General features: G+C 44.9%; 8 protein-coding genes and 4 long non-coding RNA genes across 15 annotated transcripts in view; 6 read left to right on the top strand and 6 right to left on the bottom strand.

Annotated features, from left to right (window-relative positions):
• LOC123330044 overlaps positions 1–181 on the bottom strand; it is a 1,399-nt gene extending 1,218 nt beyond the window's left edge. Inside the window, exon 1 of the long non-coding RNA XR_006545745.2 lies at positions 1–181. This exon is cut by the window's left edge and continues 277 nt beyond it. This is a non-coding gene — a long non-coding RNA (uncharacterized LOC123330044).
• Positions 182–17,672: 17,491 nt separating this feature from the next.
• Positions 17,673–20,209, top strand: LOC102395499 (cytochrome c oxidase subunit 6A1, mitochondrial). The gene is made up of 4 exons (XM_006052959.3): positions 17,673–17,727; positions 18,299–18,449; positions 18,596–18,738; positions 19,916–20,209. Exons 1-4 carry the CDS (start codon positions 17,683–17,685, stop codon positions 19,997–19,999), a joined length of 423 nt encoding a protein of 140 aa, XP_006053021.3. The 5' UTR covers positions 17,673–17,682; the 3' UTR covers positions 20,000–20,209.
• Positions 20,210–21,350: 1,141 nt separating this feature from the next.
• On the bottom strand, positions 21,351–23,685 carry TRIAP1 (TP53 regulated inhibitor of apoptosis 1). Its single transcript, XM_006052957.4, has 2 exons — positions 23,497–23,685; positions 21,351–22,349 (listed from the first exon to the last, which is right to left on the bottom strand). The coding sequence occupies exons 1-2, from the start codon at positions 23,683–23,685 to the stop codon at positions 22,266–22,268; spliced, it is 273 nt and encodes a 90-aa protein (XP_006053019.1). The 3' UTR covers positions 21,351–22,265.
• Positions 23,686–23,687: 2 nt separating this feature from the next.
• On the top strand, positions 23,688–30,373 carry GATC (glutamyl-tRNA amidotransferase subunit C). The gene is made up of 4 exons (XM_006052958.4): positions 23,688–23,829; positions 23,931–24,103; positions 28,168–28,271; positions 29,472–30,373. Exons 1-4 carry the CDS (start codon positions 23,749–23,751, stop codon positions 29,522–29,524), a joined length of 411 nt encoding a protein of 136 aa, XP_006053020.1. The 5' UTR covers positions 23,688–23,748; the 3' UTR covers positions 29,525–30,373.
• A 560-nt stretch (positions 30,374–30,933) lies between these two features.
• SRSF9 (serine and arginine rich splicing factor 9) lies at positions 30,934–37,319 on the bottom strand. Its single transcript, XM_006052956.3, has 4 exons — positions 37,010–37,319; positions 34,510–34,670; positions 32,856–33,028; positions 30,934–31,431 (listed from the first exon to the last, which is right to left on the bottom strand). Exons 1-4 carry the CDS (start codon positions 37,195–37,197, stop codon positions 31,288–31,290), a joined length of 666 nt encoding a protein of 221 aa, XP_006053018.1. The 5' UTR covers positions 37,198–37,319; the 3' UTR covers positions 30,934–31,287.
• A 12,962-nt stretch (positions 37,320–50,281) lies between these two features.
• On the bottom strand, positions 50,282–63,494 carry LOC102394339. 2 transcript variants are annotated; one of them, XR_006545503.1, is made up of 3 exons: positions 63,422–63,494; positions 56,306–56,411; positions 50,282–50,484 (listed from the first exon to the last, which is right to left on the bottom strand). It is a non-coding gene; the product is annotated as an uncharacterized LOC102394339 (long non-coding RNA). The 2 variants fall into 2 exon arrangements; XR_327073.3 differs by having other exon boundaries at positions 63,230–63,439.
• A 92-nt stretch (positions 63,495–63,586) lies between these two features.
• DYNLL1 (dynein light chain LC8-type 1) lies at positions 63,587–66,086 on the top strand. Its single transcript, XM_006052955.3, has 3 exons — positions 63,587–63,745; positions 63,951–64,088; positions 65,665–66,086. The coding sequence occupies exons 2-3, from the start codon at positions 63,957–63,959 to the stop codon at positions 65,800–65,802; spliced, it is 270 nt and encodes an 89-aa protein (XP_006053017.1). The 5' UTR covers positions 63,587–63,745; positions 63,951–63,956; the 3' UTR covers positions 65,803–66,086.
• Positions 66,087–67,938: 1,852 nt separating this feature from the next.
• COQ5 (coenzyme Q5, methyltransferase) lies at positions 67,939–84,817 on the bottom strand. The gene is made up of 7 exons (XM_006052954.3): positions 84,579–84,817; positions 82,073–82,222; positions 78,842–79,063; positions 71,652–71,758; positions 70,140–70,228; positions 69,174–69,285; positions 67,939–69,089 (listed from the first exon to the last, which is right to left on the bottom strand). Exons 1-7 carry the CDS (start codon positions 84,778–84,780, stop codon positions 68,988–68,990), a joined length of 984 nt encoding a protein of 327 aa, XP_006053016.2. The 5' UTR covers positions 84,781–84,817; the 3' UTR covers positions 67,939–68,987.
• Positions 84,818–84,845: 28 nt separating this feature from the next.
• Positions 84,846–87,409, top strand: LOC123329915. Its single transcript, XR_006545504.1, has 2 exons — positions 84,846–85,036; positions 85,659–87,409. It is a non-coding gene; the product is annotated as an uncharacterized LOC123329915 (long non-coding RNA).
• A 1,121-nt stretch (positions 87,410–88,530) lies between these two features.
• On the top strand, positions 88,531–121,599 carry RNF10 (ring finger protein 10). Of its 2 annotated transcripts, none has more exons than XM_025267500.3 (17): positions 88,531–88,689; positions 99,237–99,433; positions 104,497–104,696; positions 105,737–105,827; positions 107,047–107,231; positions 107,311–107,447; positions 110,088–110,248; positions 111,893–112,018; positions 112,279–112,552; positions 112,766–112,899; positions 113,887–114,004; positions 114,235–114,330; positions 115,150–115,305; positions 117,036–117,139; positions 119,736–119,793; positions 119,891–120,049; positions 120,641–121,599. In XM_025267500.3, exons 1-17 carry the CDS (start codon positions 88,533–88,535, stop codon positions 120,715–120,717), a joined length of 2,430 nt encoding a protein of 809 aa, XP_025123285.1. In that variant the 5' UTR covers positions 88,531–88,532; the 3' UTR covers positions 120,718–121,599. The 2 variants fall into 2 exon arrangements, with proteins under 2 accessions (XP_025123285.1, XP_006053015.2); XM_006052953.4 differs by having other exon boundaries at positions 114,235–114,336.
• A 1,213-nt stretch (positions 121,600–122,812) lies between these two features.
• On the bottom strand, positions 122,813–125,730 carry POP5 (POP5 homolog, ribonuclease P/MRP subunit). Of its 2 annotated transcripts, none has more exons than XM_025267499.3 (5): positions 125,598–125,730; positions 125,254–125,516; positions 123,573–123,722; positions 123,315–123,398; positions 122,813–123,216 (listed from the first exon to the last, which is right to left on the bottom strand). In XM_025267499.3, exons 1-5 carry the CDS (start codon positions 125,615–125,617, stop codon positions 123,101–123,103), a joined length of 633 nt encoding a protein of 210 aa, XP_025123284.3. In that variant the 5' UTR covers positions 125,618–125,730; the 3' UTR covers positions 122,813–123,100. The 2 variants fall into 2 exon arrangements, with proteins under 2 accessions (XP_025123284.3, XP_006053014.3); XM_006052952.4 differs by having other exon boundaries at positions 125,374–125,516.
• Positions 125,731–127,086: 1,356 nt separating this feature from the next.
• On the top strand, positions 127,087–132,626 carry LOC123329914. Its single transcript, XR_006545502.2, has 3 exons — positions 127,087–128,818; positions 128,991–129,074; positions 132,576–132,626. It is a non-coding gene; the product is annotated as an uncharacterized LOC123329914 (long non-coding RNA).
• The last annotated feature ends 6,642 nt before the right edge of the window (positions 132,627–139,268 follow it).

Raw genomic sequence — 139,268 nt, 5'->3', positions numbered from 1 at the left:
CGTGCTCTGGGCCCGGGCTGATTTACACATGAAAGGTCTACGGAGGGCCTGGGCTTTCTCCTTTTCACATTCACAATGAGGCGCGGCCTATAAATAAAACCTCTCTGAGAAACGAGAGGCTTCAAAAATGTCTTTGTGTGTGCGTGTGTGTGTGTGTGTGTGTGTGTGTGTGTGTGTGTGAGAGAGAGAGAGAGAGAGAGAGAGAGAGAGAGAGAGAGAGAGAGAGAGAGAGAGAGAGAGCGAGCGAGCGAGCGAGAGAGCGAGAGCGAGCGAGCGAGCAGAGAAAACGGAAAACGAAAAAGGGATCTCTACTAAGAGTTGGGATTTCTTATTGAGTATTTATTCTGCTCAGCATCCTCACTTCGCTCAGGTGAGAGATACCATGGTGCCTGTTTTACAGATGAAGATACTGAGGTCCAGGCAGGGGAAGACCTGCCCCAGATCCCACAGTGAATTAGGCGGAAAGCTTGGGCTCAGGAAGTGGGCTGAGCATGAGATATAAATGGGGTTCTCCATTATGATGGTTACAGGACTGTATGGATTGGTCAAAACTCGCCGGACTATATACACTCGAAAGGGTATGTAAAGCATACTTTACTTTATGTAAAGCATACTGTAATACAGTTAGTTGCTTAGTCGTGTCTGACTCTTTGCGACCCCATGGACTGTAGCCTGCCAGACTCTTCTGTTCATGGAATTCTCCAGGCAAGAATACTGAGTGGGTAGCCATTCCCTTCTCCAGGGAATCTTCCTGACCCAGGGATGGAATCTGGGTCTTCTATGTTGCAGGTGGATTCTTTACTGTCTCAGCCACCAAGGAAGCCCATACTGTAATAATCCTGACTTTAAAAAGGTAAAGGAGGGAAACTTCCCTGACTGTTCAGTGGTTAAGACTTAGCCTTCCAATGTAGGGGTTGCAGGTTCGATTCCTGGTGGGGAGCTAAGATCTTACATACCTTGTGGCCAAGAAAGCCAAACCATAAAACAGAAACAATATTGTAACAAATTTAATAAAGACTCAAAAAAATAGTCCACATTAAAAAAATCTATTAAAATAGAAACAATAAAGGAAAATAAAATACACATACACATAAAAAGAAACAAAGGTGCTTATGGGCCAAGAACGGGTGAGGTCCCCTGGGTGCTTGGGGCCTTTCTGCACCTTCCATCTAGCAGGGCTGTTTCCTTATTCACCTCTGTATCCTTAGGCTCAGGGATGTAGATACTGGGGAAATGTTTGCTTGCTTTGATGAATGAATGAGCTAAATAATTCTCTCTGGACCCATTTCTCCATCTGCAAAATGAGAAATTGATGAAACACTAAGGTGAAGTCCTACCCAATAGTTCAGAGGTCACCTCCTCGGGGAAGCCTTCCTGGATCCCCTCCCACTCTTAGGCTGGATCTGTCACCTCTTCTGGGCTCTCACAGAGCAAGGTTATACTCTCATCTCTGCACTGATCATGCTGGATGGTATTTGTTGCTTCTGTGTGCTCTTCGTGTGAATATTCAGGTTCTTTGCAGCAGGGCCTTCATCTGTTTTATACTCCCAGTGCATGACACAGAGCAGGTGCAATGTCTAATGAATTAATGAAGTGATGCCTTTATTAATTCTGATCTGAGGTCCAAAACTGAATCATGCTGGTGTTGGCTGGAGCTGGGCGAGTGTCTGAAGCAGCAGGAATGGTCCAGGGCACAGAACCAGGAAATCCCTGTGCAGCAGAAATGAGTTGAAAGGCTTGACTTGTAGAGCACCAAGAAAACAATCCTGCTGTGACCCTTGCAGGAAATCCAAGCCTCCTCCTGCATCAGGCAGGGGGGCCTGGGAGGAGAATAGTCAGCCTCCTCCGGAGGGCAGATGGTTTGGAGGAGGAGGGCTCCCCTGGCACCAGAAGCTGGCAATCTGCCTGCATCTGTTTGGGGCAGGGGTTGGGATGGGACATGTGAGGTACTTGAATGTTGTCAGGTCCCAGCTCTCCTATTTCTTAGCTGTCCTTCAGCCTCACCAAGCCTCAGTCTCCACATCTGTGAAGTGGGCAGAGAGTAGACTCCTACCTACTTCAACGCATTTATCAGGAGCGCCAAGGGACTTAATGGGGTCAAAATGCCCTCTATTTTGTGGTGCTCAAAAAACTTCTCAACCTCCTAAAATCTTTTCCCTTTTGTCCCAAAAGTATTTCACCTTAATTAGCAGCCACTCATGAGTTCCTAATAATAGCATTAGCTCTTTCTAAGGTTTACTGAGTAGCTGCCGTGTGTTCGTCACTGTTGTTCCGTCGCTAAGTCCTGTCTGACTCTGCGACCCCATGGACTGCAGCCTGCCAGGCTTCCTTGTTCGGCATTTTACTATGTGTATTTTCTCATTTCCTCTTCACAACTATCTTGGAGGTTAGGTTTGTTTTTATTCCCATTTTCCAGAGAGAAAACCGATTTAGAGAGGTACTCGTCTGAGATCACACAGCCTCTAAGTGGTAAACCTGGGATGTGAAACATCTGTTAATTCCAGGGAATGTTGTAATTCCCTGGAAGGTTTGTTCAAACACAGATGACTGGGCCCCACCTTTAAATTTCTGATGCAGCAGGTCTGGGGTGGAGCCTGAGAACTTGCATTTCTTACAAGTTCCCAGGTGATGTTGCTGCTGCAGGTCCTGGGAGCACACTTTGAGGACTGCACTCTGAGCTTCATACCAAGGTTACTCCACTGTCATTATCCCCATTAGGCAGGTTATGTCATGTCCAGCCTATTACATTAGGCTCAATTCAAAGAGTTTTGGTTTGTTTTTTTAAATTTATTTTTGGCTGTGTTGCTGTGCTTTCTTGGGTCTTTGTTGCTGTGCTCGGGCTTCTCCTTGCAGTGGCTTCTCTTGTGGGGCAAGAGCTCAGTAGTTGCAGCTCACGGGCTTAGTTGCTCTGCAGTATGTGGGATCTTCTCAGATGAGGGATCAAACCCATGTCCTTTATGTTGACAGGTAGACTCCCAACCACTGGACTACCAGGGGAAATCCTCAAAGACTTTGAAGTCTAGTATAATTAATTTGGCACTTGGCACCTATGACCCTATATTCCTCATTAACTCAAAAAAAAAAACACACTATCATCAGTTTATCAGCTGTTTTAAAGGTGCAAAAAATAACTAGAAAATATAAATGAGCAGAAAGGACAGGATTAGTTCTGGTTTCACCAATTACTCAGAGAGATAGCTTTTTGTTATACATGATTGTATGGTAGAGGCTCTCTGGATTAACTAACTTACTGAGGAATTTCCAGGTGTCCAGTGTTCAGGACTCAGTGCTTTCACTACTGGGGCCTGAGTTCAATCCCTGGTCAGGGAACTAAGATCCCACAGGCCATGATGAAGCCAAAACAAAAATCCCCCAACTCACTGGAGCTGGCTCCTGGATTAGCCATCCCTCACCTTGCCTACTGTAAACTCCAGAACAATGTGATGCCCACAGCAGCTGGAGGACTGGTCTCTAGGACAACCAACTTCTAACTCCTCCCACTGACTTAACAAGGATGCAACTGGGCTTACCAAAAGTCAGCTGGGTGGGTTCTCCAGTCACTTACTCTTGTTATTAAATCACATAACTGTATATGACTGATAAAGTAGGAGTGGGAAAAGAAAAGTGATGTTGGGACTGTCCTGGTAGTCCAGTGGTTAAGAATCTGCTTGCCGATGCAGGAGACACAGGTTTGATTCCTGATCCAGGAAGATTCCACATGGTGCAGGGCAACTAAGTCTGGGAGCCACAACTACTAAAGCCCCACGCTAAGCAATAAGAGAAACCACCGCAGAGAGAAACCTGCTCAGCAAAACTAGAGAGTAGCCCCCGCAGCAACGAAGACCCAGCACAGCCAAAAATAAATAAATAAATATATATTTTTTTTAAAAGAAAATTGATGTTTCTCCAAATGCAGTCGAATGCTTCGGAAAGATTCATTTTAAAAGTTAGTTGGCATGCGTCATTACAAACGTGTCCACACTCATAGACAGTACAACACGATCACATCAGAGTGAGCCCTAATGTAAACTGTGGACTCTGGGTGATAATGAAGTTTTAATACAGGTCCATTCATTGTAACAAATGTACCACTCTGGTGGGGGATGTTGAGAATGGAGGAGGCTGAATATGTATGTATCGTTGATGGGGGGAGGGCTATGAGAAATCTCTGTACCTCTTGATAATATTGCTATGAATCTAAAACTGCTCTGAAAATACAGTCAATTTAAAAAGAAAAAAGAAAGACGGAGCAAAGCCCCAGCTTGACACACAATGACCACATAATATAAGCACAAAGTAAACTTTGTTATAAACCACTGGGGCTGGGACTGGGGATGGGGGGATGACGGGGTAGGGGGGGCCTGAAGGGAATTAGTAGAGTTAAGTGTGGCCTGGAGAACTAGAGACTATTGGGTGGCAATGCAATTCTAAAAATCTAGACAACAAGGGCCTTAGGATCTACATCGACTTAAAGAAGCTCAAGCTAGAACTCAGAGGAGTGTTTTCTGCAAGAAGGATGTTGGGGAACGCCAACCAGGTAACTCAGATCAAGCTCAAAGAAAAGGCTCTGGCCCTACATCAAAAGATGGGCTAATGAATATGCAGCCATAGGTGTTTAAATTAGAATATTTCAGGGCTATATCCTTTTTTTCTTTTTAATCATTTCCTGCTTTGATGGAATTTTTCAATAAACTTAACCAACTATTCATCTGATGAGATGGAATGAGAGATGCTACCTACAGATTACTTTTTAAAATTGGAGACAAGAGGGAGGGGATGATGCAGTTTTTGATTTTTTTATTCTTTTTGGTGTGTGGGGGTGGGGGGCAGCTTGCAGCTTTGGGATCTAAGTTCCCCCAACAGGGATCAAACCCATCGCTCGGCAGTGAAAGCACGGAGTCCTAACCACTGGACCGCCAGGGAAGTTCCACTTTCCCATCTTTAAATGGTTAAAAGCTAACATTGTCCTCTTTAGGAAGTGGGCAGGCATAGAAAATTTTGCACTCCATTTCCAGAAGTTCATAGAATACCCTCCTGACCCCCCTCCTCTTATATGTATATTCACTCTCCCCTACCCCCCGTGCAGGACCAGGGATTGAACTGGCACATTTTTCAGTGAGAATCCAAAATCCTGATCACTGGACTGCCAGGGAATTCCCAACCCCCACTATGGAGAGGATAATCCATAGAACCCTGAGTAGGGAGCCCCTGAATTTGAGGATCTAAAGTCCCTCAAGCCCCTCATTGGAAAAGACTCTGATGGTGGGAAAGACTGAGGACAGGAGAAGGGGACGACAGAGGTTGGATGGCATCACCTACTCAATAGACATGAGTTTGGGCAAACTCCGGGAGATAGTAAGGGACAGGGAAGCCTAGTGTGCTCAGCCCATGGGGTCGCAAACAATCGGACATGACTGAGCGACTGAACAGTCACAACTAGCCCCTCTAATTCTGATGTTAATAGCTGTAGTAAAAACAACAGCGGTAATAATAACAGGATCCAGAAGTCTTCAGACACTGACTCTGGGCCAGCACCGTTACTTCATTTAATCTCTTCACAGCCCTGTAAATAATAATGATGCAAACACTCTTATTATTATTGTTTCTACTTTGCAGATGAAGAAACTGAGGCTTAGAGGGACTCATTAACTTGCTCACGGAGTATGGCCGAGAAGTAGGGGCACCGGTTTCCAATTTGGCACTTGGGACACCAAAATTTCAGCACTTTCCCACGCCCATTCCAGGAGAGGATGGAAGCCCCATGGGGCTTTTTCAAGGCCAAAATCAAGTCATGTTTGGAGAACATAGGAATGCTGGCCACCATTCATTCCTTCAAGCATTCATTCAACCATCATGCACGTGTCAGACACAGGCTGACTAATGTGTGGCTCATGACAGATAACGATGGTCCCTGCCTTCAAGCAGCCCCGTTTACTGCATCCTTCCTCTGACACCCCCAGCACCAGACTCAGGGTGTGAACAACCCCACGGCAGATCCTCAGGCCCTGCTCCAGTCCCTGGAATCAGACTCTCTGAGGTTGGAGTTGAGAATCTACATCTGACGAAGTTTCCCCAGGGTGACATAGACACCAAGATGCGGGAACTCCTGAAGGGAGGATGAGGGGACTGGACAAGCAAGCAATGCTTACACAGAGAAAATTGTCTCTCTGGATTGTGGAGGTCACCAGGGAAGGCTTCTTGGAAGAGGTGACTTTTTGAGATGAGACCTGAAGGGTGAGTAGGAGCGAACAGACGGAGAGGAAGGGGAAAGAGACACAGCAAGGAAGAAGACAGTCTCTGGCTTTAGGGAATTCACAGTCGGGGAGGGGGTAGTGAGAGGAGAGAGGAGGGAAGGGGACAGCAGCTTAGCAGAAGAATGTGACCAGGAGGCTCTGGGAAGGTGGAAGAGGCATCTGACTCAGCCTGAGGAATCAGGGGTGACTCTGCAGAGGAGGTGACTATCTTCCAACACCCAGGTGTAAGTATCTGCTTCATCACATTTTTTTTTTTTTTTTTTTGTCACATGACACTGCATGCGTGCTCCCCGACAGGGGTTGAATTCGAACCCCTTACACTGGAAGCACCACCAGCGAAGCCCCTTCATCACACGCACCTCAAGTAAAGAGAATGGGCATGGAAAAGAACCAGGACTGGCCAGTCTCCCAGGACATTAGAGGCCTCTTATCAGCCTACTAATAGTGGGCGGAAGCCACATCATCCTGTAATCAGGATGCTATTTTCACCTCCATTGTCAATGCTAAGCCTTTGTTTGTTTGAACTAAGTCCTTCCATCTAGAGTCCTTAGTGCCCAGTAATAAATGGTGGAGCAGAATTCCTTTGTAATGGGACCTGGAGCACACCTGCTTAGAACCACCCTATCACAGAAGAAGCACTGGATCTCTTCCCGCTCCGGATAACCCTCCTAGACACCACTGATGACTCAGATTAGGTGAATGGTAAGTAAGACTCTGGCCCTGGTCAGCCTGGACTCAAATCCCCTGCCATCCATTAAAAAAAATTATTATTTATTGATTTATTTGGCTACTCTGGGTCTTGGTTGTGGCCTGCAAGGTCCCTAGTTTCATCATTCAGACTCTTAGGTGCAGCATTCGAGATCTCATTCCCTGACCAGGGTGGAAGCTGGGCCCCTGCATTAGGGCCACAGAGTCCCCAGCCATTTTCTAATGACCTGTCCTCATGCTGTGTGACTCGACTTTCTGATGCCTCCGTTTCCTCCTCCAGCCAAGCAGTCTACCAATGGTACCACCTGTCTCCAAAGAGTTATGTTGAGAATGGAATGAATTTTCCTATGAAATGCTTAGAAAAATGCCTGGCACACAGCAGGACCTCAGAAAATGCTGGGTAATTAATAAGAAGCAAAAGCTATTTTTTTTTTTTTAAATGAGACTTGCTATAAAGACAGAGGTGCTCTTTTAGAGAGAGGAACCAGGGAAGCTCTCTCCAAAAAGGTTCCCCCTTGAATAAAGGGAGACATAACCACACGACAAGTTGGGGGAAGAAGGTTCCAGGCAGGGGGCAGAGCATTTGCGAAGGCCTAGAGGTGGGGATGAATTTGGCTTGTGCAAGGAACAAGAAAGCCAATACAGGGACTTGCCTGGTGATCTGGGAGCTAAGACTCTGACCTCCTAACGCAGGGGGCCCCGGTTCGAGCCATGATCAGGGAATTAGATCCCACATGCTGCAAATAAAGTTCCTGCATGCCTCAACAGAGATCAAAGACCCTGTGTGCCACAACTAAGACCTGGGAAAGTCAAATCAATACCTAAATATTAAAGAAAAAAAAGGAAAGAAAGCCCATACAGCTGAAATGTGATCCTACCATTACTGTTGTCATCTTCCAGCTGAAGAAAAGAGGCTCAGAGAAAGCAAAAGACTTGTCCAAGGGCACACAGGAAGTGCTGGAGGCAAGATCTGAATCTGGGTTCAACCTGACCCAGGAATTTTTCATGCAATGTTTGCAAATTTGAATGGAGACCTGGAGCCTGATTGAAGCCTGAGACTGGGCCGCCATTTCAGATGAGATTTAAACAGACTTCCTCTTCACCAGAGCCACTGGTGCCAATGTCTGCCAACTTTAACACAGAAGATGTATAATGTTAAGATCAATGCTATGTGCATGAACAACTACAGGGTGGGGTGGGGGCTAGAAATTAAGAAGAGAAACGGATCCTCCAAGATCAGGCTCACAGGCAGGCAGGTGAGTCTCCTCTTCCTCCCCTGAAAAGTCTACGAATGCAAACAAGATAGAGGTGCCATTTAAATCAGCAGTGGTGGGACTTCCCCAGGCAGTCCAGTGGCTAAGACTCCACGATTACCATGGGGGACATGGGTTAGATCCCTGGCTGAGCAGACTAAGATCCCACATGCCACTCAGCATGGCCAAAAGATAAAAAATAAATCAGCAGTGGCTCTAAAAGGGAGGGCCCATGGGGAACTCGTACCTTCTAATTTATTTCTACCTGCAGTTTATACAATTGACATATTTTCTTTTGTCACCAGAATAAGAATAACAGCAAAATAATAATAAAACCCTTAAATGTAAAAAAAGAAAAAAAAATTTAGAACAGTTAGTATTTATTACTCAGAGAAGGCAGTGGCACCCCACTCCAGTACTCTTGCCTGGAAAATCCCATGGATGGAGGAGCCTGGTGGGCTTCAGTCCATGGGGTCTCGAAGAGTCAGACACGACTGAGTGACTTCACTTTAACTTTTCACTTTCATGCATTGGAGGAGGAAATGGCAGCCCACTCCAGTATTCTTGCCTGGAGAATCCCAGGGACAGGGGACCTGGTGGGCTGCCGTCTATGGGGTCGCACAGAGTCGGACACGACTGAAGTGACTTAGCAGCAGCAGTATTTATTACTGGGCAACCTGGCATGGGAAATGCAAACAGAGGCTGACTGTCTGGGTGCAGTTTAGGCTCTAACTATGGGGTATACCAAATCCTTAGATAAAAACAAAGACAAGGTGTTATATTGCATGAAAGTGAAAGTGTCAGTTGTTCAGTCGTGTCTGACTTTTACCATCCTATGGTCTGCCCATGCAATTCTCCAGACAAGAATACTGGAGTGGGTTGCCATTCCTTTTTCCAGAAGATCTTCCTGACCCATTTTGCATGGTAGAGTCCAAATGTTGTGTCAAAATGTAACAAGCAGAATCATTTCATTAAAAAATATATATTGATTAAGCAAGCACCTGGTTTATGTCCGGCACTGGGTTCAGTGCTGGGATACAGGAGTAAGCAAAGTGGACAAGGTCCCTCCTCTTATGAAGCTCCCCGGCTGCTTAAAAGTTATCAAGGCAAGGAGTGGGAAGAGAATTCCTGGCAGAGGGAACAACATGGGCCAAGGCCCTGAGGTTGGGAGGCACTTGCCATATTTCATAAACAGAAAGACGGTTAGCTCAGATGACGACTGAGGTGTCCTTAGTGAATATGGTGGCCAGAGGCAGTGATTGCCTTTTAGAAGAAAGATGGACTCCTAGTTTGCTAGCTTGGGGAGTGGATGGATGGTGGTGCCATTATAAGGCCAGCTACCCAATGACAAGGGACCCCTAAAATGAGTAATCTAGTAAGAAAGGCAGGGACTGAGACAAACACCCATTACTGGATTATTCATTTAAGGGTCCCTTGTACCATCTTTCTCATGGTCTCCTCTTTCATTTTCACAACCAATCAACCAGCAAGTGGAAATGTCTGTCGAAAGTTCTCCATCCCCGTGTAGTCGCAGCCACTGCTGTCTCGCCCCTGGACTATTGCATTAGCGTGAGGGCTGCTCTGTCCCCTTACAGGTTCACCGCCTCCAATCTGTTCCCCACAGAGCAGCTGGGGTGACCCTTCTAAAGGGCCAATCTGACTAGACCTCTCCTCTCTGCAACCCTTCAACGGCTTCCTGTTCGATTAAGATAAAACCCAGCGCCTCACTCTAACCTCCAAGGTCCTGTGGGATACACCATCACTGTACAATGAAATATGCTAAGAGAGGCTGGCAGGGCCTCTGGGGTCCGGGAGGCGGGTAGATTCTGGCTGGGGAGACTCAAAGAGAAAAAGATCCCAATAAATGGAGCTGTTGGAGGGAGGCTAGAGACTAGAAGGCTGGGGAGATGGCAACGTGATGCGGAGCTTGGAGACCTGTGTGGGTGACGCATAGAGTGGGTGGAGGTGCCCTTGGGAGGCCCTGCATGCCAATCCAAGGAGTCAGTGAAGAGAAATTATATCCTGTTCTAGAAGAAGAAGACTCAGTCCTTCTTAAATTTTAGGAAGTCATTGATGAGTATGTGAGAGGCAGTAATATAGGTGTTTGTCTATGTATCAAATATCTCTAGAAGGATCATCAGAAATCTCTAGTATGATGACCTTATTTGTAGTGAAACTGGGTAGCTGGAGAACAGGAATGGGGGAGGCTTTTCAATCATTATTATTTATTACAACTATTTTGTAATTTGTACTGTATAGATGTATGTATTCAATACTTGAATACTTAATATTGTTTAAAAAATAATTTAATTAATATATTTATTTAGGGTGTGTTGGGTCTTTGCTGCTCTGGCTTTTTTCTAGCTGGGGTGAGTAGGGGCTACTCTTCAGTTGTTGTGTACAGGCTTCTCATTGCAGTGGCTTCTCTTTTGTGGAGCACAGGCTCTAGGGTGTTTGGGCTTCAAAAGTTAGAGCTCCCAGGCTCTAGAGCGCAGGCTCAGCAGTGGTGCTGCACAGGCTTAATTGTTCCGAGGCATGTGGGATCTTCCCAGACCAGGGATCAAATTCGTGTCTCCTGCATTGGCAGGTGGACTCTTTACCACTGGGTCACCAGGGAAGCCCCTTATACTTAATTACGAAGGAAAAACATGTACTGCTAAAATGCAAAGACTTTGGGGTCAGACAGCCATACATTTGAATCATGGCTCTGTCCCACCTGCTCTCTAGATTTGTCAGTATTTGCTTCTCTGAGGCTCAATTTCCTCATAGGTAAAATGGGGATAATAATAATTCTTACTTCCAAGGGTTGTTGGAAGGATTAAATGAGATAATATATGATGAGTGCCAGTACCATAGGAAGGGTAGGTTAAACAAATGCTATTAGTATTTTTTTTTTAATGTAATTTAGTTTGGAATACACCCTCTCCAAGGATGTCTCAGTTTGACACAGGATGGGGGGAGTGGAGAGAGGTGGGGAGGCAGAGATAAGAAAGGGGGTTGGAATCCGACTCAGCAGCGATCCGCTTCTCTAAGCAAGCACTACCTCTCTAAGGCGCAATGACCCTTGTCTGCAAAATGGGAGGCTAGCACACCTCTCTTCTAAGATCAAAGAGCTACTGGGTGGGGGCAATTAGTCCACTGCTAAGCGCAGCAGGCCGTGAGTTATGAATTGTGAGGATGACGATCTTCAGGGAGGACCTCTTTCTTTCTCTTCCAGGTCCGGGGACCTTTCAGTTTCTCCTCTCTGCCTCTCCTTGTGGGGTGAGGTGGCGTGAGGGGACATTCTCTACAAAGTAAGGTTTTCGTTTCCTTGTTTCAATCAGGGGAAGATGCTGGAGACGTCTCAGAGGCGAGGCCTTAAGAAGGAGTCCCCGAACCTGGGCTCTCTCTATTCCTCTCGCAGATTCCGCCTCTCTCCCTCCTGCAAGGACCCTGAGATCAGACAGCCACGTTGAAGGTCTCAGGCGCGACTGATCTCTGGCCAGACTCGTGGGCGGCGCCCGCACATGCGGAGCCTGCCACCCACAGGGAGAGTGCGGTACTGCAGGTGAGGGTACCAGAGCCGCCCCCATCTATCTGGTCACCTTTCCGTCCATTACTCCGCGCCTTTCCGGCGCCAGGCAGAAGGGATCCCTGCCCTCATGGGGCTTACAGTCTAATAGGACGAATACCAACAACAGAAGTGCTGAGGGCAACTTAATGGTCTGCTTTTTGGTGAAAGTCTTTGTTTTCATAGCACAAGTAATAAATATTCGTTGCAGAATTTTTTAAAAGAAAATTAAAACCCAGACATACCTCTCTTACCATGTAAGTATAATCCTTATCAACCGCTGAATATCCATTGGAAGAACTGCTGCTGAAGCTGAAGCTCTGATACTTTGGTCATCTGATGCAAAGAACTGACTCATTAGAAAAGACCCTGATGCTGGGAAAGATTGAAGGCAGGAGGAGAAGGGGACGACAGAGGATCAGATGGTTGGATGGCATAACCGACTCAATGGACTTGAGTTTGAACAAGCTCCATGAGATGGTGAAGGACAGGGAAGCCTGGCATGCTGCAGTCCATGGGGTAACGAAGTCAGACAGGACTGAGCGACTGAACAACAACAACATAACTCTTATAGCATTTTTCCCATGCATTTTACAAAAATGGAAACACACATTTCACCATACTCTGTAGCCTGCTTTGTTGTGTGTAACAGCTTTATTAAGATATATTTCACAGACCAGACACTGGTTCTGTTTTTAGCTTAATGTAACAGTGTGGTGGTTTAGTTGCTAAGTTGTGTCCGACTCTTGTGACCCCATGGATTGTAGCCCGCCAGGCTCCTCTGTTCATGGGATTCTCCAGGCAAGAATACTGGAGTGGGTTGCCATTCCCTTCTCCAGGGGATCTTCCCAACGCAGGAACTGAACCCAGTCTCCTGCATGGCAGGCAGTTTCTTTACTGGGGCTATGAGGCAATCCCAATGTAACAGTAGATGATTAATAATAATATAATACAAGTTGCTATTTGTTAAATAAGATGCTAAGTGCTTGTACACACACCATCACTTTCAGTCCTCCCAGCCATCCTATTAGGTGAACATATACTATGAGTCTCCCTGTTCTGCAGATGAGGGAACTGAGTCCCAGAAAGATGAAGGGGTTTGTCCAACAAAAGTAGCAAAGCCAGGATTTTAATCCAGCTTTGACTGAGAAACTGAGTTCTTGACCATTTTGTTATGACTGTTCTGTGTAGCAGTTCAGGGGAATCTTAGGAAAGGGTGGGGGGAGGGGAGATCTGGAGCTCAGAGTGGAAATGAGATGGAATAGTTCTCAAATACAGTTCAGTGAGCTTAAACCTTGCTAGGGGACCAGAGGCCCAAGGCTTGGTGTAACGAGGAAAGGCTTCCTGTAGGAGGTGAAGGCTGAGGGGAGTATGCAGACAAAGATGAACAACAAGTCAGGAAGGGCATTTCTAGCCAGGAGCGGCCAGCCTGTGCAAAGCCTCAGGTGCAAAGTTGAGTATCTCTCTCCTTGCTTAAAAGCAAGTCTTCTCAGGGAATTTCCTAGTGGTCCAGTGGTTAGGATTCTGTGCTGAGGTTGAGAGTTTAATCCCTGGTCAGGGAACTAAAATCCCACAGGCTGTGTGGCCCCCAAAACCCAGAAAGTATCTTCAGTACCTTTTGGATAAAATCCTAACTCAGCATAGCCTGCAGGACTCCTATGGGGTTGCTACTATTATTATCCCCATTTTACAGATGAGGAAATTGAGGCACAAAGAGAGGTGAGGCCAGACTTCTTGGATTTGAATCCTGGGTCAGTCACTTCAAGGGTTGTGAAACTTAGGCAGATGAATTCACCTCCCATGATTTCATAGCTAAGTAGCTGACCTGAGACTTGAACTCGTACCAAGGTTCATGCTGGACAGCCTCCCATTGAAGAAACCTATCACACTGACGGTAGTAACTGCTTATTTGTCAGTCTCTCCCTCTAGACTGGGTGTTCCATAAGGTCACTGCTGTCGCCCCAGTCCAAGGACGTAGTTGAGATTCCACATTAAATGAATTAATGATGCTGAGCAGCTCAGACAAGTTAATCAGATGATGGAAGTGGTGGTCACTGCACCCCAACCTCCCCTGCAACATACTTGGAAAAATACTTCATGCCTTCTGCATAGTCCAGGCCCCTCTGCTCTGATTCCATAGAACCTATACCCTTAACCATGATCATAGCAAAAATAATAGTGAACAATAAGTGAACACTTAATTGAGACACAGCAGTCATCTCTTGGCAGACGAATATTTATTGGTCCAGGAACTGGAGGAACTCTTAGCTGGGAGAAACCACAAGAGAAGTAGCAGGCAGGATGCCCCAGATAAGCTTTCCCCTAAGCAAGCCCTGTCCTTGGCTAAGCAGCCTCCCCCAGCCTTCCTCCAATTACCCCACCAGCAGCTGGCTCTGGGATTGAGGTGCCTGCCTGCCAGCTCTCTATTTCAAGGAAATAGAGCGCCAGAGACCGTAGTGGCTTCAGCATGAGTGTAAACATCACCAGCTGCCAGAGAAGATGACGTCAAATCCAGGCCTGGCTGGCCATGGCCTTGGGGAGACTCCCTACACAGAGAGGCCAGATGCCCTAGGGGTCACTGTGAGAGGCAGCACAGGGTGGGAACTTCCAGCTCAGCACCTAGAAAACACATCTGATGGTTCCATTCATTCTCGAGGACCCATGATTTGAAATATTTTTCTTTCCAAACCAACTGAGATAAGAAATTATGTAGCTCTTTTTTTTTTCCTTGTTCATCCCTGTTCAGAGCATCAGACTAGCATGAGCTCGACAGGGTGACCTCTCAAAGTTGGTGTCGTTCTACCTACAGCAAAGTCTGCATGGCTTTGAGGTTAAAAAAACTGACTTGACGGACTTTCCTGGTGGTCCAGTGGTTAAGAATCCGCCTGCAAATGCAGGGGGCATGGGTTCAGTTCCTGGTTGGGGAAGATTCCACGTTCTGCAGAGCAACCAAGCCTGTACACCACAGCTACTGAGCCTGCATGCTCTAGAACCTGTGCTCTGCAAAAGAGAAGCCACTGCAGTGAAAAGCCCTCATCGAAACTAGAGAACTCTCACAGCAGCGAAGACCCAGCACAGCCAAAATTAAATTAATTTTTTAAATTTTTTTTAAAAAAGAAGAACTTGAGTCCCACATTACCTGGGTCCACCAACTGCCTAAAGCTTGGGGATCTTGGGCAATATCCTCACAACTTCAAGTCTGTTTTCTTATCTGAAAAGTCGGGGGAGAATAGTATCTAGTTCACAGGTTCATAGCTCAGTCGGTAAAGACTCTGCCTGCAATGCAAGAGACCTGAGTTCGATACCTGGGTGGGGAAGATACCCTGGAGAAGGAAATTGCAACTCACTTCAGTATTCTTGCCTGGAGAATCCTATGGACAGGGGAGGTTGGCGGGGCTACAGTCCATGGGGTTGCAAAGAGGTGGACATGACCAAGCAACTAAACCACCACAGGTTCATGGTTGGGATTAATGTACATTCATCGAGGTCCTATAATGGGCCAAGTGGTCACACCAGTGAGCAAATCATAGTCTCTGCCCCAGGCAGACCATAAACCAATAAATATTTAATACAGCAGATGGTGGGAAGTGCCACAAAGATAGCTAAGGCACAGTAAGGAGGATAGAGTGTCAGGGTGGGGAGGAGCTACGTCACTTCAGGGTGGCCTGGGAAGGCCTTCCTGATAAGAGATGACTTCTAAGACAACCCCTGAGTGAAATAAGGTAACAATTCATGCAGCTACCTGGGGGAAACTCTTCCAGGCAGAGAGATGAGCGTGTGCAAAAGTCCTGAGTCAGAGGCATGCCTGGCACGTTCACAGAAAGGCAGGAGGGTCAGTGTTGCTGGCGTGAAGTGGGCAAGGGGGCAGGTAGACTAGATGGTGTCAGTGCGGCGGCTGGGGACACGGTGTGTAGGATCTGGCAGCCCACTCTCGGGGCTTTGGCACTTACTCTGAGTGAGATGGGAAGCACTGAGGATTTTGAGCAGAGGAGGAAGATGACCAGTGTTAAGAGGATTCCCCTAGCTGTTCCCTAAGATAAAGACTGTGAAAGGGCCAGGAAGCAAGGAGACCAGTCAGGAGGCTTAGCAATTGTCCAGGTGAGAGCTAACACCTTTGATCAGATTGGGAGCAGTATGTGGTAAGAAGTGGTCAGATTCTGAGTAGGAATTGTGTGTATAAAAAAAATAATAATAAAGTACAATAAAATAAAATGTGGGGGGGGGACTTCCCTGGGGGTCCAGTGGTGAAGACTCTGTGCTTCCACAGCAGGGGGCATGGATTCGATTTCAATGGTCAGGGAATTGGATCCCACATGAGAGACAGAGAGAGAAGAGAGTGATCAAAGATGATTCCAAAGTGTTTCACTTGAGGAACCAAGTCACCATTTTCTGAGGTGGGGAAGACAATTTATGCAAAGTGCTTGTCATAGATGTAAGCATGAAGTAAATGCTCAGTAAATATTAGCTATTTGTTGTACTGATGACTTTGGTTTCCTGGACTGTCTAAACTCAGTCACCCAAGGCTTTGCAAATGCTGAGCATACTTGGCAAGAATATCATAGGTATCATGCCTGAGGAGGTACTGTGTTCCAAACATATGACAATCCTTACTTAGCAGTACCACCCTGCAAGATGTATTAAAGTCCTATGGGAAAATAAACATTTGTTGAATTTTTAACATATCCCGGGCATTGGGTACTTTTTGCTTAATCCTGTCTCTAGCACTGAATTGTAAATTGCATGAGAGCGCTTCCAGCTCTTGCACACTACTGTGTACACCTGGCACACGGTAGCCACTGTAGTTAGTAATTACTAAATTAACCATCATGACTATGAATGGAGGTTGAGTAACTTCTCCAGGTGGAGCTGTGTCTTAAATTACTGTTTGTCAGATAAATGAGTTAAGTGCATATTACATTCCCACTTTAGAGAAGAGGAACAGCTGAGGGCAGACCAGATTTGAACCCAGGATTTCCTGATCCTTGAGCTCAGATCCTTTCCATGGCTACGCTGTAGGGCTTCACAGACCCTTTAACTCTGTTCGATGATGCCCAGAGATTTGACAATTCTAATTTCACCATAACATGCAAAAACCCAGGCTAGCCAGAGAAAGAAAGATCAGGTTGAGCAGCTCTGGTAATATGACCCTGTTTTTGTTTTCATGAAACTGCAGGATGCATTTATCTAACTTGCTCAAGGTCATACAGGCTGTGAGGGATGGGAACAAAATATGAATCCAGTCTACCCACACCAGAGTCTCTGTTTATTCCTCTAAGTAGGAGTTCTTAATTTGGAGCACAGGACTCTTAGGGGGTCTCTGGGTGTACTCTACCTTCTTCCCCTCTCATTGTGTGCTTAAACTGTGTGTGCTGAGAAGCTGTATTAATATTTCATTTGAGGAAAGGATTCAGAGCTTTCATCATATTTTTAAAGGAACCTATGGTCAAGAAGCTTACTTTTATTTTACCTTATGTATCTATTTTTAAGATTTTGTTTATTTATTTTTATTTGGCTGCGCTGGGTCTTAGTTGCCACATGCTAGATCTAGCTCCCTGAGGAGGGATGGAACCTGAGCCCCCTGTATTGGGAGGGTGGAGTCTTAACCACTGGACCACCAAGGAAGTCTCTCTTACGCATCTATTTTTTAACTTTTATTTTAAAAACTGTTTTTAGATGAGTAGAAGAAGAAGAAAAAAGAAGGGTAGGAAAGAATTGCAAAGATAAAGTATGTGGCTGTGGCTAAGTCACTTCAGTCGTGCCCGACTCTGTGCGACCCCATAGACAGCCCACCAGGCTCCCCCGTCCCTGGGATTCTCCAGGCAAGAACACTGGAGTGGCTTGCCATTTCCTTCTCCAATGCATGAAAGTGAAAAGTGAAAGTGAAGTCGCTCAGTCGTGTCCGACTCTTAGTGACCCCATGGACTGCAGCCTACCAGGCTCCTCCGTCCATGGGATTTTCCAGGTAAGAGTACTGGAGTGGGGTGCCATTGCCTTCTCCAGAGATAAAGTATAAGAGATGTCAATTGTTTCCCGTTGCTATTCATTCATTCAACATATTTGTGTTAAGCACCTGTTACTTGCCAGGCACGATCCCAGAGTTTGAGGATGCTGCAGTGGCAAAATCTTTTGTTTCCCCTGACAGATTATAAGCTGTGTGATGCCTACAAAATAATAATGATGACAATTATTATGTCTTGGTGTCTTGAAAAAAAAATACCGCAGAGTCAGAGGATGAGGAGGGAAAAAGCATTTTAGATAGGAGGTTTGTGCTCGGAACCTGTTGATGCGCACGGACTCCAACGAAGGGAGCGACCCTGGATGCCAGGGTGTCCTTCCACAAACCTTTTTTTTTAATGTGCTTAACTTCACCGCGGTGCTGACCTTAGGAACAAGGTATGCACACAGGAGTGCTGAGCGCATGCTCCCTCTGGCTTCCTCCGCTCCGAGCTTTCAGACTACAATGCGCAGCCTCCGCGGAAAAGGTACCGCCCAATAGGAACTTCCTTTTGAGGTTGTGGTCCCACCCTCCACAGGCAACATTCTATTTCCGCTTCCGGCGCGGCGGAGGACTCAGGTTGAAGATGGCGGCGGCAGCTGGATCTCGGGTTCTTGGGCTGTTGGGTCGTTCCCGGCTGCCGCTGAGTCGGTGTATGTCCAGTGGCGCCCATGGCGAGGAGGGCTCAGGTACTGGGACCGGGGTCGCGGGGCGGGCCTCTGGTCTGCTGAAGAGAAGAGCGGCGGGGTTTTGACCTTGGCTTGAGGACTTGGGGGAGGGAGGTGAGACGCGGGCGGCTCCTCGCCCGGCCTGAGCGGTCGTGCCCCCTCTGCAGCTCGCATGTGGAAGGCCCTCACCTACTTCGTGGCGCTCCCTGGGGTGGGAGTGAGCATGCTGAATGTCTTCCTGAAGTCGCACCACGGAGAGGAGGAGAGACCCGAGTTCGTGGCCTATCCCCATCTCCGCATCAGGTCCAAGGTACCTCCTTGCAGTCTCTTCAAGTGTCTGTTCGCCTTTCCCCAAATGCCCTAGTCCAAGTTCTTAATTCTCTAAAACGGTGGGTGCCGGGCGTGTACAGTTTCTCATTTAATCCTCCCAAACACATTTTTATTTTCTCCGGCCAGGCCTGAGTTTTCTGTTGTAAGGTCATACAACAAGTGCCCTTCGGTTTTTTCTGAGTCATCCCACCGTTTAACTTCTGATGCTGTTAACAGTTGTCGGTTGTACAAAACTTGGAGGTTTGTGAAATTACCTTAAGTTGGCAGAGTCGGAAGGCGGTTCACCTCTCTAAAACCTGGGCATCTGACAGCTACTAGCTGCATAACGAAGAGATTGACAGCTTCTAATCTTCACCCCTATGCTAGTTACCACCTCGACTGTGTCATTTTTTGACTCTTGATGTAGATATTTAACTACTATCTCACTTAGCCCAAGTGGAAAATTAAGCTGGATTCTTAAATTCAAAAAGAATTGATGAGTCTCAGCGCCACTGCCACCCTTGTACAGTAGAATTAGAAGGCATACATACAGCGAAATGTCTTAACCTCAGTACCATTGACATTTGGGGCTGGATAATTCTTGTTGGGGCAAAGGGCAGTCCTGTGAGGTACAGGATATTAGCAGCATCCTTGATTTCTAACTACTAAGTGGTAGTGGTACCTCCTCTTCAAGATGTCTCCAGATACTGGCCTGTGACTCCACAAGGGCAGAATCATCCTGGGTTGGAAATCACTGCCCTGGAGCAATGTTTTTCAAAAGTACCATGCAGAATAGTTGAGGGTATGTTGCAGTTTCCAATCCAGAGATTTGTTTCAGGTCCAGAAATTCATTGAAGTCAGCATCTCCTCCCCTGTACCCACCTCTAGCATTCTGATATAGGTGATGGGAGGACTGCACTTCCAGAAACACAGCACTGAGGTTTAGTTACAAGGCAGAGGCTTATGAGTAATGGACTTGAGCTTGCCTTTCCTACTGTCCTCTTTACGGGCTCCCCTGGAGTTTATAAGAGCTCTCTCACGGGAGCACTGAAACATGGCAGTTATGTAAAGGACAAATTTCCATTTTATGTGTTACCTGCTACTTGCTCTGTTTTAAGCAGTTCGTGGCAGTGCTGACTGTTTTCTGGAACTGCCTAATTGCCGTCTTCACTCCACAGCCCTTTCCCTGGGGAGATGGTAACCATACCCTATTCCATAACCCTCATGTGAACCCGCTTCCAACCGGCTATGAAGACGAATAAAGAGAACTTGGACCACTGCCCAGTGGGGACCACAGCACTGGTTTGGACCATTACTCTGCACGCATGGACCAGAAAAGTATACGGGACCTTAAGCTCACCACCTTGTATCCAGTGATGACCATTACACTTGAGGACCATTATACTGATCTTCCATCCCTTTGCTTATAGCAGGAGGAGATGGCTTAAATAAATAATTTAGTCATGACCTGAGAGTTGCATTCTTTGGTTGTTTTTCCCTCAGAAATTAGCGTTAATATTCTCCCCGTTTGTACAGTGACAGTCTGTGCTACTGTTGACAGTGTTTCAGGTCCGGGTCAGGCCTCCCGAAGAACAGTGTAACAGGCCTGGTCTTGGTTTCTCGTGCCTGGGGTGGGTAAAGCAAAGATCTAAATTGAGCTAATTGACAGTCAAAATTGGGTCCTGGCAGACTTTGGATGGCAAAGACACTGGCATTTGCTGAAGGATACTCCCTAAAATCAGACAGTTTTCTCCAAGTTCGCATCTTGGGTCCTCTCTCAGCTCCCTTCAGGCTGGAAGGGTTATAACCTTCTGGAGAAATAAAGGCAGTATGGCAGTATGACACTTCCTGCAGGTAGTACTGGCTTTGTTTCTGGAATTAAAAATTTCCTGTAGCCTTAAGAATTAGGAGAAACAACAGTCAATAATAGTTACAAAATCACCCTTAAAGAGCAATTAAGATTTCCTTTTCAAAATTTAAAACCTTTGAAGTGCCTCAGATAGTTGGTCATTTTATGGGCAGGATAAAGTAAAAATAGCATGAGGAACAATCAGAAAAAAATTATTCCCTCAGCAGCAATTACAATAAAATTTGTTTTATTCACCAGGCTCATCCAGACAGTTTTGTGGTAAGATTCAAGAGGCTACAAGGTTTTGACCGACTTGCGGCCAGGCTTATTTCAGGGCAGTTATACTTAACTCGTTTGCTGCCTGGCCTCCCTCAGCTGGGTTCCAAATCGTTTATGTATAATGGACCTTAGCTTGCCAAAATATAAATGCAGAATGTACTGCAATGGCATTAAGGACTGGTCACGTTAAATATGAAGTTAATAATTGGTAAAGTGGAAAAGAGATATAGAGTCTAGGCTTTCTGTAAATCAAGTTTTCATACTCTGTGGGCACATAAAAAATTTTCTGGGCTGGGTGCCATTATATAAACATTGAAATCAGTGAGATTTCCATTTGCTATACCATACTACCTAGCTTAGATAAATCTTCATTTTTAAATTATAAAGCATATAAAACTCCCCACCCCCCCAGTGTACATGAGATGTGTGGGGCTCATAGGATGGAAGTCATTCCATAAAATGCACTGAGTTCCAGGAACAAATAATGAATATAAACTAAATGTTACAAATTTATCCCATCTTCATGATTTCAGGCATTACAGGGCAGGGTGAGTAAACAAGGCAAGTAAAGTGACCTCTTCACCCCGCCCGCACCCCCCCCCCCCATTTAATCATATGCAGCAGCATTTTGGCATTTTGATGATATACAGGTTGACTTAATTCATTGACTTAAGTTGAAAGCTGGCAGCAGCAAATCTTGGTAATTTAGGATCTTCCTCCATAGCCACTCCAAGGATTTTAATTCCTGAACTACACCAAGTGCTCTGAAATGGTGTTCACTGCAGCATTCATGAAGCTTTCACATCTTAGTATGAAATCTGACACCTCTTGTTAAGGTAGGAAACTGTTGAAAGCAGTCTTCCTCTTGGCTAACCCAGTCCACCAACAATCTTTAACAGTTAAATTACTATATGAAAATAAAACCGTGCTTCCAAGCATTGACTGAAACTGTTGTGCTGGGAACCCTTTCTAGAGGATTAGCTCCCTGAGAGAAGAGATCTTAACCAGTTGCTTCCATGAACAAATAACCCCAGGAGAGTGTACGTAATGTCCTTACAAGAATGGCTCAAGGTCAGGCAACCTTAGTTATCCTTACAAGCTTACTAGAGTTTTTATACAAGATATATTTAAAACTGATCCCAGACCAAGTACTGCAATGATAATCCCAAATAATCCCATTATTAAGAATACTGAGTCCCTGCTGTGATGCCAAAGCCAGAAATCTCAAAGCAAAGAGTGATGGTTCATCATTTTTTACAAATGAGAGAAAGATATCAAGGAGGAAAGGAAATTCTTCCCTCCTAAATTCATCAAATCATGCTATCTTCAGTTTTAATTGACATGATCCAGAGTCACAATTTCCCGATTTGAGGAGTCCACTTTCAAGATGACTGTCAAGGTCAAGAAGAACTTTCAGGCTTTTCTTTGCCATGGCCCATGAACTCCAGTCCTTCAATAGGAATCTCCTTCTCCTTTATCGCTTTCTGATGGAAGAAAACATATGATAAAGGGACTACATGAAGCCTGAAGTTGAAACTTTAGAAATATTTTGTAGAATATTTTGTACTTTAGGTACAAAAGTAAATCCAACTGTACCATAAGGACTACCAAACATGACAAACCCTAAGTATGATTATGAAGAAATTAAGTGTTAAGACCAGAGAGACAGATTGGAGAGTTGTAACAAAATTCAGAAGTGCAATTTAAGCAGTATCACCACTCTGTTGTGGTACCTGTTTAGTCACTAAATCATGTCTGACTTTTGTGACCCTGTGTGACCCCTGCCAGGCTCCTCTGTCCACGTGATTTCCCAGGCAAGAGTACTGGAGTGGGTTACCATTTCATTCTCCAGGGGGATCTTCCCAACCCAGGAATCGAACCAGCATCTCCTGCATTGCAGGTGAATTCTTTACCACTTAGCCACCAGGGAAGCTCCTATTGTGACAGACACAAGTTCAAATCGGTCCCAGGACTTACTGGTTATATAACTTTGAGCAAGCCTCTCTTTCCAATCTGTCTATGGGACAAAGACAGCAACTCCACCTGGACTTACTGAGGATGTTTTTTAAGTTAACTAATTGGGAATGCCTTGCCCAGGGCTGTTCTTACAAACAGATCTGTTTCACATTCACTGTGCTGGAATAAAGATGTTCTAACTGGCCAAGAGAGAAAAAATAGGCCAGTGAAGGCATTGTGACAACATAAGGGGACCCTCCATGAGGTCTAACAGACCAGAGAGACTTAACACCCCGTCTCTGCCCTCAGCAACAGTGGAAAAGTGCACCACCGCAAAATCCAAGACACTTGATTCTAGTGAACTTTGATTACTCGTTTAACTATTTCTGGGCGTGAGTGTTCCACGCATAAAATACAAATAACTGGGCTCACTTTGCAAGTTGAGGTTCATCACCAAAGGAACCAAAGAATGTAACTGGGCTCCGCAGAAAGTAAGGTGCTGCAAAAAGATTTACCTTTGACATCCGGAGAGATACCAGGCATCCTGGGTGGAGAATGGTAAGGGAGAGAACTCCTGCCACTGATCTCATCGAGGCTTTTCTTCCACCCTGCCCGTCCCAACCCCCTCGAGCCGAGGCCTAGGGCAGAGGCGAGAGGGCCCGGGTCGGAGCTCACCTGAACACACTGCTGGTAGCGCTTGAAGAGGTCGGTGCATGGGTCCCCGGAGCCGTCCCCCTTGAGGAACTTCTCGGCAAACCAGCGATTGAAGCACTGGTCGTACTCGCGCTTCATGTCGGTGCAAGCCTCCCCTACGCTGTTCATGGCGTCGGCATCCGCGGCGGTGGCGGCGCTCTCGGATGTCATCACTTTTAAGCGCGTCGCGCGGCCTTAGGAGAGGAAGCGCTACGGCGGCCGAGACGGAGCGAAATGTGGGCGCGGACCGTGCACCTGGGTCTTCGGGCTGCGGCGCGCGGGCGCCGGGGCTTCACCTCCAAGGCGGATCCTCAGGTAGAGGTCCAGGCGGGTGTCGGAGCGGGGCGGAAGGCGGAGCAGGCCCCACCCGTAACCCACACCCTCCGCCTCATTCCTCCCCCCCCCCCCGCCCCCAGGGAAGTGGCCGGGTCACGGGCGAGCTGATCCAGCACCTGGAGCGGCTATCGCTGGTGGACTTCGGCAGCCAGGAGGCCGTGGCCCGGCTGGAGAAAGCCATCGCCTTCGCCGACCGCCTCCGCGCGGTGAACACCGACGGAGTGGAGCCCATGGAATCAGTCCTGGAGGACAGGTAAGTTCGCGGACGCGGCCCTCGAAGGCTTGCCCGCGGCGTCTTCGCTACTAGTAAAAGGCTGGAGCTTAGTCTCTCATTCCACCGAGGGGAAAAAAACATTAGCGACACGCGAGAACTTGCCCACGGCCACCCTGCGGGTGAGCGCTTTCGCTCTTTGCGTCGTTCGTTAAGGATCCTCTCCCTCCCTTTTAAAATCCTCGAGCCCTTCCAGTGTAACTAATAACAAAATCCAAACGTCTGAGCTTTCATTTTCTAGGCCCAACTTTCTAGAGCGCCCCCTACCTCATCACTCCGACCACTTGACTTCCTGCCTGTTTCTGCTACACGCCCGATTCGTGGCTTCTCTAAATTCTCCCTCCACTCCCTCCAGTCACTACCTCCTTATCCTGGTGGGTTTTCTTCCACTGTTTTTCTTGAATATCTTATTTTTGTTGACTTGTACTATTTCTTGTCATTAGAAAGTGAGCTCACATCTGACTTGCTTACTCCTGGATTCCTGTCTCAAAAATTTTTTAGATATACACGTTTTCTGACCTAATGGTTCCCTGTCTGTGAAATATATCTGTGACAGTGCATCAAGATGTGTGCACGAGCATTCAGGGTATGCAAATCTGTTGATAATACAGAACAACAGAAAAGAAACTGGGAGGGACTGGGGGCAGGAGGAGGAGGGGATGACAGAGGATGAGATGGCTGGATGGCATCACCGACTCGGTGGACGTCAGTTTGAGTGAACTCCGGGAGTTGGTGATGGATAGGGAGGCCTGGAGTGTTGCAGTTCATGGGGTCGCAAAGAGTCGGACACGACCGAGCGACTGAACTGAACTGAAGCGTCCTTCATGGCTAATCTTCATACATTGAAATGGCAGTTAAAAATAATGAAATAACCATATATGCTGATATGGAAAGGTTTCCAGGGTATACTTATTAATAATAAAAAAGGCAAAGTTCAGAATATGGTATATGGTTTCATTGATATTTTATGTGTATATTTTATATACTCTGGTGCATGCATTTTGTTTTGTTCCCTGAAAGGGCATGCAGGAAACTGTTAACCATGGTTAGTGTTAGAGAAGGTGGAAATGCAGAGGGAAATTTTACCTTGGAATGTCTAAGGGGCAGAGTAATAACCCAAGTAGTGAAGTAGTGTAATGCAACCCAGAGGGCTGGGTCTTTGACAAAGCAGCTTGTGTACACTGTACTTAAAGTGTGCAGCCCCTAACCACCTCTACCAGTTATTGCCAAATCTTAATACATTTTTAAAGAAAACACTCTTTTTTGCAAAGCAGACTTGTTTGCCATTTAGGAATGCAGCTTCTTGGGAAGGATAGGTATGCAACTTATAAAGATAAGGGCAATCTACAACCCTGTCCTAGCCTTTTCCTGATGGAATTTTTAAAAATAAATTCCTGGTAGAAGTGGGCGAAAGCTGCCATTAGTCAGTGCCAGTCAGGAGAGCCACACTTATCTGTAACTGTAACCTTCGTGTTGAGTGCTTGCTAGCCTCAGGACTTCCCTGGGGTTCCAGTGGTTAAGACGCTTCACTTCTACTGCCAGGGGTCATGGGTTCAATCCCTGGTCCAGAACTAAGATCCTGCAAGGAGTGTGGGGTGGCCATAAAAAAAGTCATCCCATAAAACTATTCTTTTTCATCTCAGAGCCAGAGACTGACTCACATGGCATCTCTGATTGCAGTCAAATAACTTCAATACTTAAGATGTCCCTCAGGGTCTTGTTTGCCACATTGATTAGCTCTCATTTCAATGTGCATGAAACTAAATGAAAAGGCTTGTAGATGGAGGTAGACTGGTGGCCAGAGAAACAGCTCCTGGCAGCTGATAGCTGGGAAGAGGCAGAAAGAAGCTAAAACAGCAGCAGAACAGTCCCATTGGTCAGCCCCAGGGCCAGCTCTCGAGGTACTTCTTCCATCATGCTGCCACAGTGCTTTCTGTGAAATTTGATGCATTGCCCACAGTTACTGGTTTAAGTGCCTTGTCCATGAACTTTAGAGGGCAGAGATTTTTTTTTTTAGAGATTTCTAATTCACAGTTGAAACTGTTCTCAACCAGGGCTTTTCATCTGATTGAGAACACAGCAAGATCAATGGACTCTTTTTCAATTCTTCCAAGGATGGTACATAACTAACAACTAGACCAGATGCATAGAAGTTGTCCTACGTTTCTGGACTAAACTCTTGTAGAACCCCGACTGAGAAAGATGAGGTGAGGTAGACCTTCATAACTGACAGGCACCTGAAGAGCTCCTCTGGTCCTGTTTGGTGTTTTATGCATAATTCCAGGGTCAAGAAAAGTTCAGCAGCTTGCCAAATGAGGGGTCTGCTTGGTGTGCCCTCACAGAGACTCTGGGTTCAGTAGCCTATGATTAAGAAAATAGGGAGGTGTGGATTTATTCTACAAACAACTTCACCTTAAACAGTAATTGGGTAGAAATGTGTGATAGTTAAAGAGGTGAATTTCATCCTTCAGGAAACCTTACTAGGAAACCCAATTACCAAATGAGTGAACCTGGGAAATTTTTTATATTGGTTGCGCTGGGTGTTCATTGAGGTGTGTGCGCTTCGCTTGTTGAGAAGCACGGGTTCTAGAGCATGTGGACTTAGTTGCCCCTTGGCTCAGACCTCTTTAAACATCATCCCAGCAATTCTCTGAACCTTCTTATAAATAAGGTAACTGATACATGGAAAGGATAAGTAACTTGCATACAGGCCATGTGCAGCTCTGGGGTTTGAATTCCACAGTGATTCAGGGGCCCCAGCTCTTAAACATTTTGTTATATTGCCCAACAGAAATATGAACTCCACAAAGTCCAATGGTCACCTTTACAGATGATTTTTACTGTTGTTCTCCAAGTATCCTTAAATGAGTATGAGTGCATATTCCTTATATGGTTTAAAAAAAAAATCTAGTGCATTCCCTTTTTTGGCAAGAAACTTAAAGTCTAGAAAGATCATACTTGTCCAAGGTCACACAGTTAAAACAGTGCCAGTCCTAGAATAGAGTTCAGCTTTGAACTCTTTGTACCATTAATAAGTGTTTATCCTGTCTCATTCAGGGCTGGGTGCCCCAAAGAAACAGAACCAATCCTTTCCTAAAAGAAACTTATGATTACACCTTGGCCTTTCTATACAGCCTCTACAGATGTTCATGTCCCATCCTTGCCCTACTACGTTTAGCCCTCAATTTGTGTCTGGTTCAAAGCAGAAAGCTTGGCTGCTATCCTGTTAGTGACTGAGCATACTGCTTACTTTTCAGCCCAAGTATCTGGAAGCCATCTCAAACCTCTTGTCATGCACTTTCAAACCTTAAAACAGTAGTAAAGCCCCACAGATGTGTTCAACTCCTGTTTGGTTTCACTAGTCTCCCATCTGGATAGTTTAATGAAGCCACCAAGCCCGGACAACAGTACAAGATTCTTGGGCTACGTTTGTGGTACATCTTGCAAGGGAAGGTACTTTTACATCCAAAGGTGGCTGTGATGAAGAAAGCACTCATCCTAGGGATACCAGAACCAGGCTCAGATCCCAATCCTGTCCCTTAGCAGCTTAAGTCACTTATAACCACTGTTGAGAAAGTTTCTGTACCTTACTCATCTCCCATCCCCATCGTCCCCCACCCCCACCCCCGAAATCCAGCTCTTTCTTGATCATGATTAAGGGGTAACATCACCTGTTCTGAGGACCACAGGCTGGGTGGGGTCCCCTTATCAATTTCCTTGGCAAGCATCGCTTACCTCGTTAGACTTAATACACTGTACTTTAACTGCCTTTTTACTATCTCCACCAAAAGCACCTTACCCATAGTAATCATCAAAAATATTTATTAAAACTTGTCAATATTGAGGAACAATTATTAATACCACTTATCTCACAAGGTTGCTAGGGAAATCAATAAATGGTAGGCCATTATTTGGTCTTCCATCTTTGAGCAGTGACTCTTAACTCGAGAATATGCTGCTGTCTTCTCCTCCCACCCTTGACCTTTTCCACCCATGCCCTTGAAGCTATGTTCTGAGAAGCTAACCTTAAGCTTCTGGTTTTGTAGATGTCTGTACTTGAGATCCGACAATGTGGTAGAAGGCAGCTGTGCTGAAGAACTACTACAAAACTCCCACCGAGTTGTGGAAGAGTATTTTGTGGCTCCGCCAGGTACGTGCTGCCCAAAATGGCTTAACAGACTGTGCCACAGTAAACATGAGAGTGCTGTAGGAATTGTGAGACCCAGATCTGCTCTGTGAAAGCACTCTGACCAAGTATAAAGTGGCAGTGGTGATTGTCCAAGGGTTCGGACTTCTAGTTGTAAGTTAAATAGTCCTGGGGATGTGTGATGTACAGCATGGTGACTAGTTAACAATGGTGTATCGTATACTTGAAAGTTGCTAGAGTAGATTGATCTTTAAAAAGTTCTCACGAGAAGAAACCTTAACTAAGTGAGACAATGGATATTAGCTAATCCTGCTATGGGAATCAATTTGTGGTATATACATATATCAAATCATTGTGTTGCACATCTTAAACTTATACAACTATATGTCCGTTATCTCAGTAAAACTGGGAATAACAAAAACACAGTATGTATAGGTGGCAAGGTGGCAGAAGATTCTGGAAGTCACATTAACCTCTAGGGATCAGTTGGTAACAGGAATGAGGAAAACAAAAACAGGACTGGGGTGGGGAGGGCTGTGCCGAGTGGCAGATCTGGAGCTCTGCCTTAAAGGGACAGCTGGCATGTGCTACTTCTCTTGTTCAGGGCCAGGCAGGAATGGGATGCCCAGAGAACCTGGACATCTGGCATTCTGTGTGCTGGTTCCCAAATTTTAACTGTTAATCAAAGACTTTAAAAAAGTAAAATACCGTGAAAGTAAAAAACATACCTGCAAGCCAGATGCATCCTGTGAGTCATCAGTTTGCAACCCCTAGTGTGGAAATTTGCATCTTTAAACCTCACTGTAACTATTTTAAAACTTTGGGCCAATAATAACACCCAGAACTTTGGGTGTTAATCTTTGATAGTTGTTTCTGTTTGAGCAGACATAGCCATTGATCACATACGCTGTTTCTCACACAGGACCTTGTGTCAGGTTTTGCTTCTTGGGAAAAATTGAGTTCACATAGTCTCTCCTTCCTCTCCTATATATATACAAATGTCTAATTAACCTGTCTCTGCTGCTTATTTAAGTGTGCATTAATTAGGCCTCACTTATAACTGTGGTTCTTTCAGATACTCAGAAAAACAGGGTAATAGCTACACTTACTTCCATTGCTTATTTTTCATGGAAAATCAGTTAGCTCAGTTATTTTCATGGCCAATCGGTTAGCTCAAATTTCCTTTTTATTCTTTTCAAACAGGTAATATCTCTTGGTCAAAGCTGGATGAAAAACAGCCCTTCTCACATCGCTGAGTAGCTATTCTGGGAAGGGGCGTTCTATGAACACATGGAAGTGCAGCAACTATTTTGCAACAACTATTTTGTTATTATGAACACTAACGTACCACTTCCTTCAGTCACCTGAAAAAAGTGATGGCTAAGTATCTTTTAGTAACTAATTCTTCTGAAGATAGAACTGGGAAAGATCGCCAAAATAAGGCAGAGTCCCTGATACCAACAGGAAGTGGAAGGTACGGCTGATTTCCAAGGAAATGGATCAAGTATATTCATAGATACTCATAGACCAGTGTGGAAGACTTTATCCCTCCCTAAAAGACTGTCTACCAAACTGCACTTAAGTGAATCTTTCTATTTATGTAATTGTTACAGACCTTGCATCCAATCACTTCGTGACCACCTTTTCAGTTGCTGTTTCCGTCAACCTGAGCAGCCTTTTATCTTTACTAAACATACTTAAATTTGTTCTTGGGTACCCCCTGTGTTTTCAAGCTGAGTGCTGACTTTCTGCTATGGTTAAAGGTGCCCCGGGGAGGCAGTTTGGGGAGGTGATGGGTGTTTATGACCTTCACGGTTGTCATTTCATGTGTGCATAACTTCACTCCAAACTCACTGAGTTGTATCAGTTCAGTTCAGTTGCTCAGTCGTGTCTGACTCTTTGCGACCCCATGAATTGCAGCACGCCAGGCCTCCCTGTCCATCACCAACTCCCGGAGTTCACCCAGACTCACGTCCATCGAGTCAGTGATGCCATCCAGCCATCTCATCCTCTGTCGTCCCCTTCTCCTCCTGCCCCATAGTTCAATGTAAAAAGTACAGCTTTTATGGGTTGACTATATTTCAATAAAGTGGTTTAAAAAAATACCCTATGACAGTGTAGCCCCCTTACCCTGACTCCCTGCCCCATGATTACTGAACTAAGCAGAATCCAAGACAGTGGGAGGTTTTGGTTTTGGGGTTTGTCTTTTTTTATAGCTCAGATACCAAGGACAAATATGAGACAAATTTAGGAGCGAAAGTGACAGAACCAAAACTTAAATGAGTTTTTTCCCCTGACCAACTTGCTAAAGTTGGTTTTAGTTAAGAATTTCCCAGTGATCTTTATGCTGGCACCCACTTTTAAAAGCCTGTTTTTAGCCTTCTCATTCCCTTCCCCTATCTGCAATGCTCCCCTTTTCATTAAAGCAGCTTAGTTTATATGGTTGGCCTTGAATTATAAGAAAACCCTGAAACTTCCCTCGGATGTGATGTTCTCAGACCATCGTCAGAGCAACTAACTTTATCCCCAAATAAGTAATCCACTCCTGCTCCTTACCAATTGGGCACAAGTTGCCACTGCAACTCAATGTTTTTTTTTTTTTTTTAAACATATGAGTGTGCCTCTTGGTGAACTCTATGAACACAATCAAAGACAACTACACCTGTCAGTTATTAAACGTTTAAAATATATTTCTAAACAGAATGGGCCGACTCAGTCACAGTAACTGCTGATCTCCATAGAAGAGCAACCCACAAGGATACAGCACTGATTTTTTTCCCATCATCGGGGTGAAAAATATACAACTCGTTTCTGAACCAAAACCACAATTTCTGCAGTTAAAAATGTTTCACTGCTAATATGGCCCTGGTAGAAATTATGTAGTTTTATTTCCTTAAAAAAAAAAAAAAAAATTAAAAAAATCTCCTAAGACACTAAATCATCAATCTGGAATGTAGATTCTGAGCACAAAGCAGCTCAGTTCACCTAAAAAATAAAGACAAAATTCCCACCACCTGTCTCAGTAGGGTCTGAAAGGAGAGAAGTAGTGTGGGGAACCCCTGCTTTGGTATGGAGAGTCACGGCCCCTCGACCCAGACCGAGACCGTGAATAGCCATAGCTGGTGCTTCTCTCTGGATAAACTCGGATGTAGGATGTTTCACCCTGAAAAGCAAACAAAAAAGTCAAGGAAAAAATAAGACCTAGAAGAATAAAGCACACCAACACCTAACATGGCCGCCTAACAATAATGTAGTGTTGAGCACCGTTTGGCACAATAGTGCCACAGGTTAGGTATTCTTGCTCAAGGTAACACAAATAATAAATGGCAACTCGATTATGTGGTAAATAACTCAAATACTGGCTACTACTGTTAACAAACCTAAGTTACTACCACTGACCCCCATAATCTAAGAACTGGAAAGGCTCTCAGAGGTCAGATATATGGTTCAACCCCCTGCCACCTCTTCTGGTGGGTACCTACGTTAGAAGCTGACCAGTACTCAGCACCTCCCAGGTGTCAGGACCTGGGCAAGATGCTTCATAATTCAGCTTCCTGTCAAGTCTTATAAGATAATGCTATTATTGGGAACTATTTGCATATACAGGAACCAGGGTTTGAAGGTGCTCAGCTAAGACTGTAATAAGCAGCAGAGGAGTTGTGTTCAGACAGGCCTATCCCCAGGCTTTTCACCCTCAGCTAGCATTCTCAGATTTAAAGATGCTAAGATGAAAGAAGCCAGATGCTTGTTCCCCTCGGTGAACTCAATAATTTGATTTACCCTAACCAAGGCCCCGCTCTGTGTAACTGAGGACCAGGTGCTGTTTTGTTTCTGCTCCAAATTCAAGTCCTAGAGAATAGTCTGAGCAACAACACTGTTAAGGCGTGCAGCCTTCAAGCCATAGTTAGCAAAGTGAATCCTTAGAGAAAGAAATGGGCCTTGAAATTGATGTTTCCAGACATCCCTAAACCCCATAGCAAGCCAGGACAGTGTAACCAGGACAAAAACGTCCAATGGGTGGTCTGGTCTCCGTGGTATCAAAAGAATAGCTAACATGAGAATCAGACTGAGGTCCAAAACAGCAGCCACCTACTTGAAGGGAAGAACATGGAAAGCTAAGTCCCCAGGGTGAGATGATGAACAAGAAAACCTGAGCCAAGGGCTCTGGTTTCAAAGAGGCTTCTGCACCACTTTGAGAAAGGCAAAGTGAAGTGACAACCAGCCCCAACAGCAGTACCCAAGAGGGTAAGGTGATAAGGTTGGCTTGCAGAGCCCAGACCAAAGCCCAAGAAGGGACAGCCATAATAGTTAGGTTCATGGAGGGACACTGTGGTTTAAGTCAGTTACCACATGACAGACTGGGTATTCTCTCTGTGTTAAAAATATTATGGCTACAGACTTCTCTCTGCTATGACCCTGCATTGCTGGGACATAAGGAATTCCTTGGCTTTGTCCACTTAAGACAGATCTTTAATGGTATTATAAGGTCACTGAATGGCAAACACATGGCCTGCTGCTACTTCTGCCAGGTCAGCTTCAGGTGGAGTGGTCTGGCAATGAGCTCCTCGACAGCAGGTGGGGACTCACCTCATGAGAGCGGAATTTGGTTTCATCCAGTTTACGCAGGGCATATTCCATGTCTTCTTTTCTGAGATACTCAACCATCCCCATTCCATCTTTCTGCACATCTGCGTAACAGACGTCCCCAGCTTCTCGCATGTGATCCTTCAGGTCCTGCCAGCTGCCTGATGGAGGAAGTCCTAGGCACACAGAACACAAGAGAAGAGGCCACATCCTTCATCCATGTTAAGAGCCCCAAGACCTAGGGTCCTTTCCCCATCAGTCACTACTTTTAAATCCTAATGGTCCCCAAATCACAGATTTTGACAAGGGACACAAAACCAAAGAAGAACACTGAAGTATGGGTGATAAACCACCGTGAGAAGCTGGTCTAGGCTACTCTCCCAGAGACTAAGCCTTTCTTGACATAGCAAGAAGTCTATCCCATTACAGATTTAGTATCTCTAAGAATTAAAGCATCTCTTTCTCTGTCCTTCACAATTAATAACAAAATCCCAAGACTGAGTTCTAAATTTTTCCATTATGAAATTTTATCGGTACCAATTATTTATTGTCTGACGCAGGACATGGGAATTTTGAAACCATCCAATAAAATAACCAAGATGTAGATGAAGTAACACAAGAAAAACCTAAAGTTTGTTTTCTTGTAGGTGGGAATGACTGACAAACTAGACAAAATACCTCTTAAAAGATCACCAACACTCTTCAATACAGTAGGGGAAAAGGTAAGACTCAGACGCTAAAACTAGTCGGGAGTCATACAACCCTACCTGATGTCATGAAAGGGAAATGTGCTCCTGCTCTCAAAGGCTGTGTTTACCGCTCACAGCTCAGGACTGCAGCCATTTCCTAATAGTTTTCTAAGCAGGATTTCAGAGCAGCATGGAGAGAAAAAAAGATATGTATGACATCCTGAAGGAGGGAATAGAGTTCTGGGGTTAAACACTTACAAAGGGACACAGGCAGATACTGACAGTATCCCTCTTCAGCACCATGGGAGTCGCTGCAACTGTGTGACATTCACATCTCAGGTGCCAGATTCCTCAATATACCTCACTCTGCCAGGGGCCTAAAACACCCCTACAACATGCAGAAGGCCCCAGTTTTTTACCAGTGTGTTAGTATTTCCAAAAAATGCATAAACCTCTGAGCTTAGCATCTCATCACTTGTCAACACTAGACATTTTGTTCTGTCCTTCACAATACGATCCCTAAGACTCCAAGTTGTTTGGTTTCTTTTTTCCATAATTCCAAAACCATCACAAAATCTGGCCTATTTTAGGATCCAAGGCTAGGTATAATTTGTTCAAATCTGGCTTCTAGAATGTCTTTCTAGCAAGTCAGATGCCAAGGTACATTTCCAGAAGAAAATGTCTTTAGAATTCTGGCTGAAGAGGTTTGGGCATCATCTTCTCCTTCAATACTAGAAAAGTCCTTTTTTATAAGAAGCAAGTTTCTGTTCTATCAAGGCTGCACTATCAGTGAAATTTCATTGGCAAGGTACCTGCCTCACTGGCAAGGCTTCAGACTGTCACTGTGCATGAGAAGAAAAGCCCACAAATCCTAAGCGCTGAGAAACAACAGCTAACATTTCTTAGAGGCCAGACTCTGTGCTAAGTATTTCACATGCATCATCCCATTGAGTTTGAAAGGAACATACCTGAAACAAGAACTCGGAAATCAGATCTTCTTGTAGGAGGCCCACTCCTCCCACCGCGGGGCCACCCACCCCGACCTCCGTAAGTCCTGGGGAACTCCACACGAAGCCGACACTGGCCATAATCATAACCGTTCCTTCCGTAAATTGCATCCTCAGCATCTCTGCAGAGAAAAGTCTGGAGTTAGTGTTGCTCAGGAGGACCAACTAATTTCCCTGTGAGGGGCATGAGTAACAAGTATGAAAAAAACACCTGAAGTGAGAAAAAAGCAAAAGAAGAAAACTCAGGAATGTGATGTACTACTGCTTTGGTTTGAAGACCTTTCATGACACTGCAATTAAACTTTACAGCTGTCACACACAGGGTTTTCTAGGTGTGAATGATAATGAACAGGTAAGAGAATTCAGAAAACTGTTGGCAGATGATTGATTTTGCCATAGAACAGTGTTTCTTTGACCTTGGGGAGCTGTTTCTCAAAATGCACACCACACACTAGTCCTTTAATATTCTTCCTCAAGGCCTAGTACATTCAGGTCTACAGAAGGAAAAACTCGTTTAAAAATAGGGAAAGCTCAAATGATTATTAGTGTTTTGTAAATATGGAATTCCCTCAAGTGCACCTTTTCAGCATGGCTTCAAGGACTAAGTTGTCAAAACCACTCTCTGGGTACAGTTTTGCCAAAAGAGAGAAATATTCAATAGAGTAATACTTTAAAAGTCTTTCGTAGGGTTCTAGGAGAGTGAGGAACACCAAGATGGCTCTCCAGGATTTGACAGGAAAGAGAATGCCCTGAGGCATGGGGGACAAACAGCTGAAGACACACTAAGGAAAGAATCATTCAGATGTCAGAGTCCACAATCGCTTATGAAGATTCTAGCCCCAGGATCAAAAGCAAGGAGGACCAAATCCAGTTCAACCCTGGCTATATGCAGAATACACTGGGAGAGAGGCGGTACTGCTCGGGTTTAACGTTGTGAATGAAACCTGACCTCAGTTCAAATCATTCTGCTACTTACTAGTCGTTGTCTCTGGGTAAGTATGCGATCAGGACTTTACATCTAAGTGTAAAATGCCAGTTTTGAAAGGATTAAATAAGATAACTATGTGTGCAGTGCTTTGCTTGAAACTTGGCACTAGTGTATCAAAAATATAGCTTTTCCATTATGAAAGGAAGGAGGGGGGAAAAGACAATGTAGCACATCACACGGTAAGTTTGTGTTCAAAAGGGCTGAACAGGGAATTCAAATCCTACCTTCCCTGGTAGCCCTCCCTTTTATCGACTCTATCCTCAGTTTACTTAGATGTCAAAAGTAACAGAGCCTACCTTGTAGGCTGTTGAAAATGCTTAGTAATATATAGTACAGTACCTGACAAATAGCAACTGTTAAAAAAAAACAAACACCAGTACTGTTAATAATTCTTAGAGGTGCAACCTTTTCCAGTTTAGGTGTGGAAATGCCTAGTAGGAACGATTTCTGTCAGAATCTTCATCCATCAAAGCCTCAGGCTGCGTCCTGCCTCCCCATCCTCAGACGCTCCCCTTGTTTCGCATCACCCGCCCCCATCCCCCAAGATGGGCAAGACATCCCACGGGCAGTCCTCGTAGCGAAGCCCGCAGGGCGCAGACTAGGCAAAGCGCTCCCCGAGCCAATGCTGGAAACCAGAGAGCAAGCTCCGATTCACCCCAAGAGTAGTAGCCAGCACAGTGCGGTGGCTTCTAAGAACCAACAATCGCAGTTTTGAAAGTTCCCAGGCCTTTTCTGGGAGACAAGGGCCGACACTCTGCAAAATTACAAAGACACCTTCGAGCCCGTTTCGGATCGAGCGCGTCCAAACCCTCGGAGACCTTTCGGAGACCTTTACCATCTAGCGGTGCCTCCCCTTATTAGGGAAGGAAGAGTGAAATCCGAGACCCCATCAGACTATTTTATAAGTCTCCCCAAATCCCTGATGCTTTTATCAGAGCAAGGGTCTCGCCCCTGCGGGGCGGGGCGCGCGTGGATGGAAATCGGTCCATCCAAGAGCCAGCCCGCTTTCGGCCCTGCAAAGGCATCCATATCGCCCCGCACTGTGCGCCCCCACAACGGCGAGTTCCAGCGGAGGGGAGGGGAGGGTAGAGAGGACAACCGGTCTCCTCACTCCTCACCGAGTCCTTCCCGGGCCGCCTCAGGGGCCAAGCTTCCCAAGCTCTGGGCCGCTTCCCGCTAAGGGTGCCTGGGTACCAGCCCCCGAGGCTGATCCGGGCGGGCTTGAGCCCTTCTCAGACCCGGCTTTTGTGTTTTCAAGTCAAAAAAATAATAATAGAGGAAGTGACGGAGTAAAGGACTGCCTGGAGCCCCGCGGTGAGAGGAGGCCTCAGCCTCCACCCGGGGGCGCCCTGAGGGGTCTGCGGCGAGAGGGGGAGGGGAGGCCCTGGAAGCGAAGGGAGAGAAAGGGAAGGCGGGGGCCCGGGGCCTCAGGCTGACTGACGGGCGGGCGGGTGGGCGGCGCGGGGCCCTCACCGGGGGTCCTCGAAGCGCACGAAGGCGAAGGGCACGAGGCCGTGCCGATTCTTGAGCTCGATCTCGCTGATGCGGCCGTACTTGTAGAACAGGTCCTCCAGATCCTTCTCGCGCACGTCGCTCGGAAGGTTCCCCACGTAGATGCGCCCGTCGCCCTCGCCGCCGCGCTCGTCCGCCCAGCCCGACATCCGCACCGCCCGACGCCGCGGGCCCGCCGCAGCCCACGTCGCCGCCGCCGCCGCCTCAGCCGGTGATCCCCCCACAGTGTCCCCGCGGGCTCGGAGGCGCTCAGCCGCACAGCATTGTGGGAACGAGAGCGGAAGCGGAGGGGTCGGGAGGAGGCAAAAAGGAATCCTCTTAAAGGGGACGCGGCTGCGACGACTGCGCGTGCGCCTGCGCCCCCTGTAGGTGCCCAGGGGACCCAGGGAGGGACGACGGAGGGAGGTTCTAGAGTCCGGCGATTTGGAGTCAATTCCTGAGGGCAGGTCACACTCCCCAGCTGTGTCGACTTGGGCAAGTGACTCAGGCTCGCGGGGCCTCGATTTTCTCGCTCTGTAGCGCTGCCTATCTCACAAGCTTTTGTGAGCATTTGCTGAGGTAGACGCGGGTGTAGCGCCCAGGGTGGGTCCCCCGGGCAGTCACTCCGTGTGCGGGGCGCCGGAGGGAAGGAGTCGGCTGGGGCCTCAGGCTGATCCCACAGCGGCCTGGAGGAGGCCCGACCGCTAGATTGAGCGGGGCCGTCGCGGCCCCCCGCCCCAGATCTGTAGCCCCCTGGCCTCCGTCCCTGTTTTACAATCGCTTAGAACTAAGAGTGTAAGGTGGACTAAAATGAGTGCAAAGAGGCCTGAGCTGGCCTCCGTAGCTTGGACGTGAAGTTTGTCGGAGACCAAGAAGAAGTAAAAGAATCAGAACTGGGAATTCCCTTTCGCGCGCTTCCACTGCAGGGTCACGGGTTCAATCCCTGGACTGGTAACTAAGATCCTGCGAGCCTCGCGGTGCGGCCAAAAAAGGAGGGGGTGGGGGAATCATAACTATAGCGACTGTCATTATACGGTGCGACTTGTGCTTTTAATACTCACACAATTTGGAGGGATTACAATATTTAAAAAGGGGCGAAAACGGAGGTATAGTGGGTCAGGATTAAAACCCAAGCCATACTTCCAGCCTATGCACCTAGTCCTTCAGAAGTTGGGGAACTCAGATTCTCATCTTGGAACGTTTCCACACTTATGTTCCGTAGTGCCGAGCATTGAACCTGGGGACGTTACAAGAATGAGTCTTGATCAAAAAAGGTTTTTCATGTTAAAAATGAAACCTCTGGGGGATTTGCTGGAGGTCCAGCGATTAAGATGCCCCGCTTCCTAATCCCGCTGGGATCTGGGTTCTGTCCCTGGTCCCCGGTCAGGGAACTGAGATCCCTCAAGCTGCCTGGATTGATGGATGAGTAAATATATGAGAAAGCAAACGCAGTAGAATGTTAACTGTAGAATCTAGATGGTGGACGTGTTCAGTGTGTTCACTGTACCATTCTTTCAACGTTTCTCTGTATTTAAAAACTTTCATAATGTTGCATGGAGTTATGAAACAAAAGCAAGCTCCATTAATGCATAGCAATAGAGAGAGAATAAAACCAAACCTTTAGCTCGAATGTAGCTGAGTGGTAGTTATACCACCTCTGAATCTTTTACAATCAAAAAAATCAAACATCCACATATAACTACTGAGTGTATAGCTTTTTGAAAGTCAGTTGATGGTATATATTAAGTTTTGATCATATACCTCTTGACCCAGTAATTCCACCTGTAGGATTTTATCACAAGAACGTAAGAAATCCTCACAAATTTTGTACGTTCATTGCATTCTGTGCAATTAAAAAGTTAAACTCCTGATAATAAGGAGGTGGTTCAGTCAATAATATTGAATGTTACACAAGTATTAAATGATGTTTTGAAGGATATTAAGGTCATGCTACTTTAGTTAAAATGGTGCACATATACACATATAACTATATATTCTGAAGGAATCTATTAAACTGGTTGACACTAATTGTCTCTAAAAAATGCGGTTGTGAGAACTTTCAATTTAGATGTCATACATTTCTATAAAGTTGAAGATTGTTACTGCAACTGTTTTATTTTTGTATTCTAGGGGTAAAAATGGAAATAAAATGTTATGTAGTATTGTTCAGTTCTGTGCAAGAGAATACATCTTTTTTTTTTTTTTAATTGCTAACCTCCCAAATTTGTGGAGATATCTCTTGATGCAAATGGTTTCTCTATATATATATTTTTTTTTTCGTGTTTATTGTCTGTAATTGGCATGTACTACTTTCATAGTTGGAATAAAACAATAAATTATTTCTAAAATAAAACAATCAGAACCTTTTGTTGTATTCTGGATTATGTAAAGCTTCTAGATGTTCTTTGCTGCCCTTCAGAAAGCAAGCAGGAAAGAGCCCTGGCCAGAGTATATAGGAGCTTATGTACCCTAAAGGCATCCTTAAGTCCAGAGGCCTCCTCATTTGAGGGGTGTGCTTAGGTGTATTAACACCACTCTCTGAGGCCTACCGCTCCTACATGGTGTGGCCCGGAACATGTTGGTGGAGACAGTTGGGTAGTCTCCTAGAGAGAGAAACATGGAGTCAGCTAAGTGACCTAATAAGACTCTAAGTATAAATAGTAATGATTCAACTTGTATTGTGCAAAGTTTTGCAGCTTGCGATTACCAAAGGTGTTCATACCTAACATTGAATGTGCCCAGATAATGGGCTGTGACAAGTACAGCCTTTCTGGATTAGGAAGAAGACAGCTAAATTGCTAAGAGGCATTATCCAGGGAACCCCAAAGGTGGATTTTGTTTCTGTGAGCCCAGGTACTAACCTTTGCAAGTTGTAACCCAAGTGAAGCCAAAATTATGGTCTAATGCTTAAGGGGCCCCTGGGCTCCATTCTCTACTAAGGCAACAGATGCTAGCAGGGACACCCTTTGGAGCTTTTGCTCATGTAGTTATTCAGCATTATCAAGGGCATGCTATAATTTAGGCCCTGTTTGTATGCAGTAATAATCACTCTGACCTGTTGCTAATCAGTCATTTAGAGCACAGCTGTGATAAGGGTAAACTGCCTTGAGACTACCTAATACATTGTTAGAGATGATAAGACAGGCTTCCAGGAGATGTTTAGGTTTAGCTTTCAGGGACAGTAGGAGTTAACCGTGGGGAAGAAGGAGAAGGCTTTTTAGACGCACAGCGTGATCGATTGCCCAGATCATGAGATTATGGCAGAGTAGGGGCAACCCCCCATCGCTCTACAGTATGGCTGGAGCAAAGAGTTCGATTAGGAAAAAGGCAGGGGTGAAGGAGCTAGGTCTGGGGCCTACATAGCCTAGTAGACCGTTTTATGGAGTTTGGACTCTACTGAGGGCAGTGAGTAGCCATTAAAGGGTTTTAAGGAGTTGTGTTGGGATGAGACCTCGGAAGGAAATGGCAGCTGAACAGATGGAAAATAAAGAGTAGGGGAGGAGACTAAGAGCTAATTTGAATGGAGGGCAGCTGCAGGACAGTGAGGGAAGGAAAAGGAGACAGGAAGAGATGTGGCAACAGCGGCCATTATTGGAGAACTTGGGGAAAGAGCAGAAGTAATTAAGTGTTGCTGTGTAATCGCAGTGTAAGCCCCCTCCTGTGACTTCATTAAAAATCTGCATTCTCAGGACTTCCCTGCTGGTCCAGTGGTTGAGATTTTGTCTTCCAGTGCAAGGGGTGCAGGTTCGATCTCTGGTGGGGGAGCTAAGATCCCACAGGCTTGTGGCCTAAAGACAAAAACATAAAACAGTAACAATATTGTAACAAATAAAGACCTTAAAAAAATCTGCATTCTCTGTTAATGATTTTGATTAGAGTTGAATTTGTATTGTTCAGGAAAGATAAGGCAGTGTGCTCAGATTAGCCTAAAGGTGAATATAGATAAGAACAGGGATAGTCCCAGGTGGCCTATTGACTAGCAAGTTACACGAGAAAGTATCATAGGAGTGGGTGCAGGGAGACACCAATGAGGAGACCGCAGCTGTCATCCAAGCATGAGAGATGCCAGTCGGCTGATGAAAGGTGATAGTATGCTTGTGTGCTCAGTCACTTAGTCGTGTCTGACTTTTTGCAATCCCATGGACTGTAGCGCACCGGGCTCCCCTGTCCTTGGAATCTTCCAGGAAAGGATACTGGAGTGGGTTGTCATTTCCTCCTCCAGGGGATCTTCCCCATTCAGGCATTGAGCCTGCATCTCCTGCATTGCCGGTTGGTTCTTTACTACTGCATCACTTGGGAAGCCCAAGGTGATGGAGGTAGATGCTAAGGAGATGAGATATCCCAAGGGCAGAATCATAGGATTTGGAGATAGATTGGTCACGGGGGCTGAGAAGGAGGAAGAGTCCAGGTCGATTCCCAGGTTTCTGGCTTGGGGCACTGGCTAGGTAGTGGTATCATTCCAAGATGGGGAATGAAGCAGATGGAAGTGATCTGCAAAAGGATGGACAGCGATGAGTTCAGATACACGTGGAGGATATAAGAAGGAAGGTTAAGAAGTGTAATGACTGGGCCTTCCCTGGCAGTCCAGTGGTTAAGAATCCATTTTTCCACTGTGAGGGGCATGGGATCGATCCCTGATCAAGGAAGTAAGATCCCGCACGCCACACAGTGCAGCCAAAACAACAACAAAACCTGTAAAAGGAAAAAAGAAGTATGATAGCTCTAGGCTATATGTCCCCTCTGTACTGAAAACAGAATCCCAGGTGCATGAGCAGGTGATGGTGGGTGGGCATTGGAGACTTCAGGTACGTGGGATAGACCTGCTCTTCCCACAGGGAGGAGCTTTCATTTAAACTGTGTTGTTGTTGCCCAGCTGCATAGTCGTGTCCGACTCTTTACATCCCCATGGACTGCAGCTCGTCAGGCTTCCCTGTCCTTCACCATCTCCCGAGCTTGCTCAAACTCATGCCCTTTGAGTCGGTGATGCCATCCAACCGTTTTGTCCTCTGTCGTCCCCTTCTCCTCCTGCCCTCAATCTTTCCCAGCATCAGGGTCTTTTCCAATGAGCCAGCTCTTCACATCAGATGGCCAAAGTATTGGAGCTTCAGCTTCAGCATGAGTCCTTCCAATGAATATTCAGGGTTGATCTCCTTTAGGATCCCAGGAACAGTCTGGAAAGGCAAACTGTATGGGAGCTCAATAAAATTTATCATTCCTGATGTGATAATAAGAATGGCACCATGGGATTGTCTTCAGATTAAAAAGAATCCTTTGACCTTGGCAGACTGTTAAGAGTTAAGGCATTTCCCACAGCAAGCCGTGCATTTACTCCCTACGAGAGAGCAGGGCAGTGCCCAGTAAAAATAATAAGAAAACAATTAACACTGGGGATAAAACATTCTATGAACCTGCCCATCTGGTTTCCTCCCTTTGCCTATGACATCAGTCCCCTCTGGCATTCAGGCAAAATGTTTTCTTCTCTGCTAGGCTCAGTCAGGAGCTTCTCCCAGACCCTGGCCCTTGGGAGGAGTGGGCAGAAGAGGAAGTGATGGCAGTAAAGCATTGGTGGGAATATGAGTCATCTCAGAGAGACTAGTCCAGGCTGGCAGGGAGGGCTTGGGCTGGGTCACTGTGGAATATGTTTCTGACCGCTGTACCCTGGGAGCTTTCTGTCATTCTTTGCCACTATATTTGTGCACTGGAGTCAAGTGGAACATTCTGGAGAGCTACATAATTAAGAACTGAGCTGTGCAGGGGAGGAAGGGGACAAGCAGCAGCAGAACTAGGAGATCTGAAGAGAGTTTGGAAGGAGGAGCAGAGAGCTTCAGGGAAGCAAGTGCCATGTGTGGGAGGATGAGAAGGGAAGAAAGATGGGAAAGATAATTCAAGTAGAGTTGCTGTACACTGTGAATATTTGGTGTTTTCTCTAAGAGACTGTAGAAAATCGTTAATATCTTCAATTATTTTTGGATAATGAACTGATGTTTCTTTTTCTTTTTTAATTAATTAATTTATTTGGCTGCATCAGGTCTTAGTTCAAGGTGTTCGAACTCCTGGCTATGGTATTCGGGATCTAGTTCCCCTAGCTTCCCTGCATTGGAAGCTCAGAATCTTCGCCACTGGACCACCGGGGAAGTCCCTGAACTGATGTTTCTGTGAATGTGGCCAGAGTAGGAACACAAGGGCCTGATTTTATGTGAGGTATATCTACAGCAGTGAGCATGCTGAATTTGTGGCAGCCTCCTTGCTTTATTTTTGCCAACGTCCTGTATTCTGAGATGGAGGCGTCAGATAGCTTGTTGTGTCAGGGATCCTTTTTCTTGGATCCATAGGCTTCGGCTGTCAGCAGAGCACTGCCTCCCCACCCAACCCTGACAGACACCACCCTGCAAAGCTGTAAAAGTTGTAAAGTTGGACACAAAATATTGCACATGAACAAGAAAGTCTTGATTCTGGAAGGATACCAGCGCAGTGCTAACCAGTAGAACTTTGTATGAAAATAGAAATGTTCTCTTACCTGAATTCTGTTTAGTAATCACATGTGGCTACATGTAGCTCTTAAGCACTTGAAAGGTGGCTGCTACAGCTGAGAAGCCAAACTATTCATTGTAGTTCATGGTAATTAATTAATTTTGATTTTAATAGCCAAATGTGGCCAGTGGCTACCATACAGTTTATCAGTGCAGTTTATAATTTTCAAAGATCTGTAAATCTACACCCCTCAACTCCCCACAAAAAAGGTTAAGAATCCCTGGGACCAATCCTTTTCCTTTACAGTCCTGTGTGTTGGTACATAGTAAGTGTTTAATAAACACCTGTTAATTTCATTAACTAATACTTAAAGAAGAGTTGTTCTAGCTCTAGAAAAGGCAAACTGAAGTATAAAATGACAAACGGACTTCTCAAGTTCACCAGGTTTTATTTTCTAAGCCCTAAATTCCTTACCCTCAACCCAGAATTTTTCCCTAAACATTTTCCAGTCTGTCATATACCTTGGAAACCAAAGTGAACCAGGAACACGAGCAAAGGGCGGAAGGGGTGTGAAACGATTAATGACAGCGCTGATAATGTTTTCTGATGAAGCAAGAAGATGTGTTGATTTAATAGCATCCTATAATTTGCACCCAATTTTTTATTAAGCGGATTTTAGAAAGATATTTACTTATTTATTTGGCTGTTCCGAGTCTTAGTTGAGGCACATGGGATCTTCAGTCTTCATTGTGGCATTTAGGATCTTTTAGTTGTGATATGTGGGATCTGGGGCTTCCCCGGCGGCTCAGACAGTAAAGAATCTGCCTGCGATGTGAGACCTGGGTTCGATCCCTGGGTTGGGAAGATCCCCTGGAGAAGGAAATGGCTGCCCACTCCGATATTCTTGCCTGGAGAATCCCATGAACAGAGTTGCCTATGGGCTACAGTCCATGGGATCACAAAGAGTCGGACACAACTGAGGTATGTGGGCTCTAGTTCTCTGACCAGGGATTGAACCCATGCCCCCTGCAATGGAAGCACTGAGCCTTAGCTGCTGGACCATCAGGGAAGTCCCTGTACTAAGATTTTTAATGAACTGCATCAGTATAACTTGGTAACAGCATCTCAAAAGTTCACACACTCCTTAAAGGTAAAAACAAATACAGAACATATTTGGAGATTTTATAAAGTAAAAAACAAAACAAAAAAGCCCAGCCTTCCGAGCCGTCCCTCCCCCAGTGTTAACATGTGCACAGTAGCTGAATTTCCTTCTGTCTGGCTGAGGCTGACTCTCCCCCTCAGCCAGCACACGTGCAGGGCTTCTGTGAATGTCACATTGACAAACGTTCCCTGGAGCTAGGCAGCTGGGGACCAGTTTCTTTTGTTATTCCATCCTTCTCGTGGGCTGCCAGTTTTTCTCGTTGTGGTATACTCCTTGACCGTGTCTGCAGAAGACCAGAGGTTTTTTTCCCCCTCGTGAAACGTTCTGACCCCAGCTCTAAAAAGCCCAGGCTTATGTCTCTGGCATCTGGGACTTTGATGGTTTTCCCCACTCCTTGCCCACTTGACATTTGTTCATTCATTCAACTGGGTATTTACTGAGCCACAGAATAGCCTGGCTGTGTGCTGGGCTCCAGGGACACAAGAGTGATCAAGACCAGCACTGTTCACAGACAACTAAAGGGACAATGGCAATGGGTGCTCCTGCAGCCCCTTAACTTAGAGCTGAGTGGGGTGTTCAGGGAAGGCTTCCTGGAGGGGGTGGCTTCTGAGCTGACGAAGTTGCAGCTAGTGTTGACCAGGTACATGAGGAGAGGAGAAAAAAGCATTCCAGGACTTCCCTGGTGGTCCAGTGGTTAAGAATCTACCTGCCAGTGCAGGGACTCGATCCCTGGTCCAGGAAGATCCCACACGCTGGGAGGCAACTAAGCTCCTGTGCCACAGCTAGTGAAGCACATGTTCTGGAGTCCATGAGCTGCCCGGGCACCACAACTGAAGAGTAGCCTCTGTGGCTGCAACTAGAGAAAGCCTGCATGCACCAAGGAAGACCCAGTTTATTGTTAAAATTAAATAAATAAATAAAAGCATTCCAGGCAGAAGGAAGAGCATGTGCAAAGAAAGCTGGGAGAACAGAAAAGAGCTTGGTGCTTTTCCTAACCGTAGTTAGGTGGAGGTAGCAGGGGCGTTCTTCCTTTTTCACTCTAAAGCCACCAGTGACTTAGGGTGAGAAGCCCTAATGTAAGTCAGAGCCCGGCTGGGTTAGATTATACATGTAAATCCTAAGTATTTCAGCTGCTCATACAAATGTTTATTGTATATCCCTGACTAGGATGATTGTAAATGGGATGAGACACTCAAAGCTGGGGGAAGGCGAGAGCCTGAGGGGAATATAGTCTCACAGTCTCCTAGGGGAGCTGTGCAGAGCAAAAGAGTGTTTGTTGGGAAGCCAGAGGGAAAGCAGAAGAGGACCAAGCAAAAAGCCAGTGATCCCTCTCAGGCCTGAAGAAGAAGGGCTGCAAGGGGGGTGATATTCAAACTGCTGGGAAATTTGTCCATAACTGTGATTCCCTAAGAAACTAGAAGCATCTCAGGGTCCATCCAGAGGATCAGAACGACACGGGAAACATGCAGTTCTGAATACCCCGCAGATATTAAAACAACCAAGTCCCTAAACGTAGCTGTGAAAAGATCTGTGGGCTATTTCTGGAACACCTACTGTGTGCGCTGCGCTAGATACTAGGGTCCCAGCGGTGGAGGGGACAGAGTCTGTCCCTCTGGAGAGAGCCCTATCTGTTCCCCTTTATCTTGACCCTTTGTGATTTGCCTCCAGTCTCTCCCTCATCTCCCATTACTCCCAGACTGCCAGCTCCTCCAGGATCTGCTGTGTCTCAGAGCCTGTACTCTGTCTTGCAGGGGCTACTTCTTCTTGGAACATTGATTTCTCCGCCTCTGCCTCCTCAGTCTTTAGCCTGGTCAAGCCCTCTTTGACCTTCAGGTCCCTGACTTAGTATGTTGGTCTTCAGTGGTGCCAAGACCTGTGTGACCCCAGCCTCATACTATCCTCCCAGTTTGTACCTGAGAAAAGCCTAGGTATCCTCTACTATTCCTTTTATCCCCTCAGAATTTTTACCAGTTGATTTGTCTAAGTACATTCTAGAATCTTTTTATCAATTTCTATATGGCACCTTCTAGGTTTTCCACTGGAATGGTGTTAAATCTATAAATTTACTTGGGAAAGATTTTTCCATTCTTGCTATATTTGGCTTTCCCATCCAGAAGTTTGGTATCACTATTTATCTTTTTTTCTTTTCTCCTATCTGTGGTTTATAATTTTTGTTTTTATTGAAGTCTGTATCTTTAGCACTGGGCAGATACCCAGGGACTACCATGGTATCTCTTCTGACGTCCTCTTCTGACACCACCTCTGGCAGCAAATGTGTCATTTTTCCACGTCAATTCTCCAATGCCAACTCTGTGTCCAGTAATTCACAACTACCCAGAGTTAGTGCAGACCTCCCCCACCCCAGGTTAAGGGCTTAGTCCCACAAGAATTACCCTCAGTTCAGATGCCAGGCACAAATGGGGTTACCAGTCTACCCATACTTCTTCCTGGCAACTACAAATTTGGGGTTCCTATAGATGTTTATGTATCCCCCAAAATTCATATGTTGGAGCCTACCAGGCTCTTCTATCCATGGGATTTCCTAGGCAAGAATACTAGAATGGGTTGCCATTTCCTTCTCCAGAGGATCTTCCCAACCCAGGGATTGAACCCGGGTCTCCTGCATTGCAGGCAGATTCTTTACCAGCTGAGCCACCAGGGAAGCGACTAACACACATCGACTATTTATATATGTATAAATAGTCTATATATTTATAGACTATAAACTATATGTCTCCAAAAATTCATATAATGTGATCGTATTAGGAGGTGAGGCTTTGGGGGAGATAATTAGGTAATGAACAGGGTTGGGACCCTTATGCAGGAAGCCTCAGAGAGCTCCCTCACCCCCTCCACCATGTGAGGACGCAGAAAGAAGATGGTCATCTGTGAACCAGGAAGTGGGCCCTCACCAGAAGCTGCCCATGCTGGCACCTTGATCTTGGACGTCCAGTCTCCAGAACTCTGAGAAATAAATGTCTATTGTTTATAAGCCACCTGGTCTATGATACTCTGTGACAGCATCCTGAATGGACTAAGATAAGAGTCGTGAGTATAGAGGTGGTATTCAAAGACTTGAAAATGGAAACTGTGTGAAGTGGTCCAAAGACTGAGGCCCAGGATGCTTCATCCTTTAGAGATCAGGAAGCAGAGCTGGAGCAGGTAGATGAAGCTGAGGAGGAGCAACCAGCGAGACAGGAGGGGAACTCTTCCAGGGATGCCGGAAGCCAAGCAAAGAATGAGCTTTAGAGAGGAGAACAACGGTGATGGTGACAAGTCCATCAGTGAAGGATGCTGAGAACTGGCCACTGGGTTTAGCAGCATGGTGGTCACTTTGATAACCTTGATAAGCTGGTTTGGGGGGATGGACTGAAAAGTGAATGGACTCTGTCTTAGTCTGTTTGGGCTGCTATAACAAAATACCATGTGCATCTCGTTCATTGTCCATTTCCTCTACACACAAAATATAAACTCCATGAAGAACAGGAGCCACATCTGAGTTGCTCCCTTTTATGTCCCTCCTGCCTATATGGGGGCCTTGTACCAACTAGGTGTTCGATAAGTATCTCTTGAAAAAAATGAGCAAGTGACTAAGACACAGGGCAGGAATTCTCAATGTTTATCCTCTAATTGGCCAAAGCACTTAGGCAGGAAAAATTAAATAAGTAATGGAGCTTCTCTTGGGCAAGTGCTGAGGGATTTACATCCCGTACCTAACACCTAGCTTGGGGCCTGGCCTACAGTGAAAGCTCAGAGGATATTGCTACCTGGATAAGCCTTACCTCTTCTATCTACACATATTCCTCCTGCTGGTGGTGATCTCATCAAGTCCCATGGCTTTAAATGTCATCTATAATCTGATGACTCCCCAGATGATAGCTCTAGCCTGGACCTCTTCCCAGAACACATATATTCAACTGCATATTTGACATCTCCACTTGAAATTCTAATAGGCATCTCAAACTAACATAGCCAAAACACCTTTTTGTTTCTCTTTTGGCCAGCCTTCCCCATCTCAATCCATTCTTCTCACTGTTCAGATCACAAGTCTTGGAGTCATGCTTGACTGCTCTCTTTCCCTCACCCTGCATTTAATCAATCAGCAAATCTGTCCGCTCCACCTCCAGAATATATCCAGAATCCAGCCACCTCTCACCCTACCTCTGCTGCGTCTGTCCTGGTCCAAGCCACCATCACCTCTACCTGGACTATTGCAGGGTCCTGGGCTGGCCTCTCTGCTCCCCCTGGCTTCTGCATACTTTATCCTCTACCCAATAGCCAGGTCATCAAGTCTTGGCTCAGATGGCACCTTCTCAGAGAGCCCTGCCTGGAAACCTCTATTTAAAGCAAGATCCCTCACTCTGTCCCCTTTGTTTCTCTTATTCTATTTTTTTTTATCCTTTGCACTTATCAGAGTCAGACATATTTTTGCTTGTTTATTATCTTTATTCACTTGTTAGAATATAAGTTCCATGAAGAAGGGGTTTTGCCTGTTTGGTTCTCTTGTGCATCCCTAATAGGGTTCTGGTCACCAAGTACAATGTGTGTGTATAGTGAGAGTCTCCCTCATACCAACAAGCAATTCTCTGGACATGAGCTGATGTCCTAGAATTCAGCTCAATCCTGACACCATCTACCTGGAGATGACATCAGATTCCACTGTCCAGTGTTCAGTTCTATGAGACTACTCCTCAGCCCCACTTCAGAAACCAGTTGCAAGCCTGGGTTGTTACCTGTACTTTTGATCAACTGATTGTAAGTCAGAGGTACCCACAGCTCCCTCCTTGAGTTCAATTAATTTGCTGGAGCAGTTCACAGAACTCAGAGAAACATTTTACTTACTAAATCACTGGTTTATTATGAAAAGATGTAAGTCAGGAACAGCCAGATGGGAGAGACACAAGGTATGGTAGAAGAGTGGGGGGGCTTCCATGTCCTCTTCAGCACACTGCCCTCGCCAAACCTCCACGTGTTCAGCAACCTGGAAGCTCCCTGAACCCCATCCTTTTGGGGTTTTATGGATGCTTTATTACACATGCACGGTTGATTAAATCGTTGTTTAGTTGCGAAATTGTATCCTACTCTTTTGTGACCCCATGGACTTTAGCCTGCCAGTCTCCTCTTTCCATGGGGTTTCCCAGGCAAGAATACTGAAGTAGGTAGCCATTTCCTTCTCCAGGGGATCTTCTCAACCCAGGGATCAAACCCAGGTGTCCTACATTGGAAGGCAGATTCTTTACTACTGAGCCACCAGGAAAGCCCAATTAAATCACTGGTCATTGGAATCTGAACTCAAACTCCAGCCCCTTTTACCACCTTGGGGGCCAGGGATGGGACTGAAATTTCCAAGCCTCTAATCCCATGGTTGGCTCCACTGACAACCAGCCCCCCACCTTAGGTGGTTTCCGAAAGTCAGCTCATTAGTAGAAACCCATTTGTAGTGGAAAGGAGCTTATTATGAAAACAAGACACTCATTGTACTTTTATGGATCTGAAATGATTTCAGGAACTGAGGACAGGAGACCAAATATTATAACAAAAGATGTTATAATGCTCTTGTTGCTCAGAAAATTCCACGGGTTTGGGAGCTGTGACCTAGGAAACGGACGAAGAAAAATACATATTTCTTCCTATTTATTATTTATTTGCCTGAGAGTTGTGTTGCAGAGAAGAACCAATTCCAACTCCATGTTAGAACTGTATCTTTGACTTGCTTTTCATTGCGGTTGCCTCAAAGGATGCTCCTTCTCCGCCAGACTGTTAAACTCAGGTTCCTTGGTTTGGCTCATAGAGAGATTATCTGACCCTTCCCACCAGTAAATGGCTGCAAATAAAAAGAAGAGATTAACATACCCATTCCAAAGGTAGCCCTTCCTAGAGATATTTTGCAAGACTGAAGACCCTTTTTTCTTTACTTCCTTACTGCCTCTCCCTCTCTATTCTGCCTTTTGACTTTAGTTTCTTCTCTCTCTAGTTCTATAGGGTTTCCCTGATGGCTCAGCAGTAAAGAATCCGCCTGCAATGCAGGAGCCTCCGGAGGCACGGCTTCAAATCCCTGGGTCAGGGAAGACCCCCTGGAGGAGGGCATGACAACCCACTCCAGCATTCTTGCCTGGAGAATCCAATGAACAGAGGAGTCTGGCAGCCTACAGACAAGTAAACAACTGTAGCTTACATGTGGCGAGCTGAGGAAGCTTGGACTTGGTAAAAATTGTGGCATGTTGGATCTCTCGTTGTAGTATGTGGGATCTAGTTCCCTGACCAGGGATTGAACCTGGGTCCCCCTGCATTGGGAGCATGGAGTCTCAGTCACTGCCCCTGTAGGGAAGTCCCTACTGATTAAAAAAATAATTATTATGATTTATTTTGCCGTGCCAGGTCTTAGTTGCAACATGAGGGATCTTCAGTCTTCATTGCGGCATGTGAGATCTTTAGTTACGGTGTGTGGGATCCAGTTTCCTGACTTGATCTCTTGGGCCCCCTGCATTGGGAGCACTGAGTCTTAGCCACTGGACCTGGCTCTCTGTCAGCACTCATGAATGTGATGCCCCAAGGATAAAGCAACACAGTGAAGGCGAAGGGTCTTGGAATGCAGAAACAGAAAAAACCAGACCCTTATCGCCCTTCCTGCCATGCTGTAACTATTGCGGAATTTTTGAGCCCTCCTGAGTAGTATGTCCTGTCTCCCCTCCCACCCCATATAAGGAGAAGGTATTTGCCTTATTCTTCTCTCCTCCAGTATATGTGCGTGTGTGCTAAGTCACTTCAGTCGTGGCCGACTCTTTCCGACCCTACGGACTATAGCCCGCCAGACTCCTCTGTCCATGGGATTCTCTAGGCAAAAATACTGGAGTGGGTGGCCATGCCCTTTCCAGGGGATCTTCCCTGCCCAGAGATCTTACCCACATCTCTCACGTCTTCTGCATTGGTAGGCAGGCTCTTTACCACTAGCGCCACCTAGGAAGCCCTTATCCAATCAGCAAATGACTCTCAAGACCCCTACCCAGCTCCTTGTCCCCCGCTGGCTATAGAAACAGACCAAGGACTTGCTTTCAAGGTTGGCTCTCCCTGATTGTCAGAAAGTCGGCTCTCTATGCTGACAGCAACCCCCCTCCCCTGCCCTAGTAAACTTTATTCTCCTTTCATTCTGCCTAGTGTCTGGAAGTTCTTTTTCAACCTGTGGATGGACCACAACAATGAATGAAGGTCTGAATGAACTCTTGAGTTCTGGGGAAACCAGGTTTTCTCCCAGTCAGTGAAGAAGAATGGAGATGCCAGAAGTCAGATATCAGCCAGCTGTCCCATTGTCTGGAGCCCTAGAATAACTGAGATTTTACTTGGGGCCACTTTGCATATAATTAAAGAGTGACAGCAAGGTCACCTAGTGAGTCAGAGGCGGCTCATACGCAGAGTCAGGTCCTGCCTCGGTCTGTGCAAGAGGGAACTTGTTCTGTAATTGGTAGACATTCCATCCCTTTGTAAGTAGGGCTTACTCAGGGCTCTGAATTGAGGGATCTGAGGCATTCAGACTCATCCTAGATTATGTAGGGCACTGGTTCTCAACTGGCGGGGGTGGGCAATTTAACTCTCCAGGGGACATTTGACACTGTTTGCAGACTGGTTTTTTTTGGTCGTGGACTCTTAGTTTCCCGATCAGGGTTGAACTGACATCCTTGGCAGGGAGAATGTGGAGTCCTAACCACTGGTTTGCTAGGGAATTTCCTGTCTGCAGAAATTTTTGGCTAACAACTGGGAGTGCAATTGACTTCCAGTGGGCAGAGACTAGGGATATGATGCTGTTAAACATCCTTCAATGCCCAGGACAGCCCCCACATAGCGAAAAACTTTCTAGTCCAAAATGTTGGCACTGAAGTAAAGAATCCTGGTTTAGGGTACCATTAACGATAATTGATAGCTAGCATCATTGACCTTTGTTGTGGTGGTGGTTGTTTTAGTCGCTAAGTTGTATCCGACTCTTTGCAGCCCCATGGACTGTAGCCCACCAAACTCCTCTGTCCATGGAATTTTCTAGGCAAGAATACTGGAGTGGGTTGCCATTTCCTGCTCGAGAGGATCTTCCTGACCCAGGGATCAAACCCACGTCTCTAGCATTGGCAGGTGGATCCTTTTATCTCTGAGCCCCCAAGGAAGCCCTGCCAAGTCCTTTACCACTTTCTTTATTTTTTATTTATTTTTATTTTTAAAAATATTCATTATTTGACTGCACTGGATCTTAGTTGTGGCACTCAGGATCTTTAGTTGCAATATGCAGGATTTTTGATAATGGCATGCAAACTCTTAGTTGCAGCATATGCGATCTAGCTCACTGCCCAGGGATTGAACCTGGGCGCCCTGTATTGGGAGCATGGAGTCTTAGCCATTGGACCACCACGAGATTCTCTAAATCACCTGCTTTATATGTACCATCTCAATCTCCACATAGTCTTTGAGAAACAAGGACTATTACAATCCCCATTTCACAGATGAGGAAACTGAGGCTCAGAGAGGTCGAGTCACTTACACAAGGTCAGACATCTTAGTAGGGGCAGGGTAAGGCTGCACACTCAATTCTGCCTGTCTTCAAAGTCTGCACTTTTAGTCTCTCCTCTAGGTTATTCTGCTTATTGACTGGGAGCTGCTAACTGACTAGGCCTTTCTGGATGTGCTTAAATTTATCTGCTGCCCCCATGTACAGGAGGCTGAGCAGTCAGGCCTTGGAGGTATTTGCCCATTCAGGCGAGGCTTGGCTATGGGCCAGAGGGAAGTGTTTTGTTCCCTGAGTTGTCCCAGGTCTGCCTGGCTTCATTCTCTCTGCACTGCAGTACAGTACTTGGCTCCAAAACTCAGTTCCCCTGCCAGCACCAGGGTAGTGCCAGCCCTTCTTCATGGGGAGAAAGGTTCTAGATCGAGACCTAAGGCCTTGCACACTCTCCCACAGAGCCCCTCCTTTCTGAACAGGGGTTCTTGAATCAACTCTGGGGACTACAAGGTCATATTCTTCACACTTCCTTTCAGATAAGGGAGTGCTGGAGCTTCTAGGTTGGTGACAGAACTCACAGTCCATGGAAAGGGCTTGAGGTCCCAGAAAATCTTGAAAAGTGATTGCTGGACAGGGCCGGGGACAGTGTGTGGTCCCGGGCCAGCGGCCAGGTGGAGGTGGAGCAGGTTGTGGTTTTGTGTCACCTATTTTGGGAGGGTTGAACTCCAATCCCTGCAAGAAATCCCTCAGTGTGCTTGTGGACAATTCCAAAGGGCTTTCTGAGGGCCCTGGGAAAGTCTGGGGACTAAAGTACAAACGAAATCTGTTCAGAGCAGAGCAAGACAGTCAAGGACCAATCTAGGGTCAAGTTTGAGAGGAAACAATGCTGAATTAGTTTGAATTATTCTTTCCTCCATCCACCCAACATATATTTACGGAGCTCCTGCCAGGTGCCAGAGATGCTGAGACTCTCCAAGGACACTCACAGGCTCTATTTGTCTTGGGTGGGGGGTGGGGGCAGCTCAGAGGCTCCATCTACTATGTGGGACTGTGGATTCAAACCGAGCAGGGCTCAAGTCCCCTGTCATTTTCTAGTGTGACTTTAGGCAAGGGACTTCACCTCTCTGAACCTCATTTTCCTCGTCTGTGTAAGGCAGAGACCAACGGCTCTTGCCATCTGCCTCATAGAGTTGTGAGAAGTCAAGAGATAATGTGTCCTAGATGCTTGGCACATAATAAGGTCTAAGTCAGCAGTAGCTACCATCTTTTGGACCTTGGCTAGGTCTTTTTTTTTTGGCTGTGCTGAGTCTTAGTTGTGGCAAGCAGGATCTTTGCTGCAGCATGTGGGATCTCGTTTCTTGACCAGGGATGGAACCTGGGCCCCCTGCATTGGGAAGCTCAGGATTTTAACCACTGGACTACCAGGGAAGTCCCTTGGCTAGGTCTTTAAGATGTATTCTTTAATATAATCCTTGCTACCACCCTACAATGAAAGTATTGCTAAGCCGCTTCAGCCATGTTCGACTCTTTGCAAGCCTATGGACTGTTGCCCACCAGGCTTCCCTGTCCATGGAGATTCTCCAGGCAAGAATACTGGAGTGGGTTGCCATTTCCTTCTCCAATGAAGGTATTATCTCCATTTAAAAATCAAGGAATTCCCTGGTCCAGTGGCTAAGACTTCAGTGCTCCCAATGCAGGGGGCCTGGGTTAGATCCCTGGTCAAGGAACTAGATCCCACATGCCAAGACTAAGACCTGGTGCAGCCAAATAAATATTTTTTAAAAAAAATCAGGAAACTATACCTCTGAGAGGCTAACTAACTCATAGGAGGACATACAACTTAGGTTTTTCCCAGGTATGTCTGATTCCGAAGCCTATGCTCTCAGTTTTGCCTCCCTCTAAATATGATTTCCAGTAGGAAGAGTAGAAAATGCATGTTTCCAGGTTCAGAAGGGTTCTCAAGAAAATTTAGCAGCTGGGAGTGGGGTAGAGTGAGTTGCCCAGGTACGCAATGCTATGGAATCCCAGATGGGTCAGTTTAGTAGGACATGGTGAGAGAATCTTGCATTCATTCCAGGAGTAGAGGTTATTGTAGAGCAATTGTTCTTTATCCTCCTTGGGTTCTGAATCCTTTTGTGCCTCTAATGGAAGGTATAGATCCTCTTCCTGGAAAAATGCTTGTGAGCACAACACATATCTTGTGCATAACTCCTGGGGACTTGTGAAACCTTTGCAATCCATACGTGGACCCGCCCCTCCTTAAGAACTCTCCTCTAGGGCAGTATTGCCCAAGTGTGGGACACATATCACTAGTGGGGTCCCAGGTAAGCTCAGCACTATGAGGACAAACCTTTTATATTCTTTTTAAATTTAATTCATTAACTTTTGGCTGCACTGTGTCTTCATTGCTGCACGTAGGCTTTCTCCAGTTGTGGTGTGCAGGGGCTACTCTCTAGTTGAGGTACATGGGCTTCTCATTGTGCTGGCTTCCCTTCTTGTGGAACACTGGTTCTAGGGCACATGGGCTTCAGCAGTTGTGGCCCATGGGTGTAGTTGCTCCACAGCTTCTGGAATCTTCCTGGACCAGGGATCGAGTCTACGTCCCCTGCACCGACAGGCGATTCTTCATCACTGGACCACCAGGGAAGTCCAACATTTTATATTTTAATATTATTTATATTTTATAGTTATCTTTTATTTATAATGAATGAGACTAGTTTTCCATTTATGGAATGATCCAGATTTACCTTTTAAAAATACGCTTATTAAAAATAGAGAGTTCAGTTAAAGAAAAAATGTTGAAGAAATAACAACAGAAGTACGGTGCAGGTGTGGTAAAAATCATGAGGGTAAAAATCATGATTTAGGATATGTCTCAGGGGTTTCTGTTTCGTGGAATCATAGTGGGTTTACTGTAGCATCATCTGAACTTCCAGAGGTCTGTGGAAATGATCTATTCCTGGGCTCTCTACATCTGATGACATGGTGCTGATAAACCAAAAATGCTGTTGAGTCCCCACTTTCTTTCCTTCTCATGGAACCCCACCCTCAGCCCCCCAAGCCCTGGTGCTTGTGATGAGCTGAACCCTCCCTGCTGCCAATCAAAACTCCATCAGATACTGTCTTCATGTAGCTCTGAGTGCAGGCATTTTGGTGCTGTACTCACTCATTTATTCAGCAAACATCCTATGGCAAGTAGTCAGAATAGGCCACACTCCATTTATTTCCAGAAAGTGTGAAGGCTCCAGCAGCCAAGGGTAAATAAAGCCAACCTGTGTGATGTGATGGAAAGAGCACTAGGTTTAGAGTTAGATCAGATCTTTGAAATCTGGTTCCATAACTAACTCACTGTGTAATCACAGGCAGGTCCCTTCATCCCTTCCCTTTTGTGGTGTCTTTTCTGACATCACTTCTGATACCATGTTTATTTATTTATTTATTTTTTTGCTGTGCTGTGGGGCTTGTGAGATCCCAGTTCCCCTACCAGGGATTGAACCCACTGCCCTCAGCAGTGAAATTGTGAAGCCCTAACCACTGGAACTAAAAAGCCTCTTGATGAAAGTGAAAGAGGAGAGTGAAAAAGTTGGCTTAAAGCTCAACATTCAGAAAACTAAGATCATGGCATCTGGTCCCATCACTTCATGGGAAATAGATGGGGATACAGTGGAAACAGTGTCAGACTTTATTTTTGGGGGCTCCAAAATCACTGCAGATGGTGACTGCAGCCATGGAATTAAAAGACACTTACTCCTTGGAAGAAAAGTTATGACCAACCTAGATAGCATATTGAAAAGCAGAGACATTACTTTGCCAACAAAGGTTCGTCTAGTCAAGGCCATGGTTTTTCCTGCGGTCATGTATGGATGTGAGAGTTGGACTGTGAAGAAAGCTGAGTGCTGAAGAATTGATGCTTTTGAACTGTGGTGTTGGAGAAGACTCTTGCAAGTCCCTTGGACTGCAAGGAGATCTAACCAGTCCATTCTAAAGGAGATCAACCCTGGGTGTTCTTTGGAAGGAATGATGCTAAAGCTGAAACTCCACTACTTTGGCCACCTCCCGCGAAAAGTTGACTCATTGGAAAAGACTGATGCTGGGAGGGATTGGGGGCAGGAGGAAAAGGGGACGGGAGAGGATGAGATAGCTGGGCATCATGGACTCAATGGAGATGTGAGTTTGAGTGAACTCTGGGAGATGGTAATGGACAGGGAGGCCTGGCGTGCTGTGATTCATGGGGTTGCAAAGAGTCGGACACGACTGAGCAACTGAACTGAACTGAACCACTGGATCACCGGGGAATTCCCTGTTTGTTTTTATAACATGAAATACTTATTTTTCCACGTCACTTCTCCAACAACAACTAGATATCCAACAATTCCATTCTGACACTGATTCCCAGTGTCAGTGCAGACCCACAGGCTAAAGGCACAGTCTCTCAAGACTGCCCCCACTTCAGATGCCAGCTGCAAACAGTGTTCCCAGGTTACCCTCACTTTGCCCAGCTAACTACAAATTTGGGTTCCCACAATCGCCTCCTCAGGTTTGATAATTCTCTAGAATGACTCACAGAACTTAGGAAAGTACTCTACTTACTATTACAGATTTATTATAAAAGATACAACTCCGGGAACAGCCAAATGGTGGAGATGCATAAGACAGGGTATTGGGGGATGGGGTGGTACAGAGTTCCCATGTCCTCTCAGGGTGTGCCACCCTCATAGCACTTCATGGTTTTGGAGTTTATATGGAGAATTCAGTACATGGGCATGGCCACTGGTGACTGAACTCAATCTTCAGCCACTCTCCCATCCCAGGAGGTCAGAGATGGGTAAGAAGGGGAATGGAAGCAAAACAGGGGTGAAAGTTTTAACTCTCTAATCACATGGTTGTTTCTTTCCTCTGGTGACCAGCTATCCAGATATCTGAAACTATATGTATATCTGAAAGCATCTTGCCCCCCTCCTCACAAAGAGTTACCATATTACCTAAACACCAGTGTAGCTGATAGGGGCTCCTTATGGTAACAAATGATGCTCTTAGCACTAAAATATTTTTAAAGGTTTTAAGAGTTCTGTACCAGGATCCTTGGACAAAGACCAAATACATATATATATATCAGTTCAGTTCGGTTGCTCATCTGTGTCCGACTCTTTGCAACCCCATGGACTGCAGCACGCCAGGCTTCCCTGTCCATCGCCAACTCCCGGAGCTTACTCAACCTCATGTCTATTGGGTTGGTGATCCCATTCAACCATCTCATCCTCTGTTGTCTCCTGCTTCTCCTGCCTTCAATCTTTCCCAGTATAAGGGTCATTTCTTCCCATCAGGTGGCCAAAGTATTGGAGTTTCAGCTTCAGCATCAGTCCTTCCAATGAATATTCAGGACTGACTTCCTTTAGGATTGAATGGTTTGATCCCCTTGCAGTCCAAGGGACTCTCAAGAGTCTTCCCCAACACCACAGTTCAAAAGCCAAAAGCATCAATTATTTGGCACTCAGCTTTCTTTATAGTCCAACTTTCACATGCATATATGACCACCAAAAAAACCATAGCTTTGAACAGATGGACCTGTGTTGGCAAAGCAATGTCTCTGCTTCTGAATATGCTGTCTAGGTTGGTCATAACTTTCCTTCCAAGGAACGAGCGTCTTTTAATTTCATGGCCTCAGTCACCATGTGCAGTGATTTTTGAGCCCCCCAAAATAAAGGCTGTCACTGTTTCCATTGTTTCACCATATATTTGTCATGAAGTGATGGGACCAGATGCCATGATCTTAGTTTTCTGAATGTTGAGCTTTAAGCCAACTTTTTCACTCTCCTCTTTCACTTTCATCAAGAGGCTCTTTAGTTCTTCTTCGATTTCTGCCATAAGGGTGGTGTCATCTGCGTATCTGAGGTTATTGATATTTTTCCTGGAAATCTTAATTCCAGCTTGTGCTTCATCCAGCTGGCATTTTGCATGATATACTCTGCATATAAGTTAAATAAGCTGGGTGACAATATACAACCTTGACATACTCCTTTCCTGATTTGAAAATAGTCTCTTTTTCCATGTCCAGTTCTAACTGTTGCTTCTTGACCTGCATACAGATTTCTCAGGTGGCAGGTAAGGTGGTCTGGTATTCCTATCTGTTTCAGAATTTTCCACGGTTTTTTGTGATTCACACAAAGGCTTTGGTGTAGTCAATAAAGCAGAAATAGATGTTTTTCTGGAACTCTTGCTTTTTTTATGATCCAACAGATGTTGGCAATTCGATCTCTGGTTTCTCTGCCCTTTCTAAATCCAGCTTGAACATCTGAAAGTTCATGGTTCAGGTACTGTTGAAGCCTGGGGGCACAGAGGCTCGTTCGTTGTGGCTCATGGGTCCTAGAGCACAGGGTCACCAGTGGTGGTCCATGGGCTTAGTTGCTCTGAGGTACATGGGATCTTCCTGGACCAGGAATTGTACCTGTGTCTCCTGCATTGGCAGGTGGGTTCTTATCCTCTGTGCCACCAGGGAAGTCCTGCACTGTGTTTTAAGAAATGAATTTGTGACCAACATTTGGAAATTATTTATTTATAATAAAAATAATTCAAATTTCTGGTCTCTCTTGAAAATCAGATGATTTAGCAAAACTGGGTCAATATTCCCAAGTGGCAACATGGCACCTTTATTTTTTTGGCCCCACCGCTTTCAGGATCCCCGACCAGAGGTTGAACTCATGCCCCTGCAGTGGAAGTACAGAGTCCTAACTGCTGGGCCAGCACGGATTCCCTGCTTGGCACCTTTAAACAAGTTTTTCTGTTTGCCACAGCCCCCTCCACTCCCTGTTCTACCTCCTCTCTCAGCTCATTCAATGTTACCTGCTTGCCCCCTATGATGTTGGAAAGATTAGGTTATTGTGAGCCAGAAACTCGAGGATGGGGCTGTAACTTACTCTGGGTGAATATTTCAAGCATCCAAAATCCTGCATAATATATTTCATTTACAACTAGGAGATATTTATTGCCTGCCTCAATAAATATCCTATAAGCAGATAGGAAATGAGAAATGATTTTGCAAAAATAAATGGTAAAGGAATGAAGAAGGCAGTTGGTTCCTAGAAACAATAACCCCCAAAAGATCTCTTGGGGTTAAACACAGGCCAGAAAAGCATGAGTGTCTGACAGTGCTCTTCCTTCAATTAAAAGGAAATAATTAGGGTCAAGAACTGGTTGAGATGGGCCAAAAACACAGGAAACTCTAGGGAAGGCAGGCACTATAAATGGGAAAAAACCTATAGGCATTTATTGAACAAATGCTCTTATCTGTTAGAAAACCTTAATATCATCCCATTTCAATCTCCTTTTCTTCAAACTGTAAGAAAAATGCACACTGTCTCCTTAGCTCCTTAGCTAAATGTATTAGAGTAATATTGAAGTTAAGAGAATGGATTTTAGGGTCATCCAGACCTGGAATTTATTCATTAATTAACAGCTTGGGCTTTTAACGAAAGTCAGTTTTCTAATCTGTAAAATGGGGAAATAAGACTTGGTATTTTTAAAAAATATTTATTTATTTGACTGTGCTGGGTCTTAGTTGCAGCACTTGGAATCTTTAGTTGCAGTATGTGGGATCTAGTCCCCCAACCAGGGAAAGAACCTGGGCCCCCTGCACTGGGAGCGCAGTCTTTGCCACTAGACCACCAGGGAAGAACCAAGACCTGGTATGTTTAATTCAATGCATATCTAAGTCAATGCATGCTATGTGGCAGACGCTGAATTCGATGCTGAAGATGTAGCAGTGAACAAGACAGGCAGGGACAGATAGATAATAACCAAGCAAATAAATACATGAGATAATTCATGTGAATTTATTCTGAAGGAATAAATGAGGCAAGTACCACAGAGGAAATAAATAATAGTTATTTCAGTAGAGAGTAACTGAATGTGGTGGTAGAGGTTAAGTAGAGATGATTCCCTAGGGAAGGAGGCATTTGCGCCTCCTTCTACTCAAATCTAAATGAGCAGAAGTTATGGCAAGAGGGAGATAGGAGCAAAGGGGTCCTAGGCACAGCTGTTGTGAAGAACAACTGAGTGAATGCAAAGCACGGGGTGGTAGGCAACCACTCAATGCACAGAGGCTGTTTTACCTCATCCCTTTAACGACTCTCAGCTCCTCTGTTCAAACAAGGAGAATCTGGCCAAACCATAGATCACAGGGAGTAAAACTATGTCTATGAAAAGTAAAGGCCCCCAAGAGAGATTCAGGCTCTGGCATCACAGTTAGATTCCTTAGCTCTGAATCTTACACCCAAGTCAGGTAGAAGCACTAACCCAGCCTCCCTCCTGTTGCCAATTCAACTTCTTCCTCAAGAGTGACACCAGGTAGAACTACATTAAGTCCTCAAATAACCCCACCATTGGAAACCTGAAACTGGGAAAAGCCTTCTAATTTAATTGATAAGCATGTGTCCTACCAGAGTTTCTGATTATTCCCACCTGTTTCTCTTTGACTCTTGTGTGCTTTGATTCAATTGTAAGGGGCTCTGGATTCCTTGCTGGTTCACATGGTAAAGAGTCTGCCTGTAGTGCCAGAGACCCAGGTTTGATCCCTGGGTCAGGAAGATCCCCTGGAGAAGGAAACAGCAACCCATTCCAGTATTCTTGCCTGGAAAATCCAATGGATGGAGGAGCCTGGCGGGCTACAGTCCATGGGGTTGCAAAGAGTCAGACATAACTGAGCAACTTTCCTTTTCTTTTTTTTTCCCCTGGATTAATGAGAGTGGGTGGTCAAGTAGAAACAGGCAGAAATATAAACAGAAAGCCTTGGTTACATGGTTAAACTGGTAATTTGTTTATGGAAGTTGAAAAACACATTATAGGCATTAAAGTGTTAGTTCAAAACCTTGTCATGACTCTTGGGACAGTTCCCTAAGTTGACAGTTATTGGCAAAATTCTTCCAGCCCTTGCCATGTGCAGAGTACTTCAAATGCATTGAACGAAAGCATGAAACCGTTAGTCTCTCAGTCGTGTCTGACTCTTTGTGACCCTATGGACTGGTAGCCCTCCAGGTTCCTCTGTCCAGGGAATTATCCAGGCAAGAATACTGGAGTGGGTAGCCATTCTCTTCTCCAGCGGATCTTCCCATCCCAGGGATTGAACCCAGGTCTCCCCCATTGCAGGCGGATTCTTTCCCGTTTGAGCCCAAAGGAAAGCTTATAAACAAGTTACCAGTTTAACCGTGTAACCAAAAGCTTTCTGTTTATATTTCTGCCTATTTCTACTTGACCACGCACTCTCACTAATTCAGGAAAAAAAAAAGTGAAGTCGCTCAGTCCTGTCTGATTCTTTGCGACCCCCTGCTATGTGCAGAGAACTTCAAATGCACTAGTTTATTTAATACTCCCAATATACCTATGTAGTGGTTTCCTTTTATATTTAGTCCCTTTACAGATTAGAAACCCCCAAGGTCCAAAAATCTAGTAAGATGACAGGGCTAACACTTAAATATTTAAAGCCAGACTTGACCCTGCTCCTAATCCCTCACCCCAAGTCCTTCTTTTTTTTTTTTTTAACCACTAAGTGGTTAGTCTCCCTAAACCAGAGGAAATACCTGAGGGATGCCTTTCTATTTATTAGGACATCACGGCCCTAGAGGTAAATCGCCACCAAAAAACTCCCACACCGGAAAGACTGCCTCATCAGAGGAAGAAGCCCTACCCTGGTCACACCCCACATCAGCACTCCCAAATCCACCCAGAGGGTCCCCCACCCCCTTAACGGAGATCAGCATTGCCCAGCCGGGAGACCCCACTCTTGGGAATAATCTTTAATTTATAAGGAAGCCCTCTTCCATTCCTGAGGATCTCCGACACCCCCCACCCCCTACATTTCAGAGGCGGTCCGGCTGCATAATTTGCATGGCTCAATGCAATATCAAAATGTGGCGTTCCTTGTTTAAAAAAAAATTAAAAAGAATTTCAACAGTGAGACATCAGAGCATTAAACCAAACCCTAGGGCTTCTTTTCTGAGACTGCACCGATCACTTGCTCACGAAGTCCTCCCAGCTTAAGAGATACCCTTTTGTGAAGGGACTGACTACCTCAGTCGAAATGGCAGTTCTTTCTGACCTGGAGGGGGCGAGGGGGCACGTAGAAGACGCAACTTCCAAAGATGTATTCGCGAATGCATCCTGAGACAATCTCCGAAAATTTGTAATCATTTCTCTCCGCCCTGGCGGAAGCTCCCTTTGCATCTCTCTAGTCTCGGGTACGTCCTCGCCACCCCGCCCCTGCACCATCTTCGCGATGTTTGGGCCTCACCTCGTGCGGCCCATTGCCGGGGTAACCGACGCCGAGAGCGGTGCATTGTGGTCTGCAACAAAATGCAGGAGAAAGATCCTGAGGGAACCATTGAGTCCATAGGCCAATGGGAGAGTTCTAAGGGCTGCGTCAAGCCAATAGGGACGCTCGGCGGGGGCGGGGTCGACGGGAGAAGGGCGGGGCTTAGGTACTAGGCGGCGGCGGCTGGCGTGGGGTTCCTTAGATGCGCCACGGCTTCGGTAGCGACCGCCTCTCTACGCGGGTGTGAGCTTCGCCAGCCCCTCCCCCAGGAGACCGTTGCAGTCGGCCAGCCCCTGCTCCTTGGTGAGAAACTCAGGGGGTTCCACTCTCCGGCTTCGTCCCCTGCAGGACTTCTCCCGCCTTCTGTTCGCGCGGCTCGTGCTTCCTGAGAAGTGGGGTGGGGGGCGTCGTCCCGGGGTGGCGTGGGGCGGGCGGAGTGGACCGGGGAAACTGCGCCTGCAGCCCATACTCCTAACTCCTCATCCTTTGCCTTGGCCTCGCCCCTCAGGCAACCATGTGTGACCGAAAGGCCGTAATCAAGAATGCCGATATGTCGGAGGAGATGCAACAGGACTCGGTGGAGTGTGCTACTCAGGCATTGGAAAAGTATAATATAGAGAAGGACATTGCGGCCCATATCAAGAAGGTGAGGACGGGGCGCGGGCGGGGGCTCGGGCAGTTTGCGCACTGTTGGGGCAAGTCACAACTTCCTTCCCCTCTATAATGCGTCCCCAGAGCGCTGGCAGAGATCCTTGGGGGCACGCAAGGTGGCGCGGTGTAGAGGTTTCCAGAAAAGGACGCAAATGAATTTTGCACTTCTCTTGAAGATCGGCCCCTCAGCGCCCGAAGTTTGTGTTTTTTTTTTTTCCTTTTTTTTTTTTTTTTTAAACCCAGCTCCACGGGGAAAGCGCCACCTAGCAACGGTTTCTAGGATCAGGGAGCAGCGGTTCCCCCTTCTGCATGATTGCTGCGCCCAGGATCTATCTGGGTGTTGGAGAGGGGGGAGCTGCGTGGGTGTTTCCAGCAGGGCCGGAGGGAGATCTTGCCAGCCTCCAGTGGGGAGTCAGTCGGCAGTTGAGGGAAAGTGGGTGGTGGTGGTTGGGGACTGGGTTGGGGGATTGGTAAATGACAGTCTGTAGAAAGCTGGCAGGTCTGCCAACTTCTCGAGCTGTGTTTTCTAGAAGGGAAAGAAACTGGCAGCCTAAGTCGTGGGAGGGTTCCAGTCGAGAATGAGAAGATGAAAGATTTCAGATGGAACAGAAATAAATACCTTTTCTGACAAAGGCAGCAACAGCAGTGCGTTTGTCTAGTCTATAAGAATGTACTCCTCTTAATCTGAAAGACGTTCCCACTGTGTACAATACAGTAGTAGCCAAATCTCGCCTAACTGGCCAGAGACTCGTAATACTTGTATAGAGAAAGATTTCAGAGAAAGACTAGCTTTGGCCCCTACCTAGAGCTACCTAGTGATGAAATTAACACAGGCATTCTAGTTCTAGAGCTTCTGGGGGTGGGGAAAAATAGGGAAAAGTTGTTAGTGCAATTTGCTAGCCTTGAGGACTAGGTGGTAGGGTAGATTGGCACCATCAGGATAGATGGGGGAAGAGGGCTGTTGGCAGTAAAGATAAAATTTGCCCAGGTGGCTATCAGGTTCTGCTTCCAGCTTGCTTTTTACAGGGACAGTGGAGCACCAAGTGTCTTGTCCTTTAAATTTTGATCTCCAGTGGTTTAGCTGCTCACTGAGGCTCTGTTCTTTTGGAAACCTTTTGTTTTCAGCAGTACTAAAATGAGTTACAATGGCGGTATTTTGGGCTCAATACTGTTCTCTTGGATTTGAGGGTACATGTCATACACTAGGATAGCTTAGTTCTTTTAGAGATAAATACTAGAGGGTAAACTATAACTGATGTCACCTGCTGTCCCTGAATATTATAGAAGTTAGAAGGTGTAATTACCATGATAACAAAGCACTCTCAGAGGCTGCCCTTTCTGACTTTTACCTCCCCAGCCCCCATTCCCAGTTTAGCTCAGACTGCAAGTATGTTTGCATTAATGCACTATGTAGGCGATTTGGAGCTGGGGAACATTCTTTCATTTTAAGAATTTGCAGATGCCGAAGTTCCTCCTTTCTGCTCCTACGGGCTCTGTTTATCTAGGAGGCAAACTCTGACCTCAGGTTTAGCACTAAAATTCTGTGTTTTTTCTCCACCTCCTCCCCCCAGGAGTTTGACAAGAAGTACAACCCCACCTGGCACTGCATCGTGGGGAGGAACTTCGGTAGTTATGTGACACATGAAACCAAACACTTCATCTACTTCTACCTGGGCCAAGTGGCCATTCTCCTGTTCAAATCTGGTTAAAAGCATGGACTGTGCCACACACCCAGTGATCCATCCAAAAACAAGGACTGCAGCCTAAATTCCAAATACCAGAGACTTAAGTCTTCAGCCTTGCCTAAGGGAACACCTCCATCTTTGAACCTTTATTGTGTTTTGTACAGGGCATTCTCTGTACTAGTTTGTGGTTATAAAGCAATTAGTAAAACAGCTTACATTTGTATTTATTTTCTATTCCATACCTCTCTGCCCCATGTTTTTTCTCTTCAAAATTCATCCCTTTAAAGAAATAAATCTGTTGAAGTGTGCATCAATTACCGTTTGTTCAAATAATCTATTGAAGATGGCCTATTACTTGATCTTGGGTAGGTTGGTGGGGGTGATTCCTTGAAGTTTCTGTGGAATGTAACAGACTAGCCTGTTCAACACTCTGGAGTTTCATTCTTGCCCAGCCTGCTCCTGTTGTACGTGGAAGACTACTCAGAAGTGCATGTTGAGAAATGCATGGCAGAGAAACTCTTACTCCTAACCTGATAAATACATTCCTTAAGTGCTCCTTCTGTGGTAACTGCTATAGACTGTTCTAGGCCTTAGGCCTCAAGAGAAGATGAATGTGTCGTATAACTCCTTTAAGTTTTCTGTGGTTGTAAAATGGAAATAAGCTGGTGAGAAAGTTGGGCTAATGAGAAATTTGTTGGGCTCTAGACATTTACCCTCCCCTGCCTTGGCCAAAGTATACTCTAGAGATTAAAGGTGGTCTTAAAGGGAAAAAGCTTTTAAGCAGCAGTCCTCCATGTGATTCTAATAAAGTCTGCAGGAATTTAAACTTACAAGCCTGCTGTGCTGTGCTTTTTAACTAGCTGTGTTCACATGTGAGTTGAAGCTTTTCATTAAAAGGCCCAATTAAAGTTGTGGATAAGTAAAGTTTTCCTGCTATCAGTTTTAGGAAGACAGATCTCAATAAAAGCAAGTAAAGCAGACAGCTTTTGTAGATGAAATGATCCAGAGGCTAAAACAACCCACACCATCTTGGGAGACTGCAAGGAAGGTCCTGGCTTTTAGTTTTCCCTTGTTTTCAGTGTTTATATGAGGTAAAGCTCCTTTGTTTTAGACCTTGCAGCCAGGCTACAGCTACACAGAGGAAGTGATAGATCTGAATTGATCAATGACTCCATCTTAAGAATAGTATTAAGTCTAACATCTTTGGGAGACGTTTTCTTAATGAGAACTTGGGGTTTTGGAAGTTCTGATGAAGCTGAACAATGTTAGGACTGGGAAAGTTTCAGGGTAGAAAGCAAAAAATTGTTTTAGGGTAATTAAAATGGGAGAAGAGTTTTTCCTGCTTTTTGCAGGAAAAGGATAAGGGAGGTACTGTGGAATAGGGGGCTGCAATTGGGGTGATTTAGGTTTGGATTTATGTGAACAGACTGAAAAGGTTCCTGTAATTAACCTTTCTTCTAGCTGCTTACGTTTGTGATCTGGCTATATTTGTTTGAAACCTGACAGGTATTCGGCCTCCAAAGCTGCATCCATCTTGTTGATTTTAGCTTCTTAGAAGCAGTCCAGCAAAGAGCCTAAAGCTGCTTTCAGGCCATAAACAGCTGGACAGTGGGAGTTCTAATTTGACCTGGCCCATATCACCAGAAAGTGACAGCTTTTAACTTTTTGTTTCTTGATTCAGATATGAGAATCACTGCCACTGATAGGACTGGGTTGATCGCCCATGAAGATTTTTCAGTGCCTGATCCTTGTTAATTTCAAGGCTCCAACTGGCTGAAAACAAAATCTACGCTGAAAGTTTTTCTAAGGTTTAGCATTGTATCACAAGTTCTTAGGTGCTGTTCTTTAAGACACTTGTATATAGACAGCTGTATCTGGAAGCGTTTCAATGACAGGGTAAGATCTTGTGAGTGAGGGTACATAAATGACCCCATCCGTGCTGGGGCAGGAGGGTAGCACATCTGAAGACATTTCAAATAGCCTTGTCTGAGGTCTCTGCAGGACCTCCCTGGTGGCTCAGCAGTAAAGAATCTCCCTGCCAATGCAGGAGATGTGGGTTCGATCCCTGCATCAGGAATATTCCTTGGAGAAGGAAATGGTAACCCACCCCAGTATTGCCTGGAAAATCCCATGGACAGAGGAGCCTGGTGGGCTACAGTCCATGGGGTCCCAAAGAGTTGGGCATAACTTTAATGACTCAACAGCAATAGCAAGGTCTCTGCAATTAAACTGCCAGCAACAACTCCCAGGTTCATTTCTGTAATTTCTTACCAGCCCTTTTCCCACCCCTACCCCCCTGCAAAAAAGAAAACCCTTAAATTTCATCCACACTGAAAATATTTATGGTTTGATTTTAACATCAAATATAGTGGACTATATTAAGGAGATAAGAGCTCTGCCCAGCTCTGCTGAGTACTGGAGGGGGCTTGGCTAGATAGTTACCAAACTTTTTTTTTTGGCTATAAGATCCTTTCTTCAAATGTATTCTGACAAGTTCTCAATTTTTTAGATGTGAAAGCAGAAGTCTGCTGGTACATTTATTCTTTCAACAAGGATTTGTCAAGTTGTTTTCTTCATGACTGGAACTGAGGACACAATACTGGCTTTTGGTGGAAGAGTACTGAATGAATGATGAAGAAAATGTATTTCTTTCACCTCCCTCAAGAAGAAACTGACAAAATCCACGAAAATTGTAAACTCATTTAGTGTTTCAGTTGCACAGTTCTAGTTGTGATCCTTAGCCCTATACTTTGGGCCTTGGCTTTTGGCCCCAGACTTAGTCCTAGGCTGAAAGGTGAACTTGGGTATAGCTAGCAAGTTTTCTGGTTCAAATCATCATTGGATTCAAATGATTCATTATCCCTCTGGAAGGCAGCACTGGCAGAGAAACTACAAATACACTTCAAAATTGAGTTTTAGTGCTGGTTCTACCTTAACCACATACTGCACACCCAAGAAAAAATAGGACTTAAGCAAAAGTACAGACAAATAACTCTGGGAGAAGGCCTGAAGCAGCCCCTAAGGAAAGCTGCAGTCAAGTGACAGGAACTTGGTTCTTTCACTTTGAGATTGGTCACATCAGAACATGGGTCCAAGGCACATAGCCTCAAGCAGAGATGTCCTGCTGCTGGTCACACTAACTGGATTATCCTCCAGCTCCAGACTTCTGACAGGATGTGACTGGTTCACGCTTCAGAATCTTAAAGGAGTCAAAGTTTGAAACCAGAGTGAATGGCTACAATGCCTGATGTGAGATTTTCATAAGTCACCTTCTGAAAACCTGCATCTTCTATCATCTCCTTGAATTCCTCCTAAAACACAAAGAAAGATACAGCAGAAATTGCCTGGATTTCAACTGTGGGGCCTTGGGTTGTAAGCTATAGATTTTTTTGTACCTGAGATGGGAACTGTCGGATACTCTCTACAAGGTATTGGTAGGACTTCCAATCTCCTGCAATGACTTCTCCCAGGACAGGAATGACCTGGAAGCTATATACATCATAAAGCCTAAACAAAAAGGCAAAAGATTAAGATTAGAACATGACCGTTAATAAGCAAGAAGGTCTAAGCCTGGGATTATAAACTCAAAAATGCCTATAGGGGTCAAGCAAGTACCTGAAATAAGTGACCCAGTTGAGGGTGTGGTGACAGGCACAATTAGGAAGGTCCAGAAAAGTGGAGAAGGCAATGGCAACCCACTCCAGTACTCTTGCCTGGAAAATCCCATGGACGGAGGAGCCTGGTAGGCTGCAGTCCATGGGGTCGCTAAGAGTCAGACACGACTGAGCGACTTCACTTTCACTTTTCACTTTCATGCATTGGAGAAGACAATGGCAACCCACTCCAGTGTTCTTGCCTGGAGAATCCCAGGGACGGGGGAGCCTGGTGGGCTGCCGTCTATGGGGTCGCACAGAGTCAGACATGACTGAAGCGACTTAGCAGTAGCAGCAGAAAAGTTGGGAAGGGGCAGTTACTACCCAGCTCTGATTATTGCCATGTGGGAATATGGGCTTAACCAGGGTTGCCATATTCCTGATTTCTCAACTGAAGTTGGAAATCCAAATTTTTATGTAAAATTTCTCAATTTTAAAATACAGACATCTAAGTCAATTTTCTAAAGTAACCATGAGCCAAACAAAATACATATGCAGGCCCACTTGAGTCTCTCTGGTCACTGGTTTGAAACTCTTCTGGTCTAGGTGTTATCATTCAGAACTGGCTGAACACAGAGGTGGCACTGTCCCTCAGGGACTCAGGGACTCTGAGGTTCCTGCTTAAAGCTACTGGCTATTTTCTATTGATTTGGGGATGGGAAACCCTTGGCTGGATGGTGAAAATCAAGCCCTGTTAACAATACCAACCTGGATAGGAGGGGATTGTTTACTTGGCTGAACTCCAGACAGAGAAACCTTCCTCCTGGTTTCAGGACCCGGTGGGCTTCCTGTAGTGCCTGAGCAAGACAAGAACAATAGGACACACCCCTCAGCAACCCTCACTCGTCTCTGGAAGGCTGAGGCGGCACTAGCTTCTGTGGGCGTTATAAAGCCTGCTTCCCACAGACCCTGTGTTCAATCTCAGTTGGGAAGCTGTAACAGCAGAACAAACCCAGTCTCCTAAATCTTTTAGCCATTCCGCTGCCCATGACTAGAGAAGGTTACCTGGAGTAATCTTCTCTAGTAACTGACTCAGATTGGGGTAGGGCAATTTTTGAATTACTTCTCAAAATCATGATGGCTATCCCTCTTTGATCCACCAATTTTCCTTCAAAGAGTCTATCTTACAGAAATGTTTCTACTGTGGAAGTGATGTGGAGTTATTCATTACAGCACGATTTGAACAGCCTAAGAGCAGAAGCATCTTAATCATCAATGAGAGACTGGTTATATTAGGGAATATATATACAAACGGAATCTATGCAGCTATTTAAAAAAGGAAGAGCCAGAGTTCTTTATGTGCAGACATGGAAAAGTTTGCAGATATATATATATATAATTGTTTTTGCAGGTATATTTTTAAGGGAAAAAAGCAATGGGCAAAATGTCTCATATGCTAATATTTTTATTAAAAAAAGAAAGGAAATGAATACACTTAATATGCCCAAGACATCTTTCCAAAGATACGCCACTCAGAAATTGGTGACCACAGAGGGAGGACCACTCAATGGTTAGCACACAAGGATGAAGATTTTTTAGGGATATATCCCTTTTGTGCTGCTTGAGCTTTGAATTTATTAAAATTTATTTTTTTTAATTTAAAAAGAACAATAAACTGGCTATAGACACAGGAAAAAATGAAATTAAAATACACCATAAACAACATCCCACCCAAAGCTGGCAACCAGGCAACTGGAGTCCACGTTACAGAAATGAAACTGGGGGCCTTGCCTGTCATCTTCAAATGTTTGGACAGAATGTTCAAGTAGAAATAAAAGAAGAGCTGCATCAAATTAAGGGCTGAACATTCCCTTCTTCCAACAGAGGATCCGTGAATCTAGCCACCTTCTGCCAAAATAGGGGCTGAGTGCCTTTTCCTGTGTCAGCCTTGGGAATTGCTCTCATCTGTGAACTCTGAGTCAGGAGGCTTCATAGAGAGAGAGGAAGCAGATGACATGAGAGAGCAAGACTGACGGGCTCGAAGATATGAATACCAACTCAAGCAACAAAGGCTTCTATAGGGATCTGCTCTGTGGTTTTGGTTTTTCTAATTTTGTGAGCAGGAAAATTGGCAATTAAAAGGATTAAGACCTCTCAGCCTGAAACATTCAACTCAGGAGCTGGGCCCTGAGAAGAATCTCTCCCTTTCCTCATTCACTGTGGAGCCACCCCCAGAGAGCTAATAGCCTGAGTCACGCCCGCAGATGCGGCCATGGTTACCTGATCAATGTGTGTGACGTTCCGGATCCCAAAGGCAATGGTGTAAACATCAAACTTGTTATCGTCGAAGGGCAGTTCTTCCGCATCTCCCAATATCCAGGCAAGTCCTGAAAGAGAAAAGCAGTTCTGGCCTCAGCCTGGACTGCTGTCTCCTCTGCACCCAGGGAACTGTCAAACCTGGGAAGGGGGTTGTGGGAACCCCTGAATTTGTAGTCAGCTGGACAGAAGTATGGGTACCCTGAACACCCTGTTGGTGGCTGTCTTCTGAACTGGGGGCAGTCTTGTGGCAATAAGCCCTAAACCTGTGGAATCTGATGCTAACTCTGGTAACTAGTGTTAGAACTGAATTGAATTGTTGGACAGCTGGCTGGTGCTGGAGAATTGGAGAACTGTACCAGAACACCTGATCTGGCTCTTGAGAAACCTATATGCAGGTCAGGAAGCAACAGTTAGAACTGGACATGGAACAACAGACTGGTTCTAAATAGGAAAAGGAGTTCGTCAAGGCTGTATATTGTCACCCTGCTTATTTAACCTCTATGCAGAGTACATCATGAGAAACACTGGGCTGGAAGAAGCACAAGCTGGAATCAAGATTGCCGGGAGAAATATCAATAACCTCAGATATGCAGATGACACCACCCTTATGGCAGAAAGTGAAGAGGAACTAAAAAGCGTCTTGATGAAAGTGAAAGTAAAGAGTGAAAAAGTTGGCTTAAAGCTCAACATTCAGAAAACGAAGATCATGGCATCCGGTCCCACCACTTCATGGGGAATAGATGGGGAAACAGTGGAAACAGTGTCAGACTTTATTTTTGGGGGCTCCAAAATCACTGCAGATGGTGACTGCAGCCATGAAATTAAAAGACGCTTACTCCTTGGAAGGAAAGTTATGACCAACCTAGATAGTATATTCAAAAGCAGAGACATTACTTTGCCAACAAAGGTTCGTCTAGTCAAGGCTATGGTTTTTCCTGTGGTCATGTATGGATGTGAGAGGTGGACTGTGAAGAAGGCTGAGTGCTGAAGAATTGATGCTTTTGAACTGTGGTGTTGGAGAAGACTCTTGAGAGTCCCTTGGAGTGCAAGGAGATCCAACCAGTCCATTGTGAAGGAGATCAGCCCTGGGATTTCTTTGGAAGGAATGATGCTGAAGCTGAAACTCCAATACTTTGGCCACCTCATGCGAAGAGTTGACTCGTTGGAAAAGACTCTGATGCTGGGAAGGATTGGGGGCAGGAGGAGAAGGGGACAACAGAGGATGAGATGGGTGGATGGCATCACTGACTCGATGGACATGAGTTTGGGTAGACTCCGGGAGTTGGTGATGGACAGGGAGGCCTGGCGTGCTGCGATTCATGGGGTTGCAAAGAGTCAGACACGACTGAGCGACTGAACTGAACTGAACTGATGGTGCTGGGGGAACATCACACGTGCGGTATCTGAAGCGGTGTCAGAAAACGCACACCTGCTTTCTCCAGTGGATTCCTGGCCACCGTCTTCAGGGTGTCCTTCAGTCCTGAGAATTTGAAGTTTCTGGTGTTCTTGAAGTTTAGAAGAAAGTTTCCCCCAAGGTTCTCAGAGTAGACACTGGTTACTTAGTTATGCCTTACTACTAAGTCACTTCAGTCGTGTCCAACTCTGTGCGACCCCATGGACCGTAGCCCACCAGGCCCCGCCGTCCCTGGGATTCTCCAGGCAAGAACACTGGAGTGGCTTGCCATTTCCTTCTCCAATGCATGAAAGTGAAAAGTGAAAGGGAAGTTGCTCAGTCGTGTCCGACTCTTAGCGACCCCATGGACTGCAGCCTACCAGGCTCCTCCGTCCATGGGATTTTCCAGGCAAGAGTACTGGAGTGGGGTGCCATTGCCTTCTCCGTAGTTATGCCTTACTCTTAACCAATTTTTATCCAACTAGGTGTAAAGCACTGTGGTTACGAGCCCAGGTCCTGGTGTTGCCTGGGTTCTAATGCCAGCTTTCCCAATTATTAGCTATATAACCTTTTTCTTTTTTTAAATAATACAAGTTTTTGAATAGAGTTATTTTTTATTTTTGGCTGTGCTGGGTCTTCGTTGCTGTGTGGGCTTTTCTCTAGTTTCAGAGAGCAGGTGCTACTCTCTAGTTGTGGTGCATGGGCTTCTCACTGTGGTGGCTTCTCTTGTTGCGGAGCACAAACTCTAGGCTCCTGGGCTTCAGTAGCTGCAGTGCATGGTTTCAGTAGCTGCAGCTCCTAGGCTTTAGAGCACAGGCTCAGCAGTTGTGGAGCATGGGCTTACCTGCTTCATGGCCTGTGGGATCTTCCCGTACCAAGGATCAAACTCATGTCTTCTGCACTGGTAGGCAGATTCTTTACCACTGAGCCACCAGGGAAGCCCCTAGCTATATAATTTTGGATAAACTACGTTGCCTCAGTTTCCTCATGTGTAAAGTGGAGTCAATAATAGTACCTACTTCAGATAGTCATTAGAATTTATTCTAAGTACATAATTTAGCATAGTTATATTGGTTCTACTGGACTCACAGAGAAGCAGAGTGTCTTGACCCGAAGTCTGGTCATGAATTCAGAAAACACCCAAGGGAGCTGCCTATCAGGGTGGCTATATCCTCTGAGAATCCTGATTCAGCTTCAGTATTATTCGACATGCAGTGAATCAGACACGAAGTATGATTCAGTAGGGAGGCTTCATCAGTTCAGTTCAGTTCAGTCGCTCAGTCGTGTCTGACTCTTTGCGACCCCATGAATTGCAGCACGCCAGGCCTCCCTGTCCATCACCAACTCCCGGAGTCTACCCAAACTCATGTCCATCGAGTCAGTGATGCCATCCACCCATCTCATCCTCTGTTGTCCCCTTCTCCTCCTGCCCCCAATCCTTCCCAGCATCAGAGTCTTTTCCAACGAGTCAACTCTTCGCATGAGGTGGCCAAAGTATTGGAGTTTCAGCTTCAGCATCATTCCTTCCAAAGAAATCCCAGGGCTGATCTCCTTCACAATGGACTGGTTGGATCTCCTTGCATTCCAAGGGACTCTCAAGAGTCTTCTCCAACACCACAGTTCAAAAGCATCAATTCTTCGGCGCTCAGCTTTCTTCACAGTCCACCTCTCACATCCATACATGACTACTGGAAAAACCATAGCCTTGACTAGACGAACCTTTGTTGGCAAAGTAATGTCTCTGCTTTTCAATATGCTATCTAGGTTGGTCATAAATTTCCTTCCAAGGAGTAAGTGTCTTTTAATTTCATGGCTGCAGTCACCATCTGCAGTGATTTTGGAGCCCCCAAAAATAAAGTCTGACACTGTTTCCACTGTTTCCCCATCTATTCCCCATGAAGTGGTGGGACCGGATGCCATGATCTTCGTTTTCTGAATGTTGAGCTTTAAGCCAACTTTTTCACTCTCTACTTTCACTTTCATCTAGACGCTTTTTAGTTCCTCTTCACTTTCTGCCATAAGGGTGGTGTCATCTGCATATCTGAGGTTATTGATATTTCTCCCGGCAATCTTGATTCCAGCTTGTGCTTCTTCCAGCCCAGTGTTTCTCATGATGTACTCTGCATAGAAGTTAAATAAGCAGGGTGACAATATACAGCCTTGATGTACTCCTTTTCCTATTTAGAACCAGTCTGTTGTTCCATGTCCAGTTCTGTTGCTTCCTGACCTGCATATAGGTTTCTCAAGAGGCAGGTCAGGTGGTCTGGTATTCCCATCTCTTGAAGAATTTTCCACAGTTTATTGTGATCCACACAGTCAAAGGCTTTGGCATAGTCAATAAGCAGAAATAGATGTTTTTCTGGAACTCTCTTGCTTTTTTGATGATCCAGTGGATGTTGGCAATTTGATCTCTGGTTCATCTGCCTTTTCTAAAACCAGCTTGAACATCTGGAAGTTCACGGTTCACGTATTGCTGAAGCCTGGCTTGGAGAATTTTGAGCATTACTTTACTAGTGTGTGAGATGAGTGCAACTGTGCGGTAGTTTGAGCATTCTTTGGCATTGCCTTTCTTTGGGATTGGAATGAAAACTGACCTTTTCCAGTCCTGTGGCCACTGCTGAGTTTTCCAAATTTGCTGGCATGTTGAGTACAGCACTTTCACAACATCATCTTTCAGGATTTGAAATAGCTCCACTGGAATTCCATCACCTCCACTAGCTTTGTTCGTAGTGATGCTTCCTAGGGTGCACTTGACTTCTCATTCCAGGATGTCTGGCTCTAGGTGAGTGATCACACCACTGTGATTATCTGGGTCATGAAGATCTTTTTTGTACAGTTCTTCTGTGTATTCTTGCCACCTCTTCTTAATATCTTCTGCTTCTGTTAGGTCCATACCATTCTCTCCTTTATAGTGCCCATCTTTGCATGAAATGTTCCTTTGGTACCTCTAGTTTTCTTGAAGAGATCTCTAGTCTTTCCCATTCTGTTGTTTTCCTCTATTTCTTTGCATTGATCTCTGAGGAAGGCTTTTTTATCTCTCCTTGCTATTCTTTGGAACTCTGCATTCAGATGCTTATATGTTTCCTTTTCTCCTTTGCTTTTCGCTTCTCTTCTTTTCATAGCTATTTGTAAGGCCTCCTCAGACTTCATAGGAGGTTTCATAGAGGAAGGTAAATGGAAATAATCTTCCTGTGAGGCACACTAACAGTATTTAACAAGAGCCTCAGCAATGAGCATGCCCTCTAACATAGCCATTTGATTTTTCGGAGGAAATTTTTCAGAGAAAGACATTAACAACATTATCATCAAAGCTACTGCTTACTAAGCCCATGATGACGAGGTCTATGTAATCACTTTACATACATTAGCTTCTACAGGCCCTCTGCAGTGAGAATGCAGAGTCCTAACCACTGGACCACTGGAATTCCCAGGAATTTTTCTTTTTAAGACTTATTTTTTTTTAATGTGGACCATTTTTAAAGTCTTTATTGAATTTGGTTACAATATTCGTTGTGTTTTATGCTTTGGTTTTTTTGACTGTGAGGGGCATGAAGGAATCTTAGCTCCCTGACCATGGATCGAACTCCTACCTCCTGCATTGGAAGGCAATGTGTTAACCCTGGAGTACCAGGGAAGTCCCCAGAAATTTTCAATAACATGGAAAAATCTCATGATACAATGCTAAATTAAACAAAGCAGAATACTAAATTATATCTCCAAGATGTTGTCAATATTATAAAAAGGAAATGATTAGGAAAAAGCTAGGGAGCAAATATACTAAAATACTGAGGGTCATCTCTGGATGATGGAACTATGGTTAATATTTACCTCTTCATAATGTAACTTTTCAAATGTTTGATTTCTAACATCCCAAATTTTCCCAAATATATCACATTTATAACCCATCAAATCTTTTTAAGGTTTCTGCCCTCCAAGCTTCTACTTTGGGAGGAAGTGCTGAATGTAAATACAACATATCATTGTGCTACACACAAAAATGCCTTTCTACATTAACGTTTATAGTTATTAAATAATTTCTAGGATCCTTCTATTTAGTTTCAAATTTATTTTGGCATGATATGTGTTGCAAAGGCATTATTATTGGAGACTGGTACCTGGTAACTCAGCTGGTAAAGAATTTGCCTGCAATGCAGGAGACCCTGGTTCAATTCCTGGGTTGGGAAGATCCCCTGGAGAAGGGAAAGGCTACCCACTCCAGTATTCTGGCCTGGAGAATTCCAAGGACTCCATGGGGTTGCAAAGAGTCGGACATGACTGAGGGACTTTCCTTTCACTTTCAAAGCAAGGATGAAAAATAAAACCAAACTCTGCAGCACCTAATGATTCCTACACAGGTGGATCTGTCTTGGCTGTTAGGAGAGCCTGAAAGGCAAGCTATGCTATGGCAGAGATGATTCCAGAAGTGGAACATTACCCATCATTTCCATCTTTGTTCTCCACTCTTCGCGGCTGAGCACCAGAGAGAAGGGAAACACGTTTCTCAGTAGGAGTAACACAGTGCCTTTGTCTAGAAACACTAGTGACTGTCGGCCTTCTGATCAGTGCTGATGGTTAACAAAAGAGCCCTTCATCTGGGGGGCCGAGTGGGCTGCAGTTCGTCTAGGCAGCTCGTTCTGGGGGTGGAAGTAGGAGGAGGAAGAATTAAGCTAAAACAACCATAGCCACTCGTGGTGGGGAGGTGGTGGGAGAGGAGAGAAGTGCTGATGTTGACCCGAGGGACTTGGGTTCTTTGTTGGGTACCACTGCCTCTCACTGGGGCTGCCTGCAGTGCTCGGCCAGTGTGGAAGAGGGCAGTACAGTGGCTCTGAAAAGCTGGGTAAACATGCTGCAGCTGCCAGATCAGTACGTCTACTGGGGCAAAATACTGGGGGCAAAAGTATTTCAAAATATAAAAAGAGAAAGCCAAATGTAAAACGTGTATCTTTAAGCTAGAGCAGAAACTGTCCATTTGGGAGCTGCAGCAGCTGCCTGGAGATAGCCAGTCACTTTCCCCTTGGCTGAAGAGCAGACCATGCGAGGGAAGTTTGAAGAGTACCATTTATGGGTGATTCTTCAACAGCATCAGCTGCGCCCTCTGAGAAACCCATGCTGAAATAGAGATAGGAGGGCAAAGTTTTCTTTTCTGGCGGGGGGGTGGGTTGGTTGGGGGGTGAGGGGAGATACCCGGAAAAAAAATAAAAAGAAGAGGAAGCAAGGATGTGTGTGGGAAGAGCCATGAGACCTTGACGCAGATCTGAGAAAGCCCCAGCCAACCCAACAGGGGGTTCTGGAACAAAGACTGCTTGTGAAGAGAGCGCCACGTGGCATATGTTCAGGCCTGGGCGCCCCATGGATCCTTGGTCACTGGCTGGGTGCCACCAGGTTGGAAAGCTGAGGCAGAGCTTAGTTTTGGGAGGGGGATGAAATGGCTCAAGAATAGGGTGTTGGGGTCATCAGAGAGCTGCTGGGAATTGAAAGCCAAACTTCTGTCTCAGGGTCCAAGAGCTGAGACCCAAAGAGTCAGTCCACATTTCGGATCTGCCATTTAAACTGCATGACTTGAATAAGATACTTAACCTCTTTGGGTCTGGGTTGTCTCCCCTGTCACTTGAGGTTGGTAACGGGTTGCTGAAATAACTTATGCAATAGTACACATGTGTATCTATAAGTTTCTGAAATCTGGAAAAGCAAGCACTTCAGCATTGTACACATTCCATTTATAAACATCTCCTCCAGGTCCACTTTCTGCAGGACTTACCAGCTTTGTATCCTTGAGCACGGGCTTTCTGTTTTCCAATCTTTAGCATCTCCTTGTTGATGTCACAGACCATGACACGAGAACCACCCAAGGAATCCTCTTCATTCTGGTACTTTCTGGCAATTTCTTCCCAGGATACATTTTGTTGGGCCCTTAGCTGCCTCTTCTGCTTTCTCTGATGCTGCGCCTGAACATAATTAAGGAACCGGAATGCAATGTCACCTGTGGGAAGCCAACAGAAGGAAAGATCAAACACAAACACAACTGCAGCATTTCTTAAACCCAAAAGGAGCAGCAAAGATACAGGGGTTGAGGAGTGTATGAAAACCGAAAGGCTGTATTCACTTCAATAGTTCATTTTGTTGTTAACAGCAATTTTTTAACTGCTAAGATTCTTTAAATAAAAAACCTTTAAAAACTGCATATGTAATGCATGGACACATTCTTACTCTAAAAGGCTCAATACTTAAATATATAGAATAAAACATGAAAGTTGCCATCTCCACACTCTCCAGACATGACAAGTGGGAAGAACTGAGTGTACTGCTTCCTAGTCTTTTTCTAATAATTTTTGTGACAGTAACATGAAGGTACACTCACAAGCAACAACTCACTGCCCCACCACTTCCCATAACCAGCTCAGCTCCCCACAGACCATCTTTCCCAATCCCTTTAGCGGTTTCTTCTGTTGGTTACAGCTATTTCTTTACTCACAAAATTGATAAAGCTATCCTGCCCCCATCTCTGCTTGCCTCTGTCCTCCCAATATATTTATATCACTTTTAATAGTTCCTCACAGATACCTATGTAACCTACAGTAATAAACTAATCTATATTTTCTTTTTTTTTAATTTTTAGGGGTATAGTTGATTTATAGTGTTTCAGGTATATAGCAAGACGACTCAGTTACACATATATTTTCATTTTCAGAGTCTTTTCCATTATGGCTTATTACAAGATATTGACTATAGTTCCTTGTGCTATATAGTAGGTCCCTGTTGCTTATTTTATATGTAGTAGTATATATCTGGAGAAGACAATGGCACCCCACTCCAGTACTCTTGCCTGGAAAATCCCATGGGCAGAGGAGCCTGGTGGGCTGCAGTCCATGGGGTCGCTAAGAGTCAGACACGACTGAGCGACTTCACTTTCACTTTTCACTTTCATGCATTGGAGAAGGAAATGGCAAGCCACTCCAGTGTTCTTGCCTGGAGAATCCCAGGGACGGGGGAGCCTGGTGGGCTGTCATCTCTGGGGTCGCACAGAGTTGGACACGACTGAAGCGACCTAGCAGCAGTATATATCTATTAATCCCATTCCAAGTTTATCCCTCCTACCTTGTTTTATTATTCCATCAACTATAGATAGTATCTTTTGACTCCTTTCAACCTTCCATTATATATATATGTGTGTGTGTTTCTGTGTGTGTGTATGTTCTGCCAAGCCTGATAACATTGTATTTGTTCTATAGCTCTAAGTTTTCTGTGCTTTGTTGATGGTTTGAGTTTAAAAGCAGAAGATCAAGTGTTTACATTATTGTGACCATGTCGTAAATATTGTTTAGGCAAAGCCAGTGCTTTCAGGATCATATTTCCCTTTTTATAATGCTGTTTCCTTGTCTTTGTTTTCTTCTTTGTTTATTTCTTGTAAGAAATACAGCCTTAGGTTTTCCATTTTCTCCATCCAATTGGGTATTCTTCAGTCACTTTCCTATAAATTTAAATATAATTATATGTACTCACATGAAACAACTTAAAAACATAAATGAGGGTTATATTATATCCATTGTATATAACTTTTCTTTTCCTTCCCACTTAATATGTCCTTGATATACTGTTCCATCAGTATTCATAGGCTTTTCTCATTCTTTTAAATAGCTACCTAATATTAATATTTTATAGTATTGATGTATCTTAAAGTCATTTTTCACTGAGGTAGAAATAGGTTACTTCCAACTTTTCACTATTACTAAAAATTATGTAGTGTGAGCATATTTGTTACTGTATGTTTTAAATGTCTTTTTAAATGTATGGGCTTACTTTTTAATTGCATTTTCTACACGGGCAGTTGTTGGCATGTGGTAATGCTACTGGCTGGGACGCACTGGAGGTGGTGGCAGCTCTGACTGAAACTTTTCTACAGCTGGATCTCTGTGCAGGGTTGGGTTTTTTTTTTTCAGATTAAATGTCTAGAATTGGAATTGTGGGATCCTAGACTAAAAAGCATTTTAGATTTTGATAGATTCTGCTAATGTCCTCTACCTCACTTTCCTCTGTGCTTCCTTTTGGGGAGAGGACCACACCAACAAAGCCAAACATAAACATGGACATTATTCTATTGCAATTTATTATTATATATTATTCTATTAGTATAGATTATTACATTATTACATTATATGACATTTTTCTCTCCAAATGCCTAGTGTGCACCAGGAAACAAAGGACCATGCATAAATAAAAAGAGGCTTTTTTTTTTCCAATAAAAAAGCTTTCGATATCTGATATGATAGTACATTAGGCAGAAAAGGCTGCCTTGAAAACTTATATGATAAAAGCCCCTCCCTTCCTCAGCAAAGAAAGATGGCAAGTGGGCTAAAGGTTAAACAGAAAGCAACAATAGTTGTTTAGATGGGGAAAGGACACTGGAGGAAAAAAATTGGTCAGTTTACTTTGTAATCCTCTGAATTTTAGAAAAATGACAGGCACAAAGTTGATATTCTCTGTTTTTGATTGGCATTCAGTAGGGCTTCCCTCGTGGCTTAGTGGTAAAGAATCCACCTGCCACTGCAGCAGACAAGAGTTCACTTCCTGATCCTGGAAGATCCCACATGCTGTGGAGCAACTAAGCCACAACTATTGAGCCCATGCTGTAGAGCCAGGGAGCCGCAACTGCTGAGCCCACGCGCTACAGCTACCGAAGTCTGTGCACCCTAGAGCCTGTGCTCTGCAACAAGAGAAGCCACCACAGTGAGAAGTCCACGCCCACAGCTAGAGAGTAGCCCCTGCTCGCTACAATTAAAGAAAAGCCTGAGCTTCAGTGAAGACCCAGCACAGCCTAAATAAATAAAACTAAAACAAGAAAAAAGGAAAGAGTAAATCTTTCTGAGAAGTGTATTGATTTTCAATCACCATGTTCAGCCTAATGGAAGGTGAGCTAGCTCATTACAACAACAGAAACTAGTTTTTATGAAAAGAGTTCAGTGTTACCCAAGGAGACCAAACTGGACATTACCTGTGCCTCCAGCAACATCCAGAAGCTGGGTCCCAGGAAACGGGCGCATCTTCCAGAGCAGCAAATCCTTCCAAACACGATGGATACCAAGACTCATCATATCATTCATCACATCATACTTCTTGGCCACACTTTCAAACACCTGATAGACTTGACATGAGAGAAATACAACATGACTGGGCTACTAATAATATTAGCCTGGAAAAGTCCTAAATGTAAGAAAGTTCCCCGTTCCCCCCATAAAATTAACTATCTGCAAGGTAGAGCCAAGTCATAATGGTTGATGCCCAAATCTGCATGTTACCGCTTTTAAAAAAAGGCTTAACTAGGGACTTCCCTGGTGGTCTAGTGGCTAGGACTCCACACTCCCAATGCAGGGCACCCTTGTTTGATCCATGATTGGGGAACTACATCCCACATGCCACAACTAAGAGTTTGCATACCACAAGGAAGACAAAAGATCCTGCCCACCACAACTAAGACCCAGTGTATCCAAATAAATAAAGAATTTAAAATGGCTTAAACTGTTTCAAGTAAGAAATAAGTCAACCTCTTTTCTGTTATCTTAGCTTCACATATGACCATTACCTTGCAATAATGCCATGCACATACTTAGTAGTAAATCGCTTTCTTTTTTGGCCATACTGCATGGCTTGCGGGATCTTAGTTCCCTAAACAAGGATCAGCCCCAAGCTGAGTCCTAACCACTGGACCGCCAGGGAGTTCCCCAGTTTCCAGGGACGCTGAGGCTCAACCCACTGAGTATAAGCCCTTCTTGCTTTATGTGGTTCTAATATGCAAGAATTTCAGTTATTGTGGTTTAGTTCAATAACACCAGTCCTCTAGCAACATCATTCAAATGCAATGGTATATTAACTGTGAGTAGTTGCATAAAGTACGAATCTTGCTATTAGTCCTTCAGTCCACAAATCATGCATAAATAAGAGATATGCATCACGATCAGAAACCAATTAGGTCACTTCTCTCACAGTCTGTAGGGGGTTGGTCACTATACATCCCTTATTCACATGCAGACAGCAAAGCATGTAGCTGTTTTACCTTCTGATCTCAGTTGTGAATCTCTGTAGCATTTTACAAAACTAGATAACTGAAAGAGGAAACTGGGCTACAAAAATGAAAGTGCAACAAAATAATGAAAAGGGATAACCTTAGAGGTGAAATGGAATGTCAATGGAATCATAGGAGAAACATGACCATGGGGATGTTGATACTGCCACCCCAGACATTTTGGAATTGCAGCCACAGGAACTTTGGGAAGATGAACTTATGGAGTTTACTATCATTTTACCTGGCTCCACTTATTTCACCCCACGACCAGTTATCAAGCTCCTAATGTGCATCAAATGTTGAGAACACAGTTATGAACGAGTCTTAACTTTTTGGGGATTCACAATGAAATGTGTTAATTTAAATTTGATATTCAAGGAATTATAGTAGAGCTATGTATTTAGTAAGGTTGAGGTGGAAGGTAATACAATATACTAGCCTATAAGAGGATCAAAAATTTAATTGTAGGCTCTTTTTGTTATTTCCTGGGTGACTACAGGCCAAGTTAAGGGACCTCTCAGAGCCTCACCTTATCTATCTGTAATGTGAGCATAATACCTTTCTCATTACAAATGGTACAGCTGGAATTTTAAAACAGGTCTTTTCCTTTCCCAAGTCTTACGGTGAAAACAAAGAAAGTGCTGAACAATATCTAACACTTATTGAGCAATTATGAAATGCCAGGTATTATTCAAACTTTAGTGTATGAAGTAATATAATCTTCACAAGAACTCTATGAAAGAAATTACTATCTTCCCTATCTGGCAAATTTGGAAGCTGAGGCACATATGAATAGAAAATAGTCTCCTTCTTTCTTTCTATAAAAGACGGCCTATCCCTTTAGCAAGAGATTAACAATATGGGCTCAGTAGTCAGACTGAACTAGGTTGAAAGAGCAGTGCCTCCACTAACTACGTTAAACTGGGCAAGGTTTTGCTTAACCTTTAAGTCTCTATTTCCTCATGAGTAAGATGGAATAACAATACTCACCATCAGGAAGTTGAAATGAGAATTGTAAATAATGTCTGCACACTGCCTGGCACATCATAAATGCTCAATTGATGGGGTTCTGTGATAATTACTTGAAAAGAGAAGGCTCTAAGTTTGGCAGAGACAGACTAAGGGTACTCCTTGGAGGTCAGGACTGCACAAGTTAATGCATCAGAGGCGCGTGCGTGCGTGCTAAGTGGCTTGAAGCAGTCGTGTCCGCCTGCCAGGCTCCTCTGCCCACAGGGATTCTCCAGACAATAATACTGGAGTGGGTTCCCTTGCCCTCCTCCAGGGGATCTTCCCGACCCAGTGGATTCTTTACCACTAGCGCCACCTGGGAAGCCCCTCAGCGGAGCTCACAGGACGTTAAATCAATCCTTGGTTTGGGCAGAAGAAACTAGACCATAGACGGTCAGATCCTCCCCATTCACCCTCTCACCCCTTTTACCTTTGCCCCCCTTCTCCTCTTCCGACACAGTCTCAAACCCAAAGTGCGTTTCGGTTGCCTCCTTCTCTTGGGACAAGAGCCGTGCACCGAGGGGGCCCCTGGGCAAGGAGCTACGAAGCCCGGGGAGCCTGCAGCCCGACACTGCCCGCGACCACCCACGGCCGCAGAAGCTCCATAGAGCCCAGCTCCTGGGGGCTGCCATCTTGACAGTCGGGTGACCGCTGTCAGACAGGACGTAGCGTAGCATCGCTAGATGGCTGACGGCGGCCGACCGGAGACATTATTAGCTGAACGCGTCTTGAAACCTGATGCTAAGTAGCTCTGCAGGATCTCTGGGATCCTGAGGCTTTTTAGTCTTTGAGTACGCGAAATCCCTTTCTCTCTGTCTTCAAATTAAATATAGAATTCACAAGGAATCAACGGACCTTAGGGAGAGCCCCAGTCACTTCAGATACCAGGTCTCTGAATCCTGCCAATCTGTAGTGTGTGTTAGTGTCGCTCAGTCGTGTTTGACCCTGCGATCCCACGGACTGTAGTCTGCCGGGCTCCTCTAGGATGGAATTCTCTAGGCGAGAATACTGGAGTGGGTAGCCATTCCCTTGTCTAGGGGATCTTCCCAATCCAGGGATCAAACCCCCATCTCTTACATGTCCGGATCGAATCCGCGTCTCTTGAGTCTCCTGTATTACAGGCGGATTCTTTACCATCTGAGCCATCAGGGAATCTCATCAGTAGATTAGTAGATTAGTACTACTAATCGGTAGTATTAACTCTGGAGATATCAAGTAGCTCCCTTTTTCCGGTGCTGAAGAGGGCAAAAGGAGCTTTTGAATCAGTAAATGATACGGGGCATGGATTCTAGGAATCTTTTTGATCGAAATTCTCTGGTGATTTGTATGAGAGGGGTGTGCAGAATAATCTTGAGAAATTTATGCTAGATTACTCTGAATGATAGATGTAGGAAAGACAGTTCTCTGGTCTTTCCATCTTATGAACCTAGGAAGTTCATAAATGGGAAGGAAAACTCTGGTATGTATTTAACTTACTTTTATTTATTTACTTTTTGGCTACGCCCTGCAGCACGCAGGATCTTAGTTCCTGGACCGGGGATCCAATCTGTGCCACCTGCAATAGAAGCTGGATTCTTAACCACTGGACCACCAGGGAAGTCCTTCTGGTATCTATCTATTTAGTAAGTCACAACCAAGCACCATTCAGCCTGTCTCCTACTATCACAAAGCTACATTTCTAGCTCCAGCTGGTACAGAATGAGTGCTTTACTTTAACCTCAGACTTTCCCTTTATTTTCTATGGAAAGGGTAACGTAGACCATCTTGCGGAAAAGAGGATGGAGGTGGTGTTTTATTTGGATTTCTGTGTGTTTTTGCTTTACTTCTCTGTAAATATATGTTTCCTGTAAATGTTTCACAAGGAGAAAGTGCCAAGGCCCCTAAGAAACTACTTTGAAAGTGGAAAATCTTTTCTTGGCTTAATGTAGCCTAACAGATGGACACCCACTGCTTTATTTGGGAAGAACTGCACGGGGCTTTCTCTCTTTTTCTCACTTTTAAGAGTACTAGAAGAAAGAAATGATTTACTCATGTCATCAGAGTTCCCACATCTTTGTTAAAGGAAATAAAAAATCACCCAGGAAACTTAGTGTATCTTCCAAATCTAGTCATACATAAAAATGGACTTTTAGGATTTTCTAGACTTAATTTGATGCATTATGTAGCCATTCTCTCATTTCAGTATGATTTTTGGGGGAAAAAACTGGAAAAGTAAAAACAAGATAAGGACTGGTGGAGGGCATTTAAGAAACGTTAAAAAAATATGAGATTAGTATCTAATTTCTTTTATCCCAGCTAAAACTGTTAAGTTCAAGAAATTGACTTCTATATACTTAATATTTTTTATAACATATAATGATTAAGAAGCCCCAAAGGGCCTAGTTAGGAGATGTCTAGGATTTTGTCTGTTTATTAATTTGTTCATGTATGACTGCTGAAATTCCACTCATCTTTCTACGCTCAGCTTAACTAACATCAGCTCTGGGGAAGCCCTCCTTTACTCCTCCTACCTTTTTGTACTTCTCTCCTTCAGGCCTCTCCTCTGGTCAGCATTTTGTGTTAACTTTATTATAGTCCTTATCACATTCTCCCATTAGTGTATTTTGGAATTCTTTGTTCTCAGCACAGTGCCTGGCATATAATAGGTTTCTAACTAGCGAAGGTTAACCTTATTTACTGTTATAAGAATTATTTATCTTTTTCACAGTGTTTTTCTGTGATCCTTTGAATCTAAAAATGCTATGGTTGGAAGGAATCATTTATAATGTTTCAGAGTATGGGTGGGTGTCATATGATTTCTAAAATACATATGTAATTTTCTAAGTCTCAATGTCCTTATCTGTAAAAGGGAGAACTGCTTATCTTACAGGTAGTTGAGAACTTCACTTATTAGCTGTGTGATCCCATTTCCTCGTCTTTAAGTTTGAGTTATTGAGAGGAAAGATGTGATACTTCATATAAACTGCACAGAGCAGTGTATGCTAATAGTAAGCACTCAGTGATAACTATCAGGGCTTCCCTGGTGGCTCAGATGGTAAAGTGTCTGCTTGCAATGAGGGAGACCCCGGTTCAATCCCTGGGTTAGGAAGATCCCCAGAGAAGGAAATGGCAACCCACTCCAGTACCCTTGCCTGGAAAATCCCATGGACAGAGGAGTATGGTAGGCTACAGTCCATGGGGTCCCAAAGAATTGGATAACTATTATTATTAACAACGAAATGAAATATTAACAATGATTTATGTTAATAAGTGACAATAAAATGAAGTAATTGTATGAGGAAGTGATATTAAATGTAAGGTATTGTCATTATTGTCACTATTATCATTATTATTAGGAGACTGAATAAGAGCCATAAATAATTTGATATTAATATTAGAATAAGAACTATAAAATAATGAGTCAGTAAAGGAATTCCACAGGTAGTCCGATGTTTTGATGCATTATTATAAGGACTGATGCTGAACCTGAAGCTCCAATACTTTGGCTACCTGATGCAGAGAACTGACTCATTAGAAAATACCCTGATGTTGGGAAAGACTTAAGGCAGGAGGAGAAGGGGACGACAGAGGCTGAGATGGTTGGATGCCTTCACCGACTGGATGGACATGAGTTTGAGAAGGCTCTGGGAGTTGGTGATGGACAGGAAAGCCTGGCGTGCTACAGCCCATGGGGTCGCAAAGAGTCGGACACGACTGAGCGACTGAACTGAACTGATTAGTAGTTTATATTATTATTACGTGCATTAGTGTAATAAGACTAAAACCTGGACTGCAAGTCCAACCACTCTGTAAGCTCTCTCACACAGTGAGGAGCAAGAAAAAAAGAATCATTGGACCCGGATGTAGACAGAAAACTACATCTCCCAGCATGCTTCACTCTCACACCTCCACTATATATATAGTCCATCCGGGTTCTTCGAGATGCTGTTTGGCGACTCGTCGCCATTCCCGGAGCAGCTCGGCCTCGGCCCAGAGGCGAGTGTCGGTCGCTGTGTCGGAGACAGCTGTCCCCGACACCAAGACAGCCAGCCCTCTCCGCTGCCCCGCGGCGGGAGAGTGTGTCCGGCCGGCCGGCGGGGCTCGCGCACCCTCCCTTCTCGCCTCCCCTTCCCCCGCAGCCTCCGCCCCGCCAGGCCCGGCCCGGACCTCCGAGCCCCGGCCTCCTCCTCCTCCTTCTTGGTCACCGCCGCCGTCGGGCTCAACAGCCCCTCTAGCCGCTTCTCCTTCCAGTTTGAGAAGCCGAGAAAGGAAACAGGGAAAAATGTCGCCATGAAGGCCGAGAACCGCTGCCGCCGCCGACCCCCGCCGGCCCCGAACGCCATGAGCCTGGGTCCCCGCCGCGCCCGCTCCGCTCCCACCGCCGCCGCCGCCAAGGCCCCCGTTGATGCCGCAGAGCTCTCCCAGCGCCGCCGCCACCGCCTCCGACATGGACAAGAACAGCGGCTCCAGCAGCTCCTCCGCCTCTTCGGGCAGCAGCAAAGGGCAACAGCCGCCTCGCTCCGCCTCGGCGGGGCCGGCCGGCGAGTCTAAACCCAAGAGCGGTAAGGGCGGGTTCCCAAGGCGGTGGGCGGGGGGCGACTGCCCCTAGTGCTGGGGTGGGGGTGCGGAATCCTTCCTCGGATGTCTCCTGGGTCACCCAGCGTCACCCAGGGTAAGGCTCCGCTTTCTACTATTCTGGTCTCTTTTCCATGGCTTCCATTACTTACAGTTAACACTTAATGAGAACTGCCTGGTTTACATAAATCCTTGCATTAAAGCTGGAAACACCTCGGGGAGATAATTGCTGTTTCTGTTCCCATTTTGCGTATGAGTGAACTGAGGTTCAGAAAAGGTCAAGTCACCCAGCTAGTCTGTACAGCCAGGCCCGAAGACGCATCAGTGTACAGCTCCTAAAACCACCAAGTTGATCTACCCTTTAATGTTGAGTTAGCTTTGGATAGTATTCAAGTATAAACGTAGGAGGCTGGCCTAAATATTTGTTAAACTCAAATTTTCATGTTGAATAAGTTGACCCCAGATTCCGCTCAGACGAAGAGGACTCATCTTGGAATGGCTTTGTTTAGTGTAGAGTAGGAGTTAAGAGCACAGGCTCTGGATTCAGTCTTTTTAGGTTTAGACCTTGAGTGAATGTCTCAGTCTTCTTACCTGTATGTTGGAGATGGTGAGAAAATAAATTAGCAAACAAATGAACTAACTGATGGCTCAGGAGAGTACCTGACGCCTGTTAGGCACCAAATGTGCATGAACACAACCTGTTAGGCTAGGGTTGTGTCCTTTTAGGGGAAATATTTTGTCATTTCTGTAACCATGTCTTTCAGTATTGAATTTCAACCATCATGATGGTTATAGCTACCATTTATGAGGGCTTACCATGTGCCAAGTACTGGACTAGGCTTTTACTTTTTTTCCCCAATACTCCAGTCACTAACGTGTCCAGCAGGGTGGAATTGTTCACATCTAAAGAAGGAAAAAGGTGAGAGACCAGGAGTTCAGGAGTTGGCAGAGTCTGGAGTTGAATATTCTCTGCCTTACTTCAAAGGCAGAGACACTTGTCTCTGCTCTTTTGTATTTCTGATTATATTAGCAGTAATAGGAAAATGTTTTCCATGGGAATAGGGGGGGATGTGTGGCAGAGAGGGGAACATTTGGAGCCCTGAAATGTGGTTGTTTAAAAGGTAAAAAGATTAAGAAAACTGCAGACCTAACTTAGAAACCACATAAACAGCCGTAATGCTGACTTTGGTTCAGAGTTAATCTACTTGATAGAGCAAACTTATTTACCTGGTATGTTGAGGGTTTCTAGAGTTTGCTTTTGAAACTCAGGTGGAAACCAGTTGTCTGGATAAGAAATGAATGCTTTTAATATCTTAAGCAGAGATTAGTGTAGACTCTCAGGCCACGTCAGGCAGTATTATGGAGACTACTTTTGGAATTTTGCACATGTGTAGGTTTATCACAGATCCCCCAAGATCTAGAGATTTGCCAGTCCTCTTGGCCCATGTTGGAGCTGGTTTAGAGTGAGTGGTCTGCCTAATTTTCAGTGTAGTTGATAAATTACTTTTGCATTCTGTTCCTAGATGTTAAAGATTCTGGTTCTATAGCTATATGAATTCTCAACTAATTTTTCCAGGGGCTCCTGTTTAAGCCACTAACATACGGTCATGAGCCAGTTGCAATAAATGCCTGAAGTTGTTTTACTGTTCAGTGAGGTGGCAGGTGAAAGTTTACCAGAACCTAGACAAAGTAAATTGGAGAAGGAAATGGCAACCCCCTCCAGTACCCTTGCCTGGAAAATCCCATGGACAGAGGAGCCTGGTAGGCTACAGTCCATGGGGTCGCAAAGAGTCAGACAGGACTGAGCGACTTCACTTTCAGACAAAATAGCAACAAAAAACTGAGGCATGTAAGGCATTTCCCTCATGTGATTCTGACTCGGTGACTGTGCTGACTAGTGCGACTGTCGTTAACCAGTAGGATGGTAACTTCTGTTGTGGTTTGACCAAAGCAGGTATTTGTCAGACTTGTACAGAGTAAATATAAGTTGTTGGGCTCATTCTGACTAAAGTGAATTTTTTTTTAACAAATACATGAAGAGACTTCCCTGACTGTCCAGTGGTTAAGACACTGCTTCAATTGCAGGGGCACGGATTTGATCCCTGGTCTGGGAACTAAGATCCTGCATGCCATGTGGCACAGCCAAAAACCAAAAAACTGCCCCCTCCCCCCCCCAAAAAAAACAACACTTTATAAAAATACTCTTAAAACACTATTCAGTTTATTAATTGAAAGCTTCTGAGGAAGGAAGTAGAAACTCAGTTCAGGGAGTTCTTGGCTGGGTTTTATGCAATACACAGGTGTCCCCCTGTAGCATTAGTTTTTGTTTAATGTGTTTGTGAGAGAGCTTGAATGTTTGCTATTGCTATTGCCTACTTTTCTGACTACTGTTATTTATTAATATATTCCTTTAGCAAAAAGGAAGGATAGGTCTGCAGCTAAATAGAATTCTTCATAGCATATTCTGCCTTAAGAACATTGCAGCTAAGACCAGTGCTACCACCGCAGATAGCACTCAGCGCCTCTTACCCAGTGACTTCTAGGTGGCCACTCTAACAGAACACTAGATTCAAATTCGGCATAATTCCGTAAAAGGATTTCTGTAGGATTTCAAAAGCTGGCTCAACGCTTGATGTACTTGATTGAGCTGGAAATTGTTGAAAGGACCTCTTGAGTTTAAGAGTACTAAGTTGAAGGAAGAAAAGGAAGAGTAAGGTGAAAAGACATAACTTGTCTTTCTGTCACCAAAGTAACAAGAACAAGTTTTTCAGTTTTTAACTATTTAATTCCCTTTTCCGCTTCCCTTTCCCTGCTTCCCACGAGAAGAAAAACCTTTGGTTTCTAGTCTCTAAACCATGCCTGTCGTAAATGGTTATTTGCTTCCTAGTTACATGATTAATACACTTGAGGTTTTGTTCCTGTGACTGGCTTAAGTTTGTCCTTCATGCACACAGGAAATATGTCAATTTGGCTACCAGGATTTACTTGATCTTTCCGGCCAGATTGGCATAGCAGTTTCTTTGCTTTGATTAATTGCTTCAAACAGTCACATAATACTTCTTTTCTTGGCTCTCTTCCTACAGTTTTGTTCCAGTAGGGTTAAGATGTAGTTCTAAGAATGTTCAACAGTGAATATCCCAGGAATGTAGCCCAGAGGAGAGAGGTGGGTTAGAGTTTGGGGAAGGTTGTTTAGAAAGAGCAAAGAAAGCAAAAAGAGGCAAGAGAGAGACCTGGCTGTTTATGGGTAAACAATGGACCCTGGCCCAGAACCAGGTTCTTGCTCCATCCTCCTGGGTGGGGGATGGTACTGTCATGGAGGTTAAAGGAAGGTCAGGTATTATGAAGCAGTTATTTTGAGGTTAGCGATATGAAGCACTGGCTTGACCCTCTTCCTCTTGTTCTGGTACCAGAAGCTGGGTGCCTGGTGGTAATCTACCTTGAAGAAAGCCTTTGAGCTGTAAATGGACCTGGAGGTTTAGATGGATTTGAAAATTGAGGTGACTTGAAACCTTCAATAAACACCATTTAGGGAAGTTACAAGAGTTTGCAAGCTGTAACAGTAGGCTTTCCAAAAAAAAAAAAAAAGCAGACTTTCAAATGACAGTAGCAACTGTGTGCCAGCCACCATGGTAGGCATTTTACAGAAATTTTCCCTTAATCCTTATGACCCAATGAGGAAAGAGGATTAACCCTATTTTAACTGATAAGAAAACCAGGGCTTAGTTAAGAGTGCTTGTCCAAGTAAATTCCTAGGAAGCCCCAGGCAATATTCCTGAATACACTTTGTATAAATTCACTTAGCAGGCATGTAACTTACTGGCATATGCATATTCCTGATATCTGCCCCACCCCCTTCCTTTCATTCAGAATGACTAATTTCAGCTGGAGTCAGTTTGTTATCAGTGGATTCTGTAGTAAACCATATGCTGCCCCTCTGGAGGTGCTTGTCAACCACTCTGGATGATGGATAAGCAATCTGCTTGTGGCCACGGTATGAATCAGCAGCAGAAACTTCCTGGCTGCTATTCTGACCTCTAGGTTGTGCCACCTGTTACAACTAGAAATGTTGATAATGTCAATTTTTTTCACTGAAAAATTTACGGGCTGTGATTTGGTAATGGGGAAGAGACTGAGATATGCTTCCTTTTACCTGAAGAGACCTTTCTCAGAGGGAAATGTGGAACAGCTGAGACACACCAATTAAGTTTTCAAGTCTCTTGTTGACTCTGGGATCCTGAGTGCTGAATTTGAGCCATTTAACTAATGGTCCGGTTTGGAATGTGTCTCGAAGGTAGTTTTTGACAGTTCTCAGCTCTGGGTATGCATTAGAATCCCCTAAGGACCTTTTTTTTTTTTTTTTTTTTTTTTTTAAAGTAAGGATGTGTGGGAATGTTCTCTAGCAATCCTTTCTGATTCTTTACATCTAGGTTGAGCCCTGACATCCATAGTTTTAAAAGTTTCTGCAGGTGATTTCTCTTATGCAGCCAGGACTGAGAACAACCACTTTGAAATCTAAAACTTTCAACAGAGAATATGTTTGTCCTAGGAGCTTTAGTTTGACTATTTTGTCTGTTTTCCAAAATGTAAAGCAGATCACCTCATTGCTGTCACCTATCAGAGAAGGGAGGCCAAGTTCAACCCCCAAGTTATTCACATGTAGATTCTGGCAAGTTGCCTGTAGGACACCTCAAAAACAACACTCTTGAGTTTTATCTCTGGGGCCCAGACCTGACTGTTCCTTCAGTCTTTAGCTGCCTGTTGGCTGGGTCTAGAGATAAGAGCCAGCCTCTCGCTTTAGATGTCTGACTTCATTGTTGTTGTTCAGTCACTCAGTCGTGTCTGACTTTGCGACCCCAGGGACTGCAGCATGCCAGGCTTCCCTGTCCGTCTGACTTCATACCTGTAGGTAAATATAAGATGAAAGAGTTGGTTTTAGCAACTAAAATCATGAATCTTTATGTGGTCAGATGTTGAAATGTTTTAGGAGTGAGCCGTTTTCACTGTCAGAGGAGTTCTGTAAGCATTATGAAACTGTTTCCTTGCCAGTGTGGTAACAAGTGAAGAAATGAAAACAGCCCTTCTTCAGAGTGCCAGCTTGCTTTCTTCAGCCCTTGCAGTGTAGAACCTGACTTTACCTAAATCTGCACAGTCTAAATCTGTTAAGTTTTGGAAACAACAGGGTCAAATGCTAGGTCATCTGAAATAGTCTTGGATAGTAAGGTTTGGGGAACATATGTTTTCTCTATATGCCTGTCCTCTTCATAAAACCTCTCTTATTTTCATGGTAAGGTTAGCTGGAGTTCTGTATCCCTGTGAATTCTCTGTCTGTTTGAAATGTTACTATGAACTAAATGGGTTGAGAGCAAGGCAACATTTGTAGGAGTTTGAAGCCTCACCTTCTGATTGTTACTACTGATGGTGTTTGACAGTAACTGTTGCTAACTGCAATAGTATGTAAAAGTCTAGTTCTTAAATTCTAATTTAAGATTAAACTCTGGCCACTTTCCCTGACTGGGATTAAAAGGTGACGGACAGGAGTGAACCCTAGCCTGGCAGTGTTTCTTGGACCATCTGTTCTCTGTTTATAGTGCGGCCATCTCACAGGACTGTTTGGTCAGGTTTGAAGAGGATGGTGTACCTCTCATCTATTTTCTAAGTTGCTGGCAAACTGAGTGTGAGGTGGTTGCTTTCAGAATTTGGATTCTGGTTTATCAGCTGCCATTTCCTTTTCTCTGAGGATATGCTTTGGATTTATTTAGTCTGCTGTAAAGAAGCTGGTCATCTTGTTGGAAATAATGTCTTTTAGGTACTTATAGTTACTAAATTATCCAAATTATTAGTATACAGAACAGTAAGACTGTTTGTTTAAGTCAGAATCTTAGAGGGTGAGGCCTCAGCACAAGAATCCCTTAAAAGCTCATCTTGGTGATTCCTGCCAACTGTCAGGATTGAGAACCATTGTATTAGGCCAAAGTGAATAGTTTTGTTTCCCAAAGGTTACTGTCATCAACAGCCTGCTGTGTTGTCTTTGCAGACATGTTTCTATTAATTGTACATTTTAACATAAACAGGATTAAACTATGGGGGGCGAGGATTTGTAGTTTCTAAGGCTCATGCTGGAGTCTTCTTGACGTTGAAATTCACCACCACCTTAAAGTTTGAGGGTAAGCCTAGTGGATTTCATTAGTTGTCCCTCCAACTTCTGTTTTCTCTGTTAAATTAAAAGGAAAAATTTATTGACATATAGATGACTTAGAATGTTTCAGGTGCACAGCAAGGTGGTTCAGTTATACAAACACACATGTTATTTTTTTAAATTATTTTCCATCATGGGTTATTACAAAATATTGACTATAGTTCCCTATACTGTATAGTAAAGCTTTGTTGCATATCTATTTTTTAAGTAGTAATCTAGCATTCTATTCATACGAAGTCAAACAAGTGGAGTCAAAATGTCATAACTTTTTTAGTTAGGCAAAAATTGGTAAGTTTTCTAAACTATATTATTATACATATTTATATATGTATATACAAAAGCTTTTCTACTACACTTGAGAAAGGCTTGAGAGAAAACATCAAAAAGAGAAGAGAAATTGGAGAACATAAACTAAATGAAATGGGAGCCCTGAATATGAAGTGGAAAAATGAAACAAATTAGATAAAAGTAAAACATCATTATGTAGTCCAGTTTAGACATGACTGCTCATTAGAAACATATCTGGAGCTCTGGAGAAAAAAAGCGATACCTGAGTGTGTGTATTTTTCAAAAGTTTTCAAGATAATTCTGAATCAGTTTTCCCAATCAATAGCTAGAGAAAAAATAAGAGATAATTACAGTTGCAAGCCATAATGAGAACATGATTAACTTAACAATATAATTACCTGCAACTTGGAGGGGGTCAAGCAGAGTGATGTGGTAAGTGGAAGTGCGTACATGCACATGTTTTCACCCACCCAGCCGGTCTCTGCCTTTTCGTTGGTGCATTTAGTCCATTTACATTTAAGGTATTTATCGATATGTATGATCCTATTACCGTTTTAATTGTTAGGGGTTTATTTTCTGTAGGTCTTTTCCTTCTTTTGTGTTTCCTGCCTAGAGAAGTTCCTTTTAGCATCTGTTGTAAAACTGGTTTGGTGGTGCTGACTTCTCTTAACTTTTGCTTGTCTGGAAAGCTTTTGATTTCTCCATCAAATCTGAAGGAGAGTCTTGCTGGGTGGAATCTTCTTGGTTGTAGGTTCTTCCCTTTCATCACTTTAAGTGCATCCCACCATTCTCTTCTGATTTGTAGAGTTTCTGTTGAGAAATCAGCTAGCTTGATGGGAGTGCCCTTGTGTGTTATTTGTAGTTTTTCCCTTGTTGCTTTTAGTATTTTATCTCTATCTTTAATTTTTGTCAGTTTGGTTTCTATGTGTCTCCGTGTGTTCCTCCTTGGGTTTATACTGCATGGGACTCTCTGTACTTCCTGGACTTGGTTGACTATTTCCTTTCGCATGTTCAGGAAGTTTTCAGCTCTTCTCTCTTCAGATATTTTCTCAGATCCTTTCTCTCTCTCACCTCTTTCTGGGACCCCTATAATGTGAATGTTGGTGCGTTTAATGTTGTCCCAGAAGTCTCTTAGGCTGTCTTTATTTCTTTTCATTCTTTTTTCTATATTCTGTTCTGTGGCAGTGATTTCCACCATTCTGTACTCCAGGTCATTTATCCATTCTTCTGCCTCAGTTATTCTGCTGTTGATTCCTTGTAGTGTATTATTCATCTCTTTGATCTCTAGTTCTTCTAGGTCTTTGGTAAACATTTCTCGCATCTTAATCTTTGCCCCTGTTCTTTTCCCAAGATCCTGGATTATTGTCACTCTCATTATTCTGAATTCTTTTTCTGGAAGGTTGCCTATCTCCACTTCATTTAGTTATTTTTCTGGAGTTTTATCTTGTCCCTTCTTCTGGGACATAACTTTCTGCTTTTTCATCGTAATTAACTTTCTGTAATACGGTTTTTGTTTTAGTTCCTGTGAGATGGTGCTTCTTGCTGCTTCTGTCTGCCCTCTGATGGATGAGGCTAAGAGGCTTGTGTAAGCTTCCTGATGGGAGGGACTGGTGATGGGAAAAACTGGGTCTTGTTCTGGTGGGTAGGGCCTTGCTCAATAAAGCTTTAATTTAATTATCTGTTGGTTGGTGGGGTTGCACTCCTTCCCAAGTAGTTGTTTGGCCTGAGGCGACCCAGCCCTGTGGTCAGCGGGCTCTATGGTAGGGTTGCTGGCAAACTCCAAGAAGGTTTACGCCAGGGGGACCTTGCAGTGCCCCCATCACTGTGGTTAGCCCCTGCCAACCCGTGCTCCACAGGAGGCCCTCCAACGCCACCAGGTAGTTCTGGTTCAGTCTCCTGTGGGGTCACTGCTCCTCTCCTCTGGGTCTTGGTCCCTGCAAAATTTTTTTTCTGCCCTCTGAGACTGGAGTCTCTGTTTCCCACAATCGTGTGGGAGTCCTATAATCAAATGCCGCTGGCCCGCAAGGTCAGATTTCCTGGGGATTCCCAGTCCCTTTGCCGAATCCCCAGACTGGGAAGCCTGACTTGGGGTTCACAATCTTCACAGCACTGCGAGAACTTCTTTGGTATTCTGTTCTCCAGTCTGTGGGTCACCCACCCATAGGTAGGTATGGGATTTAAGTTTATCGTGATTGTGCCTCTCCTACCGTCTCACTGTGGCTGCTTCTTTGTCTTTGGACGTGGGTTATCTTTTTTTGGTGGGTTCCAGCGTCCTTCTGTTGATGTTGTTCAACAGCTAATTGCCGTTTTGGTGCTCTGGCCGGAGAAGAGGAATGCACGTCCTTCTGCTCCGCCATCTTGAACCAGGAGTCCTGTTTTTGCTTTTAAAGCCATTGAATTAGTGTACAGAATTGATTTGGTCAGATCTCTATGTTGAAATAAGGCAAACTGGAGTGAGTATTGAAGGAACAAGAAAAAAATTAGTCTTTTTTTTTTTGTCCAAAGATTAATCTGGGTCCTTCCACCTTTATTCACCTTTTCTTACTTGATGTGGTTCTCAGGTTTTATTTTGCCCCCCTTTAAGCTGGTAAACTTTGGCACATGTTAACTGTCTGGTCAGAGTTCTTTGTTCTCCAGTAGAAAAAAATGGGGCAAAAAATATAAATGAACTCTTTACACAAAATACAAACGGTTAATAGAAAAAATGTTTGCTGCTAGTCTTCAGAAATTTACGTTTAAAACTAATTATTTTGACCTTTCAATTTAGCAAAGTTTATCCAACTCAGTATTATAAAGAGTGTAGTAAGATATTCTCTTTTGTAGTGTTGTTAGAATATAAATAAACTGGTACGGTGATTCTAGAAAGCAACTTGAGGATTTTGTAAAAGCCTTTATGATCATACTTGATCTGCTAATTCTACTTTGAGACTTTGACATAATCATGCACACAGGTCTGTGTATGAAGAGACTCTGGCACCGTGGTAAAAGAATCTGCTTGCCCTGCAGGAGAGGCCAGAGATGTGGGTTCAATCCCTGGGTCAGGTCCCCTGGAGAAGGAAATGACAACCTACTCCAGTATTCTTGTCTGGAAAATTCCATGGACAGAGGAGCCTGGCGGGCTACAGTCCATGGGGTCACAAAGAGTTGCAGTCAAAAGCTACAAAGCAAATTGGTTATGTTATGTATGTATGTATGTAAGCATACAGTAGGTACAATGTGGCCGTTAATCTTGCTTTTGAAGCCTAGGGCTGCATGAAATATCTCATGGATTAATAAGTGGAAGACAGTATATCTTATATGCCTATCATTTTGTGGAAGTGTGTGATGAGTGTATAAAATGGAGACGAAAAGGAAATTAAACACTATAGTTTGGTTTTCTATGGGCACTGACAAATTTTTTCTTTCTGAATTCCAAAATTGAACATATGTTCTGGTAACTGGAGAAAAGCAGGAAGCAGTTTTTAAAAGGATATAACTTAGGCTGATATACTGTTAGAGTCCTTTGTGAATTTAGTAGCCTCTCAGTTTGACCACTAAAACATTATGTAATTACTGTTTTGTTTTTGTGCCTCTTGAATATATATGTGCTGGAAACTAGACCACACCATTGCAGTATAAGATCTAGCTGTGCTGCAGTAATTTAAGAAGAATGTTTTGTTTCCTGCCTCCAGATAAAGTACTTTTTCCTGATATAGACAGACTTTTTCCTGTTCCTTTTCTATCACTGTGTCTGAAGGGACTTTTGCAAGAGCAGTGGTTAAGCTCTGTTATAAAGAAAGACCTTGTGAACTGAGTCTACACGGTTTGATCTGTAGTGTGTCCCTTCTGAGAGAGGGACCCCTTAGGCTTCATTAAAATAAAAAAGGAAATCCACCTTACTGTGTAATGTCTTGTCCAAAGCACTAATGGTCTGGGCCAACCCAGATTTCTTGGAGGTCATGGAAGGGCCCATTACCCTTGTTTAAATACAATTTCGATGGGAGGTGGAGGGTAATTGGCCAAGTATGTGTATCATTTCTTAACTAATTTTTTCACATTTATTGCTTTCAGATGGAAAGAACTCAAGTGGATCCAAGCGTTATAATCGCAAACGTGAACCTTCCTACCCCAAAAATGAAAATTTTATCAACCAGTCCCGTCGCTCCAATTCACAGAAAAGCAAAACTTTTAATAAGATGCCTCCTCAAAGGGGCGGCGGCAGCAGCAAACTCTTTAGCTCTTCTTTTAATGGTGGAAGACGAGATGAGGTATGGAATTTTAGAATGTCCTTTCTACAGCATAAGAAGCATGAGGTCTGACTCCCCCACCCTCAGTTTATTAGTGGTTGGAGAAGGTGTGGAGCAAGAGGTCCCCACTTCTCAGACTGAGTAGTTGAAGAACCAGAAGGAGCAGTCTTGAGTAGTTGAGGGTTAACTTGCTTTGGAACTTAGCCTCCTTTCTTCTCTCAAAGATTAAGAAAATTTCCTTAGAGAAAGAACACATTATAATCATGGATTGTGAGACATTGTAGCAAATTTGTTGTTGCTCAGTGCCCCAGTGGTGTCCGACTCTTTGTGACTGCATGGCCTTCAGCATGCCAGGCTTCCCTGTCCTCCACCATCTCCCGGAGTTTGCCCAAGTTCATGTTCATTGCATGGTGGTGCCATCCAGCCATCTCATCCTCTGATACCCTCTGTAGCAAATTTAGGGTACCTTAATTTGTATCATCCTTTTATTACTACTCTTGATTTGTAGGTACCCTTTGGAATATTTAGGTAATAAAATACCATTACTTAATGACATTAATTTGCCATATGGAGTGAAGTGAAAGTGTTAGTCGCTCAGTTGCAGTCAACTTTGCGACCTCATGAATTAAAGCCCACTAAGCTCCTCTGTCCGTGGAATTCTCCAGGCAGGAATACTGGAGTGGGTAGCCATTCCCTCCTTCAGAGGATCTTCCATGACCTAGGGATTGAAACTGAGTCTCCTGCATTGCAGGTGGTTTCTTTACCATCTGAACTGTGTATAGTATCTAGCAGTTCCAGGTACTCTGATTTTAGGAGTTCCTTAGATATCTTCTGAAAGTGCATGAAGACTTATGTACAAGGGAGTTCACTGCCACATTGTAATTGCATGATTTAGGAAACAGCCTAACTGCTATCAAAGTTAAATATATAATTGGTTAAATATATTATCCTGTTGTTCCATACTGTGTTCCATACATAACATTCCATACTGTGTAGCCAGTATAGAATAAGATTTAATGGATGCACTCATGGAAGAATTCATTCATTGACCAGAAATTTATTCCTCACTTAATGTGCACTAAATACCATTTAGAGCTTGAAATACAACATTGGGTGGGGTTTATATTTTAGTGGGGAGACAAATCATTTTGTAATAAATATAATGGTAAGTGGTTATTGAAGCACAGTAGACTGAGAGGGAGAGGTATAGAGAGTAATAAAGACAAGTTTTAGGAGGTGAGTGAAGAAAGCTGCCCTGAGAAGGTAAAAGCTTCTCTGAGGCTTCTGAGTCCTGAAGGAAGCAGGGAGCACCCAGTACAGTTTTGAGGAAGGGTGTGTTAGGCAGAGTGAGTTTACACATACATAGGACCAGAGGTGGTAGTGCTTTTGCTATGTTCAAGGTAAAGCAGATAGGCTGCCATGGATGGAGAAGTAGAAATGAAGCCAGAAAGGGAGCGAGAGGGGTCAGGTCACATAGGCCCTCGGAGGACATTGGCTTTTGTTCAGAGAGATGGGAAGCTATTGGGGGCTTCAAAAGAGAAGTAAGGTAACAAACGTGCCGTTGAGTTTAAAGGGGAGAGTGGGAACAGGGAGACTGGTTAGGAGCTTTTTAAGGTATCCCTGGTTCGAGTGATTGAAACAGAGTGATAATGATTAGAGATGAGCAGACTTGGGGAGATATTTGCAGAAAGAGCCAGCAGAATTTTTAAATAAACTAGATGTGGGGTCTAAGCAGGGAAATAGTAGCTAATGTTTTTGACAGGGGCCTGATTCAGGTACCATGTGCTGAAATGGGGGCAGTCTCAAGAAGTAAAAGGTTTTGGGCTGGGGAGGAGACGGGGTGTTGAGATAAAGAACTTCATTTAGAAGTGTTGTCTATTGGATCTCTAAGTAGAGCTAGGCTCTTAGTAACTGAATCTAGAGTTCAAGGAGAAGACCTTGGCTAGAGAGCTGTCCAGGTACACTTGGTGTTTGCAGCTGTGGAACTAAGTGTGATCTTGAGGGAGTGAGTGTTGCAAAAAGGGAGTGGATTCAAGGACTGAGCCTGGAGTCAGGATAAGGAACCTGAGAAAAAGGAGAAAGAGAACTAAAAACCGTTTGGAGAAAGTGATCAGTTTTTGTCTTGTGCTTCTAGGCTGGGTAAGAAGATTGAGTTGGAAAGCTGCCCATTAGATCTGAAAATATGAAGGTGGATTAGGTTGTTGGCCTTGTGCTGCTTTGGTGGAGTGGATGAAGACAAAAACCTGATTGACATAGATTTAGAGAGAATGGGAAGAAGAAAGAGCAAGTTTAGATAATTAGTTTCTAGTGGTTTTGCTCCTGTAGGGGACCAGAGAGGCAGTGGCTTGAGGGGAATGTGAGCTCAAAAGAGATTTTAAGGTTCAAGAAATTGCAGCATACCTCTGCTCATGGAATTGTTCTGGTAAGAGGGAAAAGGTGATGGAGAGAAAAGGGAGAGAGTTGCTGAAAGTGACCTTGAGTTTTTGAGGAATTGGCTTAGGAGCTTCCCCAGTTCATCCACAGTGATAGAGGAAGGCAGGAGACTGGAAGCAAGGCGTAGGAGTTCTCTAATGGTTCTTACTGTTTCAGAGACATATCAAAGAGGATGTGAGAGAGAAGGTTTGGAAACCTGAGGACTGGAGGAGTCGTCTCGGGGACTGGGGGGAATCAGTGGAGCACAGAAGTGTAATCAGATTGTAGTGTGACTGCTGGGCAGGACAAAAGTCTGCTTTACTGAGGCTGGCTGGCACGGTATGGTTGGCACAGCACAGCTTCAGCCGTGTATACTTGCTCTGATGCTGGTGTGGATTAATCAGGGGGAAGTTTTGCCAGATGAGTACAGTCAACAAGGAGAATGGGGCAATGGACCATAAAATCAGACCCAAGGGAAAAAAGTTTGGGTAGAAGGGGATTGGATCACTGGTTTGGAGATCCCAGTGGAGGTGAAATTGTTGTCAGAATCAGAACTAACAGAAACAAGCCGGGAAAGGAGTGAGATTCTGGTAGGGTGCTCAAAGCTAAGATGGTGGAAGAGGTGGAATTGTTACCACCACAGTCTGGACTGTAGAGCAGTGCCGTCCAGTTGAGATGCTAAGCCATTGGGGGAGGGGAGGGAGGGAGGCTCAAGAGGGAAGGGGTAGATGTATACTTATGGCTGATTCATGTTGTACAGGAGAAACCAACACAACATTTTAAAGCAGTTATCCTCCAATGCAAAAAAAAAAAGGCTAAATAAGCCACATATGTAACAAAGTTTTCTGCTGCTGCTAAGTCGCTTCATTCGTGTCCGACTCTGTGCAACCCCATAGACCAGTTGCCACAGTAAAAACAGTGAAATTAATATAGGTAATCCCGTATAGCTAAAATGCTATTTCACAATGTGGTACTGGCCACATATCAAGTGCTCAGTAGTCAACATGCCTGGATAGCAGTGGCTGCTTTATTGGACAGTCCAGCTCTAGGTGGTGTGCTCATGGGAGTGGGTAGCAGAGGTAGGATAGAGGGTAAGCAGAGCAGAGGAGAAGATGTCAAGGAACTGAGAGGCGACAGGTTGGAAGTTGTAATCAGGAATTATGATGGGCAGTGTCAGAGACAGTGGGCCAGTTAGAGTAAAAAGATGAAGGTAGAGGATGAGAATGTGGGGGGTTTTGTTGCGTGAACACAAGCTGTTATCCAGGTTTGGGGCATTGGAGTAGAAGACTGATTAGGGGAAGTGGAGCCAATTGGAGATGAGAATCTAGGGAGTAAGAGTAAGGGATGACCAGGAAGTCCTGCGCTTCCTGTGGTGAGTTACATAAACAGTGATGGGGTGGAGGTGTGTGTGTGTGGAGTGTTGTTTCCCAAAATATATTGTTAACGATAAGAGCTTGTCTGACTATATCTTGTGCTGCTGTATTTAATCATAAAGGTCATATACTCTGATTCTGTAAGCATAAAAGATCTCAAGAGGGTGTATTGGTTGGCTCTGGAATGGAAGGTATCTTTGTATCCTAGTTGTACTCTTTAGATTTCTTTATCATGTATGTGCAGGTGCTGCTTATACACTAATAAGCAGCAAAACCCTTAAATTTGAATTTCCTTTGATTCAGTAATTCCTACTATACATTCAAAAGAAATAATCGTAGGTGCTCAAATATTTGTGCACAAAGGTCTGTTAAGTGTATTTATCATAGCATTATTTTGTTAACTCTGGAAAAGCCATGAACAGTCTGCATCCGATACTAAAGCATAATAGGAGACTCATGTAATGGTATATAGTCTTTTAAGGCGACTGTTTACTAGTATTTAGTGACAGGGCCAAGTGCTTTTGAAATTTAAGTGTAAAAGTGTGGTTAGAAAATGCACTGACTGACTCACAGCAGGTACGTGCCCCACTTCAGTCTGGGAATGTCAAGTGGACTGAAAAAGCCCCAGCATGATAAAGATTCCATCTCTGTGTGCAGTGGCATTTCTCATAGCTGGTTTCTTGCTAAACTGTTTTGGAATGTGCTGATTGGATTTATTTCTGGACACAGAGCTAGTCTGCCTACGTGTTCTAATTCTGTCAGTTTTAATTAACAGTGAATAGCAGCGTGTGTCTTAGATGGGAGGTCTCTGGCAGGATCCTGAAGCCTTTGGTAGTTAGCAGCTGCCTGCAGGCCACCTCCAGAGTGTAGTTCCACAGACTCAACGTTGGCCAGAAACAGACCAGGGAGCAAGTAGCTAGCAAGAGTGAAGGTATCGGAGTCTTATGGGACTGTGGAAACATTAATCCAGTAAGTAAATCTCTGTGCTTCAAGATAGCTAGAGGAGCTCATGCTGGGTTTTGGCATGTAATGGTTAATTGCCACTTAGGGTAGACTAAACAGTTTATAAGTATCTGTAATTGTATGTTGAGGCTCTTTTTCTCTTTTTCCACCCCCGTCTAGATCTTGGGTGGCCTTTTCATTACCCGCTCCTAGGAAGATTGTTTACTAAATAAAAGCCTGTGTTTTACTTAGCTCATAATTTAAGCGGTGTAGGAGGGAGGGGTGTGCTGGCTTCTGCTGTCATGTAGCAAGTGTCATCCTAACTGGAAATCCTCTGCTTGCTCTCATTCTCTCTAGGTAGCAGAGGCTCAACGGGCAGAGTTTAGCCCTGCCCAGTTCTCTGGTCCGAAGAAGATCAACCTGAACCACTTGTTGAATTTCACTTTTGAACCCCGTGGCCAGGCTGGTCATTTTGAAGGCAGTGGACATGGCAGCTGGGGAAAAAGGAACAAGTGGGGGCATAAGCCTTTTAATAAGGAACTCTTTTTGCAAGCCAAGTGAGTACCTCTACTCTTAGGAGGGGAGTGAAATGAGCCTCTGGGCGTTTGTGGTACTGAGAGGCCTCCTTTAAGCAACTGTGGGAGAGGTGGAAAGGGAGTTGATTGCGCCCTCTCTTTCTCACCTTGCCTTGAAAACACAGATGTGTTTCAAGCAGGTGTTCTTGGTGTTTAAAAGAATATAATACTTAAATAAATTAATGCTTTAGTATTGTGATGAGGTAGTAAAAATGTTTCCTTTGGAATTGAATCCTGATTTGAATCTTATTTTGGCTTTAGACCTTGAGTAACTTACCTAACCACTTTGAGATTCAGCTATTCCTCTTACATGTAAAGGAGGAGAAATTACTTACGGGAGAATTGAATGCCACGCTGGAGTGTTTGGCATGCATTTGTTCAGATACTGATTCTCTTTTGTTTTCCTTTTGTGTGACCTTAGTTCATGTAAAGTTTGACCTTGGGTCTAGACTGAAGTAACCATTTAGTATTTTATGTAAAAAAACTGGTGGGAGTTTCTGGTGGTATAGTGGTTAGGATTCTGGGCTTTCACTGACGTGGCCTGGGTTAAATCCCTGATTGGGGAAGTGAAATATCCCCAAGCCACACTGAGTGGCCCAAAAAAACCCCAAACAAACAACAAAAAATCCTGGTACTCAGATGACTGAGTGGGGACAGTCTTTGCTGCTGCCTTGAAGACTCGTGGTTTCTGGTGGTGAGGAGGGACATCTGGCTTCCCTTCTCGTTGATGGAGCCACCGCCTGGGCTAATTTTAGTTCAAGGGGAGGGCCTGCAGGCAGCTTGGCTGGGCTCGGGAGCAAAGGAAACAGAGTTCATGGATTTGGACTCCTACCCGCTGAGTCTTTGGATTCCCTCCAAAGCCAGGACTTGGAACTCAGGCTGAAGTCCTAGTTCAGTGCCTCACAGACCCTGGCTGCTAATTCCTGCGTTTGATTTCTAAGTGAAGAGATGGTGACTTTCTGCTGAGGGCTTGTCGGTGATTTCTGACAGTCTGCCCCTTTCTTGTCTCTCACCGTTTCTAGCTGCCAGTTTGTGGTGTCTGAAGACCAAGACTACACAGTTCATTTTGCTGATCCTGATACCTTAGTCAACTGGGACTTTGTGGAACAAGTGGTGAGTAGTTCAGCTCAGCTCTGAGCTGAGCGTGGCAGAGTGAACTAAAGAGAGGGACTGTGGTGACAGCAGCTTTTGGCTGAGTTTACTGCTGATCCATCTTTCTGTCTGGCCTTACTGTGGGCATTTTCCAGAGCTCACTGCTGGTTTCGTCTAAAGTTGATTTTCTGCTAATTGGCTCCTGCAGGACTAGGCATTGCAGGCTAATAGGGTAATAACAGTCCTGTCTGCTACCTCCTCTCCTCTGGGAAGACATAAGCGGGGAAATAGAGAACTCTGGTTATCCTCCTGACCCTGATGGGCTCATAGCATGTACACTGCTTGTAGTACCAATGGTACTACATTGGTAGCCATGTGTAGTCATCAGTATGAGATTTGGCCTTGGCCTTGTGACAGGTGAGATGAGCCCACAGCTATACTTCAGTCCAAGCTACTGCTGCATTTGTCTTCTCTTGAAGTTACAGGCTCTGGGTATCCCTTTGTTACTCCTAGTTATGTGATGTAGAATACCTTTCAAAGTGATAGACTCCAAGGCCTGTACTCTCATTACTGCGAAAATGCATAAAATCATCTGAAAGTGACATGGAAAGCCTATGAAACTTAAGTTCTATATGCATTGGTTTAGGGAAAAAACAGACATAATGTAGAAGCCTCACTGATTCCTCCTGGTACATTACTTCTAGATCCTTTTTATGCGTGTGTGTGTGTGCACGTGCATGAGTCACTCGGTCGTGTCCAATTCTTTGCGATTCCATGGACTGTAGCCCACCAGGCTTCTCTCTCTGTGGGATTCTTCAGGCAGGAACACTGGAATGGGTTGCCATTCTCTTCTCCAGGGGATCTTCCTGACCCAGGGATCAAACCCGGGTCTCCAGCATTGCAGGCAGATTGTTTACCATCTTAGCCACCAGGGAATTCTGCCTTTATGTATGTGTACATATAAGTCTTTTTTTGTTAATGAGATCTATATTGATTGTCATTTTTTCCTTTTGATGCCAAACTCTAAAAATACCTGTTATATGGTGGTTTTATTGTATTGTTATTTTGGTTTCCTTAATGATTTGCTTGAGGTGCTCTTTTGCATATACCTGCACTGTTGAACAGTATTATGAAGATGTGTTGTTAGAGATGTATAGGGATGAGGAGGGGGATGGAAGAGGCTTTGACAGTCCCTAGTCAGTTCTGAAAGCGGTTTAACCTGTGGTGGTGTTTGTTTCAGCGCATTTGTAGCCATGAAGTGCCATCTTGCCCAATATGCCTATATCCACCTACTGCAGCCAAGATAACCCGTTGTGGACACATCTTCTGCTGGGCGTGCATCCTGCACTATCTTTCACTGAGTGAGAAGACCTGGAGTAAATGTCCTATCTGTTACAGTTCTGTGCATAAGAAGGATCTAAAGAGGTAAGATGGAGGTGTTTACCAGATTAGACCTCAGTCTGCCAACTGCTTGCCCTTCTACATATGAATGTCCATGTTACAGTGTTGTTGCCACAGAGTCACGTCAGTATGTTGTTGGTGATACCATTACAATGCAGCTGATGAAGAGGGAGAAAGGGGTGTTGGTGGCCTTGCCCAAATCCAAGTGGATGAATGTAGACCATCCTATTCATCTTGGAGGTGAGTTTCATTAATTTGGGGAACACCTAATGGTGGGTATATCCATTAAGGCTACTTGAGTATGTCTTTCTATTGTCAAAAACAGCCTTTAAGCTAGCCAATTCTAGCATTGCCAAATCAGACATAGGATTCCAGTAGGTTGGGGGTAAAGTTTGCAGAAAATGATTTAACTCTTGATTTCGAGTTTAGTGCATTTGTGAAATGAAAAATTAAAATACATATAAGGCTTGTTGAGTAGTATCTAGCACTGTGCCCAGTTTTGGGGGGATTCCACAGTCAGCCAGTCTTGACACCTGTCATCAAGGAACTCAGTAGTCTAATCGAAGAGACAGACTGGTAACCAGACATTTGTATCTAGAGTGTGGTCAGTGCTTACAGTAGGGAAGTGCATGGGGTTGTATTCTCTGTATTCCAATGGAGATGAGCATTAAAGTGACATTTCAGTTTTTGGGCAAAAGGATTTTCAATAAATGGTATAAACAGTTGACTCTTACGGAAAAAAAAAAATTAGATCCCTATCTCATACCATTCATAAAAATCAATTCCTGATGGATTGAAAAATCAAGTATAACAAAATTCAAAACTTTTAAAAGAACATATAGGAAAATATAAATCCTTGGGGTTTTACCTGGGAAGGTGTTTGAACCAAGCTGAAACCATCAATGCTATAAAATAAAAGATTGAGAGATTTGATTTTATGAGAATTAAGATTCAGCAAAATTCCTTAAAGTCAACAGGTGATAAATAGGGGAAGATTTTCACGTTTAAAATACAGATTAATGTCTAGAACATACAGATGTTCTATAAATTAACAGTCTAGTAGAAGAATAGGCTAAGCATGTGGCAAAGTATTTCCCAGGAGAGGATATCTGAATAACTTCTCAAGTATCTACAGAGGTTTAACTTTGCCTGGAGTTACACAAATGCCTGCAACAGTGGCACACACACACACACCCAGGATGAGGCAAGTGCAGGCGTACCTCATTTTACTGTGCTTCACAGATAGGCAGTTTTTACAGATTGAAGGTCTGTGGCAACCCTGCACTGTCAGGTGATGGTTAGCATTTTTTTGCCCTTTGACTGTGCTGGGTCTTTGTTGCTATGTGGGCTTTTCTCTAGTTGCGGTGCATGGGCTCCTCATTGTGGGGGCTTCTCTTGTTGTGGAGCACATGCTCTAGGGCGCTCAGGCTTCAGCAGTTGTGGCACATAGGCTCAGTAGTTGCAGCTACCAGGCTCTGGAGCACAGGCTCAATGGTTGGGGTATACGGGCTTAGTTGCTCTGAGGCATGTGGGATCTTCCCGGACCAGGGATTGAGTCTGTGTCTCCTGCATTTGCAGGTGGATTCCTTACCACTGAACCACCAGGGAAGCCCATGGTTAGCGTTTTTTAACAGTGTTTTTTAATTAAAGTATCTACATTGTTTTAATGCTATTGCTAGCATATAAACTACAGAATAGTGTAAGAATAACTTTTGTATGCACTGGGAAACAAAAAAATCTGCGACCTACTTTATTGTGATGCTCACTTTATTACAGTGGAACCAAACAAGCGTATCGCTGAGGTATGCCTGTGCTGGGTTTCAGCAGGGGTGGGGAAGTGGGTACTCTTGTTCTTGGTAGGAGTTTAAATTGATACAGCCTTTAGTGTGTATGTGGTGGGGCGGGTAGTATATAAAATAGACCCAACCTTTGATTCAGTATCGTAAAGAAATCATTTGTACCAAAGAGCATGTATAGGAATTTTTTTGTTATAGTTGTTTTTTTGTTTGTTACAGTTGTAATAGAAATTGGCAATAACCTAAATGTCCACAAGAAACTTAATTCATTAGAGTATATCTTCCATTTCTAACACAATATAGAAGGTAAAAATGAAATAGATCTAGACCTTTATTTAGGAATGTGGATATATAAATATATAGGGAAAAGTGTGAAGGACACACATTCAGATTTGTAAATAGTTATCTCAGGGTTTTTTAAGTCCATAAAATTTGAGAGATGGATGTGAAGGAAGTAAATCATCCTTGATCCTTTTACCCAGAGGTACCCCAAAATGTTAATTGTAGAGTTTTTTCCTGTACATGTATATTTTTGTGAGATTGGAATTGTTTTCTTGTTTTGCATCTGTTTTTTTTCCCCCCATGTAATGTGGATATTTCTCCATGTCACTAAATGCTTCCTTCTTAGAAGAGCATTTTTAATGTCTGCAAAATTCTCTTTAATGAATATACCATCATGTCACTGTTTCTTGGACTTACTAGTTGGTTGCAGCTTTTCTGTTACTAAAGTTTTTTGTGTGTGTGGGGGGGAGGGGGTGCGCATCATATTACTTTTTGAATCTTAGTTCCCAACTAGGAATTGAACCCCGACCTTCAGCAGTGAAAGTATGGACTACCAGGGAATTCTCAGAACATTAATTTGTTTTCTACATCTTTGGTTTTCTTAGGATAGCTTTCTTGTGTTATGGAGTCCGAATTGTAAATTTTAAGTTAAGGGTCATTGCTAAATATTTTTCTTTTAAGGAAAGCACACTAAGTCATTCTGTTTTCACCCTAGAAAATAAGCTGTGTATGAAAGTTGCTATTTAGCCACACAGCCGTGAGCTCTGAGTTTTGCCTCTCTGTGATCTTGGCGTCATTGCAGATGAACAGCACAGCCAGTACTCCAAGCTGCTGCTGGCCTCCAAGGAGCAGGTGCTGCGCCGGGTGGTGCAGGAAGAGAAAGCGGCGCTGGAGCGGCAGCTGGCAGAGGAGAAGCACACGCCCGAGTCCTGCTTTATTGAGGCAGCTATCCAGGAGCTCAAGGTGACTGGAAGCCCTGGAAGTGGGGGCAGGGGTTGGAAATCCACCCATGTTTGAGATGATGAGCAGGGAACAGCTAAGAAAGCAGATTTGCTCTGGGCTTTGGTGATAGGAGGGAAAGGGTAACCTAGTGGTTTTTCACGTGCTTCCTGGAACTGAAAAGATCAAATCAGGGTGATCTTAAAACTCGGGAGTTTCTTAGATTAGCTGTGTTCTTTTTTTGTTCTAAGATTTATTTATTTTTGGCTGCTCTGGGTCTTCATTGCTGGGTGGGCTTTTCTGTAGTTGTGGCCAGGAGGGGCTACTCTTGTGGGCTTCTCACTGCAGTGGCTTTTCTTGTTGCCAAGCATAGACTCTGGCGCCCTTGGGGCTTCAGTAGTTGTGCCGTGGCACGTGGGATCTTCCCTGACCAGGGATTGAACCTGTGTCCTCTGTATTGGCACATGGATTCTTAACCACTGGACCACCAGGAAAGCCCTAAGAAAGAAAGTAAAGAAAGAAAGTGAAAGAAAGAAAGTCGTGTCCAACTCTTTGCGAGCCCATGGACTGTAGCCTACCAGGCTCCTCCCTCCGTGGGATTCTCCAGGCAAGAGTACTAGAGTGGGTTGCCACTTCCTTCTCCAGCTGTGCCCTTAATTAAGCAACATAGGCTTTTGTTTGCTTTTTAGGAAAGCGCCTGGATTAATTTTTGGAGATGTTTTATATAAGGAACATTGTGAAGAAATTATTATGGCCTCTCAAGCAGGCTCTACTAATGCCTGCTGAGGATTTTGGAGCAGCAGTATCCAAATAGAGAATTCCCTATGCCCTGTGTCCTCTACAATAGGAATTCTTAAACTTTAAGAGGCAGCAGAATTGCTAGTTGTTGGGCTCTGCCCTGAGAGACTGATTCAGTAGGTCTAGGCTCAGTAAGGGTAATAATTTGCATTATCACAAGTTCCAGAGGAGTCTGGTGCTGCTCACCCCCAGATCACACTTTGAGAATCAGTGATCTGCTAGAACAATGAAAGCCCTGATGGAAGGGCCTGTGACAGGCCTTGTGCTGGCGTACTGCTCGTATTTATCTCATGTAGCTTCGTAACTAGGTGTGATAGAACAGCTGTCCCCTTTAAAGTGGAATCATGGGTTAGGTAATTCACTTGAGGACATACAGCTAGTAGGACGTGAAGCTGGTATTTGAATTCCTCTCTCTCTGACTCACAAGTCCTCTTTGGGCAGGATTCTGTATGTACTTTTTCATTTTCTTTCTGTAATGCAGGGCATTAGTTCAAATGCATTTCAGGGAGAAGGAAAGCTTCATATAAGTAGATCTGTCTAGGTTGAGGTGGGGGTTGCACAAACCCTTGTTTCCCACAATGGTTCTCTCTCTCTCTAAGCTTAGTTCATAAGGAAACACTTCTGTGTCCTTGAATTTCTGTTCAGGAAGCTTTTGTGTAGTGTTGTCATTATCACTGTCAGAGATGTTAAGCAGGATACTATCCCATTGGAGTGCCAGATACCTTTTGCTTCCTGCTTTCTCTAAAGATTGAGAATTTTAAGTACTTAGACTCTTCCTTTTGGCTTTTTAACTTTTGCTCCTGTCGAGAGGCCATTGTAAACTTTGGTCCTTCCGACTCAATGTTTCTGGTTTTCTCTCTGGTGCTCTAGGCTCGGGAAGAGGCTCTGTCAGGATTGGCTGAAAGCAGAGGGGAGGTCCCTGGTGTCGTGGCTGCTCTGGAACAACTGGTGCTGATGGCTCCCTTGGCGAAGGAGTCCGTTTTTCAACCCAGGAAGGTTGGTGTCTTTGTTACCGACTGAGTGGCCAATATTCTTCTCCAGCTGGTAGGCACTGTTAGATCTGGAGAAAAGGGAACTATGAGTATTTCCTATGTGCTTTTTTTAAAAAAAGTTATTTTAAAATTTTTCCTATGTGCTGTCTCGTGTGTGTTCTTTCCTCAGCAATGTTAAGTCAGTGACAGCTAAAATAGACCCCGAGAGCTTGGTTCCTGCCTTTGCCACATGTTCTTTCTGTAACCTGCAGTTTGTCCCAACAGGGCGTGTTGGAGTACCTGTCTGCTTTTGATGAAGACGCCACCGAAGTTTGTTCTCTGGGTCCTCCTCATCCTGTTGCTCTTCCTCTGGTAGAGGAGGAGGAAACAGTGTCCGAACCAGAGCCTGAGGGCTTGTCAGAGGCCTGTGAGGACCTGGAGTTAGCAGAAGACAATCTTGGAGAAGGGACCATTTGTGCCGAGTCCAGCCAGCAGGAACCCGTCGGCAAACCAAGCGTCACTCACCTGAGCAGCTCTCCTTGTTACTACTTTTACCAAGGTGAGCCTCCCTGAGGGGCTGGCTGGGTGCCGCTCTGGATGTTTCAGAGAAGTGGTCTGGCTCTCTAAGCAGAGGGAGGCAGCGGCACAGACCCTGGGTGGCTGGGCCTGTTGTGCCTTTCAGCCTGGGGAGGGAGAGTCGGGCTGGGTACGAGGAGGGCCCCGACTTGAGGACTGGCCGGGAACATGGTGTGACGGATCCGCTTGTCCTCAGCGGAGGACGGGCAGCACATGTTCCTGCACCCTGTGAACGTGCGTTGCCTCGTGCGGGAGTACGGCAGCCTGGAGCAGAGCCCTGAGAAGATCTCGGCCACGGTGGTGGAGATCTCCGGCTACTCCATGTCTGAGGTAAGGACCTGCCTTACGAGGTGGACGGGCAGGGAGCCGCATTAACCTCATCTCTCTGTGCTGGGCCTAGCCGATCCAGGTTCACAGACCAAAGGCCTTTAGTTTTTCTGTGTGTGAGTTTGTGTTTTGGAGCCTGTGAATTTTTAAAAACTTAAATGGGGCTCCCCTGCCATGCGGGGCTTCTGTTAGGTCAGTCCGCCACTGCTCTGTATCACAGGTTCCTTTATTGTGGTTTGGGGGTAGAGATGTCTCCACTGCTTTCATTTGAGATGAGTTTGTTTTTGTTTCTCTTTCTTCCTACTGCTTGGGAGAAATGGCCAAGAAAACAAAGTCCTTGGAGGCTTTAAGGTAGCTTATGAATTTGGGCTTAGCAGATACCTGTGAATTATTGTCTGATAATTTACATATGTGAATATTTGCCCTTTGAGAATTACCCTTGTATTGATCACAGTTGAAAAGCTTAACATTAAGAGACTTTTTATGTACTATAACCTTTCTATCTAATGTGAAGAAAAAAGATAAAAAGAAAATTAAATCAGCTTCATTTTTATTGTTTTAGGCCAAGCTTTGTTCAATAGGGAAACCTGCTTTGTCTGCCTTCCCAGTTACCATTAATTCTGTCAGAGGTTCTCAGATTTTTTGCAAATAAGCAACTCTTGTCTTCCTTATTCTCCCTGTTTGTTGTGGACCCCCAGAAAATCAAGAAACAGCTGATCAGCTTTGTATCATGCATTACTGGGCTCAGTTAATTCATTTGCATCACAAACCCAATAATTGCTTTTGGTTGCAATTTTGGTTTGCAGTTTTGGTTATTCTACCTTACTGTAGGTTAATTGACAATTTCTGTTCAGCTTTCCAAAATGGCAATAACTTGAGCCGCAGTGCCATCTGAGCGAGTGTATTTCCCTGCTGGATATCTGGGTGGGAACCTCTGCTCTCAGAGTCACGGCTGGTCTTAGTTGAGCGTCGGCTCCTTTTCCCTTGCAGGATGTGCGACAGCGTCATAGATACCTCTCTCACTTGCCACTCACCTGCGAGTTCAGCATCTGTGAACTGGCTCTTCAGCCTCCTCTGGTCTCTAAGGAAACCCTAGAGATATTCTCAGGTGAGAATGCTCTACTTTGCTTCCCTTTTTTAGTGGAATTCAGGGATTCTTATGACTAAAAACCCAGTGTAGAAGGAGGTAAGGACTTCTGTCATGAGTCTCCGAACTCCTGGTACTCTCCATCCAGTCCAGCTGGGCCCTCCCTTGTCCTCTTAGCTGCTAGTCCCCTGGGAGGAGTTAATTGCCAGGTTGTCCTGGGTTTGCCTCCTGACCACCTCACCACCCCGCAGATGACATTGAGAAGAGGAAGCGGCAGCGTCAGAAGAAGGCCCGGGAGGAACGCCGCCGAGAGCGCCGGATTGAGATGGAGGAGAACAAGAAGCAGGGCAAGTGTGAGTTCAGACGCTCATCTGTGACTAGCACAGCTTGCATCACTGTACGGAGGCCCCAGGCCTGGCCCAGTCATAGCTCAGCTCTGCCGCTTGGTGTCTTCAACTCCTAAGCGTGAGTTGTGAGAGCACCTCCCTCATGGGCTTCCTGAGAGAATTGGAGTTGGCGCTGGTCAAAGTGCATAGCACATAGTAAGGAGTAAGAGTGAGTTCATCCTTGGCAAAGTGGGTGGAAAAAACCCGGGGTATACTAGGAAATACATGCAGGGAGTTAGACTTGAGCTCTTTCATACCAGTAAGTGAGTCTTTTAATCTGGTTCCACAACATAAGCTTCACTGAACTAAGGATTTTGTGACATGAGGGCCTGCTTAACCTCCAGAAACAAGGAGTTGAATCCTTGGCTAGGGAAAAGACTTGACTATTTTGAATCCACATGGTATGGTAAATACAAATTTTACTTCTCTAACTGGGATAAGTATGTAGCTGGCATCCTGGTGTTGTGTAGCTGTTTGGCACAAGTCTTAAACAGTTGAGAAAACTGATGTTTCAAGAACAAAGACTTTTATTTTATGGGAATATTTAGAAATTATATAGAATAGTATGATTAACCCTCAGGTTTATCACCCAGCTTTAACATGAATAGTTAAAACGGGTTTTATATTAAAGACATAAAGTGGCAAATATTATAAATTTTGGTTTTAAAGCTTTCTCCATCCTTCATACACCTGGGAGATTCATATTGACCATCCATAACTGTTGGAAAAGAGTCGAAGAATTCTGTAAATGGGCCTGCTGTTCTCATCTTGTCTTTGCAGACCCGGAAGTCCACATTCCCCTGGAGAATCTACAGCAGTTTCCTGCCTTCAGTTCCTACACTTGCTCCTCTGATTCTGCTTTGGGTCCCACCAGCACTGAGGGCCGTGGGGCGCTCTCCCTTTCTCCTCTTAGCAGAAGTCCAGGTTCCCAAGCAGGTAAATGGAGTTGGGATTTAGAGAATAAAGTTGACCACCAGCCATAGACCTTAAGCTGAGCCCTAGTGTCTGAATTTACAACAGTGACCTCAGCATGGTGGGGTCTTTAGGGGACTGATTTTATTTGTGTACTTAATAGAGTCCTGAGATACACTAAATTCTTAACATTGGATTCACGTACGGACTGCTTTATCCCTGCTAGCTTCTGGATACCTCAGGCAGACCCTACAGCAGGACAGTTAAACCTAGATTCTTCTCTGCAGCCCAGCTGTTCTATTTCTAGTTCTGCCTTTGAAGTGCTCCCTCTGTATGTATGAACATCTTTATATTTGCCTTATTGTAATTGTTTATGGTGAGGGGTGGAGGGAACAGCCTACAAAGTCTACTGGTAGGGAAATGGCTCAATTACATCATTTTTACTATGAAATTCTTTACACCTACTGAAAAGGGAGATGGCTCACTTCCCGAACCTTTAAGATGAAAGGAATTTGTGGAAGAAGACAAAGCGTGACACCATTTTGGGGTTAAAAACACCACACAAAACAGAGCATTTCAATGTAGGTTTATATATCTAAATGTATAGAAAAATCCTGGGATGATTGTGTTCCAGACCACTAACAGTGTTCCACTCTAGGGACTGAGATCAGGATTGAGAGGCTGTCAGCTTTTTAAAAACAGTTTTGATTATATATAGAATATATTACTGTGTTATAAAATTAAATAGTTATAATTTCAGAGAGCTGTCTTCTGATCTTCATCCACCTGGCAGATAGTTTTCGATACTTAAAATTTATTTTTCTCAGGGATTTTCAGTGAAATGTCCAAGATCAGAACATTTGGTGACTCTTGTGATCATTAGCCTGTCACTTCGCAGATTTAGGAGCCTGAGACAAAGGCCGGGGCTTGGTTAGTGTCAGGGACTGGGACTAGAGTCTAAGGGCTCCACAGCCATCATGCTCTTCAGTTTAACTGAGATGAGACCTACTGTACAAAGGAACATGGCCAAACATTGACTGCATCATCTGTGACGCAGAGATTGTATTTTCACAGACTAGCTTTTCTGAAGGTATGTGGGCTTCAACACATTCAGGCAAGAGCAGTTGGATGGGCCTAGAAATAAAAGTACTACAGAGCCCTGGCTGACTGTGGAAAGGCCTCTCCCTACCAGCAGTGGTCAGGGCAATGGGTGGGCTGATCTGTGGGAAATGTTCATTCAGCTCTGGGTCAGAAAGGATGGAGAAGATGACAACCTAGGGAAGGGAGTAGCAAGGAAAAGCTTGCATTTTGCTGGATTTTGTTGCTGTGTGTGTTTTGAATTCTAACTGAATATTCCCCAGGTCATAGACATCTGCTGGCTGGAACATAAAGGCTGACCTGATTACATTTCATTTCTTTTTCTTGAAGCTTTTTATCCATATAAAACTAGTCCATGACATCCAGTACCTACGCCTTGAGAGCTGGCTCACGTGGAAAGGTTTTCTTACTGTGGGAATGGATTTTACAATGCCTTCTAGTGTTCTCATAACCTTGAAACTTTTCTCTCCCTATTCTGATCATTTGTGTAAACAGTAGGCCATGTTCTTGGCTTTATAAGCACATGGCAGAGTTGAAGGTAGATCAGGGTTTAGCTTTTTGAGGCAGTGTTGCTAATTATCCAGACCTGATTCGGTGTTAATCTCTTCTGTTTTATTAAGTTGACTTGTATAATCAGGTCTCTGGTTCCCTTTCAGACTTCCTGCTGACCCCTTTGTCACCCACTGCCAGTCAGGGCAGTCCTTCATTCTGCGTTGGGAGTCTGGAAGAAGACTCTCCTCCCTTCCCTTCCTTTGCCCAGGTAAACCCTCTGCTTGTAAAGCAGCCCACGGGCATTTAACATGACCTCTGCTGCTTGTTCTTCCTGGAAATCTCTGCTGGAGACAGGGAGATTTACAGGCTAATGTCGCACTGACTTTCAAAATCATGGAAGGCTCTTTAAAGAGAAGCTCATGGATTTAGTCTCAGATACTACCATAAACTTACCAAGGCCAGAAGCCAAGAATAGCTGAGGAAGAATCAGAGTTTTAATTATTTAACAAGTCACTAGATTATTCATGTACTAACACTGATCTAGGGGCTGGGGATATGTCAGTCAATTTTAACTGGCCCCTAGTTCTGGGACCTCTTGAATTAGGTGGTATGTATCTGTTACATATAATAAACCATTCTTTGCTTTGGGAAAGAGAAGGTTGTTTTGGTTATCCTATAACTAACTGGCCAAAGTGGCTGTCTTGAGATGGGTCGAAGGGAATACTAGGCTAGTAAGATTTGATGTCAAATCAGTATCAATCTTTAAGCAAACAGTCAGCATTCCTGCATTTGATAACTGAGGAAGATGGGCAGACAGGTTGACAAGCACCCCATAGGAAGTTAGTGTTCATTTCTTAGGGACTAGTTTGGACTCATTTGCTTAATAGTTCTTTAAAGCAGGTAGTTGATACAGACGTTTCTCACATATAGATGGAAGTTTGTGCTGAGAGATAAGCAGGAATTCAGCTTTGGTGAGGAGAGTCCTTGAAGTCGAGGATGAAATAATTGAGAGTGATCCTGAAAATGAACTACCTGGTTTCAGAGGTATAAGCAAGTGGCTCCCAGGAGTTAGGTCAATGTCTGAGTTGTTTTTTTAGCTAGGTTTTACTGCCATTGAGTTTTTCATCATTATATTTTGAAAAACTTCAAACTTAAAGAGTTGAAAGGATAGTGTAATGAATATTCATACTTTTCACTCAGATTGACCAGTAGTTACTGTTTTGCTACATTTGCTTTTTCTCTCTTTTTTTTGCTGTGTTGAAAATAAGTTACAGACCTCATGAATGACATTTCACCACTAAATACTTGGGAGATACATACCACTCAAATGACATTCTCCTATATGCCCAGAATTATCATTGTTAACATCAAAGACATTCAGCTGATTTAATATTGTCTAAGATGGCACATACTTCTATTTTCCCTTTTGTCTCAGTGTCCTATATTGTTTTCAGTCAGATTTAATCAGACTGTTCATTGCATTTAGTGTTTCAACTCTCTTCAGTCTCCTTTGACCCATAACAGTTCGCCTGGCTTCTGTTGTTTTTTTGTTTTTTTTTTTAACATGTGGCATGGATATTTTGGGGGCTTCCCTCATAGCTCAGTTGGTAAAGAATCTGCCTGCAATGCAGGAGTCCCTGGTTCGATTCCTGGGTCGGGAAGATCCCCTGGAAGAGGGCATGGCAACCCACTCCAGTATTCTTGCCTGGGAAATCCCATGGACAGAGAAGGCAGGCTACAGTCCATGAGGTCACAAGAGTTGGACACAACTTAGTGACTAAACCACGTGGGTATCTTTGAAGCATCTAGGCCCGTTGTTCTATAGATGATCCTACACTGTAGATTTTCTGATTGTTTCTTCATGAGTGGACCCAGGCTAAACATTTAAACATTTTTGGTGAGATTAAAATATAGGTGATATTTTAATGATCTTATAAGATGATTCTGATGTTGTACTGTTAGACCCCAAACTCTTGGGGACCAAGGGAGCAGATTTTCACAGTAGTACATGATGAAGAAAGTTCATCAGTGAAATCAGTATCTGCCAGTTGAATTCATCTTGCATAATATGCAAGCCCCAGTTTGGGACACATTCGGGACAGGCATGCTGACGTGAATCTTGTGGGGTTTGTTTCTTGGTACAATGCACCCTGCTTTTGGTGGCATGTCATGTGTGGTAGATAGGATGCAAAGTGACCCTCAGCAGTTACAGAGCTGGCCTTGGCCAACTGAGATGAAAAATTCCTCTCTTGGGAGGGATTGTTCTGATGTTACTATACTTTCAGGAATCTGGTTTATGGCTGAATCTAAATGTCAATAGTTAAGGAGCTATTGGAAAAGCAAAAGACTGAAAGGTAATGAGGGCTGTGGGAGCAGTTTCGGGATAAATTTAAATTGGTTTTTGTGGCCTTAGGTAACTGAGGTTTGCTCGGCAGGTGGTTTGTTTTAAATTTGGAAGGTCCTGTACACTCCTTACTGCAAGAGGAATAATGTTGATGTTTTTAGGCATCTCCAGAAGAGGAGGAAAATTTTGTCCAGAAGAAAGGAATAATGACACAAAGTCGGGATTCCCCACTTCAAAACCAGAGTATAAATCTCTTGTGCCTTCTTTGCAGTATTCTTTACCTATTTCCTAAGGAACAGAACAGGTTGTGGGTTCCCACCTTGTTAGTTTCACTGCCAGTTCAGGATATAGGGGACATGACAAAAACACTGTGTTAGGGAAAGAAGTATCCAGAAAATTTTTTCCCAGTGTGGGTAGTTGATTCTTTGTCCCCTGTACCAGTCAGTGTCAAGGTAGCAGTCTGGAGAAGAAATAGGATCAGTAACTTAAATTCTTCCCCTTCCTTTTCCCACTTTGGCAGATGCTGAGAGTTGGAAAAGCAAAAGCAGATGTATGGCCCAAAACTGCTCCAAAGAAAGGTGAGAATGGCCCTCTGATAAAGGGGAAGCTGGGGCCCTCTCAGAAAGTAGAAGGCTCTGGAGTTGTTTCTGCAATTTTAACACTGGTCTTTTTTAGATGAAAACACCTTAGGTCCTCCTGCCCCTGTGGACAGCGATGGGGAGAGTGATAACTCAGACCGCGTTCCTGTGCCCAGTTTCCAGAATTCCTTCAGCCAAGCTATTGAAGCAGCCTTCATGAAACTGGACACACCGGTGACTTCAGATCCGCTCTCTGGTAAAGGCACAGGAGCAGGGTGTTCGGCTCGGGGCTGTGGTTTCCTCCTGGATCCAGGGGCACTGATCACTAATCACTTGGCGCTTTCCCTCTGAACCTCAGGGCTCACGTTCTAATGTTAACTAACATTCCATCTGGTATATCAGATGGCTCCTTTTTGCACCCCAGATTAATTCTTGAGGCCTTTGTGAAGTTCTGCGTAACTTTTTTTCCCCAGCCTTATAGATTTCCGAATCCTGAGGTGGTGAAGGTTGCTAATAGATAGATGGAGGTCAAACTCAAAGCACACCCCCACTCTGTGGTATTCACGACTAGCATTTATGATGTGCTTCCTACACGCACATTGTGCTAATTGTATTCTCCCAGTAACCGTATTAAATGGGTATGACTCACATTACAGATGAGCTGGTCTGGGCATCTAAGTGATGTGTCTGAAGACAAACACCCAGAGAGTGCAAGGCCCGGTATTTGAATCCAGGCAGTCTAATTCCAGAGCCTGCACTCGTGTTGCCTGTGACTCCCATCAATGGAAACTGGCCAGGGGGCAAAGGGGTGGCATTCTAAGCTAAGTTCTTTCTGTATTGTGTTTAGAAGAGAAAGGAGGAAAGAAAAGAAAAAAACAGAAACAGAAGCTCCTGTTCAGCACCTCCGTCGTCCACACCAAGTGACACTACTGGCCCAGGCTGACTTCTCATCTGGTTTTCTTTTTATTTGCGCTTTTGTTTTGCTGCTGTAATTTTTAAGTATTTGAGTTTGAACAGATAGGCTCTGGGGGGAGGGGGTTTCCACAATGTGAGGGGGAACCAAGAAAATTTTAAATACAGTGTATTTTCCAGCTTCCCGTCTTTACACCAAAATAAAGTATTGACACTCACAAGAGAGCTCTTCCCGCCAAGGTTTTTAGTTTGTTGCCAGGTAGTCTTTTTGACCCATGTGTAATTAGTTTTTCTCAGCCCCAACTTAAGTTTTAGTCTCTTGGAGCAGCCCAAACCAGTGTTAGGGCACCTTGCTTTCAGCACACCTATTGGTGTGTCTTTTAAAAATAGTTCAATCTTTTCTATCTGTTCAGTACTCCTCTTGTTAAAGAAACAGAGGGATGGGAATAAAATGGATGTAGGACACCCAGCTTGAATTGTAGTTTTTCTTATGACAACCAGGCTGTGGTGTCAGACCCAGGTTGCACTTGTATGTGTGATGGAGGGTTTTACCTTCTGTTTGGCACAGAAAGTTTTAACTGTCATTGACTAAGGAAGCCCTAGGACCTGATAGCCTTTAGGTCAAGCCTGTTTCAAGCGACAGTGGCCTGAATGAATTACAGAAACGGAGGAGTCTGGCACACCTGGAGGCAGAGCAGGACAGGTGTGAAAGCGGTGGGGATGCCTCCCCAACCCCTGCCCCCCACTGCCTCCCTGTTGTCTAGAGCAGTCTTATGCCTTGGTTTGAGCTGAATGAATTTGAGTGATGTGAATTATTTTGCTGCTTAATAAAGTGACCTCTAGGTATAATAGACTATGAAGGCAAATAGTTGCAATAAATCACCTGCATAAGCATTGTGAGCTTTCTGGTTTCTTTAAGATTTATTTCAGGTCAGCTAGATGTCTATTTCTTAATAGGTTAAGGTAACAGCTGCTGTGAACTTGAGCAATTCTGTTTTCATGGAGTCACATCTTTCCTAGTGTCAGGCCTAAAGGGTTCTTGATCTGGGCTCATTAGTTCTACCCTCCCATTCTTAAAATGACAAATGTTTGTTATAAATGTATTAATATGTAAGGGACTTTTGAGTGATGTCCCTTTTATGAAGGAGAAAATATCTCCTTGAAGTGTCTTTGCTGCTGCTAAGTCGCTTCAGTTGTGTCTGACTCTGTGCGACCCCAGAGACGGCAGCCCACCAGGCTCCCCCGTCCCTGGGATTCTCCAGGCAAAAACACTGGAGTGGCTTGCCATTTCCTTCTCCAGTGCATGAAAAGCGAAAGTGAAGTCGCTCAGTCGTGTCTGACTCCTAGCGACCCCATGGACTGCAACCCACCAGGCTCCTCCTCCCATGGGATTTTCCAGGCAAGAGTACTGGAGTGAGGTGCCATTGCCTTCTCCAAAAGTGTCTTTAGTAGGTAGCAGATCAAAACGGGTCATGTCTCTTGTCTCTCCTAATTCCTGTGAGTGTATTGTCTCACCTATCTTCAGGTGCCAGGCAGGTATAAGGCAATAGAGAGGGCGGAACTGCAGAAAACCACCAGATGTTGGCAGCTGCTATTTGACTTTGTAATAATGAGGTCAGGTGACATCATTATTACCAAGATATTTTCCCCCACTCAAAAGGGTAAGAATTGTATTTTTTTTTTGTCAGGTTACCTGGTTAAGTATTGGCAAAGAATCTGTTTATTTTTAAGGTCCTTTGGGTCATTGAGACCAGCTCTAGATCTGTGCCGGTTTAGTTGCTGTGTCTCACTAACACTATTACTCTGGGGACTTCCCTAGATGGCTAGTGGTTAAGACTCTTGAGTTTCCACTGTGAGGGGCCTGGGATCAATCCCTGGTCAAGGAGCTGAGATCCTACATGCCCCGAACTATGGACAAGTAAACTTCAAAACTGCTAGTCCAAATGACCTGGATTGCTTAGGGCCCAGCCAAGGGGCAGGGGTATTGGGTCTCCAGTGGGAGCCTGTACATCTAGTACCACACAGGGAGCTGGTCTTGCTACTGAGGCCAGGGATAGAAAGGGAAAGAGACTAGGCCAACCATGAACTTCACATGCACACTAAGTGCTAACAGAAGCCAAATACATTTATTAAACCTGCTCCCAGCCAGGCAGTTAGATACAAAGATGTGTATAAGGACAGGGACGGGGTTCACAACCTGCAGAACCACTTAACTGGGCAATGCTGGGTAAAGGTGACTCTGATTAGTTTTATGTAAGTCCATTTTGAGCTGGTCACCTGGCCTCTGGTCCGCAGTCATCCAGTTTGGGAACTGCAGAAGATGCTGCTGCCTCTCAGAACGTCCCATCCCAGCGGGTGGACCCCGAGGCCTGGGCACAGCACAATGTGTGAAGGTTCACTCCATTGGCTCAGCAGTCTCCTCGCCGCCACTATCGGAAAGCTCCTCCCCAGCCGACTCCTCCTCTAGTAAACAGCTTTTAGTGACAGACTTCTGGATAGCCTCCCGCTCTCCTGGAGAAAGAGCATGGTGAAGAGCATGAGTGAGCTCTCATTCAGCCAGAGGCCATGGCCAGTCCCTGCTCAGTGGGCCCAGGGCTGGCATCCCTTACCTTCATCAGTACAGTTCTGCAACAGGATCAACAGCTGTCTCCTGTTGTACTGAATCAGGAACTTCTGGCATGTTCTAATTGTACCTGGCACAGGTAAGAGCTTTGTGGTCAGCAGCTTGTGGAAAGTATTTGCCTCAGAGTCTTGCAGAGCTCGGGAAAAGCATCTTGCCTTTAGCAGGAGAGCAGGAATACCCACCTACCACAGAAGACCGAATGCTGAACCTGCTACAAAACCAGCCATATCCCATGCACCCCTACCTCCCACGTGTAAGGTGTTGAGAAAACACGGGTAGCGGTGTCCTTTGTTCTCCAAGGATGTGATGAAGGGAAGAGCTGACCACACAAGCCGATAGAATTCCTTCCTGCATCGAAGTAGCACTATTCCGGTATAGGCATTGAGGTATCGCACTACAGCAGGGGGAAAAAAAATCATTTGGGGAACTGGACTGCCAGGGATGGGTTAAAAACCTTTGGATAATTGAACACCTATGTGCTAGAGATCAGAGATGGCTCAAGACAGTGGCACTTGGAATGAATTCAGTAAGTAAAAACATCATTTCTGAAGGGGGAAAAAAATTAGTAGGACAGCTCATTTACAGATGGTAAAGAATCTCCCTGTAATGCAAAAGACCCAGGTTTGATCCCTGGGTTGGGACGATCCCCTGGAGAAGTAATGGCTATCCACTCCAGTATTCTTACCTGGAGATTTCATGAATTGGATAGAGGAGCCTGGGTCGGACAAGACTGAGCAACTTAACACTTCTTTTTTTTTTTCAATAATAGAACTATTTTATTAAACATATGAACGTACTTATTTTGTACAACACGCATTTCTTTCTTTCCTCTGCCCCAGGAAGCCAGTGCTCTAGAACCCCATGTTTATAAAAACACACTTTGGCAGCTACTATGACAAGGTGAAAAAAGTGCAATTCCAAAAGGAACACATAAACAAAGTGGGGAGCAAAAAAGGCAGAGGTGAGTGGGCCCAGTGCTGCTCATCTTTCAAGAGGAAACAGTTTGAGAATAGAAACTCTTGAGCATTATTTAAGCAGTACTGCCCAACTCTCTTGGTAGCATCTCTCTCTCAATTCCATTTATCTTCATGTTGTAACTAATCAGTTACTTCTTTAAGAAATTCTGCCCTGGTTTATATCCTTTTCAGTGGCCCATATCCCTTTGAGCTTCAAAAACAGAAGTCGCTCAGTCATGTCTGACTCTGCGACCCCATGGATTGTAGCCCACCAGGCTCCTCGGTCCATGGGATTTTCCAGGCACGAATACTGGAGTGGGTTGCCGTTTCCTTCTCCAGGGTACGTAACACTTCATTCACAGAAGGGAGAAACATCCAGTGCCTTGAACACCACTCAGAATTGGTGAATTTATAATTTAAAATGTCCTTCTAATGCATTGACTAGTTAATAAATGGGTGGGGAGTGCAGAGATCCACCTTAGAAAACCCCTGGCTGAAAACCAAGTTGTCCTGTAACTGGGCTATGTAGGTTTTTCAAACAGTCAACTGAGTCTCACCTGAGGTAGGACAGCTATGCCTATGTGGATCACCTCTGGAATTCAATTTCAAAGAATATGGTAAAAGTGAATGACATTAGTGTGGATGTTGAGAGGGCCTGCTCCTATTTACATACACACAACTGTGCGCCCTGTACAGGACCTTTTAAAGGGTAATTAGATACAAGGGGTTCTTGCCCAATGTCCCACTGCCTACTAAGTCGCTTCACTCATGTCCGGCTCTTTTGTGACCCTATGGGCTATAACCCGCCAAGCTCTCTCTATCCATGGGATTCTCCAGGAAAGAATACCCTTCTCCAGGTGCTCTTCCCAACTCAAGGACTGAACTCATGGCCTACTATTAGCTAGCTCTCTGCCTAACGATTCACCCAGACCTCGGAATGCGACCCTGCTAAAAAGAACGGTATCTTACATAGGACAGTACACAAGGCTTGGCAGTTCCCGGGGTCGTTCGTGCCCCTTCTTTCTCCCTCCTGTGGCCACTGCCCCCTCCAAGCCCTGCCGTCGGCCCGGTTCCCAAGCACCCTCGCACCCGCGAAGCCGATGGAACAGGCGGCAGCACCGAAAGTCCCGTGCACGCGGGCGATCGTGTCCCGTACCAGGGTGCCCAGCACTCGGTCCTCCAGAGTCAGGCGGCAGCGGGGGTCGTCAGACACCACTTCGCAGAGCAGGTACCTGCGGCGGGCAAGAGGGAAGTGAGCATGGGGCCAGGCCCACGGGGACCGGGCAAGGGGCTGTTGGCAAGAGACTGCTTACCTATGCTTGAACCGCACCATGGCTGCCTCCACCTCCGGCGGCCAGACGCGCAAACCGGATGTCTGCTTTCTCGTCGCCGGCCAATAGGAGGTTGGCCTGGCAGCCACTTAGGGAGGCGGAGCTAGAATGTAGACGGGGCCCTGTGTCAGCCTCCCCTGAGCTCCGCCTCTCTCTACGGTGCGCAGGCGTCCTGCTCAGTTCCGAGCTGATGGAACTCGCGCAGCTGTTGGGAGCTAGGCTGCGCGATTGATTCCTTTTTTGTGCCTGTGATGGGTGGTTGTGCCCACTCATTAATTTTGTAGGATGCACCCGCGGCATTTGGAGCCTCCACGATGTTTACTTTCTATTACCTTGCAACACAGTCGTGCGTGCATTTATATTTTCTCCCCATGCTGGAAGGTCTTGAGGGCAAGATCTTGCACTCACAAGCCAAGGATTCACAGAGGGGAAATTAGGACTCATATTCAGATTACAACTCGGTTCAATTTACCCTTACAGCCAAATATGTTATTACTGTTTAGGCCTTTCAACAACCTTATGGAGTCAGGTATATTGTCTCATTTTTTGTGCAAAAACCATCTGTGATCATTATGTTTCTGTTTATTTTGTGTGTACTCGTTTTTTAAACAGAAAAGCACAAAGAAGTAAATAAAGATAAGTTATAACCCCAGCATCAAGAGAGCATAATTTATCATGTAGTGGGTTTTCTTCCCTAGTTTTCCCCCTATGCCTGCAGTTCTCTATGTGAGGTCCAGGAACCATTGAGTTTTCTGAGATTCTTTCAGAGAGTCTCCAGGATCAAGTTTCTTTCATAATACTACTAAGATGGTATTTGTTTCACTTTCTCAGAGTGGACAGTAAAGTTTTTCAGAGGCCACATGACATGTACTGACAGTATTGCTCTGATGGTGAAAAGAATTGAGCATTGTGTTTTAGATATTTCTCAGTTTTAATAAACATGGTAAATATCAACATATTCTATGAAACAAAAGCTCTTTGGGATCCTCAATAATTTAATGAGTGAAAAAGTGTCCTGAGACAAAAAAAAACAAAAAAACAAAAACAAAAAAAACCTGAGATGAGAACTTCTCCTGTATGTTAAATTATATTTTTCCTTTTATTTTCTTTTTAAGAATAGAATCACAGTTTAGCATTCTTTGCCCCCCTGCCCAAATATCCTTTAAAAAATAAAAGTTATCTTAGTGAGGCATAACATACATAAAGGGCATATTAAGTGAATTTTTACAAATGTATAGACTTTTGCAACTATTGCCCAGATAAAGAGATAGAACATTTCCAGTGCCCAAGAAGGTTCCTGTGCCCTCTTCTCAGCCAAAAACCTTCCCAGAAGTGACCTCTATTCTGATTTCTATCATGATTGATAAGCTTTGCCTGTTCTTGAACTTTGTGTGTGTGTGTGTGTTAGTCGCTCAGTCGTGTCTGACTCTTTGTGACCCCATGGACTGTAGCTTGCCAGGCTCCTCTGTCCATGGGATTCTCCAGGAAAGAATACTGGAGTGGGTTGCCATGCCCTTCTCCAGGGGATCTTCCTGACCCAGGGATTGAACCCAGGTCTCTGGCATTGCAGGCAGAGTCTTTACCACTTGAACTACAGTTTTCCCACATTCTTGAACTTCATATAAATATAAATCTCCAACAGCATGTTTGTGTGTGCCTGTGTGTATGGCTCCTTTCTCTCAACATATTGTCTTTAGATTCATTCTGTCTTTTGACTATATTTTCATGTCAACTGTTTACGATGTAGTGACTGAGCCACAACAACAATTCTTCAAGGTTATTTTTCAGCTGCCCCAGATGGCATTGTTTAGTTGTACCACTGCTAAACAGGTCTATATTTCCATGATGGACATTTAAATTTGTTCCAGAATTTCTTGCTATATCCAGTGCTTTGACGCTCAGCCTTATATCGAACTCTTTGTAGCCATCCTTGACTATTTATTTGTAGGCCTGTCAGGGACCTGGCAGGCCCTGTGAGAACCATGAAGGGAGTCGGATTTCACAACCGATTGTTTGCAGTATTTGGAATGAGTTCTCAATTTTTTCATCTCTCACTCTAAATCACCTTAAAGGGGGGACAGCTGTGGCCCTGCCGAGGGCTCTTTCCTTCTCACCCAAGAACCACCTCATTATCTAAAAACGGTCCTCGCCAGCGTCCTCCTTTGGCCAGCAGGGGGCGGCAGATGCTCGTAATGTGTGGAGAAAGTCTCGGCCTCCGCGTTTCCCGCCTCCCCTTCCATCCTTAAAATAACTCCCCTAACTCCAGCCTTCAATTCATTTAATCCCCAAATCGCGCCATTTCATAGATGTAGCTGGGGCTCTGACCAAAGTCACACGTTCAATAAGAAGCAAGATCAGAATTCCAACTCCAGGCCATCCGACTTCGGAGTCCTGGCTCTGGTCTACACCGCTAAAGTCTTCCTGTGAGCGGTTTCGCCGTCCACTTTGTATATACATTGGAGAGACTACAGGTGTAAGTTAGAATATCTCCGTCGTTTACCAGACACGTGCTGTCGGGGCGATTAATTCATGTCTCCAGATCTCAATTTCCTCATCTGTGTAATGGGATAATAATGGTTCCTCCCTCGTGCGTGGTGTATATGAGGTTTAAACGAGATACCACGGGCAAACGCCTAGCTAGCACCTTGAGTGCACTGTAAATGCGATTTTGAGCGAAGGATTTACTGCCACCCGCGGGCACAGCCCCGGGGGAGCCACACCGGGTCCGTCCTGGGCCTCCTCTCCTCGGATCCTGCCCGGCGCCCGGCGCCCTGCGTTCCCGACCGACCAGAGTCCCGACACCCGCGGGCCGGGCTGCAAGGAGGGGAGGCGTCAGCTGCGAAGGCAGTTCCCGGCGGTAATTAGCCGGTGTCGGCTCCCGCCTAGCCAGCCGCTAATTACACGTCTCCTAATGAGGCCGGCGGCTGTTTGCAATCACTTGGGTCCCCGCCGCGCTGCGCGGGAGGCCGTGGGGGAATCCGCCCTCGGGGACGTGGACGGAGGTTGCAGCCCGGGACCACGAGATCCGCTGGGCGGCGGCGGGGGTGCGCCCCTGCGCGTCTGCTCCGCAATGTGCTCCTGGCTCAGTCAGTCTTTGGAATCATCATCCCACTTTACAGATGAGGAAGGGGGCTGAGGCTCGGAAAAGCGAACTCAGGCGCAAAACTCAAGCTGAAATAGTCTAATCCAGTGCTCTTAACACGGTACGGCCTGGATCAATGGGGGTACTTGCTGTTGTGACTCCTGGGACTTTCAGATGCTTAGGTCCCAGATCAGATAAAAGAGGCGGCGGAGGCGGGGAGGGGGTGCCGGGGGGCGTGGTGCGTGCGTAGAGGGGGACTTCCTTTGAGCTCTTTCCTTGCTTCCCATTTGAAGGTTCTCACCATCAATTTGCCCTTTTGGATCAGGCACAAAACAGAGTATCAGCTCTAGTAAGACCTTTAAAGTTTACTTGGAAAGGTAAATCACACAACCCATTTCACAGACTGGGAAACCTGGTGCATTTCCTAGGAGGTGGTTGGGGCTACTGCTAAAATGCTCCCATAGAGATGCATGTGGGTGCATGTGAGATTTAAATGAGATACCATGGGCAAACGCCTAGCACCGTGAATTCCCTGGTGATCCAGTGGTTAAGACTCGCTGCTTTTACTGCTGATGGCCCAGGTTCAGTCCCTGGTCGGGGAACTAAGATCCTGCAAGCCATGTGGGGTGGCTAGGGGGGGAATAAAAGCTCCCATAACATCAAGGTGGGCTTCCAGGATGGCTCAGCCTAAATAAAAAGTGAAAGTGAAGTCGCTCAGTCGTGTCCAACTCTTTGCAACCCCATGGACCAGGCTCCTCAGACTATTGGATTTTCTAGGCAAGAGTACTGGAGTGGGTTGCCATTTCCTTCTCCAGGGAATCTTTCCAACCCAGGGATCGAGCCCAGGTCTCCCACATTGTAGACAGACACTTTACCATCTGAGCCACCAGGGAATGTAGGACCCCTGGGCGGGGGAACATCCCCTGAAGGAGGAACAGCAACCCATTCCAGTATACTTGCCTGAAAAATCCCATGGACAGAGGAGCCTGGTGGGCTACAGTCCATGGGGTCACAAAGAATCAAACACAGCTGAGCACACAGTTCAGAGGTTCAGCATCAGAGTAGAAAGCTACAACTGTGTTTCTTGTTCTCTTCTGGGATGGGATCCAGAGTAGCTGCTTTCCTTCTTCTTTTTTTTTTTTTAATATTTATTTATTTTTGACTGCATCAGGTCTTAGTTGCACTGCCCAGGCTTCTCTCTAGTTGTGTCCCGAGGGTTTAGTTGCCCCATGGCATGTGGGATCTTAGTTCCCTGACCAGGGATGGAACCTGAGTCCCTTGAATCGGAAGCAGATTCTTAACCACTGGACCACTCAGGAAGTCCCTATCTGTCTCTATTCTTCATCCTTATGTTCTGGGCTACCACTTATTAGGCTCTCACTATGAGCCAGACACTGTCCTGAGCACTTCGTGGGCTTGACTTCCTTTAGTCCTCACAATAACCCCATGAACATAGACCCCATTATTCTCTGAGGCTCAGGAAGGAAAGTGACTTGCCGAAGGTCACACAGTAATTTTGTATTCGAGCAGGCAGTGGCGGCCCTTGCAGGGTGCCATTGCTGTGCCACCCATTACCAGGCAGTGGTTATCGCGAGACCAGTAACGTGGGCCCGTTAGAGCTGCGGTTAGAAGTCCCATCAGCCACTGGGTGGCGCCACAGCAGGCCCCTCTCCCAAGGGAGCAACTGTCACCAAGCGACCCTTTGTAGGCTATTCAGCCAACAGTCGTTGGAGCGGTGGTCCGTCAGGAGGAGAGTAAGGTAAGAGACCGATCACCACCTGCTCTCCGGGGCGCTCCAGGTCACCCGGCCTCGCCAGCGAACAGGAGACCCAGGGAACAGGCTGTGTGCTGCAGGGCTCCAGAGCCCTCACTATGGTCATCCACGGCCGGGCCCAAGCCTTGAGGCGGCAGGGACCCTCTCCCCCTTCCCCACCTCTAGGCTGCGACCTACTGGCGGTGGCCGGCTGTGTGTGATGCCGTCTGCGGGACCTGGCCCTGGCCATTTGGGTGGCCTGAGGAGCCTGAGGGCTGACTGGGTTGATGCTTTTAAACTGTGGTGTTGGAGAAGACTCTTGCGAGTCCTCTGGACTGCAAGGAGATCCAACCAGTCAATCCTAAAGGAAATCAACCCAGAATATTCATTGGAAGGACTGATGCTGAAGCTGAAACTCCAATACTTTGGCCACCTGATGTGAAGAACTGACTCATTTGAAAAGACCCTAATGCTGGGAAAGACTGAAGGCAGGAGAAGGAGACAACAGAGGATGAAATGGTTGGATGGCATCACCGACTCAATGGACATGAGTTTGAGTAAATTCTAGGAGTTGGTGATGGACAGGGAGGCCTGGCGTGCTGCAGTCCATGGGTTCGCAAAGAGTTGGACACGACTGAGGGACTGAACTGAACTGAACTGAGGAGCCTGAGGGCTGGCTGGGTCCGGATGCCTGGGTCCCTCAGCGATGATGGCTGGGCAGGGCCTGGGGACCTGGCCCTGAGGGTGCCACCAGCTGAGACCTGCCACCTCAGCTGGGCCTGAGCACTGGCGAGAGGACCCAGACTGGATGCTGGACGAAGACTTTGGGACAGGGTGACAGCTCCTGCAGGGACCCCTTCCTCTTAACCAGGGCCTGGACCTTGCAGGGTGACAGGTGTGCCTTTGGGACCTTGCCCTTTCTTTTCAGAACAGAGAATAGCATTTGTTTGGTGGAGATTTATAGGAACCTTGTTACCTGATTGTGACCTGACCTCAGGAACAAAGGATCTGACACCAAGACGTTTGCAACTCACCATGCCCCTTCCTCACCTTTCCTAGAAAAGGGCTTTGCTGAGAGCTTTCTGGGAATTTGGGGTTTTAAAGGCACAAGCCACTGGTCTCCTTTAGGACCCTGCACCAAACCTTTCTCTGTTCCAAACTCTGACATTTCGGCATCGTTTGGCCTTACTGTGCGTTGGGCACATGGATTTGAGTTTCTGTAACAATTTCAGCAGAGACCTTTTGTCTTACCCCTCAAACCTGCGCTCTTGACCTCTTGCTCTCTACCTCTTCGGGGATGTCTGGGACCTAAAAGGAGTTCAAAGGCGGTATATGCAGTTGGGATGCCATTCTGAAGTATCTTTGGCATGTAGGGGGTCCTGACTGGAGCCTGCATGCTGCCACAGTGGATGGTGGCAAAGAAAAATGGTTCTGCGTCAGCATCTTGTTAAGCAGCAGCTGCTCATTAGGGGCTCCTGCTCCTCTAATCCAATCAACCAGTTCCCTATAAAACCTTCATGGGGACAATCTGGATAAAATTAAACCTTCCATCTGCTTGGCCTGGGGCCTGGGGGGCTGCTGCATACTCTGGGTTGCTGGGGCAGGCACAGCCCTCCCTGAGCCTCAGAGACAGAACATCGTGCTTCTCCCTCATCCTCCCTGCCTTGTGGACCTCCTTCTCTTTGCCCTGCCTGCCATGAGGATTCACTTATCCCCAAATTAATTGAAATTACAAGGGCACTACTGTTTGACCCAGCAATTTCTCCACCAGCAATTTATCCCATTGAGATTCTTGGGCTTGTACCCAATGACCAGAGTGTGTCTTGCATCATTGTTTGTGATAGTAAAAGGCTACCTTAGCGTCCACCAGAAAGGATCCACTGTATGTCTACATTTATTGGACAACCATGTGCCAGAGAATTTGCTAAATGCTTCACATCAGTTCAGTTCAGTTGCTCAGTCATGTCCAGCTTGTTGCGACCCCATGGACTGCAGCACACCAGGCTTCCCTGTCCATCACTAACTCCTGGAGCTTGCTCAGACTCATGTCCATTGAGTTGGTGATGTCATCCAACCATCTGATCCTCTGTCATCCCCTTCTCCCTCTGCCTTCAATCTTTTCCAGCACTGCGGTCTTTTCCAAGGAGTCAGTTCTTCGCATCAAGTGGCCAAAGTATTGGAGCTTCAGCTTCAGCATCAGTCCTTCCAATGAATATTCAGGACTGATTTCCTTTAGAATTGACTGGTTTAATTCCTTGCCATTCAAGGGACTCTCAAGTCTTCTACAAAAATAAATAAAAATAATTTTTAAATAAAAACATAATAAAAAATAAATTTAAAAATTAAAAAAAAACATAAAAAAAGAGTCTTCTCCAACACCACAGTTCAAAAGCATCAGCCTTCTTTATGATCCAACTCTCACATCCATACATGACTACTGGAAAAACCATGGCTTTGACTAAACGGACCTTTGTCAGCAAAGTAATGTCTCTGCTTTTTACTATGCTGTCTAGGTTGGTCATAGCTTGGTCATATGCTTCACATAGATGGACTCATTTAATCCTCACAGCTACCCCATAAGTCAGGAATTTAGTCGTTTTTTTCTTTTTTTTTTTTCATTTTATTCATTTATTTATTTCTGGCTGTGCTGGGTCTTCCTTGCTACCTGGACTTTTCTCTAGTTGTGGCAGGCAGGGGCTACTCTCTAGTTGCGCATGGGCTTCTCGTAGCGATGTCTTCTCTTGTTGCGGAGCATGGGCTCTAGGGTGTGAGGGCTTCAGCAGTTGTAGCACATGGGCGCAGTAATTATGGCTCCCCGGGCTCTAGGGCTCTAGAGCACAGTCTCAAGAGTTGTGGTGCACAGGCTTAGCGGCTCCTTGGCATGTGGGATCTTCCCAGATCAGGGATTGAACCTGTGTCTCCTGCACTGGCAGGCAGATTCTTTAACCACTGAGCCACCAGGGAAGCCCAGGACTTAATTTTATTAACCCCTTATGACAGATGAGGACACCGAGGCTCAAGGAGAACTAGGAACTTACTGAAGCTTCACATAGCTGGTAAGGAAGGTTGGCTGAAGATGGCAGAGTAGAAGGACATGTGCTCAGTGTCTCCTGCGAGAACACATAGCTAGCTGGTAAGCAGCAGGGCCAGGCTTTGACCCAGGCAGTTCTTGTCCTTAACCACTGTCCTAGTCAGCTTCTCTGTCTTTATGTGCTTGAAAAATTTCCAGAAGGTGACACAAAGGCTTTAATAGTGGTTACCTCTGGGGAGTAGAATTATAGGTGCAAAATAGAAGGGGAATGTCACTTTTTACTGTGTCCCTCATTGGACCATATTATTTTACCATGAGCATATGTTAGTTTCATAATTTAGAGCAGTTATTGAGCCCCAGTTGCCACAGTGTGTTATTAATAATCCTTCCCTCAACTCTGGTCATGGGTTCTGTCATGAGCCTCGTTTTGCAGGTGAGGAAGCTAAGCTCACCTAGGTGGTTTTGCTCAGCGACACATCTGGGAATGGCAAAGGACTGATCATCAAGCCAGTGCTCATTCCCCTAATTTGTATTAGCCCCTTGGTGAAGAGGGAAGGGAAGGTCCAGAGGGCAGAAAAGTAGTTAAAAACAGACCCCAGAGCCTATGGAGTTCAAGTCCTGACTCAGCCACTCACTCACTGTGTGCCCTTGGGCAAGCCACTTCTCCTCTCTGAACCTCAGTTTCCTCTCTGTGAGAATTAAATGACTTACCTCCATGTTAGGGCTTCCCTGGTGGCTCAGACAGTAAAGAATCTGTCTGCAATGCAGAAAACCCAGGTATAATCCCTGAGTCAGAAAGATCCCCTGGAGAAGGGAATGGCAACCCACTCCAGTATTCTTGCCTGGAGAATCAAGGAGCCTGGCAGGCTACAGTCCATGGGGTCACAAAGAGTCTTTCACACACATATACTTCCTTGTCAAGTACTTAGAGCCTATCTAATTGTAGACACTCAAGAAATGTTGAATATTTTTACATATTGTCCTGAATGCTGTCTTCCTCAGTTTCAAGCTCAGAGCAGTCCTGTCTCCCAGCTGGTGGGTTCAGCTATGGCTGTTCCAGCCCCCTCCCTGAAGGGAGAGGCCCAACCCCGCTGCGCCCCAGCCTCCAGCAGAAGTCCTTCAGGACTGGTTCTCCTGGGTTATTCCACTGTGGTGTGCTGTGATCAGAATTGATCACATCACCAGAGCTGGAAAAAGGGGCAGAGCTGCAGGGCTGGTGTGGCCCAGATCCAGGGTGAGGCTGAGACGGGCAGCCTCCCAGTTCGGGATGTTCCCAGCGCCTTCCCACCGCTCATGCTTGGAGGGAGAAGGGTCTCAAAATAGCTGTTGCTTCCCCAGCACGGCGCTAGGCCAGGGACAGGAATAGACATCTGGGGGTGGCCGCCTCAGCTTCCCTCAGGAGCCCTAAGGGACCGGGAATAGGCAGAGGCCAGACTCCCCCCAGGGTGGGGAGGTGGATAGTGCAGCTGGCAATATGTAGCGGCCCCCCTGTGACAGTCCACCCCTGCAAAGTGTCACCCAGCTGGGCTGGGGGGTCAAACAGGCCATCAGCACTGGCTAGATACTGGCCATGGCCTGGACTCCTAGACCAATAGGAAGTGCCCTTCAACATTGACTCCTGCAGTCCTCTCTTGACAAGTAGGGAAACTGAGGCCACTAGAGAAGTTCACATGCTTGAGATCAAAACACTGGTTAGAAACCAAAGCTAACAGAAGAAGCAGACCCTTTCTATAGCAAGCAGACCCATGCTATAAAGCCACTCAAAGGGACTTTGAGTGGCTTTATAGCATGGTGATTAAAAGGTTAAAGGACTCAGACTATCTGGGTTCAGATCCAGCCTCCACTACTTATGACCTGTATACGTTCTCTTGGACCTCAATCCCATTGCCTGTAAAATGGGCACGATAATAGTTCCCATCTTCTTTAGTGGTTCTGGAGGATTGAATGAATTCATACTGATGGCTATTATGATTGTTAGTGTTTTCTCATTAGTTTCCTCAGTTGTTCATCCCTAAGGCATTGACTGAATACCTGCCCTGTGCCAGGCACCGTTCTAGGCCTAGATCAGTGTAGCTCACGGTGTGGTGACAGGAGATTGGTTGATATTTCAGGGAACCTGCCAGGTGCCAGCTACTGTACAAAGTATTTTTTACCTAGAGCACCTCATTTATTCCTCATGGCAACAGAAGAGGAGCCATTGTCATGCCCTATTTTATGCGTGAAGGGAGTGAGGCTCAGAGAGATGAAGTCACTTCTCCAGGGTCACATTGCCAGGAGGTTGCAGAGCTAGGATTTGAAATCTGGACTACCTGCCTGCAGAGCTCATGCAAACGAATGCATGATGCTGTCTGTTTACTTGGGAGATGGCCAAAGTCGTTCAGTAGGTACAGTCCAGAGATTGGGTACAAGGTGTTTTTTTGTTTTTGGTCACACCTCACAGCCATGCAGGATCTTAGTTCCCCGACCAGGGATTGAACCTGTGTCTCTTGAAGTAGAAGCAGCATCTTTAACCCCTGGACCACCAGGACCATCTGTGTAGAAAGTGTTGGGTGCATGGAGGAGGGCTGCACTCTGCCAGCCTTTAGCTTATCACCCCTGCCCCCAGCAGCCTCTCCCTGACTTCTTTCTTCTCCAGGCCCCTCCTAGTTACCAGGACCTTTTCACTTAAAATAGCAATTTATTATAAAACAGCAAGCTATTATTTTTCACAATTCTATGACAGTGCAGCTCTTCTTTGTGTGGCTGGGGGCACTGGGATAGCTGGAAGTTTCTGAAGCGGCCTCACTCACATAAGCCTGGTAGTCGGTGCTGGGGGGCCTCAATTCATCTCCATGTGGCCTGTCCATGAGGCTTGGGCTTCTTACAGCATAGCAGCTGGCTTCCAAGAAGCGGAAGTTGCCTTGTTCCTTAAGGCCTGTCTCCGAAGTCCCAGATCATCACTTCTGCTGCATCATAATGGTCAGTCCTAAGACCAGCCTCATTCAAGGGGAGAGAAGTAAGCACTCTCTCTTTATTATTGCACAATTTAGTGCAATTAGTGCAATTTAGTGACATTTAGTGCATTCACAATGTTGCATAACCAGCACTTCTCCCTAATTTTAACTTTCATCATCTCATAAGAACATCCTATACCCATTATGCCATTGCTTTCCATTCCCCTTCTTTCCAGCCCCTGGCAATCACTAATCTGTTTTCTGTCTCTATGGATTTGCCCATTCTACATATTTCATATAAAAGAAATCATAGAATGTGACCTTTTGTGTCTGATTTCTTTAGCCTAATGTTTTTGAAGTTCATCTATGTGTAGCAAGTATCAGTGCTTCATTTATTTTATGGCTTAGTTGTATTCCACTGTATGGACATAATGCAATTTGCTAATCCATTTATCTGATGGACATTTGGGTTGTTTCCATCTTTTGGTGATTGTGAATATACAAATGATCATTTGTGTATAAGTTTTTGTCTGAATACCTGTTTTCAGTTCTTTACCTGGGATCTGGGTCATATGGTAATTCCATGCTTAACTTTTTGAGGCCCCAACAAACTTTTTTTCACAGCAGCTGTACCATTGTATATTCCCATCAGTAATGGGAATTACTATTTTTCCAGATACTTGCTAACACTTTTTTTTTTTTAATTTAAGCAGTTCTAGTGGGTGTGAGATGATAATGTCATTGTGGTTTTGATTTATACTTACTTAACAACCAGTGATCTTGAACGTCTCTTTATGTGCTTTTTGACCATTTGTTTATCTTTGGAGAAATGTACTTTGTTCATTTTTTAGTTGGGTTTTTTGTCTTTTCTGTTGCTGAGTTTAAGAGTTCTTCGCATATTCTGAACACTAGACCTTTATCTGATTTATGAATATTTCTCCCATCCTATAGGTAACCTCACTTTCTTCGTCCTTTGGTGTACAAAAGTTTTTACTTTTCATGAAGTCCCGTTTATTTTTTATTTTCTTTCTCATGTTTTTGGTGTCAAATCTAAGAATTCATTGCCAAATCCAAAGTCATGTAGATTCACCCCTATATATTCTTCTAATTGTTTTATAGTTTTAGCTCTTTAGGTCATTGATCCATTTTGTGTTAATTTTGAGGCACAGAGAGATTGAGTAACTTACCCAATGCCACCTAGCTAATAAGCAGCAGAGCTGAGACTCAAACCCAGGCCATCAGGCTTCATTGTGCTGACTGGTGGGGAGAGCATTAAATAGGGCAATTTGTTCAGGGAAGAATACTCTAAAGATGTGACGGTTGAGTAGAGACACATAGACATCAGTCATGGGAAGTCCAGGAGGCTGTGTATATGGAGTGAAGTAGGGGTCTAGCTCCATTCTTTGGCATGTGGTTAAGCTCTATCCCTTGACAAATAGTCAGCATGCCCTTACCAGAAGGGGAGGTATAGTTAGGAGCCATCTTTGGAGACAATCCAACTCAGCAGGTCTTGGTGATGAGTTGGCCATGAAGGCTTGGGGAGGGTAAATGGAGGAGAAGGCAGGCAGGATGCCATCCATATTTCTGGATTGAGTTACTGTCATTGGGCAGATGGGGAAGCCTGAGGGAAGAGCAAGACATAGGCGAAGGAAAGAACTCAGTCCTGGGCATGTTGAGTTTGAGCCCCTTGAGTCATCCAGGCACCAAATGCTAAAGGAAACACAGAAGGATGCTAAGGTTCTCATTCATTCAGCGAATTGCTATGGGACACCTAATACTAACACCAGGTAACATTTACATGGTGCCAACCACGGGCCAGGCACATAGCACTTTTTTTTTTTTTTTTTTAACATTTACTGTGAGCTCATTGCCTGGTACTTTACAAATATTATCTAAAATTCTTACAAAATTCAGAGTGATGGATATTCCTAGCTCCATTTTTCATGTGAGAAAACTGAAGCTCAGTTTGGCTCCTTAACTTGTCCAAAGTTGCATAGCAAGTTAGCAGCAGAGCCAGAATTTAATTGCAGACCTTCTGTCTTTAAGATCTGAGCTTTCTCACTTTTCAAAAAATTGAGCTGTAGTCCTTCCCTGTGTTAATCCCTCAGTTGTATCGAACTCTTTTCGACCCCTTAGACCATAGCCCACCAGGCTCCTCTGTCCATGGAATTCTCCAGGCAAGATTACTGGAGTGGGTTGCCATTTCCTTCGCCAGGGGATCCTCCCAACCCAGGGATCAAACCCTGGTATCCTGAATTGCAGGCAGATTCTTTACCATCTGAGCCACTAGGAAAGCACCCCAGGTGGTCCAGTGGTTGAGAATCCACCTGCCAATGCAAGGGACTCAGGTTCAATCCCTGGTCTGGAAAGATCCCATGTATCACGTGACAACTAAGCCTGTGCACCACAACTACTGAGCTGAGCGCTGGAACTACTGAAGCCCAAGTGCCCTAGAGCCTGTGCTCCGCAACAGGAGAGTAGCCCCCACTTGCTGCAACAAGAGGAAGCCTGCACACATCAGTGAAGACCCGATGCAACCCAAAATAAATAAGTAAATACAATTTTAAAAGTTGAGCTATAACGTACATACAGTGAACTGAACAACTCTTGAGTTTGTTCATCAAATTTTGTATATGCCACCTCCCAGGTACAGACATAGAACATTTCCAGCCCCCTAGAAAGCTCCCTCTCAGGCATATTTAATTCCTACGGTAACACTAGGAGGTAGGTATTATTATTGTCCCTATTCTTCAGATGAGGAAACTGAGGCTTAGAGAGGTAAGACCACATGCCCATGACCCGCCCCCCCACCACAGGAGGTGGGGTGGTGGAATCTGGATTCTAACTCAGACCT

This window comes from Bubalus bubalis, chromosome 17 (assembly GCF_019923935.1).
Source record: "Bubalus bubalis isolate 160015118507 breed Murrah chromosome 17, NDDB_SH_1, whole genome shotgun sequence".
NCBI classification, from domain to species: domain Eukaryota; kingdom Metazoa; phylum Chordata; class Mammalia; order Artiodactyla; family Bovidae; genus Bubalus; species Bubalus bubalis.
This window is presented reverse-complemented; position numbering and strand designations above follow the sequence as displayed.

Excerpts from the sequence above, each read along its gene's own strand:
- COQ5 (XM_006052954.3), bottom strand. The coding sequence starts at position 84,780 with ATGGCAGCCCCCAGGAGCTGGGCTCTATGGAGCTTCTGCGGCCGTGGG. Across the intron at positions 82,223-84,578 it reads AGAGGAGAAGGGGGGCAAAG|TCTATCAGGTGTTTGAAAGT; the intron begins GTAAAAGGGGTG and ends TCTCATGTCAAG. Across the intron at positions 71,759-78,841 it reads TGCTCAAGGATACAAAGCTG|GACTTGCCTGGATATTGGGA; the intron begins GTAAGTCCTGCA and ends TTTCTCTTTCAG.
- LOC102395499 (XM_006052959.3), top strand. The coding sequence starts at position 17,683 with ATGGACTGCAGCCTACCAGGCTCCTCCGTCCATGGGATTTTCCAG. Across the intron at positions 17,728-18,298 it reads CCGTCCATGGGATTTTCCAG|GCAACATTCTATTTCCGCTT; the intron begins GTAAGAGTACTG and ends CACCCTCCACAG. Across the intron at positions 18,450-18,595 it reads CCATGGCGAGGAGGGCTCAG|CTCGCATGTGGAAGGCCCTC; the intron begins GTACTGGGACCG and ends CCCCCTCTGCAG.
- POP5 (XM_025267499.3), bottom strand. The coding sequence starts at position 125,617 with ATGGTGCGGTTCAAGCATAG. Across the intron at positions 125,517-125,597 it reads ATGGTGCGGTTCAAGCATAG|GTACCTGCTCTGCGAAGTGG; the intron begins GTAAGCAGTCTC and ends TGCCCGCCGCAG. Across the intron at positions 123,217-123,314 it reads GCAGAACTGTACTGATGAAG|GAGAGCGGGAGGCTATCCAG; the intron begins GTAAGGGATGCC and ends CTCTTTCTCCAG.
- SRSF9 (XM_006052956.3), bottom strand. The coding sequence starts at position 37,197 with ATGTCGGGCTGGGCGGACGAGCGCGGCGGCGAGGGCGACGGGCGCATC. Across the intron at positions 33,029-34,509 it reads TTTCCGAGTTCTTGTTTCAG|GACTTCCTCCATCAGGCAGC; the intron begins GTATGTTCCTTT and ends CTGTGTGCCTAG. Across the intron at positions 31,432-32,855 it reads CCAAATTCCGCTCTCATGAG|GGTGAAACATCCTACATCCG; the intron begins GTGAGTCCCCAC and ends TTTGCTTTTCAG.
- TRIAP1 (XM_006052957.4), bottom strand. The coding sequence starts at position 23,685 with ATGACATCCGAGAGCGCCGCCACCGCCGCGGATGCCGACGCCATGAAC. Across the intron at positions 22,350-23,496 it reads GCTACCAGCAGTGTGTTCAG|AAAGCGATAAAGGAGAAGGA; the intron begins GTGAGCTCCGAC and ends TTCTTCCATCAG.
- GATC (XM_006052958.4), top strand. The coding sequence starts at position 23,749 with ATGTGGGCGCGGACCGTGCACCTGGGTCTTCGGGCTGCGGCGCGCGGG. Across the intron at positions 23,830-23,930 it reads CCTCCAAGGCGGATCCTCAG|GGAAGTGGCCGGGTCACGGG; the intron begins GTAGAGGTCCAG and ends CCCCGCCCCCAG. Across the intron at positions 24,104-28,167 it reads GAATCAGTCCTGGAGGACAG|ATGTCTGTACTTGAGATCCG; the intron begins GTAAGTTCGCGG and ends CTGGTTTTGTAG.
- RNF10 (XM_006052953.4), top strand. The coding sequence starts at position 88,533 with ATGCCGCAGAGCTCTCCCAGCGCCGCCGCCACCGCCTCCGACATGGAC. Across the intron at positions 112,900-113,886 it reads CCGGCTACTCCATGTCTGAG|GATGTGCGACAGCGTCATAG; the intron begins GTAAGGACCTGC and ends TTTCCCTTGCAG. Across the intron at positions 117,140-119,735 it reads CCTTCCCTTCCTTTGCCCAG|ATGCTGAGAGTTGGAAAAGC; the intron begins GTAAACCCTCTG and ends CCACTTTGGCAG.
- DYNLL1 (XM_006052955.3), top strand. The coding sequence starts at position 63,957 with ATGTGTGACCGAAAGGCCGTAATCAAGAATGCCGATATGTCGGAGGAG. Across the intron at positions 64,089-65,664 it reads TTGCGGCCCATATCAAGAAG|GAGTTTGACAAGAAGTACAA; the intron begins GTGAGGACGGGG and ends TCCTCCCCCCAG.